This window comes from Oreochromis niloticus, linkage group LG15, assembly GCF_001858045.2.
Source record: "Oreochromis niloticus isolate F11D_XX linkage group LG15, O_niloticus_UMD_NMBU, whole genome shotgun sequence".
Taxonomy (NCBI): domain Eukaryota; kingdom Metazoa; phylum Chordata; class Actinopteri; order Cichliformes; family Cichlidae; genus Oreochromis; species Oreochromis niloticus.
This window is the reverse complement of record NC_031980.2, coordinates 592,000-696,539: the sequence shown is the minus strand read 5'-3', so window position 1 is coordinate 696,539 and position 104,540 is coordinate 592,000. Positions and strand designations below refer to the sequence as shown.

Sequence of the window (104,540 nt, the reverse complement as noted above, 5' to 3'; positions counted from 1 at the left end):
GGGGAGAGATGTCCTGAGTGTTGGCAGTACAGGACACACCTTCTAAGGTCAACAGTCTCATAACACATCACTTATTGTCAGTATTATTTCATTAATGGGAGTCCCAGTTAGGAAATATATCACGGACTGACTGTCTTTACTTTATGAACGTATAAATCCATACACGTGTATATTCGTGGGAATAAATCTGAGCTTTGAGTTGTAATATGTTTACTGTTAAGCTAGGTGAGACAGAAAAGGAGGAACAGTTCATTTATTTGACCGATGCATAACAGAGATGCTGTGTTGGACAGCTCCAAACAACTTTGCTCCAAATAGTAACCCTTTAATATTCAGCAGCCATAATATTTACAGTTTGTGGCATCTTAATTTCACACTAGCATTAGCCATTGGCTCTAAACAGAAGTGCAGCTGAGGCTGGTATTTAGCTTGGCAGCTATCGGTTTGCTACAAATCTGACACAACGATGGCGCTAAAGGTGAAAACTTAAGTGAAAGCTCTCCAGTAATGTTCCTCCTTTTCCTACATGCTTTTTTTCTTCCAGTTATTTGTTTTACTGTCCCAGATGAATGTTATGTGTGCTAGATTAATAAGTGTTTTTAAATTGGTTGTAGGTCTGCAGGAGTGAGCATGCATGGTTGTTAGTTTCTCTGTGTTAGCCCTGTGACAGACTGGTCACCTGTCCAGGGTGCACCTGGCTCAGGCCCAGTGTTATCTGAGAAAGGCTTCTTTTAAGTGAAAATTTAAAAACACCTTATGAAACAATAATTCATAACTGTTTTTAAAACAGTTTTCACATGGTTGTTGACAACAGAAAAGAAAAACCAGGATAAACAATCCATCTATAGCGTGTCTATAAGCACATCTGGATCAATACAGAGCTGTTTAGCTCCTGCTTCTACAAACGTTTTTGCCCATTAGTCCAGTGGTAGTTCAATTCAATTCAATTCAATTTTATTTATATAGCGCCAAATCACAACAAAAGTCGCCTCAAGGCGCTTTATATTATACAATAGATCGCACAATAATAAATACAGAGAAAAACCCAACAATCATATGACCCCCTATGAGCAAGCACTTTGGCGACAGTGGGAAGGAAAAACTCCCTTTTAACAGGAAGAAACCTCCGGCAGAACCAGGCTCAGGGAGGGGCGGGGCCATCTGCTGTGATTGGTTGGGGTGAAAGAAGGAAGACAGGATAAAGACATGCTGTGGAAGAGAGACAGAGATTAATAACAGATATGATTCGATGCAGAGAGGTCTGTTAACACATAGTGAGTGAGAAAGGTGACTGGAAGGGAAAAACTCAATGCATCATGGGAATCCCTGGCAGCCTACGTCTATTGCAGCATAACTAAGGGAGGATTCAGGGTCACCTGGTCCAGCCCTAACTATATGCTTTAGCAAAAGGGAAAGTTTTAAGCCTAATCTTGAAAGTAGAGATAGTGTCTGTCTCCCGAATCCAAACTGGAAGCTGGTTCCACAGAAGAGGGGCCTGAAAACTGAAGGCTCTGCCTCCCATTCTACTTTTAAATACTCTAGGAACAACAAGTAGGCCTGCAGAGCGAGAGCGAAGTGCTCTAATAGGGTGATATGGTACTACAAGGTCATTAAGATAAGATGGGGCCTGATTATTTAAGACCTTGTATGACCCTGTTACATGAGGAGCAGGATTTTGAATTCAATTCTGGATTTAACAGGAAGCCAATGAAGGGAAGCCAAAACAGGAGAAATCTGCTCTCTCTTTCTAGTCCCTGTCCAGGGCTCTAGAGTGCGACCAATTTGGTCGCAAATGCGACCAAATTTTTCCGTGGTGCGACTAAAAAAAAACATTTGGTCGCACCTGTTTGGGTAACAAAAAAAAAATCTCTGCAACTCTCCATGTGGTCAACAACAGACACACATTATGCCCCTATCGTGGACTAAACCAATCAGAGATAGTCAGGGGCGGGGCCTCTCTGATTGGCCGTGGTCCAGTGGAAAGTGCAGGTGGAAGAGAGAGGTGAGTAGCTTTAATAAGGCGATATCAATTCATTAACGGATTCCACACAAAGACGTAAACACAGAGCGACCCGACGCATCAGAATCAGCTTTGTCTTTCTCGGCTTTCTCACCCCACGGCCCGCAGACGGACACGCTGTCGGAGCTTAGCGATTCTGATGCGTCGGGTCCGCGCTGTGTTTCCGTCTTTTTGCGCTGATTCTGAGCTGCAGGTTTTGTCTCTCCAACCAAAATTCGCCGAGCCAGCAGCAAAAGAAGCAGCAAACTACGCTTCACATGTGATCAATGTCGTCATGAATTCCCTCTGACTTTTGCTGTTTTGCTTCCACCACGATAAAAATTACACTTCATACACAGCTCCCTGTGTGTACTTCAAGAACAGTTTCCCGTCTCAAATCTCTGTTTTCTGGATTATTCATTCGCTTATTACCCACCAGTCTACTGTTGTTTACAGCGCTGTCTTTTTCTTTTTTCATGTAAATGACGTCCGACAAGAAAGCCTAATTTCTGCTGTTCAATACTGAAGAAATTTAAACTTCTTAAAATTATGCAAAATTGCAGAATATTGCAGAATATTTTTAAGGTTATCTGCTATAAAACGCCAGACCAGGAAAATCTCCTTCATGTTTTTCTGTGTTTTATTCTCAGTTACTTTGACACAAAGGCATCTGCTGTGATGTTCACAATTCTGATGAAGTCTCACAAGTGTCAGTACTGATAAATGATCAGAATTATAATATTTCTGACTGAGGCTAAACTGAATCGAATCAGGACTTTGAGAACCGGAATCGAATGGATTATAGAAATCAGTGTTGATACCCAGCCCTAGTGAGCAGCCCAGGCCCAACAGAAGTGGATGTAGCTGTGGGTAATAAGAAAAGATGAAAAGAACTATTGATAACTTTTGTGTTAAGTTAAGGCCTGATCCGTCTGAAATTCATAGCCAGCTCTGACACGGTGCCATCAATCTTTGAATGCTGAAAAAGCAGCAGTGTATCCAGAAAACTAAGTGCTTAGAGCAGCTGGTCTTAGCACACTTCAAATCCTGTCTCCCCCCCACCCTGGACCCCCACCAATTTGCATACCGCCAGAACAGGAGCACAGAGGATGCAGTCTCCATCGCACTGCACTCTGTCCTCTCACACCTGGACAACAACAACACCTACGCCAGAATGCTGTTTATAGACTTCAGTTCAGCATTCAACACAATCCACCCCTCACAACTCATCAGGAAACTGACAGACCTGGGCATCAGTTCCCTCATCTGCAAATGGTTACTGGACTTCCTGACCAACCGCCCCCAACATGTCCGACTGGATAACCGCTGCTCATCAACAATCACAATGAACACCGGTGTACCACAAGGCTGTGTGATGAGCCCTTTCCTCTACTCCCTCTTCACCCACGACTGCAGACCTGCTGATGGTTCTAACACCATCATTAAGTTTGCAGATGACACCACGGTGATTGGCCTCATCAGCGACAACGATGAGACCGCCTACAGGGGGGAGGTGGATCGTCTGGCTGAGTGGTGCAACAGAAACAACCTGCTGCTTAACACCGAGAAGACCAAGGAGCTCATCGTGGACTACAGGAGGAATGCCGACCCACATCCACCCATCCACATTAAGGGGACGGCTGTGGAGCGTGTGAACAGCTTCAAGTTCCTGGGAGTCCACATCTCCGAGGATCTCACCTGGACGACCAACTGCTCCAAGCTGGTCAAGAAGGCTCACCAGCGCCTCTTCTTCTTGAGGACTCTGAGGAAGAACCACCTGTCCTCAGACATCCTGGTGAACTTCTATCGCTGCACCATCGAGAGCATCCTGACCAACTGTATAACAGTCTGGTACGGGAACTGCTCTGCCTCGGACCAGAAGGCGTTGCAGAGGGTCGTGAAAACTGCCCAGCGCATCGCCAGAGCACCACTTCCTGCCATAAAAGACATCTACAGGAAGCGGTGTCTGAAAAGGGCTGGGAAAATCATCAGAGACCCCAGTCACCCATCACATGGACTCTTCACCCTCCTGCCCTCTGGGAGGCGCTACAGGAGCCTCCGGACTAAGACCACCAGGTACCAGAACAGCTTCTTCCCCACAGCTGTCAGACTCCTGAACTCTGCCTCCTGACATCTGACCCACGTTAAACTCATGGACTGAACATACACACACCCACAACCACTAGCACTTTATCACTATCACAATTATCCTAACTGCACTACTGTATAGTTCTGTGTGAATATCATTCTGTACATATGATAATTTTTAATCCTACAACTGTTTATAACTTTCACATTTCTGTATAACTGTATATCTCAGATTTCTGTATAGTTTTTATTTCATATTTATATCCTGTTCATAGCTTGTACTCACTACAGCCTGTACATACTTATAGTTATAGAATATTCATAACATACTTCACACCGTGTACATTATAACATACCATAATAGACCCATTTCTGTAATATACTTACACATCTATATTATTGCTAATATATATTGTAATATATCTATATCACGGCTAAAGCACTTCTGGATGGATGCAAACTGCATTTCGTTGCCCTGTACCTGTGACATGTGCAATGACAATAAAGTTGAATTCTAATTCTAATTCTAATTCTAAAACACACTTTATGCTGCAATAAATGCACTGCCCAAGTGTCCCCTCTCCCCACTGCCTTTCAGCAGCAGGCAGCAGCAAACAGGTCGTCAGAGGAGCCAAGATGATGATTAAGTTTAACATTTTCTACAATATTGACAAAGCACTTTAAGCACAAGATTGTTAGTTAATAATTTAGAAATGAATATTGTCTGTATGGACTTCCCCCCCCAAAGAAGGTGCACATGTAAAACTGCGGTGTTAAGCGAAGCGGTTGAAAAATTTGAGTGCGCCTAACTTTTGTGCCGGTACGCCTAAATTTTTTAAGTTAGGCGTACCGGTGCGCCCATGTCAAAAAGTTAGTCTAGAGCCCTGCTGTCAGTACCCTTGCTGCAGCATTTTGGATCAGCTGAAGGCTTTTCAGCGAGTTTTTAGGACATCCTGATAATAAAGAATTACAGTAGTCCAGCCTGGAAGTAATAAATGCATGAACTAGTTTTTCAGCATCACTCTGAGACAGGATATTTCTAATTTTAGAGATGTTGCGCAAATGGAAGAAAGCAGTCTTACATATTTGTTTAATATGTGCATTGAAGGACATGTCCTGGTCAAAAATGACTCCAAGGTTCCTCACAGCATTACTGGAGGCCGAGGTAATGCCATCCAGAGTAAGAATCTGCTTAGATACCATATTTCTAAGATTTTCAGGGCCGAGTACAATAACCTCAGTTTGATCTGAATTAAGAAGCAGAAAGTTAGCGGCCATCCAGGTCTTTATGTCTTTAAGACATTCCTGCAGTTTAACTAATTGGTGTGTGTTACCTGGCTTCATGGATAGATAGAGCTGCGTGTCATCTGCATAGCAGTGAAAATTTATGCTATGTCTTCTAATGATGCTGCCTAAGGGAAGCATGTATAATGTAAATAGAATTGGTCCTAGCACTGAACCCTGTGGAACACCATAATTGACCTTAGTGTGTGAAGAGGACTCTCCATTTACATGTACAAATTGGAGTCTATTAGATAGATATGATACAAACCATTGCAGCGCAGTACCTGTAATACCTACAGCATGTTCTAATCGCTCTAATAGGATATTATGGTCGACAGTATCGAACGCAGCACTGAGGTCTAGCAGGACAAGCACAGAGATGAGTCCACTGTCAGAGGCCATAAGAAGATCATTTGTAACCTTCACTAAAGCTGTTTCTGTGCTGTGATGAGCTCTGAAACCTGACTGAAACTCTTCAAATAAGCCATTCCTCTGCAGATGATCTGTTAGCTGTTTGACAACTACTCTTTCAAGGATGTTTGATATGAAAGGAAGGTTGGAGATTGGCCTATAATTAGCTAAGACAGCTGGGTCTAGAGATGCTTTTTAAGTAAAGGTTTAACTACAGCCAGCTTGAAGGCCTGTGGTACATAGCCGATTATTAGAGATAGGTTGATCATATTTAAGATTGAAGAATTAATTAATGGCAGGACTTCTTTGAGCAGTTTTGTAGGAATGGGGTCTAAAAGACACGTTGATGGTTTGGAGGAAGTAATTATTGAAGTTAACTCAGAAAGATCAATTGGAGAAAAAGAGTCTAACTTAACATCGATGGTACTAAAAGTAGCTGTAGATAATATTACATCTGTGGGATGATTATTGGTAATTTTTTCTCTAATGATAAAAATTTTATTTGTGAAGAAGTTCATGAAGTCATTACTAGTTAACGTTAAAGGGATTGTTGGCTCAGTAGAGCTCTGACTGTTTGTCAGCCTGGCTACAGTGCTGAAGAGAAACCTGGGGTTGTTCTTATTTTCTTCAATCAGTTACGAATAGTAAGATGTTCTGGCTTTGCGGAGGGCTTTCTTATAAAGCAGCAAACTATTTCTCCAGGCTAAATGATGATCCTCTAAATTTGTGACACGCCATTTCCTCTCCAGCTTACGAGTTATCTGCTTTAGGCTACGTGTTTGAGAATTATACCACAGAGTCAGGTACTTCGGATTTGAGGCCTTAGTTTTCACAGGAGCTACAGTATCCAGAGTCGTACGTAGTGAGGAGGTAAAATTATTAACAAGATAATCGACCTCTGTTGGAGTAGCGTTCAGATAGCTGCTCTGCTCTATGTTGGTACAGGGCATTGAAGATGATAACAGTGGGTGGATTATATTCTTAAACTTAGTTACAGCACTTTCAGAAAGACATCTACTGTGATAAAGTCTACTCTCCACTGCTGTGTAATCAATTATTGTAAATGTAAATGTTATCAGGAAATGATCAGGCAGCAGAGGGTTTTCAGGAAACACTGTTAAATGTTCAGTTTCTATGCCATATGTTAAAACAAGATCTAGAGTGTGATTAAAGTGGTGGGTGGGTTCTTTTACATTCTGAGAGAAGCCAATTGAGTCTAATAACAGATTAAATGCGATGTTGAGGCTGTCATTTTTAGCATCTACATGGATGTTAAAATCACCCACAATAATTATTTTATCTGAGCTGAGCACTAAATCAGATAAAAAGTCTGAGAAATCAGAGAGAAACTCTGTGTAAGGCCCAGGTGGACGATAGATGATAACAAGTAAGACTGGTTTCTGAGTTTTACAGCTGGGGTGGACGAGGCTAAGCATCAGGCTTTCAAATGAATTAAAAGTCTGTCTGGGTCTTTGGTTGATTAATAGGCTGGTGTGAAAAATTGCTGCCACACCGCCCCCTCGGCCTGTGCTTCGAGGTTTCTGGTAGTTAGAATGACTCGGGGGTGTTGATTCATTTAAACTAACATAATCATCCTGCTGCAACCAGGTTTCTGTAAGGCAGAGTAAATCGATTTGTTGATCAATTATTAAGTCATGTACTAATAGAGACTTGGAGGAGAGAGACCTAATATTTAATAATCCACATTTCACTGTTTTACTCTTTGGTTCAGATGTGGATACTGTATTGTTCTTTCTTTGGGATTTTTCATGTTTAAGTTGTTTATTGCTGGTTTTTAGTTTGTTTTTTGTCTTTTTGGGAGCTGACACAGTCTCAATGGAGATGGGTTTTGGGGGGGTTGCAGGAGGAGAGAAGCTGCAGAGAGGCGTGTAAGACTGCAACTCTGCTTCCTGGTCCCAACTCTGGATAGTCATATTTTGGGGAGTTTAATAAATTTGTCCATATTTCTAGAAATGAGAGCTGCTCCATCCAAAGTGGGATGGATGCCGTCTCTCCTAACAAGACCAGGTTTCCTCCAGAAGGTTTGCCAATTATCTATGAAGCCCACATCGTTTCTGGGACACCACTCAGACAGCCAGCAATTTAAGGAGAACATGCGGCTAAACATGTCACTCCTGGTCTGATTGGGGAGGGGACCAGAGAAAACTACAGAGTCCCACATTGTTTTGGCAAAGTTACACACCGATTCAATATTGATTTTAGTGACCTCCGACTGGCGTAACCGGGTGTCATTACTGCCGACGTGAATTATGATCTTACTGTATTTACGTTTACCCTTAGCCAGCAGTTTTAAATTTCCTTCAATGTCGCCTGCTCTGGCCCCTGGAAGACAATTGACTATGGTTGCCGGTGTCTCTAGCTTCACATGTCTGAGAACAGAATCACCAATTACCAGAGTTTGACCCCCGGCGGGTGTGTCGCCGAGTGGGGAAAACGGTTAGACACATGAACAGGTTGGTGGTGTACCTGGGGCTTCTGTTTAGGACTATGGTTCCTCCTCACCGTCACCCAGCCGCCCTCTTTCCCTAGCTTCTTGGGGTCTGCCGGGGAACAGCTAGCGGGGCCTGCGCTATCTTCGGCTGCACCAGCTACAGGGGCCTGGCTAGCTACGGGTGAATGAAGGGTGCGAAGCCGAGTCTCCAATTCAGTAATCCTGGCCTCCAGAGCTTCAAATATGCTACATTTGTTACAGGTATCATTACTGCTAAAGGAGGCCGAGGAGTAACTAAACATCTGACACAATGAGCAGGAAAGTGCAGGAGGGACAGGTGAAGTAGCCATGGTGCTAACGAGTCGGCTACGAGCTAAGCTAAGCTAGCGAAACAGTAAAGAGACAGTGAGTGAATACTTTGGCTATAAATTAGGTAGTGAGTACACAGAAAGGGTGATTCAGATGAAGCACGTTAAGATTATACTATGAAAAAGGGATGTATCAAAAGATTTTAATTAAATTGCTAAGCAGAAAAGCTACTCAGAAACACCACTGTGTTTGAGCAGGAACAGGAAGTGATACACTACCACAAAGCGAGCGAACACCAAGTGTTCGCTCATTTAATCTGGTAGTAATTAGATTAAATGACTAGACTGAGTAACGTGAACACAGCAAGCACAAAAATCAAAAGGTACAGATTGTTACTGTTTCACAATGACAGACCCACAGCATTAGATAACAATGCACGGCCTTCCTCTGTTTTAATTTTAGTTCCCCACTAAATCTGCAGCTACAAGTACCAAAAAGTACCAAAAACCATGCAGTGAACCTGAAACTCACCGGCCCCCGGGAGTCTGGTGTCCCGGGGGAATTACATGTGGGTAATCCAACCTCGGCAACATCTAACTCCTAATTTAAACCTGCAGATGGTTACATTCTCAAAATCGAAAGGTAACGTCATTTTACATTTTGCAATAAATGCGGCAGCTTGTTGTAGCCCACAAAATACAATTTTTAAAAAGTCTTTGTATCAATGGATTAAAATGATCAATGATTAAAAAAAAGGAACAATTTATATATTGCCACTTTAGAGCAACAGTTATGCTGAGGTGCTTTAATGTTTGAAGGTAAAAACCTCCAATAATCAGGTGACTCCCTACATGCGAGCACATGGTGACAGTGGGGAGGAAGAGTCTGGTTTAACAGGAAAAACACCTTCAGCATAGCCGTACTCAGGGAGGGGCGTGATGACCATGGCAACGGACTCACTGTCATGTTTGAGTGTGGATGTGGAATCCAAATGATCAGAACATGGCAGGCAATGAAAAACTTAAAGTTTGCCTTAAATAAGTATGTGTGCTGGGAAATAAAGTCCAAAGAGGAAACTAAATCCATGAATCTGGGAAAAACACAAAAGCACAAAACCAAACTCACCAGAAAGCAGCACAACGCACTGACAACCAACAAAAGACTTAAATACACACTGAGGGAAAATGGGATTGGACACAACTGCGGGAAACACATGGGGACAAACAATCTGGGAAAATGTGAGGAGGGGAAGTAAAAACTGAACACAAGGCACAAGTCCTTAAAATAAAGCAGGAAGTGAAACGTGGTGACCAAGTAGGAAAACAGCTGAACTAAACTGTAAACAACCAAGAACTGAGAACACAATTAAACAGCAAAGCACACAAAGATCAATACTATCAAAAATATGACCAGAAAGTAAGAGAAAGGAGTCAGGAATATCCAAAATGAAGTAAAACTACAAAGTCTATAAACTCCAGACACTGGGTAGACTAGGACTGTGATACTCACAGTGTTTTTGTACAGCAGTATTTCAATATTATAGCATGAATGTAGAAAACAGCTGGATTTGTCGTCCAGTGATTCAGAAAAATCATCGATGATTTTGTTGTCATCGAGATTTGGACGACAGTATTATTATCATCGCTAGATTCAGGTTAATCCAGTTTCATGTGCTATGAGAATTACATTTTTACTTATTTGTTTTTTTATCTGACAGATTTATCAGCTATGTGAACCACGCATTGTCAGCCTATTTCCAGAAACTTCCCCCTGGCACTGCTTATCCTTTAGTTTCTCCACCACAGAGCAAACTGTGGCTGCAGGGTCTGAAGTCTTTCGCTTATGGATTTGAGGGCGTCTCTTTTGTTTAGCATCTGAATATAATGACACGCCTTAAGTTCTGATGTTAAGATGCTAATGAAATTAATTAAAAGCTGTCACTGAGAGAATGAAGTCTTTACCAATCCAGCCTTGCTTCACTTTTTCATCCGTTAAAGCTTCCTGCTTTTCCGCTGTTTCACCGGGATTAAAGAGGATGTCGAAGTTTTTCAGAAGAGGCCTTTGAAGTCAGAGCGGTATTTGCAAGGAGGGTTGTGCATGTATGTGTGTGTGTGTGTGTACGTGTGCATGTATGTGTGTGTGTGTGCGTGTGTGTACGTGTGCATGTATGTGTGTGTACGTGTGCATGTATGAGTGTGTGTGTACGTGTGTGTGTACGTGTGTGTGTACGTGTGCATGTATGTGTGTGTACGTGTGCATGTATGTGTGTGTACGTGTGTGTGTGTACGTGTGCATGTATGTGTGTGTACGTGTGCATGTATGAGTGTGTGTGTACGTGTGTGTGTACGTGTGCATGTATGTGTGTGTACGTGTGCATGTATGTGTGTGTGTGTGTACGCGTGTGTGTGTATGTGTGCATGTATGTGCGTGTGTACGTGTGCATGTATGTGTGCGTGTGTGTGTACGTGTGCATGTATGAGTGTGTGTGTACGTGTGTGTGTGTACGTGTACATGTATGAGTGTGTGTGTACGTGTGTGTGTGTACGTGTGCATGTATGTGTGTGTGTGTGTGTACGCGTGTATGTGTATGTGTGCATGTATGTGCGTGTGTACGTGTGCATGTGTATGTGTGCATGTATGTGCGTGTGTACGTGTGCATGTATGTGTGCGTGTGTGTGTACGTGTGCATGTATGAGTGTGTGTGTACGTGTGTGTGTGTACGTGTACATGTATGAGTGTGTGTGTACGTGTGTGTGTGTACGTGTGCATGTATGTGTGTGTACGCGTGCATGTATGTGTGTGCGTGTGTACGTGTGCATGTATGTGTGTGTACGTGTGCATGTATGTGTGTGTGTACGTGTGCATGTATGTGTGTGTACGTGTGCATGTATGTGCGTGTGTACGTGTGCATGTGTGTGTGTGTACGTGTGTGTGTGTGTACGTGTGTGTGTGTGTACGTGTGCATGTATGAGTGTGTGTGTGTACGTGTGTGTGTGTACGTGTGCATGTATGTGTGTGTACGTGTGCATGTATGTGCGTGTGTACGTGTGCATGTGTGTGTGTGTACGTGTGCATGTATGAGTGTGTGTGTACGTGTGTGTGTATGAGTGTGTGTGTACGTGTGTGTGTGTACGTGTGCATGTATGTGTGTGTGTGTACGTGTGCATGTATGTGTGTGCATGTGTGTACGTGTGCATGTATGAGTGTGTGTGTACGTGTGTGTGTGTGTACGTGTGCATGTATATGTGTGTGTGTACGTGTGCATGTATGTGTGTACGTGTGTGTGTGTACGTGTGCATGTATGTGTGTGTACGTGTGCATGTATGTGTGTGTGTACGTTTGTGTGTGTACGTGTGCATGTATATGTGTGTGTACGTGTGCATGTATGTGTGCGTGTGTGTGTACGTGTGCATGTGTGTGTGCGTGTACGTGTGTGTGTACGTGTGCATGTATATGTGTGTGTGTACGTGTGCATGTATGAGTGTGTGTGTACACGTGTGTGTGTGTACGTGTGCATGTATGTGTGTGTACGTGTGCATGTATGAGTGTGTGTGTACGTGTGCATGTATGTGTGTGTGTGTGTGGACGTTTGTGTGTGTACGTGTGCATGTATGTGTGTGTGTACGTGTGCATGTATGTGTGCATGTGTGTGTGTACGTGTGCATGTGTGTGTGTGTGTACGTGTGTGTGTGTGTACGTGTGCATGTGTGTGTGTGTACGTGTGCATGTATGTGTGTGTGTACGTGTGCATGTATGTGTGTGTGTACATGTGCATGTATGTGTGTACGTGTGTGTGGGTACGTGTTCATGTATGTGTGTGTACGTGTGCATGTATGTGTGTGTGTGCGTGTGTGTGTACGTGTGCATGTATGTGCGTGTGTACGTGTGCATGTATGTGTGTGTGTACGTGTGCATGTATGTGTGCGTGTGTGTGTACGTGTGCATGTATGAGTGTGTGTGTACGTGTGTGTGTGTACGTGTGCATGTATGTGTGTGTATGTGTGCATGTATGAGTGTGTGTGTACGTGTGTGTGTGTACGTGTGCATGTATGTGTGTGTATGTGTGCATGTATGAGTGTGTGTGTACGTGTGTGTGGGTACGTGTTCATGTATGTGTGTGTACGTATGCATGTATGTGTGTGTGTGTGTGCGTGTGTGTGTACGTGTGCATGTATGTGCGTGTGTACGTGTGTACGTGTGCATGTATGTGTGTGTGTACGTGTGTGTGGGTACGTGTGCATGTATGTGTGTGTGTACGTGTGTGTGTGTACGTGTGCATGTATGAGTGTGTGTGTACGTGTGTGTGTGTACGTGTGCATGTATGTGTGTGTATGTGTGCATGTATGTGTGTGTGTACGTGTGTGTGTGTACGTGTGCATGTATGTGTGTGTATGTGTGCATGTATGAGTGTGTGTGTACGTGTGTGTGGGTACGTGTTCATGTATGTGTGTGTACGTATGCATGTATGTGTGTGTGTGTGCGTGTGTGTGTACGTGTGCATGTATGTGCGTGTGTACGTGTGCATGTATGTGTGTGTGTACGTGTGCATCAGGGGATGGAGCTTTTGCTTTAACTGAGCTTCGTCTCACGGTCAAAGAGCAAAACACAGCGAGTGGAGGAGAAGATTAGCTGCAGCATTATCAGCCCTGTAGCAGACAAGCTCACGCACTCTGATCTCTCTCCCCCTCTTCTGCTGATTTCATTCTTAATTAAACTTCACAAGGAAGGTGGGAGGCTGGAGGAACTGAAGGCGGAGGAGAGAGGATGGGGGTGAGCTGTGAAAGAGTGACGAAGCGAAAAAAACAAACCCACAATAGGTACGGCCTAAAAACAGAGAAAGAGGTGTGAAAGAGCTGCAAGCGACAAAATCAACTGAGGCAGGAGATCAGAGATGAGGCGAGGCAGCAATGGAGTGATGGATGGAGAGGCTGTATATCTATGGTATGTTATATACATGTTTCTGTGTCAGTGTGTTTGTGAAGACAAAGAGGGCAGGATGAAGGATGAGAGATGAAGCTAGTCAGCCAGGCTGAGTTGCTCAGTGTGGGGGAGGGCGCTGCAGCAGCAGCAGCAGCAGCCGTGCTGTGACTCAGCACTAAAATCCGCCCCCCCCCCCCCCATTTCCCTCAGATATCAGCCCTTAGTCATCGTACTTAGCCATCGCACACAATTAGACCGCTTTTCATCAGTCTGTTCAGAGCTCGTCACGACGATGCGTTTTTATATTAAATGATGCATCTGATTAGAGCTGCATGTGTTCCTGAGGATTCAACCACATAAAGCACGGTGCATATAGATCTGGCCAGCTCTTATTTGTTTACAGTTTTTAGGTGCACATACAGTATTATTTTATGGCTCCTATTAGGGATAGTAAAGCGATTCAGTTCAAAAGATATTTTCTGTTTTGCAATTCATTTAACAGTCTTAGTACATAAAATGGTCTTTAAAATGATCAAATGTGTTGCTACAGAATAACGTATTGACAACATCAACGGGACTCCAGTAATTTTATATTGTAGTGTTAATGCTTATTTCCTTCAGTGGTTCTTGTGCTACATTTATATTCTGTACAGTAAAAACAACAAAAAAGCAAAAAGTTTATCTGGATAAATGTCATAGGAGTAGCTGAAGATTCAGTTTATTAAATCAAAAAATGAAAGACTCTATTGGGTAAACTTAACTGTGCAGTCGATGATCATTAGAAGAAAGTCTGCATTGTTTTGAAATTAGAAATGAAAACACCTAGAAGGCTATTTCCAGACAAGGACACACACTTCATATAACAGTCAGTGAACACAAAACAATTTGATTCGACTATTAAACCAGTGGGTGGCTACTCTCAGTACTTATAAGCAGAGGTGTGGACTCGAGTCACATGACTTGGACTCGAGTCAGACTCGAGTCATTAATTTTATGACTTTAGACTTGACTTGAAAAAAGGTTGTAAGACTTGTGACTTGACTTGGACTTTTACACCAGTGACTTGGGACTTGAATTGGACTTGAACCTGTTTACTTGAAAAGACTTGATATTTTACCCAAATCTAAAATTTAACATACATATTATATAAAAAGTGCGGACCATTAATTCACTTTATTCATTCATTCATTCTTACCACACTCCGTATGTACGTGAGCGTGGGCTGTAGCACAGCCAATCAAATTAACCAGATTTGAAAAAAAACAAGAACAAAAACGCTCGAGCCAAAAATGCTCCCAAGAGTAATTTCTTTCGGGTACATAAACTACGAAGCAGTCAACAAAAAACGAAATGCAATATGCAAAACATGCAAGAAGAGAATCACAGACGGAGATGGAACAACTTCCAACTTTGTCCGACATTTGAAGTTGCATAAAGAACGGTAGGTGGTGCTTTTTTTTTTTTTTTTTTGCTACGATGAGACAGCTGACTTAGCTAACTTCATCTTATTAGCAAATGTTCTTCGGGCTACGTTGATGATACTGTTTGGCTTTAACAGGTATGATATGTTTGTCATGCTATTTTAAATCCGGTCCTGCAAGCGCATCCAAGAATAACATGCAGCTTGTTAGCTCAGAATTGTCGGTGAATGGTGAGCAGGGTCCGTTTCAGAAAGTGGGTTCTGTAGCTGTACTCAGTCTCTCTCCGTCTCCTCCCCATCATTAACCCCGTAGATTTAACCCAGTTTAGACTGACAAATATTTATTTTACCATCACATCATAATTCAAAATCACTGTGTTTAATTTGCAATTAGTGTATGGTCGTGTTTAACTTTTGCATGTCTGAGCCAGGGAAAAAAATTTTTTTGGTTAGAAAATCTGGCCCACCTTAGTGTGTAATTGAGTAGTCCTGCTATACATGGCCTTTTTCATCTGTCATTTATGTCAATACATCAAATAAAATACTTTGATCTTATATTATTAGCTGTTGTTTATTTGCAAAGGTTATTCTCAACAGGGATGCTAGACAAAAACGGCGTTTTCTACAGACAGCCTAGCATACGCTCTCCACTTGCGAGTGAAAAAAGAAAAAGAAAAAACACCCCTTCCCTATTGGTGTTAGAGTTTACCATGTCAGCCAATCAAAAAAATGATAAGGCAACATGTGACATTTGGTTGTTTAGGGAGAAGGGGAAGTTTTTAGGAGTGACACCCGCGACGGAAAGCGGGCGAGCGAAAGAAAGAGAGAGAGCGAGTTTTCATATGTGAGACATTAGTGACGTTTAGCGTGTTTGGAGGCTATAGTTAGTTTGTTGTGTAGTTATTGTTTTGTATTGTGTGTCGGTTAGACTGCTGAATTTCATATTTGATCTAAAAAAGCCGTCAAAGGCAGATTCCAGTGTAAACGCTGTCTCCACATAGAAAACTGGACTGTTGCACCTCCAGTTGTCAGACCTGCAGGGTTTAGGCCTGTGGTGTTCTCCTCTGTCTTATACTGAACACAAACTACATGTTTTGGACTGGCACAAATAATTTGTGTGCCTTCTTATTTGATGCAGCACACCTGATTGTTCTGTAAATAGATTTAAATGGTTATATAAAAAACGCCTGAGGCCTTGGCTGCATTTTTAGGTAAATAGTACCATATAACTTTGTTGTTTGCAAAACTTGTGCATAATTTTTAGAAATGTACAATTTCTATTTGCATTTCAAGTTATGAAAATGATTCGTTAAACATGTAAAAAAATATAACTTTTTTCTACTCGGATTCTGAATTTTTTGTCTGAATTTAGATCAACTGTACTAATATAGTATACCAAAATGAAAAAAATAACTCAAATTTCAGATATTTGAGGTTGTGCTGTAAATAATGATACCAAACAAGGCAAGAAAAACATATTTTAAAAGTGAAATATAGAAGTAAAATCAAAAGTAGTCAAGAACGGCCAATTATACCCGGGACCCCAGAGGGTTAAAAAAAAAGACTTGAAAGGACTTGAAATTCAAAGTTTCGGACTTGGGACTTGACCTGAAAGTTGTCTGTCTTGACTTGCGACTTGACTCTGACTTGCTTGACTTTACTTGAGACTTGACTTGTGACTTGAGGATAAAGACTTGGGACTTACTTGAGACTTGCAAAACAATGACTTGGTCCCACCTCTGCTTACAAGGCCATCTTCACCTTCAGGGTGTGAAACCTGAAGAACAATATCAACAATCTATGTGAACAGCAAAACCAGCCAGTAGGCGTGAAGCATGTCAGGGCCTGGTGCTGGCCAACTCTTCATGCTGGAGACCCTTTCTTGGACAGGGGGGTCTGCTGTGGTCTGCTCTTAGATCCAGTATCCACACAGCACTTCTGTTGTGGGTTGCATCCTTCTCCCATTGGTGGTGCTGTTCTCATATTGTTCCTCTGCCACTGAGAGTACACCATGGATGGTTCAGTAGAGAACAGCTGGTTTATTCTCCTACCTTCTTTCTCTCTGGTGCACCTCTTTTTCACCTTAATGCAAAACTGCCAGAACCTTTCCTTCAATTGCTCTGTTCCTCATACTCCTATGGTTATATGGTAAATGGACTGATTCTTATATAGCGCTTTTCTACTCTCCCGGAGTACTCAAAGCGCTCTATACAACATGCCTCATTCACCCAATCACACCCACTCATACAAGCACTTCTAAACTCAAGTGCAACTAATAAGCATTCACACACATTCACACTCCGATGGACACATCGGAGTGTGAATGTGTGTGAATGTGTATTTGTATTTGTTATTAAACATTTTAATTCAATATGTAAGTGCTAGAGATGGCACAATACCACTTTTTTATGTCCGATACCGATATCATAAATTTGGATATCTGCCGATACCGATATGAATCCGATATAGTGTGTTTTTTAATCAATAAAACTGTTTTTTAATATCTTGCTGCATTTTGCATAAGTTCATACTCAAGTTTAAATAAACAACAACACTAAAGCTATTCTGTTATACCTGTATGTAAAAAATACACTGCACCCAAAATATTTCATAGTTCAGCAACACTGATCAATCTAATAAACTTAAACCTGCTCCATCCTCCCTATTCTGGTATTTTAAAGAGTACTTAGCAGAAATATTAAGCAACCTAACTAATAGGGTTGCAAACTCCCAGCAAAAAAAAAAAAAGGGAACCACCCCCCACCCTCCACCTCATGATGCTTAATCGATGTAATCAACTTTAATTTGATGCAGGGTGAAAAAAAATGCACAGAAATAAATTATTTTTCAAGAATAATTAAATAGATTCAACATCTTTCTTCAACAGAATTGCAGACTGCACAGATGGTACCTTCCCAAAGGAAAAAGTACTATAGCTTACTAGGGTATATTAGACTTAACAGTTACTATATACAGTAATGGACTTCTATATATTTTACATCAGATTAAAACTTTGGGTGTAAGATTCAGATAATTATTTATTAAAAGCGAGACATTTTAAATGAGAATAAGAAAGAAAAGTATGTCTTTGTGCCCCCTTTTCCCTGTTCATGCCCTATCGGCCCCCCTGGCTGCACTTTGCTAGATCCGCCCCTGCACAGTTACCAGCCGTCAGCTACGTAGAAAAGGATCCTGGTGTAGAAAGTAATATTAAATACATTCTAACAACAGCTTATCAAGCTTAAACGTGCTGCTGTTGTTCAGCCGCTGGTTTCCTCTTTCTGGTGCAAAGTGGGCCAAAAACAAAGAAGAGAGACGGACTCGCCACAGAAAAGCCGATCAGCTGATCATTGATCAGTTTCATGATTGAAGTAGCGGCAGGAGAGGGAGAGAGAGAGGCAGTCGCTCCATATATCAGTTGTTAAGCTTAACGTGGGAATGCTTTACAAACATTCAGAGATGAACTTACACACTTGCTTTACTTCTCTCTGGGATAACTTCCTCGGAGATGAAATGCTGGTTTGGTAGCGAGGCTACAAATACACACAGCCGCTCTATCACGTGAGCACACTGCTCCGACGTGCTACGGTTATGAGCCGCGTTACGCTGTGGCAAGTTTTTTGAGGTGCTTTTTGATATTTAGTGGATCGGATTACATTTTTTATTTCCCTCCGATATCCGATCCAGTAATTTAGGTCAGTATCGGACCCAGAGGCGATTCTAGGATCAGAGCTTTGGGGGTGCTGAGCACCCAGAGAGCTGCCCAGCCAGGCAAGATAAACTTTACACGTCACGATGAGACTTCTTCCCTGTCTCTGTGAGTCCATGCATCCTTAAATGTCTCCAGTTGTCCCGAGTTCTCTCTGACTGTCTCCTTGGTGCATTTAAACCCCTGTTCCTCCCTGTCCTCATCGTCTGTTGTCTTCATCTCCGCTATCAGTCATCATAATTTTACCATCTCTGTGCAAGTCTGCAAATTTCTTTATTAAATCATAAGATTCTTAAATTCATCAAGTCTCTCTGTGCCTGGGTCCTCGTCACAAAACATGACATCACCGTTTTGTACATTTTAACACAATTTAATCCCCACATTTGTGAAAGAAAAGCAAAACACTTTTTTGAGAACTCTGTAACAAAACCATCAAATCTGATAAAGGTTATTTAAATGATGCTCATAGTGAGTAAGAAGTAAACTGAGTGCATGTTTTGGACAGAGATTCACTTTTAATGAGTATGTGGTCGTGTCCAAATTCATGGGCTGCATCCTCCTGAGGCCGCATTTGTAGACCGATTACGTCACAGCGACGCGCCGAAGGCTGTCCAAATTCGTAGACTCCTCCGAATGCAGCCGACAAATGCGTCCTCCTTTTCATCGAATTTGAAGGATGGGTCGGGTGTGTCCTTCGTGGCCCACCATATCCCAGAATTCATAGCGCGAGCCAGCCAAACTCCAGTTTCCGGCAATGGCGGCCGCTACTAAGTTTTAAAATTACTTTTATTAATCTTTCTGGGTCACAAAAAAAACTTTTAACATATTTTCAGGCGAGAATGTAGCTGTGTAAACTTCAAATATCTGCTCGGTTTATCAAGGTATCGCATATTTGCAAAAGTGCTTCGACGTTTTCGGAGACGTCTGTTACCCACCAGCTTGATAGCTAACCGAGAGCTCGAGGGCCACTGAAGCCGCCGAGAACGGCACAACTCCCGGCACATCATTTTCAGATCACCGCGGACTTTCGCTACTCAGGTTAAACGTAATATATAAGTCACTTAGACAACCTAAAAAGGATATTGTTTGGCTTTTTTCAGTGTTTTATTTGTTTGTGAGTAAATCGGTTTGGCTGAGATTAAAGATATTAGATTAGATTACATAAAATAAAACTTTATTAAACCCCCGGGTGGTTTTCACACAGCTGAATAAACGTCAAACAGAAAACTGATTAAACAGAAGTGTGAGACGGTCGAGAACTTACGTCAGTGTCCTGTTATATTTTAGATAGCAAGGAGCAGACGGCCGAGTTTATTAAACTCCACCGAGACAGCGGTGACGCTAATCAGAAGGCTAGACCGTCCAATTTCACAGCCGTTTACTTCCGGCCTACCCGACCTTCTGAGGACCCGGCCCACGTAGACCGCGAAGGCCGGGTCCTCAGGAGGATGCAGCCCATGAATTTGGACACGACCTGTATAACCAGTGTTGGGGAGTAACGGAATACATGTACCGCCGTTACGTATTCAGAATACAAAATATGAGTAACTGTATTCCGTTACAGTTACCGTTTAAAAAGGTGGTATTCAGAATACAGTTACTTTGTTGAAATAAATGGATTACACGGCGGTACTTTCCTGTTTCATATTGTGGCGGGTCAGGATTATTTGGGTTTGTTTGACAGCTGTTCTGTTGTTCCAGGCGGCAGCGTTACGGTTGCCATGGTTACAGGGTGACGCTCTCTCTCTGCGTGTTTCCTGGGTGAGAGAGCGCTTTTTTGTTGTTGTTGTTGTTGTGCTAAGCTAAAAGGCAGAATGCTACAGGCATGGCCCTAAAGAATGTAGCCTGATGGGCAGTGTAGTCCGTGCTGCAGCGAGAATGGACTACCATACCCGTTATGTGTCTGTGAGCGAGGGAGGGAGAGAAAGGAAAAGTCCGAGCTGTCACGGAGCAAAAACGGGTGCTGGAAGCATGTAAATATAATAATAACCACTGCAGCCAAGAAGAGTGCCTGACGAGCCCAGCTGTAAGTAAGCTATTAAGACTCAACTGTACACTGTGTTTGTGTTTTCCTCCGGAAAAAAATAAGTTCCGTTGGAGCAGCCTTTCAACGCCTCTCTCTGTCTCTGGCAAGCAAAGTTGACCCAGACAACAAAGTAAAGCTAGTTTTCGGCTACCAGCCCGACACGGAACCCACCGTATTAGCCAGAGGTCCCTTTACTACGGTTCGGAGCCGCGGACCTTCAGTAACAGTAATAAATCACAGCAATAGTACATTCACGTAGTTGTAAACAGCACAATAATATATTAAGTAATCCAAAGTATTCAGAATACGTTACTCTCATTGAGTAACGTAACGGAATACGTTACAGAATACATTTTGGGGCATGTATTCAGTATTCTGTAATGGAATACATTTTAAAAGTAACCTTCCCAACACTGTGTATAATATAATACAGATACATAAAAAACACTCCCAAAACAGAATAAATTATTACAAAATATTAATAAAAAACTATAAAAATGGAGGCAACTTTGCCTGTGGTAGAATGTATACAATGTATGAAAAAATCTTTACTGCAGATACTAATTTAACTAATTTAATAATACTAATCTTGTGTTGTAAGATTTATGAGTTTCATGCTTTCATAGTGGTACTTGGGAGAGCTTGACATTTTTCTCAGGTGGTACACACTGTAAAAAGTTTGAGAAACACTGATAAGTGTTTCTCTGCCGCATAAGTCTGTATGCGGCAGTCATACAGACAACTGGACGGTCCAAAAGTTGGCCTACCTATTACTGGCTGAGGTTTTAGTAGAGTTGTGGCTGAACCACATAAAAATATATCATTAATTTTAATCTCCCCAATCAATGATAATGTTATGTTGGAATGTTGTTAAAGAGGGTCAAAAATGTTTCAACCCAGTTTGTTTAGCAGATTCTGTATAGCAGCTTTAATATAGCGAGGACACAACTTCCAGACTGTGTGAGTAAAATCAGGTTTTTTCTCTTTGTCAGTTTAACAGCTTCTGTTTTGCCTGTCACTGTTCCCTGTCTGTTTTCTTACCTGGTTCTTCCTGACCTTGTATTTTCTCCTCATGTTCCCCTCTTTCCTCTCTCCCTCTTTGGACTGACAATCATACACAAATAGATTGTATTCAATTAGATGACAAAATTACATTAATATGAAAAAAATAATTATTAAGATCACTAACGAAAAGTCCTCTCTCAGTGTACTTACATGAACATCTAATAAAAGATATAAATATTGAAACACTGATCCAACATTATCCTTTATTGATGGATCATTTGTTCTTACACTTTTACCTGAATGTGGCTCCTGTTTTTGAAAAAACTTCCTTATATCCATTATGAACCTGGCTGTCTCTCTCCACACACACACACACACACACACACACACACACACAACAGGAGTTATAAGGTTAATGGGCATTCAGTCAGTTAGCTAGTTAGTATCCATTTCAAACAGGACAGTGGTAACAACAGCAGGCTACAGACAATTTTAAGTTTTAGATTTTAAACAGGCTGTATACATTTCAATGGGAGCAACAGGACGGTCAGATGTCGCTGATTTTACTACAGAGCAGGACGGATTGTAGGGTAGCAAACATCATTGGAAAACACGTTTTCAACACTGCAAGTTACCTGGTGTAAGGTTTTTCAGCTAAAAAGAAACATGACTCCTATCTAACTACATAAAGAGTAACTGAAGGTTAAATGCTGCTAATATGTCCTGTTTTAATCCAGGCACTCCACCTCCGCTCCGCTGCGTCTCAGCTACCATCGCTCTGGCAGCAACGACCCTAGAGCCAGAGTGGGGGGCGAGCTGGAACAAACCATTTTGGGAGGGGGGAGGGGTTATCTATACTTTTGTTGTTAAAATGTTCCGTCTCAACCAAGTACTGTATGCTTTTTATATTTTTAGTAGTGTGTCACACAAACAGCAAATATTGTCCAAAAAAAGTAAGAAATCTTTGGGGGTGCTTTGATTCATTTTGGGGGTGCTGAAGCACCCCCAAAAATGGGCTAAAATCGCCCCTGATCGGACCGATACCGATACGTAATATCAGATCAGTCCATCTCTAGTAAGTGTAACGCATATAGAATCACCAGACTAGGTGATTTTTGGTGCATCTGACTGCAAGTCGTCACAGATCTGGCCCCTGTCTTTGAAGAGACCATTTCACGTCTGCAATTTTATTACACACGGCTGTAATAATTTTGATTGTGCTGTGATCTCTCTTAGCCTGGTTGGACTGTAGCATCACAGAGAAAATCCCAACAATCAGATTATCCACTATGAGCAGCACTTGGTGACACCGGGAAGGAAGAACTCTCTTTTAACAGGATGAGACCTCCAACAGAAGGGAAGCCACCGGCCATGAGGGGAGGTGAGAAAAACACAGAGAGTCCAAGAAAAAACCACATGTACTGTAGAGGGTTGTTTAAGAGAAAGCCTCTGTTTTTCTGTTTTATTCATATCGTTTACATTCATGACTGTTGGTGCTGGATATAGCATAGCAACATGTTAACCAAAGCAAGAATGTGTATGCCAAGTAACAACACAGGAATTGTTTGGATTTTTTAAAGGCTTTTAAAAAATGTTTTCTGTGATTTGATAGGAAACAAGAGCATTCAGACTGTAACTCTTACGAAAGGCTAATGGTTATACTAAAACTTTGATGTTTTACGATGTTTTTATCACAATATGATGACGTCAGCCTGTTGTTGGCATCGTTGTGTTTCTATGCTACAATATGTTTTTTTTTCAAGGTCAACTTTGACCACGGGTGCTAACTATGAAAGTCAAATGCTTAGTGAACCTGAGTACTCATGCTCCCTAAGGCCTAGCATATTGTTGTTAAGTTTGAAGACGATCTGTAAAAAATTTTAGGTAATATGAAGTTTTTACTGATTTTCACAGCTGGTGTGACCTTGTAAGTTGCACCTTGACCACACACCTTTGGTAGCCATCAGCAAGCTCCTGGCATAATTCAGGTTGGATGTTTGACTGCTCTTCTCAGCAGGATTTTTACATTTCATTTGAATTGGTTGGTTTCCTGGCAGGGACCTGGCCTAGTGCACACATTTCAGAGGGATTAAGGTCAGGACTTTGGTGAGGCCATTCCAGCAGCTTAATGTTAGCCTGCTGTATCCTTTCCATTTGTGATCACTATCCTGGTGCAACATCAAACTTTGTCTAAATTCAACCCTCTATCTGGTCATTTGAGGTGACATTTCAGAATATCGAGGTTGTCCTCCTTCTTCATTATTCCATCCATTTTTTACAACCTACCAGTAGCTCTGGGAGCAAAAAAGTGCCAGAGCGTGATGCAGCCAGTTTTACTCCTCCAAACATACGTCTCGTCGCTGTGGACAAATAGCTACATTCTTGTCTCATCTGACCATGAAACTTTTCTCCACAAGGCATCTGGCTTGTCCATGTGGGGAGCTCCAAATGTCACTTGAGCTTGAAGGTGCTGACTTTGGAGCGAGGGCTTCTTTCTCTGTGGCACCTAGTTCCTGTTTGTAAATGACATTAAAGAAACATGCAATCATTGTACAATCATTCCACTCTAGAAACGGTAACGTTCAAAGAAAACATTAAAAGCCCCAAATTACCACGACATTCATGCCCATGATGAGTGTATTTGAACATCTGATTACAACTGTAGGCATTAGCACGTATGCTGTTGTGTCACTATGGGGGAAACGAGGACTTAGGAGTGATTTAGAGACCACGTCATCGTGTAGTAAGTTTCAGCACTATTATAAAAAGAACTCTTGTCTCAGTGGAGTTCTAATATTTTATCCTATAAACATGACTGACTCTCATCTTTTGTAGCAACTCTGTGTTTTGATTCTGACGGTTTGCCTGCAGGCCTGTTATGTTGCTTTGTCTTTAAACGGGAGCTAAACTGTGAGCAAGTGTACATCAACAGGGACGTGCATGAAGAATAGCTCTCAGGCTCAGCCAGCCCACTGGGGAGAGTGATACTCAATCTGATAATTGAGGTATTGATGAATCAGGAATGAGTGGTGACATTGATGAGTGTGAGACTGAAGGCCTTGCATCCGATGGTGAGGAGGACCGTTAGAGGGAGAATCGATGTGAATCGACCCGCAGAGCTACGCCTCCCTGGCCTTATTTTCTTTTCCTTTTCTATCCTTAGCTTTTGTATTTCTTTCATCTGTTTGCTCCAGTTTCCCCCACATTTTCCTGTTTTCATCTCCTCTTTGGATCTATTTGCAACCCCCCCACCTCCCCTCTCCACCCCCTTCTTTTCTGTTTTTTGCTAGTGTGGGATGAAGCATGTAGAACAGGCTTACATCCTGTGAGTGGTATGTGGTATTTGTGACTCAAACGAGGAAACGACATAGAAGCGTTTGTCCTTAAACAGTTCACTCCAACCGAGCAGAGACAGATCGAGGCGGAACAACTGGACAGAGCAGAACCACGCACAGTCCAACAGGTTATGGAAGATATTGTCCCAAACTAACACAATAACAAATGCACAAGCGCTGTCACATAAAGCAACACAAGGTAAAGAAATGTAACATAATATAACTCGATGTAATGTTACAACAGAACCGAGAGCAGAAAAGGACTCAAAACAGAGCAGAAGTGATGAGGGTGCACTGGCCCAGAATCTAAACTCCCTCTTGGCTAGCTCACAGGAAGTAGCACATTACTGTCGAATGAACTCCAAATTCTCGCCCATATGTGCATATGTGTATACATGAAACTGCATATAAATGTGTGTTAATGTTTGAACAGCTGACACTGCCCCGATGCATGACTAGGGCCAGTGAGCAGAGAAATGCACTGAGCTTTGTCAGGATATGGAGATTAAAAGCAAACAGAAACGTCTTAAAGACAAATGCAGATAAATGCCCATCGCAGGAATTACAAACGGACCAGAATGATTCTTTGTGATGCTTCAATGTTCATTAATAAAACTAAAGCTGTGCTGAAAAGTGACAAGTGAAAAATGACAAGAATGGCAGGATAGGCTGCACATATATAGTGCGCAGGTTTTCTTTGGTAATGCTCTGTTTTATTTGATGCAACGTCCTGTTTGGCCACAGATGGTCAGTCCATTTTAAATATCTCTGCAACTATTTGGTGAATTACCATGATATTCTTGCTGTTTTGCACAGAAACAATTTTAGTTTTTGGACAGGTCACACTGTTCAGGACATGCTATATTGCTAACACAAGGCTAATATTTCAGAAAATGTTTTCCTGAAAGTTAAATATAAATTGAACCTTTTCATGTCAACTTCTACTCTGACTAAAATGTTGATTGAGGGGTGTTGGTTGGCATGGTTGGTACTGTGATGATGATTAGCAGTGATCAGTAAAATTTACATTAAACAAAAATTCACAATAAGTACTTACATCCAGAGTCCAACTAGAATCTCAAATATCTGGAGCAGTACCCTCCATAGAAAAGGAGACTAAAGGCCCTCAAGTCGTTGCAGAGGGAAGTAGAAAGGTGTGATAAAGAAAGGGATGCCTAAGAAGTACAGCAAACTCCCCACACCTTGGAAACTGCCGAGCAAAGACTCACAGTCTTCGCCAGTCACTTGAAGAGATAAACTAGAAAGTAGGAGAAGAAACCAGCTGTTATCCACTGAACCATCCAAGGTGTACTCTCAGTGGCAGGGGAACAATGAGAACAGCACTACCAAGACTGGAAAAGCACATGGAAGAAGGACGCACCCCATAACAGCAATGCTGAGTGGCTACTGGATCTAAGAGCAGACCACAGCAACCTCCCTGAACAGGATGCAGCAAGTATCACAGAGGCAGACATCCAAGAAAGGGTCAGACAGCACCCGGCCCTGACATGATTCACACCTACTGGCTGAAGAAGCTGATTGCAGTCTGGCAGCACTGCTAGTAGATGAGACACACCCAGAATTGAAGGCCGGACTGTCCTGATCCTCAATAATCCCCAGAAGGGACCGGTCCAATCAAAACACAGAAAGGAACAGGCAGGAATACCAGAGGGGCGAAACACCAGCTACTGGTAAACTGAGCAGTCAGCTGAGACTGCAAGACCAGCCTTACCGACCTGTGCACTGGCTGTACTGACTATAAGAAGGCCTATGACTCGATGCCCCACACCTGGATCCTGGAATGCCTAAAACAGGACCCTAAGAGCCTTCATCAGGAACTCAATGGGGATGTGGCAGACAAAACTAGAGGCCAACTTCAAGCCCACAAGTCACCATCAAGTGTGGGATCTACCAAGGAGATGCTCTGTGCCCACTGCTGTTCTGCATAGGCCTGACTCCCCTCAGTGAGAACTGTCAGCCGCCTCTCTACATGGATGACATCAAGCTGATGCACAGCATCAGGAAACACAGCAACGACATCAGAATGTAAAGTCCTGTTGTGGTACAGCCACTTTGGTATAGCCTCCACTGCAACACAGCAGAGGTTAAAAGACCAGAGAATTCATCATTCTGGCAAACGAGCACTCACAAGTTGCCACAGCTCTTTACACCATAAACAGCATTTCTGCAGCACACACTGCATGCATCTGCCTTTTCCTCATGTCCTGCTCTAATCTCTCCCCTCTCTTGTTTTTTCTTTGACATTGCTTTCTTCTCCTTCCCTGTCTTCACCATGCAATAACCACCCTAGCCGAGCAATCCTCCTGTGTCTGTCTTCCCTCCTCTTCATCATGTATCACAGCCCCAGGGTACAGATCAATACTCTTTCCCCCAGCACCCCCTCCTCTCTAATCTCACTCTCCTGCCTCCTTCTCCTCCTCTCCCCTTTCCTGTCGACTCCCCTTTCATCCCCCTCCCTTCCCTCTGTTTCGCCAATGCGTCAGGCATTTCCCAGTACAGGGTCAGCAAAGTCACGGTGCTGGTTGGCCAATCGTGTCTTCTCTATGACGGAGACCATTTTCACACGTCTCCTTTTCTCACATCTATGACCGATAATGCACGAAGCTCTGCCATTGCACTCGTCTGAGTGTCGTTCTAATCACACTGCAAAGTGCATGCAAATGTTTCACCTCAGCAGATCGAAAACTAGCTCCCAATGTCTTGCACCTGCCTGTTGCTATGGAAACTGGGTATCCTCTGTGCGTCACCTGTGCCCATGTTTGGTCTGGTTTCCTGCTCCCTTCCATCAGCTTCCCTCGTGCTCTTTCTTATTTCACTGTCTCTGACGCTCTCGCTCCCAACAACTCACTGAAAGAGAAACACACAGACACTAAAAACATTAAGTGCATTAACTAAATGAATTCCTTTTTTTTGCACATTGCAGTACACACACACATACACACACAAACACACCGCTGGGATCCCCTCAACAGAGACAAAAACATAATACTGTACACATTTCAGAATACAAGCACTGTAGAGAAAACAGCAGTATCGAGTTCCTGTGTGATGCTCTTAATCAGAATTAGCTGAGCTTTGATCAGCGGCTGTTTACGGTTCAAACAGATGTCGTTCTTTATGAATCAGCAATGAGGACCAGAGCGGCACACACTGAAAGCATCGGGATTACTCGTCATCAAACCCTGCTGCTCTCCCCTAATACAGAGCTGATACTTAAACCCAACTGCAAGAACCAACAGGGCACCAATGGAGCCTTCCCACTTTATGATATAGCTAACAGCTAACAGCTAGCCTGGCTCTAAGAAAAAGAAAAGAAGCAGCAACTGTAACGTTTGCTCATTTATCTAATTTAATCTACACAAAGAAGGGTCCAAATGAGCGCTACGTGGCAAAGTTTGTGTTTAATGTGTTTCTTTGACATAAGTGGTAACTTTAATGAACCTGCAGTTTCTCCAAAACTGATTCAGTCCCAATTTTAAAATGCCCAACGTTACAGCATTAATAATAATAATGGATTGGATTTATATAGCACTTTTCAAGGCACCCAAAGCGCTTTACAATTCCACTATTCATTCACTCTCACATTCACACACTGGTGGAGGCAAGCTACAGTTGTAGCCACAGCTGCCCTGGGGCAGACTGACAGAAGCAAGGCTGCCATATCGCGCCATCGGCCCCTCTGGCCAACACCAGTAGGCAGTAGGGTAAAGTGTCTTGCCCAAGGACACAACGACCAGGACAGAGAGCCCGGGGATTGAACCGGCAACCTTCCGGTTGCAGATAAGCCACAGTCGCCCCTATTAATACATGTTCTTACAGCCAGATACAAAAAACATTTTGTACATCAGCCTCTAGTGATCGTTCCCACTTCAGGACAACTGGACAGGGAGGGAATTTTTATATCATCCAGGAGAAGAGATGGTAACTACATTATTTATACCATATTTGGGGAATTATTTTATTACAGCAATTGTAAAATAACAACAATAATACAGTAATAATTACTCTCTGGCAGATACCCTTTTCCAGACATCCAACCAGTGCAGAATGGTCAGAGTGTTTCTCTCCGTGGCGAGTCCTGGGGTGTACACGGGGGAGCAGGAATGGAGACAGCACAGTGCAGCTCCTGTACTGCACATCATTAAATCACACAGAGCCCTGCCCAGTCTTACATACTGTCTATCAGATAGTCACTAATCCATGAAATAGATTAAAGTTAGTGCAGAAACAATGTGGTGTAGCTGACAGCTGTCTGCTATGACAAATCTCCACTCACTTCACTAAAGGTCCCCACACTTCCAGTGCCTTTAATACCAGTTTTACTGGACTTGTCTAACAAAATGCTTTGCTGTGTTACACAGCCCAGCTAAGTACTTTGGTTTTGGTGAGTGAACCTGTAATCTTGTATTACCTTTTATAATAGCATAATATATGTGTAAACAGTTTGGTCATGATTGTGGTCATACTTTGAAAAACATGATTGAAAGAGAAAGAAAAAAGGGTCTCCTGCGTCTCCACGTTTGACATTGTACTAACCCGTCTGACCCCCCCCACCCCCCCCGCACACGTTACTCTGTAACAATCTCACCCAATGTCTCAATATAACAGGCAGCTGGATGCAAACAGACACTTTCTCTCAAAATGTTCTCATCACGTAACAAATGAAGCAAAGCAGATGGCCCCGCCCCTCCCTGAGCCTGGTTCTGCTGGAGGTTTCTTCCTGTTAAAAAGGAGTTTTTCCTTCCCACTGTCGCCAAAGTGCTTGCTCATAGGGGGTCATATGATTGTTGGGTTTTTCTCTGTATGTATTATTGTTCGATCTACTGTGCAATATAAAGCATCTTGAGGTGACTGTTGTTGTGATTTGTATAAAATTGAACTGAATTATTCATCATAGATCATCCCGACAGTGTGTTTGATAAGGTGAAAAACCCATCCATCAGTGTATCTCTACCACTGCCCCCTACAAACTCCCTTCCAAACAAACTCTAGAAGAGTAAGTTTTGCACAAATGTGCCAAGTTAGTACAGGGCAGACGCTGATGCAGCTAATAAGGAAAAGTGTAGGATCTTGGCTGGATGCTGGATGTCTGTACACTGCAAGAATCTGAGACAACTTCACCCAAAGCTGCCAGAACAGTTGTGGACAGTGGGGCGCCAGGTATCAGAGAGCAAGGTCCTGCCTGGGGGAAAACCGGGCAGAAGGACAGGGAGAGACAGCGAGTCAAGCAAAGACAGATAGATGAGACTCCAGTTAGAATGACAGGGAGAGAGAGAGAGAGAGATGGGGTCTATCAATGTGAAGTCAGAGAGAGAGAGCCTCCACTGCAGTAAAACAATCCTATACCAGGCTGACCCTCCTCCTCCTCTTTCTCCTCATCGATTCAGTAGCGCAGCAGCGGCATAGCAAAACTCTTGCAGAAAAGAAATCTCTCAGCTTTGGGCTCTGCAGTGGCGACACGGTTTTGGGAAAACACCTCTCTCACCTCTTTGATTGCTGCGTCCTCATATTTTAATCGACACACCCAAATACATCCTATTGTACTGACACCCACGATGATACCTGCAGTTTCATTCTTTTTGAAAGACACCCTTTTCCCACTTTAACTCACTGCTAAACTTATCCTCACCTTCCACTGTGTCTGAGTGATTTTCCTCACCTGCTATAACCTCCATGCAGATCTTCATTTTCAGTCCTCTCACGCTCCTCCTCCTCTTTATAGCCTACCGGCTGCCTAACGACAACCCTTCACCTTCTTCTTCCTTTTATCCTGAAGCACATTTCTCTCGTACACGATAAAACCAGGAACACTGTAGAAACGTGGGGATGCTTGACATTCGGTTAATTGTTTTCTCTCTGCATCCTCTGCTCCGCAGCCACGGCGGTATCATTACCATTCAGAGTGAGAGTACAGTGGCAGTGGTAAGTGTGTGATGTGTGGGGCTTTAAGGGAAATAATGCTAATTGGAAACATAATGTGACAAAAACTCTTCTGACTCCTAATTAGATAATAAAACAAGTGCTTGCATGGCAGCAAAACTAAAAAAGTTCAGTTGCAGTCTTGATGCATGAGTGGCAGCAGGGCTTGTTCTATTTTCTTGTCACCCTCCTTTTTTTTTTTTTTTACATAACATTCATCTGTATTATTTATAGGCTTAGCAGAAAGCCCTGCTAACAATTCCTTATATAACATTTTTATTTTATGGCTGTTTTCTGCTTGGAGTTTGATTAAAACGTCTCTCTTGCTCAGGAATCCACTGCTGAGCAATTGGCCACTGAGCAGGCCCCAATCAGCAGGGAGTGTGTGTGTGTGTGTGTGTGTATAACTGTGTGTGTGTGAAGGAGACGGAGAGTGAGACCATCTCCCCTCATTGTATTTTCTGAAGGAGGCAGTTTGGGGAGAGTGCAGCTGATACTGCAGTAAGAACCAAGCAAACACAAAGGCTCGGACACAGTACATCAAAGTGCTCTTATCAGTACTCTAAATCCAAAATATCCCACTGAAAACAAAAGCACAACATTGACGTCATGAAACTGAACTCGTGTTTATCAGATTTTGTCTCATGTATACAGGAAACGCAGGAAGCTGTCGGCTCTAAACACTCCTGTTTTTAACAGTTGTTTCTACTCGTGGCTCCAGCTGACAGTAGAGGTCAGTGGATTGATCCAAATATCAATAATGCTGGTGTGGGTATCAGATCGATACCAGCATGATAGGACTGATACTTTGTTTCTAGCCTCTAATTTCATTATGTGACCCCTTGAATTGTATGAGATGATCTTCTTGGAAATTAAAAAATATACGTTAAACCTGCTGTATGAAAAATGTCAGAGCGTATTTGTGTTGACTGTCACGTCTACTTTATTTAGAACCTACAGCACATTTACAGACCTGAGGTTGATCCAATGCGCTGTTTACAGTCTACGTCTCCAAAAACGAAAAGCTCAAAGTGTTTCGTCGTGTTAAAGTATCACATACTGGTATCGGTGTGTATATGTTGGTATCTGCAACACTGCGCCTGTACTGACTTATTAACTAATCAATACCAAAACTTGCAGTACTGCATTACCTGTTAGGACATATCAGTTGCTCTGTTTGTGAACGCAGCAGCCCCGCCCACCTGCTTGTTTATAACAGGCAGCCAATCAGAAGAAAGCTGGCTTAAAGGGACAGCTGACTGTTTCACAATTCAAATAGCTGGGCTGTACCATTCCACAGAAAAAGATGGGGGAGGATTATTTTGTACAGTGAATCCTGGAAAACCTCATTAAAAAATGATTGAATAAAAACATGGAGGTGAAAATGAGCACAGTAGGTCCTCTTTAAGTATAATGCTCACCCTTCTTTACGCTCTGCATCTGTTCAACACCCAGACCCAATCCATTCACCCATCCGTCCATCTGATATTTAATACTTTTAGCATTCCTGTTTCTCCTACATTAGAAAATATAATTTTTAATACCGTTTCATAAATCTTCTTTCCCAAGTCAAATTAATAATATCATGTCTTCTTAAGTACACCAAACTATTATGATATATATTCAGCTTTACAGTTATTATGTGCCAGTCCTGCTTCTTCATGGAGGCGTTTCTTTGGACTTTAGTATATTTTGAATGTGCTGTAAAACCAGACTGAAGACTGAAAGCACTTCAGTCAACAGCCCTAAAAAGGCAGCAGAGGTAAAGTCTAATGGCACCCCTCTGGTCTTCATGATCACTGCCAGCAATGCTGATGAGTTGTTTTCAGGGCAGAGGAAATTTGTTCCTGCAGTTTGAGGAAAGGAAGCCGATTAAAGCCCAATGCCAGCGTGTTCCTTACAGAAACAATATGTTTCTGTATAATAAGATCTTAAAGTAGAGAGTCAGTGTTTTAAAATCCCATGTTTGATTATAGTGACCTGGTAATATCAAATATTGTTGTGGATTTGATTCCTTAGACGTTCCTTTGGCATCCTGTTATTCTCTTTTTCTTAAAATACAGTTTTTTTGTTTTTTGTTTTTAAATCAAAGTACAGTCAGTGAAATGGTTGCAGCTGCAATGCATCCTGTGAGATATTTATTATGCCAGCTTTTGGTGTCTTTCCCAGGAATTGTTCTGTTACATGAGCCAAGACCCCATCCTCTGTTTACCACCCAGCGTTACTGGTCTCACTATGAAATTCAGATCAATATTCTCATAATAAAAGTTCCAGGCCTGGAGCAAATTGGAATCTAAAGCTTAGAAAGCTAAAGAGATCTATGGCACTGGCAAAGCTGCACTAATGAATGATGAATCACTGCAACACACACACACGCAGTAAACCTGCACAGGTGCTAAACAAAGACAAAAGATGCTGGCAGAGCTTGCTGTATGTTCTCCTGTTGTGTCACATTCAGCGTGAAACATGACTCCCGCATCAATAATGTACACAGATCTGCACAGATGCCGTCGACAGTGCTTTGCCATATCGTGGCTACCATGTTTACACTATTGGTGAGAAAAGTCACGAGCACTGGATCCATCTTACCCTGAAATTAGAGATTTTTTAACCCAAAATGTTGTTCATCATCAAACTTTTAAAGCTAACACCTGTGTGTCTATGTGGATCTGTGCGTAGATGCTTCTGGAGACTACAGGCAGACACAGACACAGACACGACTGCACGTGCACATGTGCACAATGAGTCTGTGTATGATTATGCATGTATGTCAGTACTGGATGCTGTATGCATATGTGAGCACATTTGTGTCTGTATGAAGGCATGACTATTGCAAATAATGACACATCAATAATGCTCTGATGTGACAAACAGCAATAATATAAAATATGTGTGTTTTTATGTTTGTGTTTGTCCCCAGAGGCTGTTTGGGGAAGTGACGGGTTGAAGTGCTGAGTAAGCGGTGCAGGGCCAGAGCTGAGACTGCAGTGCTGCTGCCTGCAACACAGCTCAGACTGATACTCAGCAGAGTGGAGGGTGAGGAGGGGGAGGAGGGGAGAAGCTCCAAAAAGGCTGCTTTTACCTGCGACTCGACTCTCAGACATGTTCAGTTGGTACGTAGGCACGCTTTCATTGTATGGCCCCGCTCACACGGACGGGCCAGTCATGCCATTCAAATAGAAGAGCTTGTTCCTGATTGTGCTAATGACACATCATAACTCGTATGCAAAGCCACTCGCACGTGTCTCCGAGTGGTTGTGCACACACATGCGCATGCTGCAAGCCGACGCCCTAACAGCCACGCTGCATCACAGCCAGCGATCACAGCCTTGTTTACTCCCTCTAACCTGTGCGCCACTGATTGTGCTAGAAAAGCCCTCATCTCCTCCTCCCGCCCACTCTTCCTCCGTCGTGCTCCCTCCCCATCCTCTGAATCACCCTGCGCTGCTCTCTTGCCGCCCCCCTCCTCCTTTCCTCCCCCACCTCCTCGTGTGCCTCTGCCTTCCCTTTTCTCGCTGTCACTCCTCACCTCCCCTCATCTCTCGGGTCTCTTTATGAATGGCACTGCTGGGCTTCCATTCCCCTGCTCACTGTCTCCATTCGTCTCTCTGTGTATCGTCACATACATCTTTTTTCTGCCTCTCTCTCACTGCTTTCATCCATTCCCCTCTTTCCCTCTTTCTCTCCACATCCCTGTCATCGATGGCGTTGTGCTTATGTATATTTAAACAATCCTGGGCCCGTATTGAGAACCTCAAACCTCCCCACCCTCTCTGCTGATATATTTGATTATATAACTCCGTCCCCATGGACCTTGAGGACGCTGCAATCTAATTTTATCAGGTGATGGTGGCGATGATGATGGGAGTGTGCCTCAATGCGACATTTAAAGCAGAAGAAATGCCTGTTTCCATGGCTGCATTCATGTAAACATCAAAAAATAAGCCTTATCCTAACAGGGCTCAGACACAGTATCGTTCATGTAATCTGGGCAAAGATGAAACAAGGAGGAAGGTGAAGGCGCGTTCCTCATCATGTTCAAACTAAAATGTTCTGTTCGCTCATTTTAAATCGTCTGATTCTCGGTAGAAAACCACGAGCTCACCGAACACACACGGCTGCCATTTTCTGTGCTCGAAACACAAGAGCTTGCTCCAAGTTTTCTGTTCTAATAAACAACCATACCGCTGCTTTGGAAAACTTGCCAAACAGCGCCATGCGCTGGTACAAAGATGGAACTGCACAGGACTGGAGTTCAAGCAGGACCACATCACCCCTATCCTGAAGCAGCTTCACTGGCTCCGGGTTCAACTCCGCATTAATTTTAAAATACTCCTCTACACATTTAAGGCTATTCATTCTCTCCGCCCACCATATCTCTCTGACTTGGTACAGATCTCCATCCCATCCCGGTGCCTCAGATCCTCCTCTTCTCTTCTTCTTTCTGTTCCTTCCCCTCTTCTTATTACCATGGGGGGCGGGGCTTTTAGCCGCTTTGCCCCTCGGCTGTGGAATACCCCCTGACCTCAGAAACATCAGTTCTTTCCCCCGTTTTAAGTCCACCCTCAAAACCCACCTGTTCAAGAGCCAGAGCCTACTCTGTATAACTACTCCATGCTCTTAAACTTTGTTTTATTATTGTGTTCATTTCCTGTTTTTATGCTCATCTTATTTGTTCTGTAAAGTGTCCTCGAGTGTTTTGAAAGGCGTTTCTAAATAAAATGTATTATGATTATTATTATTATTATTATTATCCACTGTCTGAAACCACCTATTTCTCCTCCTCTTAAACCCATTTTCTTTAACTGTAACCTCGTTTAGCTGCACATTCAATGCCTGAGATATCTCAGAAAAAGAAAGTGCAACTGCAACAATACTGCTTAGCTTTTCTACATGATAGAAAATGCTGCTGTATTAAATGAAAGAAATCTGCCAGCACAACTCTTAAATTGTAAGAAATAAATTACAGAAAAAGTTCCAGTAGCTCATTGACAAAAGTGCCATTACCCAATCGAGTGGAATATTTTTATACAGAAAATGTCTCATTTTATTCATTTTACTGTGGATACATTGTATAAAAAGAAGATATTTCTGTAGTCGATAGTGAGAAAACAGGAACTTTTCTGTTTTTTAATTGTTTATCTTCATTATGGTCTTATGAATAGCTGTGGAGGGAGTCTTTATCAGTAAGACAGCTGTAAGTTTTATGAAAATACAGTTAAAAGTCCAAAAACATCCAGTGGGCTGAATAGGGGATTTTTCCAGGCTGATTCTGGCCCCCAGGCCTTAGGTTTGACAACCTATCGTTCTCGTGACTGCCCGTCACTCTGTGTGTCGGAGATGACCACATTAAGCCATTATAGCAGCATAAATATGAGTAAAAATAAGAAAAAGCAAAATAAATGTCATTTCATGAAATACACAAACAATTTTTTTCTATAAAAGTCTGCAAGTGATCACATATTTGGCCCATAAAGTTCATTCTTATGGAACGCAAAGTTGCAGCCATGACAGCAGAAAAGCAGTGAAAAGTGATGGAAATCACTGAAAAAAGCTACAGTTTGTAAAACGTGCAGATCGGCTGCAGCCAAACATCAGGATGCTCACAGGTCATCCTTCTGAGTCATGCTGTCAAACAACATTATGATTTGACAGTGCAGATGACCTTTGACCCTGTAGATGTAATGTTATCCATACACCATGTTGCTGCATGGTACGGCTTCCTGAGTTAAAATGTATTTCATCAGGGCCATATGTTACTGTGCAGTGCTGTCTGTGTTTAATCACCTGGCTGTGATAAATGTGCCCGAGACAAATTTTCCCTAAAGGAAACAATAAAAACGAATCGATTATGTCCAATCAGTTCATCCTTGAGTCCAAGTGGACGCTTGTGCCTCCTTAAAAAAGAAAAAAATGTTCTTCAGGCATTCCTGAGTTATCACATCGATGATTAGAGACGCACAACCTGGAAACATCAAACCTGTGACCACGTCAGTCGCGGGCACAGAGCCATAATAAAAGCAGCAGCAACCTGATGCGATGGAAGGAAACATTATTCAAAGCACGATGTCCAACAAGGCAGAAAAAAAAGCCATGTGGAAAAGATTGAATGAAATATCCACAATTATGATAAGCGGCCAGTTTCGCTCCAAGATGTCAGTCTCTGTCTAACCTCGCCGCCTGTTACTCTGCGGTGTTTGTTAGCTCCAGCATTGTGGCCTGGAGCTGGTGGCTGAAAGGCACCATGAGTTCGTCAAAGTCCACCTCGAGGGATGGGTGCTTATTCCTTCTCTCTATCTTTGACATCAGCTGGCTGGTGGTGGGCGGCTTCCCCCAAACCTGACACAAAAACACAAGTCACAGTGAGAAGTGGAATTACACAGTCACTTCTGTAGGAACGTTTGTGCACTAGTGGGCTTAATGCGTGGTTGCTTTGTGCACGTTGAGACTGCTGCAATTAGCTGCCAGCAGAAGACACATTAAGCCGTCTTCTTGTAAACAGCAGAGAGGCTCACCATCTTTGGCACAAAGGTGATGTCCACGACTTTGGTTCTCCCGGTCGTGATGCTGGTGTTCTGCAGGATGACACTATTTGAATCCTTCTGGGGTGGAGTCTTTTCTGCTGCTGCAGACGATGTCTCTGCTTGCGCAGCGACTTTTGGAGCAGCAACCTGTAGTGAATACCAAGACTTTCAAAGCTTCTGCAGCCTCTGCATATTCGCTGTGTTCGATACAAAGTGTCAGATTCAGGTTGGTTAAAGGCAGTTAGAGATGTCCAAATACACAAGATTAGGTCACTAACAATAAACGGTTATGTTTGAGGATTAAAGCTCAACGGTTTTCAGTAATGGTGGAGAGGCAGGATAAAGAATAATCCAAAGATTTAGCTGTTACACCAAGGAAACAGAAGTACTCTGTTAAAGCACCAGACAGCTAATGTTTACTTTGGACTGATAAAACCTGGTGAAGGAATCTGTCTCAAGAATAGAGCCAAAGAGGAGCATCAGTAACAAAACGTATTTTGTATATAAATGTGCGGTGCTACAAAAAAGTATTTGCCCCCTTCCTGATTTCTTAGTTTTTTGCATATATGTCACACTTACATGGCTCAGATGTTTCAGATGAGAAACAAAGTCATTGACATCAGTCTTGAAAAGGTTACAAAGGCACTTCTAAGGCTTTGGGACTCCAGCGAACTGCGATGAGAACCACTGTCCACTAATAGAGAACCTTCCCAGAAGTGGGCAGCGTACCAAAATGACTTCAAAAACACATCAACGACTCATCCAGGAGGTTACAAAAGAAGCCCAAACAACAAAGAACTGCAGGCCTTACTTGTCTGTGTTAAGGTCAGAGTTCATGATTCAACAATAAGAAGGCGACTGGGCAAAAATGACAGAGTTCAAGGAGAAAACCACTGCTGACCAAAGAGAACACAAAGGCTCATATTTACCAAAAAACATTGTGATGAAGCTGTTGGGATAATACTCTGTGGACCGACGAGGCAAAAGTCCCGTCTGAGTCCTGTTACGGCCGGCATAAAACTAACACGGCTTTTCATAAGAAGAACATCAAACAACAGTCAAACCTGCTGAATTCAGCTCTACCAGAAAATCCTGAAGAAGTATATCTGGCCATCAGTTCGTGCACTGCAGCTTAAGTGCACTTGGCTTCTGCAGCAGGACAATGATCTGACACACACCAGCATGTGCACCTTGTTGGAGTGGTGAAGTTGGACTTCAGATGAAGATGGCCATTCATGGTCAAAAACCCTCCAATGTGGCTGAATTAAAACAATTCTACAAAGAAGACTGGGCCAAACGTTGCTCCACAGTGAAGGACCCACAGCGAAGAATGTTTACCATTGGCACTGTCAAAGCATACACAGGACAGGAGAAACTGTCTGCAGGCTGCAGGACGTGAAACTTGAGCTTTGCCAACTGCATGTCAAAAAAGGCTATCAGCTGATTGGCCAGGACTGTGGCTAAGCTTGATATTGACGGCTGCCAGAACGCTGTTTTTGTAAAACCCTGTCTACATGTGAGGCACGGTCATGGGAAGAATGTGCTGCTACACCAATCCTTCTGCACAAAGGCCCATTGTTAACTTAATCACCGATCACACGGGTGTTGATGTTCTTATCAGGATATTCTGGCGTTCACCACAGACGCTGCAGAGCTCTGTACTGTTTGTGTAAGCTTGTTATCACATAATCATTGGCTCTGCTGGCTTTCCCATCCCCTAGCTGCTCTGTGTGTGTGTGTGTGTATCCTATATTTCTTAGTGTTATTATTCTTTCATTGACAAATATTAATTTTTTTGTTCACATTTAACTCATTTTTAAAGACAAACAGGCTGTTATAGTAAACAAGAACAACATGCAGTCGGGTACTGAGAGTGGTGTAATTCCCACAGAAGCCCCACATGTTCCCACGGCTGTGGTTAGAGGGTAGGATGACCACAGGGCTTCTTGTGAATCAGTCACACAGTGCTGAAGGTGCATGCATTATTTACAATGACTGATTAGTTTATACGTCCCAGTGATTGAGAGTTTGTGAATTACAGTAGGCCTGATAAGGATTGTTGCCCTTTATTGTAGAAAACAGTGAAACGCCTGGCAGTTCATACCGCCTCCGACCGAGCTCAGAGGAAAACGCTCTGTGATTCGTCGGCTCTCTGTGTGACAGATATTTTCATTGTCCCCAGAACTGCGACTGAATTATAAATACTCCTGATTATTCATGAACGCCTCACAAACACCTGCTGCTTTCACGGTCTTAATGACGTCAATACATCTGAACTGATTGTGACCTGCTTACAGGGAATACAAATTTAAACACCAGCACGGTGTAGCTGTAACCAAACACATGTGGTGTCATTTGCGTACGAGTGCCCAGCTTTAAGTAATCAGGTCCCTTTACAGGCTCGGGTTTCCCTGATGCTACGAGGGAGAAGAGAGCAAAACCAGTGTGTGTCGTTTTACATGATTTAGAGGTCATGATGGGGATCAGGAGACAGAGCGGATTGTATCTGTGGCCCAGACACTGATCCCAGAGCTGCCCCTGGTGCATACATCAGCGTGGGAGTGTGAAAAAGCACTGAAGCACAGGAAAACGCGCTTGCATGAATGTCTGGATGAATGAAAACGGTGTGAATGCTCAGAGTAGAACAGCACTATATAAGAACCTGGCCATGACTTGCTATATTCTTATAGTACAGAGTGAACATTAGATACAGTATAGACAAAACAAAGATAAGAGGGAAAGTCTGAAGGCAAACGATTTTAATGTGTTTTCAAAGGTCTCCTTTAAGTCGTAGATTTTTCGTGTACCTTGGCTTTAGTCGCTTTAGGCTTTTTAGCTTCAGCCTCCTTTCCTTTTGCTTTGTCCTTTGGTTTAGGCAGAGAATCCATCTTTTGTTTGACCAAGTCGATTATTACAGGGTTTGCAAAATCTCTGGAAACATCAAGGCAGTTTTGCTCTGTACAGAAATAAAATCCAGTCAGTCAAATAACAGCAGCAGCAATTAAACGAGACATGGTGATTCTAAATTGGCCATAGATGTGAAAGTGCCTCGATGCAGGGTTGTAGTCAATGAGCCTAGAAAGACCGTATATAAATGTTGGTACATTATACATCACTACAAAGGAGACCTCTAGAATAAATGTTGATGCAGAGTTCAATAAAAAAGAGAAGTTAAAGAGTAACTATACAAAATCCTGTGTTTCCATTTTGGCATTATAAGAAAAAGTTACAAAGACTTTGAACTACGTCACACCTCTCTTGTTCTCTGCAAGCACATTGGCACCCGCCTCGATGAGGAAATCCACACAGGAGACTCGAGACGTTTCAATGGCCCTCATGAGGGGCGTGGCTCCACCCAGGGCCGGGGCATCGAGGTTAGCTCCAGCATTCACCAGAAGTTCAATGAGTTCCCGCTGCCCGGCGTACGCTGCATGGTGGAGGGGGGTCCAGAAGAACTGGTCACACACATTCACATCAGCCCTGTCACAAACAGTGATGTCGGAGTTTAAGGCATATATTTGTATTTAGGCCCATTCTTTGGCTTGGATCAGCAGCCATCTCTCAAACAGCAGCAAGAAAAAAGCTCATCATCCAAAGACGATGTCTCAGTTTGCTTCTGTGTGTGTGCTTTGTAATACAAAGCTAAAGAAACGGGTAAAAAAAATATTGAAAATATTATTTTGGCTTTTATTGTAAAGCCACAGAAAAAACAAATGGCGCTGAAATCAGAACATGAACTTTCTCACCCCTTGCTGAGGAGGTACTGAGCCATCTCATAGTTGCCAGTGGAGCACGCGACCATCAGCGGCGTCTTGTAAAACTCATCCTGAACATCTACCGGCACCCCTTTACTGAAGGCGTGGTCCAGAGACTCCAGATCATTGGTTCTCACACAGGAGTTCACGTTGACGTAGACCGGCGGCGGCTTGTGTATGTACCATCCTGAGTCATTCATCACCGGATGGACTGGCGGGTGAGCCGGGTCGAATCGGAGGACGTCCGAGCAGTTAAAGTATGAGCTGATCATGAAGTTGGGTGGGCCTCCGTCTGCTCGTCGGGGCTTCAGCTCCGGTGGGAGGGTGCAAATGGGCATGGGGAGAACAAACGGAGCCTTCTTCTTCTTCTTGCCTCCTTTTTTCCCCTTTCCTCCCTTTTTCTTCTTAGGCATATACGAGGAGAGGCGGAACGGTTTCTTGATGTACTTGACTCCTCTGATGAAGTCACTGATGTTGACGTCTCCTCCATGAGCTGAGATGACTGCTTGGATCTGGTCTGGTTCAACTGGAGCTTGTAGCTCCTCTAATACAGAAACAAACCTCTCTGCAGTAACTGTGTCTGACTTGTCGCCAAAGGCTTTCCACAGTTCAGCTTCATACTCTTGAGACCAGTCGTGGAGGGTCAGTGCCCAGAGATCTGACATCTGGCCAGCGCCGCTGGGATCGCTGCCTTTTCCCTGCTTCCTCTCCGCCTTCCGGAGCTCCTTGGCTACTGCGTTGTGACCAGAATCTTTGGCAATCTGATGCGGCAGCAAACCTTCCCGGTTCTTCAGTTTAGGGTTACAACCTGACCACAGAGCAGAGTTTATATAAACACACGGTAGAATGGCCTAATCTAACTCAGGACTGTGGTTGCAGCTGTTCGCTGGATCTACAAGTATCATAACAGAGATATGCAAACACAGAGGGGAGAACACTGATCCTCCAGTATGTTATAAAAATACTGAGGAGAAGAATTTTAAATTCAGATCTGGATTTTACCCAGAACCCAGTCTAACCAGTGAAGAGACGTCAACATGGGATAAATCTATTGTCTGACATCCTGATAACAGCGAATTACACAAGTCCAGTCTAGAAGTCATAAATGTATGAACGTGGGCTGTTTCCAATATAAGACAGGGTTTAATATGCGCATTGAAGGACAGAAATGTCTCCAAATCATCTTAAGAAACATGAATGATGGGACAGATTTGTCCCCAGCTGGGCAGCAAACAGTCCAAAAAGACGTCTGATCACACAGGAAGCTGACAACGTGCACACTCCCACTGAAACCAATACACAATGACAGGTGTGGTGAGCAGCAGTCGTGCACAAGCTTGTAATTATGGACAATACTTACACGTGTGAACATGAAAAAAGCAGGGGGACTGTGTTATTATGTTAATCTCTGAAACGACTACCAGGGGAGTACGTTTGATCATAAAACGATAGTTTGATCCATATTTATAGCAGCTGGGAAATCCCCGTGTTTCCACTGTGATCAAAGGAGACGTGCTCTCATATCGCATTTCTACAAAGAAACCAGAACAGAATCAAAAGTGTGCTCGACTCTTCCCAGTGTCCTCACACGTGTAAATGAATGACATGTCAACATTTTGGCAGTAATGTAGAAATGTAAAAAAACCAAAACAGTAACTCCAAATTTTAGAGCTGGCCATGGAGCGTGCTCCTTTACGTTCCCATGTATACGAACACCTTTCTTCTAGAAATGGAGGCTAACATAGAAAATCATCGTCTAACTAAGAGGGTACTGTAGAGCAGTTTTTGGAAAGAACTAAAATTCCCATATTCCAAATAGATTCCCGTTCCGCTCTTTTAAACTTTGATTGAAGATGTTCAGAGTAACCATCGGCATTCTTCTCACTTTAACAGGCCATGCATATGAATCATTACACAGTTTGGGTATACAACACTTACGTAGCAATACCTCAGAAATACTGTGATCAACAATAATGTGACAGCCTCATAAACAATTACAGAGGCAACGCCTACAGAAGGTAAGACAGGTGCTGAGAAGACAGCATTAAGATCTGAGCCAATACAGACGTACGGCCATCATCATGGCCACATAAGGACATAGATGCTTAGGTTGGGAGGTACCCTGGGTACGCAGTCCAGCACCTTTGGGCTCTACGAGCAACGAAAAAACAAAAAGAGAGGGAGGGGATCAGAGCGACAAGCCAGGATGAAACAAGAAGCAACCATGAATACATGGCCCCCATCCCCACCACACCCCCAAGATGAGCTGCTACAGCAGTGCCACAGGAGGACAGAGCCCCTGTTTGGGCTAGGAGGTGGCTGACATCAATAAATCCTACCAGTGGTTAGAAAAGCTCGGCCTAAAGGACTCCACAGAGTCATGGCGGCACAAACAGACAGGCAGCTGCTGATGACCAACCACACAGAGCTGTGACCGATAAAGAGCAGATGTGGCAATCCCAGCTCGGACAGTCTCGGTCGTTGTGTCCTTGGGCAAGACACTTCACCCGTTGCCTACTGGTGGTGGTCAGAGGGCCCGGTGGCGCCAGTGTCCGGCAGCCTCGCCTCTGTCAGTGCGCCCCAGGGTGGCTGTGGCTACAACGTAGCTTGCCATCACCAGTGTATGAATGTGTGTGTGAATGGGTGAATGACTGGATATGTAAAGCGCTTTGGGGTCCTTAGGGACCATAAAGGCGCTATATAAATACAGGCCATTTACCATTTAATATTGGGAAGAAGTCTGATGGGTGGAAAGAACAGCTGGAGATGTGAAAGTCCAAAGTTCTCCTGACGTACATTTTGAGTAATAGCTGATGTGTTTTCCTCCTGCGTTTGAAAGACTGATCAGCGTTAGCCTACAAATGTCACGATATCAGACTGAAATTACTGAACGTAATGTTGATATAAGCTTTAAATGTCTGCGCAGTCGGGGCTCCGTTTAAAGCATCAGTAGGAGTGACAGGCCTCATCACAGAAAAAGACTTTAAAGAGTACAGTACCTCTCTGTGCCAGGAACTTGCAGCAGTTTGCATTGCCCGAGGCAGCAGCGTAGTGTAAGGCTGTGCAGTCCTTAAGGCTCATCGCACTCATGTCTGCTGAGTATGCAGACAGCACCTGAAGCACCTGAACACATGAAATCAGCCCAGAGGAACACGTTAGACGATCCTAAATCTGAAGTGCTGCTTACACTAACAGTGGGTCGCTGTCATTTTAATTCAGCTTTCAGTGCAAAGTAGAATAAGTCCTAATAGATACAGTTTAACTTTGCATGTTATTGGCATTTCAAAAGATGTCAGCTATTATATATGAGCAGCTACTACACCTCAAAAAAGCCGCCCATGGCAGCATAGTGGACGGCTGTGAGCCGCTTTCTGTCAGAGGCGTTGGGGTCTCCCCCCATCCTGATTATAGCTCTAACAAGTGGCAGGGAACCTGCTTTGACTGCCTCCATCAACGCTGTGACTCCAGTTTTCTGAACAGAGGGGAAGAGAAGAGAGGAAAGGCTTCAGTTCCCACAGACTGTCTTCAAGACGCAGTTCTCGCAGTCCCTGTTGTTTACCTGGTGTGCTGCATTGGGGTCTGCCCCAGCATTCAGCATAATGAGGCACAAGGGGGTGCACTCCTGGGCCTTTTCACACATCAGCTGAAATACATGCGTCCCCTGCACTGACACGCTGTTGGCATTGGCACCGCACTTAAGCAACACCTGCAGGCAGCGGCAGTGGCGTTTGGTGGGGTAGATGCAGTAGAACAGCACATCTGAGTCACAGCGCGGGTGCACAAGTTTGAGAATGAGACAGAAGAAGCAAGTAAGGGTCAACAATAAATCTGTACATCAGTGTAATCAGACTACTTTGAGGCAGCGATGGCTTGACAGCTAAGACCAACACCTACATGCTGTTTCAAATATTAATGTGGACCCCTCAGTCTAATTCAGTGTGTGCAGTCCTTCGCAGCTATTGGCTAGCTAACCCTGCCAAATCAAGCCATCTTCATCTCTACTGCAAAATTAAAAGCAAGGCCCAACGACCCGAGGGCTTTCAAAGTAAAAGTGATGGACGCATTTCCCTTTTCAGGAAACTTTGCTCTGACAGATAGCTTCCACGCTTCTAGCACCGAGCACAGCTGCTAACTGCTGGTGGAGACAGTCTCGCATCCTGGCCTGTAAAAGGAGGGAGGCAGGATGCTGTGTTTTACTTTCCCCACTCTGATTATTCCCACAGGCCTCCATATTTCTGACACGATGGATAACACAAACAGGTGTGTGTGACTACTGAAGCTCAGCCTGCTGTGAGTACTGAGCGCAGGCTGAACAAAACCCCAGGGAGAGCTGGGTGATATCAAGTTGCTCAGCGTGTTTCACAGGAGTCGATCATTAGGACTTGATCTGTAATTAGACGTGTCCATGTGGCATGACCCTCATAAGGCTCTTCACACATGCATACATACATCATACAGTATGTAAATTATGCACACGCCGGGAAGTATTCAATCATTCAGCCTTGATCTACCTCTCAAAGGAGAGCCAGTTAGAGTAATTGCTACCACAGACACACTGTAATGGGGTCATTATCACGATTACTTCAACGAGCTCCTTCAGAAGACCTTTGTGCGCTCTGATTGGAGTTGTCTGGGATACCACCTCCTCATCAATATCTAAAGAGACAAACTGCATTTTCATGAGCGGAAAGACGATGCAAGCGATCCAGCTGACCTAACCTAACTTGAGATGGAAACGCCTCCATTTGGGAAACTGAGACTCAAATGAGAATACACACATTTAAAGCAAACCATCTGCATACAGATGCACACAGTGTATGAGCTTCATTTGTGCAGGAACTTTTAATGACATATCGCAAACAAAAAAGCTCTGAAATTCAACTCTCGCGTGTTCCTGTGATCATATCAGCCTTGATCATTCTGCAGCTGTTAAATGCTACAAAACATTTTTGTTTCAAAACTTTATTTAACCAGAAAGCAAAAAGCTGCAGCTTTAGAGTCTCTTTGTTTAAAATGATCCTGGGCTAAACCTGCATCCACACAGGAAGCGATTCGCTTCCCAAACTTTACTTTAAAGCTGGCTCTTACTGGACTCTTGTCACCTAAGTAGCTTCTAATGCATTTACTACCCTGTTAGCTGTCAGCCACCAGTATCCTCTGCTCTCATTGCCAGCTGAAGTTGAGAAAGATTCATTTTGAGAGGTGCCTACTTCTTTCTCATTGCCATAGCTTTTTTCACCCATAGTCACTTTACGTAGCCAGATGTGACTGAATTTCTCTCGGGTTGCCATGTCATTGAAAATCACCCACTGTGTGGATAAAGCTAAGGGAGACAAAGATAAGCATCAATGTCCCACTGAAAGTGAGCATCACCATTGGGCTGAGCCCTTGAAATGCCTCTGGGTTCTTTTTTTGAAACCTTATTTGAATTCAACTCATTTTTGTGGTCACAAACACACTGAGACAACCTTTGTAGGGTAAGTCTGGCCTCTTGCTTTGTGACAGTGTGACAGCTGCAATTCTGAACTAAACAGCTGAAGAAAACCCTGCTGTTTACCACCATATACACACTACATGAACAAAAGTGGGCCGCCTACACCTGCACCATCGGCCACTGAAACTGATGCCACGAAGCTCCCGGCACACAGCTTTAGTGTGATTGAAATCCCGTAACTGTTCAGTCAGTACAGTGTTGCTAAACCTACACAGAGATTATAAGTAGCAATGCCTTTAGTTTCAAACTCACTTTTGCCCTCTACATCCAGGAGCCTCAGGTTGGCTTCGCTGTGGGCCAAAAGAGACACAATGGGATCGTTGCCCAGCTCAGCAGCTAACATAATCGGAGTGCGGCCCCTTTTGTCCTGCACGTTAGGATCTCCTCCCTTGGAGAGGAGGAAGGTGACGAGCTCTGTAAGGAGAAAAAGAGAGAGCAGAAACAATCAGGAGACAGATCATATTTGGGGTTGTGGTAAATTCTCAGACCAGCTGAGCTTGATGCAGATTATGTTTAAAAGTAATCGGAAATACATGTTTATACCCCGAGTCGTATGCACACTCATCTTTCCCCAGTGTTACTGCAGGCAGTGATTAAGATGTTTAACAAACTTAATAGCATCCATTCCTTTTTCCATTGCGCTGCCGTTTTCGAGAACTCTACATGCTGCCACAAATCTCTGTGGACATATTTTCTTTGGCAAGAAATGCGGCATGCAAACAAGGGGTTTTGAAAGACGCAAAGACCAAATGAAATAACCTGTACTGTAAATACCCACAGTATTTGAGTTGTACAAACATAGCACTCTTCCAAACAAATGTGTCTGATTTTTGCAAAGGAACGAGTCTGCCACAGTCAGCCCACAGGCATAGATTACCTAGACTGTTGGCTGAAACTGCCACATGGAGCACCCCCACACCGTCCTTCGGCTCTGTGAGATTGATGAGGTCTTCCACCCCGAACTGCACCATCTTCTCTATCTGTGCCTTATCCACTTCATGGACTAGCTGAAGCAGGCGGTAGATCTGCAGGGTCTGCAGGCGGCCCTCTGCCACTCTGCTGCTCATTGTGGACTCACTGAATGCTGGTATGAAATAGGAGCGTTATAATATGCACGCAAATATTTGGTTCTAAACTTTTTTTTAATTGAATTACAATTTTTAGCTGCTTTCTTTTTCCTCTGAAAAACTGCAGAACAGTTTGTTCATGTTACCCTTGTGAATGGCGACTTTCACACAAAGTGGCCCAGAGCTTTTTCTGTTTTAAGACAAACATCACCACAGTAAATGAATAAAAAAGTCACAAGTGTTGTTAAAGATCTGTCAGTACAGACGCGTAAACCCTAAAGTGAGAGGCTCTGTCAGCTCACCACATCACGCACCTGCACACAGACACGCACACGCTCGTTACACGGGCTCTCCTTGTTTGACACGAGGGTTTCCAGAAAGCGCGAACACTTGCTGCTCTTTGTGGTCCACAAACCCAGGACGGTTGGTGAGCGACGACGGTCCCGTCTGTACCTGCTTTTCCTCCCAGGCTGTAACGTCTCCTTAAAACGCCGCCTTTCACTTTTCTGAGCGGAAACAAAGTCGGCTCCATGGCAACGGAACGCGCGAAAACCCCAGGCAGGACCTCGTGCCTTCGGCAGCGTCTGATGCTGCTTTCAAGGTCTCACGATAAGCTCGGCAATACTGAAACTGTTGTAAAAGAAAGCGTCACCACCATTTATTTAGCTCGCAATTTAAAGACTTTATCTGTATTAACTTAACGAGTTTTTAAAAGCTCCCTATGGTAGTTATAACAGTTGCCAATATTTGGAATGATTTGATGTATGTCGATTAAGGAATGCCCCTTAATTGAATTATTTATCATGTATTACAGTGAATCTGTTTTCACACTTCACTTGTTACACATTTTTCCCCAAATGGATTATTTTCTTTTTTCAAAATTGTCAAAATTCTGCACAAAATATCCCGTTAATGACAAAGTGAAAATCGTTTGCTTGAAATTCTTGCAAATGTATTAAAAATAAAAGATCATGTACATGAGTATTCACAGCCTTTGCCATGACACTCAAGGTTGGCATCATGTTCATCCTGTCTCCACTGATCATCTGTCAGACGTTTTCTGTAATTGTATTGGAGTCCACCTGTGTGTAAATTCAGCTGACTGGAAATGATTTGGAAAGCACACACCTGTACATGTGAGGTCCCAAAGTTGACAGTGCATGTCAGAGCACAAACCAAGCCATGAAGTCCAAGGAACTGGACAATCCCAAACCTCCGAAACAGGACTGTATGGAGGCACAGATCTGGGGAAGCTGGCTATCAAGCCAATCCGAGCAATCAGGGTAGAAGGGCCTTAGTCAGAGGTTCCCAAGAACCTGACAGAACTCCAGCGTTGCTCTGTGGAGAGAGGAGAACCTTCCAGAAGGACAACCATTTCTGCACCACCAGAAGTTTCTCCACCAATCAGGCCTGTGTGGCCAGATGAAAGCCACTCCTCAGTAAGAGGCAAATGACTGCACGCCTGAGGTTCTCTGATCTGATGAAACAAAAACTGACCTCTTTGGCCTGAATCATGTCCATCATGTCTGGAGGAAACCAGCCACTGCTCACCACCTGGCCACTACCATCCCCACAGTGAAGCACGGTGGTGGCAGCATCATGCTGTGGGGATGTTTTTCAGCAGCAGGAAGAAAAGTCAGGATCAAGGGAAAAGGAATTAAAAATGAATGCAGCAATGTACAGAGAATCCTTGATGATAAGCTACTCCAGAGCGGGTTTATCATCAAACAGGACAATGACCCTAAGTACACATCCCAGATAACAAAGGAGTGGCTTCAGAATCACTCTGTGAATGTCCAGCCAGAGACCAGACTTGGACCTGACTGAACATCTCTGGAGAGAGCCAAAAATGACTACGCAGCCTGGTGGAGCTTGAGTGGTTCTCCAAAGAAGGATGAGAGAAACTGGGTGTGCTAGCTTGTAGCGTCGTACTCAAAGACTTGAGGCTGTAATTGCTGCTAAAGGTGCTTCAACACGATATCGAGCAAAGGCTGTGAGTAGTTATGGTCATGTAATATATAATTATATATTTTATAAACTTCAAGCAAAAATGTTTGTCACTTGTGTAGAATTTCATTTTGGAATAAGGCTATAACATGACAAAAGAACAGCACATATCTTTTCTTTGATAAGTAATGAGCTTCTTGACTGTTAAGCTTTTCCTAACAGCTGCTGGAGTAAATATCCTGAACACTAGGGGTCACTGCAGTGCAGCATATGAAAGAAAAAAAATCAACAGACTCCTTGTCTTGTCTTAAGCTAAAATTAGCCTGTTGAAGTCGAGGGAGGAGATGATAGAGGTTTGAAGTAGGAGCCAGAAACAAAAGTCAGCCCAGCTGTGTGTATTTGTGAAGGCCAAAGAAGTGCCAGATTAAATACGTGAAGTCCAAAGCAGGCGGAGCAGTGTGTAAAACCTGATGCATACCAGCTCATTTAATAAAAGAAACCAAATCCAGATGAGAGCGATACTGTTGACGTGAGCCGTATAACACTGGGTATCTGTATTTGTAGCACACGTGACAAAACATACAAAACATATACAGTACCTTGCGAAGTGAAGTGGCAATTCTTAAAGATCACAAAAATATGTACAGTCTGTTAAGGTTACACAATGCTTAGACACATACACTTATATTTCCACACTAGAGTTGATGACAAACGTGTCCTCCTTGCAAAGGAAAACATGTATGATAAGAAATAAGAGAAAATAATGTAAAAAAATGCAAAGTGAATCTGCAAAAAAAGTGTGCAAGCCATTTAAAAATATGTACAACACCTTATAAAATGCACACCTGAAAAATAGACAACCAAAGGCAGGCTATGTGTGTGTTTAATCAAAGAAATAAGCTTTGTATACTTGATATAAGGATAAGTGTAGCTTCTGTATTTATTATTGTTTGCTTTGCATAAAAACTCCAGCGTAAGATGGACTGATAGTAACAGCAACACAACTTTCACCCTCTGAACTCTTACAAATGTCCCTTAGAAGGACACAAGAAGGAAAACTGTTCTTGCCCTTGGCAGTCCTCCACGTCCTCTTGTGTTTCTGGGCACAGCTAATGTCCTATAATGCTCTTATTGTTTTGTATGATTTATAAAATCCTGTGGTTTCTCCACCAAACTGTCAGTGACTTCATTTGTGCATTTCCTCCTAAAGAATAGTGATAGTGGTTTGGACTTCATCACTCTGCATTTTTTCCAATACAATTGGCACTCTGTGTTGTGTTTCTGGGAATTTACTTGTGGTAAGAATGAAACTCCAAGGAATAATTCAGGAAGTGTGTGTAATAACCTCTGATCATTTGGTATGCTGTGGGTGGATAAGGGACAAAAAGCCCTCACATTAATCATCTTTTTATAAGATAACCTTTCTTTAAATGGCACCGGTGGTGCTCACGTCCAGCTCCATGTTTTAATTCTTGAACTCTGCTTAGCTTTGCTGAGTAGCTTTGAAGGATCCCTGGTTAAAAATAACCCTTTTTTATCTTATACTGGTCCTTGATGTAGCCCCGTAGTTCATCCTCTATCTGAAAGAAGCAGTTTCAGCTCCCCCGCCCCCCTTTAAGTCAACTTTCTTCCTATTGGCTGCACAGCATAGGTGCCCATATAAGGGATATCCATTCTCAGTGACATAATATGGAGCTAAAAGTAGAAAAAAAACTACCTGAACCAGTTCCAAAAAAGTTGGGATGGTATGTAAAATGAAAATAACAGCAGAATGCAATGATTTCGAAATGTTATGAATCCATATTTTTACAAGTTTAACCTGAAAATATTTTGAGAAAAAACATTAGCTCTTGAGTTGGTTTGCATCAACAAATCTCAAAAAAGTTTGGAGAAGTTAGCATTACTAAAAAGAATCAGCTGGAGGAACATTTTGCAGCTAATTGTAAGGTTCACTGTCTGTGACTACAGTCCGCCGTGACATCCACAAATGCAGGATAAAGCTCTATACACGAACATGATCCAGAAACTCCTCTGGGCCAAAGCTCATTTAAAATAGACTGAGGCAAAGTGGAAAAACTGTGGTTGGAAGAACTGAAATTTGAAATTCTTTTTGGAGAACACGGATGCCGTGTCGTCTGAAGAAAAGAGAAGAGGCACCATTCGGCTTGTCAGCAGCTCTCAGTTTAAAGTCCTGCATCTCTGATGGTGTGGAGGCGCATCTGTACCTATGAAATACATAAAGGTATTAGATCAGCACGTGTTCCCATCCAGACATCTTTTTCAGGGAAGGCCTTAGACAATGCTAAGCTGCATAATGCATCTATTACAGTGCAAAAGAGAAGAGCCAGGACTGTTGAGCAGCCTGGATCCTCTAACAGACACCAATGGGAAAACAATCCTCTCCCAAAAACTCCCAGCTTTTTAAAGATGAGGGATAGAGTGATATTGTGTTCTGTTTTTATTTCAATTTTACACAATGTGCCATTTTTGTGTTCGTGTGTGTGTGTGTGTGGGGGGGGGATTGGTTGTATGCATATGAAAATATTAGTAGGTCCCTTTAAAAACTACTGAAAGCTGCATGTTGTGTTGTTTTGCTGTAAACTCACGTTAATAGAATTACATGAAAATGTGACATTATAAGATAACCATGCAGTGGCTTCTTCAGGATACAAAAACACACCAATGGCTCTTGCTTAAAATAGTTTTCCTTAAAGCTGTGAAACACAAAACAAACGACTGTGGTTACAAAGGACTTCTGGTACCCCTCCTGGCACTGAAGGTCAAATATAAGCCATTTTCTTGCTGGATAGATCCAGTCCAATGATCTCAGTTTCTCAGTGGCACTGTCTCTTGGACAAATCAGAAGCTCTCACGCTCAGGATTTTTACACATCCAATCAGACCGTCTCGTAGAGCAGCATCCCACTGAAGATGGTCAGAGGTTCAGAGGAGTAGGCCAGCTTCCCAGTTACGAGGTCGATACAGACCGTGTCCCCTTCCTCCATGGGCAGGATGACGTTAAAGACAGCTAACGCTCCAGGGATGTGCTTTGTCTCAGCCATGGGCTTCTCCAGGCCTTCAGGCTGATATCCGGCCGAGTCCGCTCGGGCCACACCAATGTTGGACTTGGACAGCACTGCCTCGATCTTTATGTTTTTGTGGCCTGTCAGGATGCCACTGAAGAAGTACTTCCCACGCACAGGAGCTGTGAAATAACCTGCGGGACAGGACGAGGTCATAATGACTGACTGCGCACACTGAGTTGAAATAAAAAAAACCTAAAACTATTGAAACGTGCGTTGTAGCGAGACTCACCTGTTTTGGGATTGTAGGCGTTATTTTCATTGACAAAGATTTTATTGAACACTATGGTTCCCGTGTTTCTCATCTGGCGGGTCAGGGCAGCAGAGAAGGAAAGGCGTGGCACGTGGGCATCGGAGCCTGGAGGACCTGATGATAGAGCAGAAACAAAGAGCAGGTGTTACCGTGGATTCGAGATCAAAGAGTTAGGCGCACTTTGATCTGCTGTTTGATAAGAACACCACATACCCTGTTCGCCTCTGAGACCTGGAAAGTAAGATGAAAGATAACAACAGCGAGTTAGTGACCCAGCAGTAGCATATGCAACATGTTAATGAAGAGACATCAAAGATGCACCAAATACATAAGTGTTATTGTACTAAGCAAAGTTTTCATCAGGTGGCATTGTCCAAAGCAAAAGCTGCCAAAAGCATCTTTACTCAGCCTCCTTCAACAAACTCTGACAGGAAGTCCGTCCCCTTATCCTCCCATTTTTAAATGATCAGGTTTATGGCAAATAAATGATTTAATAAAGTGTTTTCAGCCTAGTAGAAAGCAGAGGTGAGATTTTACTTAACCTTCTTTTTTATAACTTTTAAGTTTACGCATGACAGCAGGTGACCCATCCAACACAGGATTTCACACATGCAGTCAGATGGTAGCCGTGGGCTAGAACCATGGCTACCAAAACTGTGGGCCAGGGCACCTTGGTGGGCCAAGGTGCTGCAGGTGGACCATAGTAATAACAGGAATTTAGTTTGAAATTAGTCTCAAGTACATTCCAGTAAATACATACATGTGCTTATTAATATAAAAAGTAAATTCAAAGTAGTAAGAAGAAGAAGTCAATTTATGGTATTCCTCATTACTCTGACCTAAATTTACTCTTCTGTGCTGAAGTTTGTGTCCCAGTTGGAGGTGGCTCACACATCTGCCTTGATCCATGACTGGGTAGCTTTAGCAGTTCATAGTTCTATAGTTTATGTTTTTTGAGTAAACATTTAAAGCAAATTCATCACATTCTACTGCATTTTAGTTAGTGTGATGATTTAAGATTGGGTGGGTGCCATGTGATTTTCTGGTTTTTGAGTGGGTCACAATACTCTTCACTTTGAAAATGGCTAGTCGAGAGTATAGCTGCTAGCTGAGTGAACATCCTGAGAGTTCTTGGTGAACTTTTAATGCCAATTATCAGCCAAATAAAAATGATAGCTAACTTTAGCTAGCTTGGTTAAGCTTAACTTAACATTCCACCTTTTTGGCCAAAGATGATCACTTCTGGTTCCAAAACTGGGCCTACAGTATTTACCTGGGGGTCCCATTAGTCCCTGTTCGCCATCTCTGCCCTGAGGTCCTATCCTCCCTTCGGGTCCCATCGGACCCCGGGGCCCTTGCTCTCCTCGGAGCCCAGGTGGACCAGGTGGACCTGAAGGAGTGCAATGTTTGGTGAGACAGCCGGGAAACACTCCAGGAAAAGTTCTCTTTACCAGTAACACTATCCCTAAAGAGAACTCTAAAAACATGTACAATAAGTCGTGACACGTGACATGGGATGTGCCCTTTACTCTCATATTTACTAAAACTTAGCTTTTAGGCAGAGAGCACAATTTAAATCATTTTATGACGACCGCCTGGAATCTTTCTTTATATTTTTCCCTCAGTCCAAACATACCTCCCTTCACTTGGGAGCGACTATCTCTCAACCAGCAGATCCCACGCCTTCTGCCCTCTGTGACTCACCCTTAAAGTCCTGTGTTTTGAATCTGTGGAAGTCTCTGACCAAGTCGACCACTGAAGAGTTCAGCTTGTGTATGTTGGAGTGGATTTGAGGCAGCTGGACGTTCTGGATATTTTCAATAGCATTTCCTTGAGATGTAACTGTGACATTGAGTCCATTAACGGAGTTCCACAGCCCAGACACATGTCGGTCCAAGCCCTCCTTGATGCCCTCCAGCTTTCCGGAAAACGAGTCGAAGCGTCCAGACACTTTTTCGAGGTTGGAGAGCCTTCGATCTAGGCCGTCACTGGACCGCTGGCACTCCCCAATCTCAGTCACATGGTTGCTCCTAATTATTTGGATCTCTCTGCCCAGATCACTGAATCGAGTGTTTGAGTCAGCGACGTGGTCTTCCAGGTCCGTTTGCAGGTTGTTCACCTGGAAAAGAGTGTTGAAAGTTCTGCTATGAAAAGACTTTTCTGTTTTCCTTTGCTCCACAATTTATTCTCCTACGGTCATCATCTGTCGAGAAAACCCAAATATCTGTAATATCCTGTTTTCACAACTGTATTAATATTCTATGAAAACACAGTTCCAAAGGTAACCACGATGCATTTGGCAGACATGAAGGTTTTTTACACATCGTAAACACATTACTATTATTATTATGTTTCATTTTGTGTACTGTAAATAAAACAACACATAGATTACCAGTGTAATTAAAGGCAGCAATTTATAGGAAGGAAATCTTCTTGGCTACACTTTACAGATCATTTATTTATTAACTGAAAGCATTTGTAATATTTTTTAATTATTTTACTGTTTCTGCAACTGGGAGGTTAAGCACAGACATGACAACAGACAGATGCATCTCCCCTGATGTCACCCAGTGGTTTGTAAAGTGATGTTTTAAAGCCTCGAGGTGAACGTGTTTTTTTTTAGACTGGATGGTGTGTGTGTGTGTGTGTGTGTGTGTGTGTGTGTGTAAGGTCAAGTTAGCGTGTCACTTCCACAGCCGTTCTGTTCTGCGCTCCCAAAAACAAAAACACTTCCACTGTGTTTTGTTTTTGTGAAATTTTTCTGAATTTCTGTTGTTTTTTATTCAACTTCTGTTTTCTTTTGTGTGCTTTTGCATCATTTTCTGTTTGCTGGTGTTTTCTTGACTTGAACTGAACAACTGCACAGCCCACCCAACACTGCTCGTTCTGTTTTTCCAGGCAGTTTCCACTGCTGATCCTGCTGATCCAGGCTACCAACAGTTACAGTGATATAGTCTCCTTGTTTTGGTTCATTACTTACTTTATAGCCACTCCACGATGCAGTCAACATTTATTATAAGCAGAAAAAAGCCTTTAATGGCTTTAATTTACAGGTTCACATGTCAAACAGATGTTTGCATAACTAGGCTATTATCTGCATCACATATTCTTACCTCAACGATGATATTGTTCTTAACGTGGGTCAGATCTGTTATCGTGTGCCCGTGTGTCTGCACAGTCCTTCCCAGGCCCTTCAGAGTGTCATTAATGGAGCTAAAAGTATCCATGACCTCAGCCAGCTCTCCTTGGATAGACTTCAGATCCCCTCCTAATTTTCCACTATGTACAGTATGACCTTCCAGACGTTTCTTTAGATCATTTATGTTGGTTTTACACTGTACCGTGCACTCCTCCACGTCCTCTCTGAGTCGTCCCACCTCCTCCTGCAGGTTGGAGCAAACCTGAGAGCAGACGGATTCTCCCAAGTCGACTTTTCTCCGCAGATCCGTCAGTTCCGTCTGGCATCTGTTGAGGCTGATTGTGGTGGAGTTTTTAAATGTGAGCAGGTCCTTTTCTATAGTGCTGCATATCAAACACTCCTTAAAATCGTGGCCCAAAGTTTCCACTTCGGTGAAGATCCTGTTGAAGTGCTCGCCATCCTTCCCGGTCACAGCTGTTATCTTTTTCACATCAGTTGTTAAGTTAATCACTCTCTCAAGCAGCGAGTCTCCTGACACCGAGAGGTTGTTCAGCTTGGTGTTAAACTTCTGGATCTCATCCTGGTTGGCCACAACCCTCCACTCCAAAGTTTTCACAGTTTCATCACTTGTCCGGTCTCTTGCGTTCGGCCCGCAGGCGTCTCTGCACATGTCTGTGGTTGATGTTAGCCGTCTGTCGAGGAAGGTCGTGATGTTCTCCAGCTGGCTTAAACGTCGACTGTGGTCTTTGACCGTGTCTCCAAGAACAGCCACATCCAGCTCTACTTTACCGATCTTGTAGCTGTGGTCATCGAGCTGAACAAGGACCGAGTTTCGCAGCTGAGTGACGTCTCTCTGCACAGTTTCTTTCATGTTGTTCCCGGTGTTAGTACACCTCTGCTCCGTCTTCCTCATTGTGGTATTCATCCTCTTCTCCAGCTCTCTTAGCCTGCCGTTCAACCGGTCCTCTGTCACTCTCCCCTTTCCTCCACCCATCCCAGCGAGCTCCTTATCCAGCCGCCCTTTAATAGCGTCACACTTGTTTGCAGTGGAGGTGAGTCGGACTTCGACATCAGACAGCCTCCTTCCCAGCTCAGTGACTGTGTTGCAGCAGGCCTGTGAGCGCTCGGTCTCACTGCGAGAGATTTCCAAGCTTTGCCTCAAGTGCTGGTCTATGGAGCTGATCCTCTTTTCCAGGGCTGTGATCCGGTCCCTGTCCTCCTGCTGCTGGCGCCTCAGGTCCTCCACGCCGACCTGGTGATAACGAGACATACGAGACATAACCGTCATGATGTCAGGCTCATATTCTTTCAACATACTTGAAACTTTGATTTTAGAACTTTTTTGTGATTTCTAAGGGTTTCAAAGGTACTTTTCCTGAACTACAGGTTTGCTTAGTTGTTATATATACTAATACCATGTGTATACTTCACTCTATGTGAGAAAAGTAATGAGCCATCTACACATTACAGCAACAGGAAAGCTGCGTAGCCTTGGAAAGTCACCCCATGAAGCCCCTGGTACAAAGTGTTTGTGCTGATGTTTTATTATTTTTATTTTTTTATGGATCACTGTTTACTTAACATAGGCCAGGAAATCAAGTATGGCATGGTGGAGGTGGGATTTCCACCTCCACCATGCCATACTGTCTGTGTTTTTAAAACGTAGCTAAGCTAATGCTGAAGTGCCTTAAGCCTGCATTCTATCTGAAGACCAACAGGTGGCGACAGCTGTGGTTGTAAAAAGACTCACGGCATTGGTCAACGGCTTTGTGGCTTCACCTCTGTAAACACTTTCCTGCTTTGTTTAAGGGCTCATTCACTCTTTTCATGTCATACTGAATAAAAAAGTACATTTACAAACCTTCGTCATTCCACCTATTTCACTATTGTGCGAAAGACTTCATAGCGTTGTTTTGAAACAGGTGCTATATAAATCAAGTATCAGTCAGCACGGGGTGGTTGGGCTGACAGCTAGCCAAAAGTGTCCGAAGCTTCCACACAGGAAGTGACATGGAGAGCAAAAAACCTGCTGATGATGCAAAGCACTCAGGCTAAACTTTTCTCATTTTTGAGGCAAATAAATGAACTGAGTGTAGATACGGCGACAGACGATATAACGTCCTCTAGTTTACGTAACAGGTGTAGGTGTCTTTGTAGAAGCTGCCCAGTGTACTAAGAAAATCGCCCTGCTACGACGCTTTGTATGCAGCATTTTAGATCATATGTGCTCAGAGTGAAGATCTGACAATGCAGGAGCACCTGGGACAAACAGAGGAGTGGCTTTGTGCTGTGGTGTGGGGCCCTTTATGTGTCGACGCCTACAGGGAGCCATGACAGCACACGAGGCAAATAAAAACTCACTTTATCTGATTTATGTTGAATCCTAACAAAAAAATGTAATGCAGCTGGTAAAATGTTTCCTTATTGTTGTTACCCTTTTTCTCATCTTTTTTTTAAGTAATCCTTTTTTTATTGTTTGTTTGTGCAGTGGTTTATGCTGCAGCATGGGGCCATTATCTTTTACTGCTTTGGGCAGAAAAAATCGCTTCCCACAGGGGGAAAGGCATGAAAATCTAACTGCTAGTAAACCACAAGTACGCCTTCGTTTTTTTATTGGTGGTGGGGAAATAATGGTGATTGTTGCCATATTGATATAATTATGACATAATGAATTAGGACATATTGGACTTTACCTGACAGGAAGAGCAGGACAGAGACACCCTCCTCTCCAGCTGTGTCAGTATCTCTTCCTTTAGGATGTTCAGCTGGTCACCTCCAGCTCCTCCTCTGCCTGCTCCATCCAGCTCATTGCCTCCTCCATTCACCAGGTGGTTGTTGATTGTAAGCAGCGTCTGATCATGTGCCTAAACGACCACAACAGTCACAGAAATGAGCATCATCCATGCTTGTGTGCACAAACAGCAGACTTCTGGACAGAGTTACCTGTGTTCTGTTATAGAGATGATCCAGCTTTGTCTGGATGCTGTTGATGGTTTCCTTCATGTGTGGCTGAGCTGAATCTGCAGGGACAATGGCCCCAGTCAGCCCGTGCCTGTGGGATAGAAACAGTTTTGATTCCTTCGTGTTTTGGCCGAGCTAAAGAAGCGTGTGAGAAGTTTTCATCCACTCCAGAGTTGAGGTATATCTCCAGTGCAATAAACAGGAATTGAAAGTGTGTCATCCATACGTGACCCTAACACCACATCTGGAGTTTCTTTATTTCCACTAAACAGCGTTTCACTAACACTAAACTCAGTCCATGAAATAAAGCATGCACGTGTATTAAAAACAACACTGACGTACAGCCTCTGGTTTATGCCATTGATGGTGGTCTGCATGTTGTTGAGGTCTTTGGTCAGGCCATGAATGGTGTTCTCCAGCTGTCTGATCTTCTCTGTGTCTCCTGGACAAAAGGAAAGGAAGATGTAAAATGTGCTGCTTAATGCTGTAAATGTATTTGCTAAATGTCTCGACATGTTTTTCACTCAGCTACTTATACTGACTGACTGTTTTCATATTTCCAGATTTGGACCTTTTTGCAGTAATAAAGGAAACACACAGTTCACCGAGGTTACATGTGAGACACATAATACGGCAGCCTGAGCTTCTTTATTTAATGTTATGACTATTTGATGTTTTCAAGGCTTTAAATGCAGTCGTCCAGGTCTTCTTTCATTCTTGAGGTATCAAAACTCAGAAGATACTTGAGGAAAGACACAGACACCTCACTGGGAGACAAACTCAGAAGATAAAGAATATTTTCTGATGTGTTTGTGATTTCACCTTCTCCTCCCCGCTGCCCACCACCTGTGTTGTAGCCAGTGTCTGTGACACCAGTCTCAGGTGTCCCCTGTGGTCCACTGTGGCAGTCCTCCCCGGCGTAACCATGGCAACACCTCCACTCCATTTCTGTCACCATCTTGTAAGCTACTTTATATCTTGGTCTCCTGTACGTCCGATAGCTGAGGATGAAAAAGGCGTTTGTGAAACGACATCCAGGTTTTCGTGTGCTTTCACTCGACATGACCCCGTGACCCTTTCATCTCGATTGTTTTTAGTTTCTGTTGGTCGTCTTTATAGTGTGGCTCAAAAAGCTGTTTTATTTTCTATGGCCAAATTTAGCTTTATATTACTTTCATTCTTTTTTTGGTATCATTGTATGGAGTGTAGAAAACATGACTTAACAGTCTCTAGGCACACATGTATTAGCCTGATAGCATGCAGGCTAATACATGTGTGCCTATCATTTGTGTTTGGTTTCAAGGTGCAGCCATGCCTGAGTACAGGCTCAGAGCACTAATAAAGCACCAAACTTTTAGCCTTATTGGTTTCTGCCTTCAAAAACTACAGCCAACTTGTTCCCGGTGTCGACCTGCAGCGGCCCCCAAACCCTGCATGAGACATCATCATTGTGCTGTACACTGATATTCATGTCCAAAGGTCATTAGATGCGAGGAAAATCGCAGCAAATCATCTACTGATGATGAATGAGATTACAGGGACTTTAAATTCCCATTTTCCAAAGGAACTGCACTGAGCCAGCACAAAATCTTGTTCTTAGAGCATTCCTTTGCAAAAAAAAGAAAGGAATGTTTTATTTGGAAAGCTTTGCTGGAGTCGTATCATTAATGTGCCACTCAGCTCTGCTTGTGAAGAGGTCTTATTTGCAGTCACAACGCAATAAATAGACCGAATTGGCCAAAACTCTCCATAAAGATTTATCATCACAGGCATGTTAACAAGCCGCGGCTGCAAAAGTTCAGCAGGTTTTTTCTTTTTGTGACGTTCCACAAACTTTACTGTAGGTAACACAGAAAAAAGATTTCATCTTCCAGCTTCCTTTTCTGTGAGCGTGAGAAAAAAGGTCCTTGTAGAAGAAAAACAAAACACGGCTCGGAGAAATGAGAGCAGGAGCTGGGCAGAGTTAGCAAGAGAGATTGAGAGAATCATAAAAGGAAGAAACAGAGAGCAAGAGAAGATTGTTTTTGCAGCGTAGGAGACGAGACTGCGGTGCCTGGAACTCCTGTTGGCTTCATTCTTAGCATAGCCCAGGTTTAGACCGAGGCCGCGGGCAGGCATCGGGATCAAGCAGCAAGGCCAGGGTTAGACAACGCAGTGAAAACTTCAAAGGAGGGACAACATCAGCAATGCTCGATTAATGTTTTCTCCAAGCATTACATCCACATTTGGAAAACCCATTTAGCGAGTCCTATCTATAGTAAATGTGCTCCGTTACTTGTAATAGTAGATATTCACCGGTCTGCACCAAAGAGACTTTATCACTGAGATTACCCAGACACCAGTACGGAGCTGCAATCATGTGGAAGCCCAGCTTCAACCAGCCGCCCTCCTGACCTCGTGGTTGAAGCCCGGGAGACAAAAGATTGAGAGAGCTGAGTGAAGTCTACAGACAGGAAATAGAACAAGATGATGGATACAGGACTCCTGGGGCTTTGAAGATGGCGAGGCCAAAGGCGGATTAGAATCCGGAAACACGGAGACGAGGCATAGATACTCACGCCACTCGAGGACACTGTCCCCAGGCACAGCGCTGATAGTCCGGCTTGATGTACGTCTCCACGCCATCCTCCATCATGCAGCTAACCGTGCGCGTCACCACATAAGCACACCAGTTCCTATTGAAGCAGGGAAAAGGAAATGGCAGATGAATGGGTGTGTGATGGCTATCGGTTAGGTCAGCGTTTCGAGTCAGGCGTTAACACAAACATAGCTCCTCACCCTCGCTCCGGTTCTGTTCTACGTTCCCTGGCTCAGAAAACAGGGAAGGAACGACAATCAAAACTCTGGTCACACGCTGAATGTGAGTTTGCACTGTTTGGAGTTTTTGTAGATTAATATCTCAGACCTTAGACTTGGAGTTATTATTCTGTGCTACACTCAAGAAAAATTGGTGCAAAAGTCAGATCATGTCTGATATGTGCATGAATTTAACAATGCAACACACCAAGTTCACTGCAGTATTTATACTGCATATCTTTGCAGTAAACCCAGAGTTACATTTATTCACAAATGCCCAGCATAATATTTATAAAAGCCGGTCAGATGCATGATTTCTTATCTCTTTCCAGAAATCTGAGATAGAAGTCGTGAACCAGGGTTCACATCTTCTTGGGAAGTAACTGCAAAAGTAAATTAGATTTTCTCTGCAAACAGTCTTCAGTTCATTGCATCAATTTTTTTTAAACCAATCTCAGTGTATGCATGGGTGTAAGTCACAGCTGCTATTCTGTAGAAAACGCTTTTATGGGTAATGTTAAGATAAATATTAGAAAATATTCACAATGTATTTAGTATCTGTAAGCTTCAGGTAGATACACTGTAAATATGCTTTAAGTATGAAGGTGCCTGTTTGTGTTTCCCCTTACAGATAACAATATAAAGATACAAGAAAAATTCATTTCAATTCAATTTTATTTATACAAATCACAACAACAGTCGCCTCCTTTATATTGTAAGGTCGACCCTACAATAATACACACAGAGAAAAACCCAACAATCACATGACTCCCTATGAGCAAGCACTTTGGTGACAGTGGGAAGGAAAAACTCCCTTTTAACAGGAAGAATATATAAATAATATAAGAGTAAGAAAACGTTTAACCTAGTTTAGATCATGATGTTAACCCGGGGATGCAGGTCGCTCCGTCTAACAAATATCAGCAACATCAGTTTCCAGTTTTTCCAAATGTAACTATATTTGCTGTCTTTGTTAACTTTGATGTTCCAAAGCTACAAGCTGGTTGTGCTCATGCTGGGTTACTTAGTGGACTTAAGAATCACACAAAAAGCTGAAGTTAGTTTATGATAGTAACCTCACTCTACACTGTCCACATAGTGTTCTCTCTGGTTGTTTCACTGTATTTGTACATTTGATACTGAGTCCATGACCTATTGAGCCTACAGCAACTCAGTGCATTTAGGTGCGTAGACATGGTCAACATGACCTGCTAAACTTCAAACCAAGGTCATTTAGGTGACTTTAAACGTAGCACGGCTGATGGCACCAGACAGGTTTGATTGGGATTGTCGCACATGAACAGTTTTTCTGATTTTTCTGTGATCAAATGCCTTGTTAATGTCAGAGAGAGTGTCCAGACTACTTCAAGCTGATAGAAAGGGAACACTGCTATCAGCTAAGAACAGAATCCTCAGTTTCACTAAAAAGAAGATTTGAAAACCATTGCCTGGTCTGATGAGTCTGCATTTCTGCTGCAACATTCAAACAGGGTCCAAATTTGGTGTAAAAACCATGAAAGCATGGATCCATCCTTCCTTCTAATAACGGGTCAGGGTGCTGGTGGTGAAACTGCGTTTGATGCCACTTTGGGCCGCTTACTGTGAACTAAGCATCGTTGAAGCGACCATCCAATTATGACCACACGTACCCATCTCCTAATGGCTGCTTCCAACAGGAAAATGGACCATGTAACAAAGGTACAATCATCTCAAACTGGTTTCCTGGACAGGACAATGAGTTCACTGCACTCAAATCCCACAGTCACCAGTTATCAATCCTACTGGATCACCTTTGGTGCAAAAGGAGATTCACATCATGGATCTCAGCAACTGTGTGATGCTGTCATGTCAATATAGACATGAATCTGCAATGAATCTTTGCAGCACTTGTTAAGAATTAAAGTAGTTCTGAAGGCTAAAGGGAATCTGACCTAATGCTAACAAGGTGTACTACATATGGTGTACATAGAGTGTCCGGTGTGCACACACGTGTCACTGCTGACAGGGTAACCCTTTGATGAACCCTCTGAACCACCGATTCCCACCTGTTCAAGGAAACACGATGTTCATTGATCCTACAGTACGCACATGGAAAACCACAACACCAAGCATAAAGTGGCTGCAAAGAGCAAAGATATGTACCTTTAACAAAATGCTAACTTTTGGTTGAACATGTGAGCTTAAATCTTAAAGCAGGCTCTAGTATCATATGATACGAGTGGAGGTTACCTGGGTTGGCTGGCTTGCGGCCACGGTTTAGTGAACCTGTTGGCAAATACTGATCAACAGTAGCATTTATCTAGAGTTATGTTTCCCGGTGAAGTATTCACTTGCATCATGTTCCCCTCCTTCACTGAGCCCTGAGGGGACCGTTTGGCTCTTTACTGTAAGTAAAGTTTATTTATTAAGCGCTTTTCATAGACGGGCCAAAGTGCTGTACGCAAAGATTAAAATAAACAGAAAGTTAAGTAACAAAATAGACAATATACACAATATAAAAGGTTAAAAGTAAATAAATAAGTAAAATAATACTGCAGCTCCTAAGTGCTTCTTGTTCACAATCTGGTGGCTAACTTTGTTTGCCAGTGACTTCAGTGGAAACAGCTCCCGCTGTGGCTCAAATAACACTGGCTGCTTAACTAAAAAGAACTTTTCACGCTAAATTGAATCCATTGTTGATAAAATGATGCTCATTATAACAGCTTTCTAATGCTAGGTTCAGGTTTTAACTTAATCCATACTTTTCACGCCAACTCAAATATTAATCCTAAAATAATTCCCATGAGGTGGACGGTCAAGCATTTGTTAAAACAGCAAAAAAACGTCCCCATAAACATGCTTTCATAGCACGACACCCTCACTCCCACACTCCCACAGTCTGCAGGCTACTCCGTTTGTCCTCGTCTGCCTTATCGCCCTTGACCCTCTGATGTCTCTCTTGATAACAGCTGCAGATAGATTTGAGACACAGACGTCCTTCAGTCACTTTCTATCATCATTTTCATATTACCCACAATCCCCATCTGCTGCTATTTCTCCAGTGGTCATTATGGCCAATTAGTGTCACTCCCAGAGTCATCAATGTAGAACTATGAAGTGTTTTATGGATAAAAGGTGGAAAACACAAGGAGCTCCTTCATCCTTCATCAGTCAGCAGCTTCAGTCCCTCTGTCTGTCTCTGTCTTTCATCTGTCTGTCTGTCAGGCTTCACGTCTGTCACTTTTCTCTCTGTGTTACTGTCTTGTTCAGTCTCACACAGTTTTTGGCACCCGAGCGTCTCTCTGTCCATCTCTGTTTAGTATCTGCTTCTTGTCTCCTTTCCTATAGCCTTCGTTCTCACCCCCCACCCCATAAACTGTCCCCCTCCTCATTCCAGAGCTTGTTTCATTGACAAGAACAGTTTATCATGCCTGCCCCCCCCACCATGACCTATTACCTCTGTTCATGGGAAAGTGAACTAATCAGTTGTCAAACTGCTGTTAATGTTTGTTGACCTGAAAACTATGAACATAACATATACCAACATATACCAACATATGCTAACATATACTAACATATACAAACATATACCAACTTATACCAACATATGCTAACATATACTAACATATACTAACATATACAAACATATACCAACATATGCTAACATATGCTAACATATACTAACATATACCAACACATACTAACATATGCTAACATATACTAACATATACAAACATATACCAACATATGCTAACATATACCAACATATACCAACATATACTAACATATGCTAACATATACCAACATATACTAACATATACTAACATATACAAACATATACCAACATATACCAACATATGCTAACATATACTAACATATACCAACATATACCAACATATGCTAACATATACCAACATATACTAACATATACCAACATATACCAACATATACTAACATATACTAACATATACAAACATATACCAACATATACCAACATATGCTAACATATACTAACATATACCAACATATACCAACATATGCTAACATATACCAACATATACTAACATATACCAACATATACTAACATATGCTAACATATACCAACATATACTAACATATGCTAACATATACTAACATATACAAACATATACCAACATATACCAACATATGCTAACATATACTAACATATACCAACATATACAAACATATACTAACATATACCAACATATACTAACATATACTAACATATACCAACATATACCAACATATACCAACATATGCTAACATATGCTAACATATGCTAACATATACTAACATATACCAACATATACTAACATATGCTAACATATACCAACATATACTAACATATACCAACATATACCAACATATGCTAACATATACCAACATATACCAACATATACTAACATATACCAACATATACCAACATATACCAACATATACTAACATATACCAACATATACCAACATATGCTAACATATACTAACATATACCAACATATGCTAACATATACCAACATATACCAACATATGCTAACATATACTAACATATACCAACATATGCTACAGATGGATGGAATCTAGTCTGATGCCACAACTTACCAATGTCACAAAAACTTTACATATTGTTGGAGCTTTTTTATTTAAAGAAAGCAAATGTTCATTTGCCTCAATTCTCACAAGGCTTTCCCAAAGTTCTGGAGAATAAAATCTGCTTCCCGGGGAACTTTTCTGGTTCGGGACATTTGCAAATACGCAAGTACGATTGAAACCCGACACCATCAACATGATCGCGGTACGACACCAAAGCCTGAAAGCCACAGACGAACGCTGAGATCATTTCCACACAGAGTCGAGCAAAGTGACAACTGTAGAGGACATCACTGAAAATGGCCTTTGGTTTTCTGTTTGGTGGTTCAAATGACAACAAATTGGTTATGACATTGTCTTCTTGACATACGCAGACTATTATTACTGGAGCCTGTTTTAAAGCTAAATAACAACAGCAACAAGCAACACCTTTAAGCTATTCACAGTTTTGGAAATAACTAATAATTACATTTGTCACATGGTGAACTTAATACATCAGACTTTAACAATTACCCCTGCTGTGTTTGCAGTGTGAGCATCGTGAACTACGGCAGCTCATCAGGTCTGCAACATACAAAAAGGTTGTGAATCTGAGACATCCATTTCATTTAATTATAATCATTAAAAACAACTGTTGAGCATAATTTTAAGATAAGATAAGATAAGATAAGATAAGATAAGATAAGATAAGATAGCCTTTATTAGTCCCACACGTGGGAAATTTGTTTTGTCACAGCAGGAAGTGGACAGTGCAAAAGTTATATATATAGCAAAAATAAGAATACAATAAGAATAAAATACTGTACACAACTGTACAGAATAAAATAAAATACTATATACAGTAGAATAAATAGAATAAAATATACAATAGGATAAAAATAGAATACAAATGCTTTATACAACTAATTTTCTCTTGTAGAAAGCAAAGAGGTCCAGGTGATGTTTAAAGAAGCACCTCAGACAAACGTTTTGTTCAAATTCAGTCCAACAGTGACGAAAGGACAGGAGCGGGGGCAGAGCGAGGGGAAGACATGCGGTAAAGGGCGGCGGGTCGATGCTCTCAGCTGTAAGCCACGTGGCCGCCCACTTAGCGCACCGAGCCAAACTGGCACCCATCTCATTGTGATCCTAAAAGCTTTAAAGTAGTTATTGTTACACTTACAAAAAGGCTTTTCAACAACTTCTGTTAAGAGTAGAAAAGTTAAAGCATGCTACTCAAAATCACACAGTGATTAAAGTTTCATTTAAAATGGAAACTAAGCCTGTAAGATTTGTTACTCTCTTTTTTTAAATGATGTTTTCTGCCCACAATAATAGATGTTCATATTAAAGCTAGCCAAAGTCACAGAGTGAATAGGTGTGTGCTTCCTCGTTCATAGCTCTACGTGACTCATTTGGCTGTTTTTAGTTTTGTTTTTTCACAGCTTCCCTCCTCACGCCGCCCACAAACTGACCTGTGTCTGTTCTGTCTTCTGTTAGGTGCATGTGTAAACCACTGTACTCTACAGCCACGGTTTGCTTGGCTAATGTGATGACAGATTATTACTGACATGTATGAGTGGGTTAAAAACAGTGGTTACATCTGTTAAATCCGCCTGTGATTCCCCCTCATTAACATCTTTTCGGATTGGCTGAAGGGAGCGTACTAATGTTCCCTCTGATGCGTGTTATGATGTTGAATTATTATTTATAGTGTTCCTGCGCAGTGTTTTGGTAGAGCAGCGGCTTAATGAAAGTGAGCTCTGTGGATAATAACCATAGTTTCCTTCTGACTCGATGTGAGGTGGAGGGTGAGAAATTTAATGAGGATAATTCATTTTGTTTCAGTTAACACAAAAAGTATTTGTTAATTATTTAGATCTTTAGTGTCGGTCTGTGAAGCTTTTGTTCTTGGAGAGTCCGTATCTGTGTGTTAATCGAGTTGATCCCATAGAAAATAATAGTGCAGATGTTGATTCAACCTGAAATAACCCAACAGCTGCTACGTCACAGCACCTGACTTAGCAATCAGCTGCTCTGACCTCCGATCTTTGTCTCATCCTGTGGCGGGTTAGATCAATCAGTAAGGCATCTATAACAGCATGTTTCAGACAGAGGGTACCGCAGAAACCCTGAGCTGTGCTGTTGAAATTGTACTTCTTTATCTCATATTAAGACATCTCAAGGATTAAATGTGTAGTTAAACATTTTAGACTGAAAGAGGAGTTTTCACTCACTCAGATCAAAGTGGGCTGTTCGTGGCCCTTCATGCAAAAGGCTAATGACACATGTGATGGTTACTTCTCTTTTTACCAATAAGACTGGAGTTTGAGTGCAGGGGTTATGGGAATAACACATGAAATACTGATGACAGATAAAGCCGTGCACAGAAACTTGTGGTTTATTTGGTAGCGTATCACGTTGCCTCACACTGATGTGAAGTGGTTTCAAACTTTGGTGGGATTCAGTTCAGCCTGGAGTCAACGCTGAATCCAGCACCACTGAATGACATTTGGCTGAAATCGCCGAGCGCCCATTCGTCCAAACAGCACCGGAGCTGTGTCTATATGTTTCCACAGATTCAGCACAGACACTCGTGTGATTTGTTCCACTAGCACTGGTGCATTGGTGTTTTTAATATATTACATTTTCCTCACTTACATTGTGTTTAATGTCTTTGTCAGAACCTTAAAGCCGACTAAAACTCTGCCCTGTACCCCAAACCAGCTTCCACGGTCTGGTGGTCCGTTGCACTGCGTTATGCTTCGTGGTGGTTTGTTGGGGTTGGTTTCTTTTACTTACACTGACTGAGAAATGAGAATCTAACATGTTGATCAAAGCAAGAGTAAAAGGAGAGCATTTAAAGTCTCACAGCGGAGGTTAATCATCGCAGCTCATCCTCCTGTTGTCGCACTTTAGCTGACTTGTTTTGGTCACAGGGATTCAGTGGGACAGCGCTGCCACTCTGTTATCTGGCCTTACTGACTGTCAGCGTCACAGACAGCAGATAAAGCTTAGAGCTGGCAACACCCCGCCCGATTCTCTCTGACAGAGAACAGGCGCTGCGTCTCATATAAATAAACGTAACCATCAATCATTTTTTCACTTCTGAGCAGACACAGATGTGCAAACACGCATTCGTATCCATATACATCCAGAACTGCCTCAATTCTGGCAGCTTTCAAACACTTAGTGTACACACCGCCCTCGCTGTGGGCTCATTTTCCAATCTTTCCATCATGGGATTTTCACTCCAGTGAAATACATGAGAGCCGTCTTTATATTTGTCAGATGATGACGAAGTCTAAGTGTAAAGCGCAGTGAGTGCGTGTCTGTCCCAAAAGCAGACTTTGGTGGATTTGTTGAAGTTTGTCCCTGTTTTCAGGCTCTCTGCTGCATAGATGACACATCTGAAACGTTTCAGCTTTCAGCAAACCCGCTGGCCTTTTGTTCTCTCTGGCTAATCAGCATGAAGTCAGGCATTCTCAACAGTAATCCAATAAAGTCCTAATCATCCAAACGGCTGCAGAGAAATCCCTCAGATGAAAGTCCACTAACTAGACTTGGCATCTTTGTCCATAAGTGTGAAATACAATTACACTCACACTGCATTCCTACACAAGCACTAGCACACGCGGCGTACAAAGGTAGACGCAATCCTGAGTGTCACCTGCTTATTCTTCATAAACACAAACCCACATTACTATTGTGAACTTACATCATCATTAAAATCACTGCTCAGAACATAACACGGCAGGAACACGTGTTCCTCCGTGGACGCACCGTCAAGACCGTCACGTATAGATTACTGAAGTACTTGCTTTGAATTTTACAGTGCCAGCATTTGGACAGTGACACATTTTTGTAGTTTTGCTCTGAACAGCACGATGGTGGACTTTGAATCATACAACTAGGATGTGATTGAAGAGCCAACTGTCAGCGTTATTTCAAGACGTTTAACAAAATCAATCCATTAACTGTTCAGCACTGGCAGATGTTTTTATACATAATGCCCCATTTTCACAGGGTCAAAAGTAATTGGACAAACTAACAGAATTTTAAATCGAAGGAATGGTTTTAATGTTTGGTTGAAAATTTTCTGACTGAAGTGTAGAGCATTTCCTCCAACAATATTTTTCTCTTCCTTCTGTCTGCTACGTTTCGTTTGTTTCGTCTCTCCAAAAAGTTGTGTTTTTCCTGTGTAGTGTTAAATATCACACAACTGTGTAGGCTCTTTTACATGTTTTCCATGAAGGCTAGCCTGTGCTTCCTGTTCCTGGGTCTAACCAGCGGTTTGCAACTATGAACTTGTTTTTTGTAACCAACTAAAGATTGTTGATTTGTTCACTCCTAAAGTTTTTGCTATTACACTCATGGGATTATTTTGGATTTAATGATGGCCATGTTCACTTGCACTGATATCTCCTTCAACCTCGTACTGAGAGCTCGAGTTGACAGTACCACCAAAATATACGTTCAACACTCAGAATCAGCTCCAATCTCCAGGATCTTCTTCATTCATCATTAAACAATACAGTAACGGGTCTTGCTTGGCCATGACAGAGCTTGTTGGTCAGTTGTCCAGTTACTTTTGAGCTGCTGAAAATAACTGGCAATGTGCAAAAATGGCTGCAGTTGATAAACTGTCACGGCCGGTGTGTTTGCGGAGTGGACCCAGAAGCAGACACGGGAGAGAGAAAACTAAGGTTTAACAAAAAGCGAGCTGTTTATGTGGCTGATGGGAAAAAACCACCAAACAAAGGTGAGGCGAACTGGGGCAAAACTAAACTAGAAACTAAACTGGGAGCAGCTAAACTTACTATGAGGACTAAGACGAGAGACATAACATGTAAACTGAACAGGAGCATTCAAACTTTGAACTTGAAGTAAACTAAAAATGCCAAGAACACGAACATGAAGAGTGGAAAGCAAGACTCTGTGAGCTGACGTGAAGTAAACAGACGACCCAACAATGAACAGAGGACACAGAAGGCTAACAAGTGAAGTGCAAACACCTGGGAAACACAGCTGATACAAATGAACAAGACACCACAGGAAACTAAACACACTGAACATGGAAACTGTCAGGATCGGACGGTGCACCGACCGGTCGACCTGCCTGTGTGTGTGTGTTCTCCTCTCTCTCGCTCTGTTTTTCTCCGGCTCCGCTGCGATTGTTACGAGGTCGCGTGGCAACGGGAGCCCTCTGACCCGGAAGCGCTGCCGCTCTGAGCTGCCTCACCTGTGACTGATTCCTCGCCAGCTGCTGCCAATCATCCACCATCGTTGGCAGGACTATTTAATGGTGTGGCTGAGCGACAGGCAGCGCTGGAGTATTGCACCAAGCCTGGTAGTGACTCAAGCATAGAGTGTTTGGAGAGAGCTAGCTAGTGGAGGGAAGCTAATCGTGTTTGCCTGTTCCCAGGAGGAGGAACGAGACGGAGACAAGGAAGGAGAGACTTCGGGAGTTTGTGGACACTAACGCACAACCACGCATCACGGGGGGGAAAAGGAGAGGATCACTCAAAGGACTTTCACTGTGGATAACTGTTGACTGGTTTTTCTTCACTGTAAACAAAGGCACTGTTCAACTTAAGCGAGAGGTCTGCGTCTGTTTTCGCTAACTCACCCGCCTAGACAGAAACGCAAGACTTTCAGAATAAAACAGGAAACATGGAGAGACGTAGACTGTGATAACACAAGCCTGACAGCGGGACATGGAACGCACAATAGACAGAACAATACACAAGGAGAGGAAACAGGAAACAGGAAACAACACATAAACAAGGGAGCATAGATGAAACTTTAACTAAACCCAACTAAGACATACTAGAACCTACCATTACTCTAATAAATCACGAGTAATCAAAAATACTAACTAAACCTAAAATGCTGGTCACATCCCAGCCCGCTGACATAAACAGCTCATGCATTCGTTTTCTTAATGCCCTTGGATCAGAGCTGAAGGTCTACACTTACTGAAGCAGACTGATTGCTTGATGCAGCGTGATGCTATACAGAGGCAGAGCTACAAAAAAAGTGTGTCACTTACCAAAATTGTACCAGTTGGATTGTATTCACATGAATCCCAGTACGTTGCTGTATTCCCAAATTAAAGTGCACAGCTGTTGACAGTATTGAACCCTTTTTCTACAGTTTGCTTACAATAAGCATAATTTACGCTTTACTGCTGTTAATACATTTTAATGATGAGAAAGCTTTCCTTTCTTTGCTTAAATAAACTAATAAAGCGTTAAAAAACTTGGATTGTTTCCGAATACTCACATCCCGCTACATAACTCATCGACCGAAACTCTAAACATGTCTAAGAATAAATGACATTAAAACATTTGGACTTTGGAGAAGCTTGTAAAGCTAAAAATCTGAGTTATTACAGGCAACTGAGAATTAAAGCACTCGTGTTTGAAATGCACAGGTCTCCATGTATGGGTCTGTACTACTGCCTCCCATCAGGGCCCATTCAGCAACATTTCCTTTACTATATCAGCTCCACAGTTCCTGCACATGCTTCGGGATGTTTATGGCTACTGTGTATTTTCAGAATGCTTGTCTGATAGTAGCAGATAAAGGCAGAAATGTAAAGCTAAAGTACAAAGATATTCAATCCATATTCAAACAGCTATTGTGCTGTGCAATCAAACATTGTTAAACCTGCTGAACTTTAGTTGAAACTCACTATGTAGGCTGAGTCTGTAGACGCTTTCCTTGTGCCAGTGCAAGTGGAAAGATTTCAAGTGGAAGTGGACAAACTGGCTGGTTCAGTAATTGCAGAAGGTGTAACTGAGGCTGAGATCATGTGGAAGTAATCCAAATGGAGACACAGAAAAGGCATTTCAAAAATCCACATCCATTTATTAAATTGCATTATGTAACCTTTTTTTATCATAGAGCTAAAAAACCCTGTAAATCCACACATTTGTATCCGTATTTACTCCTGAGCCGCCCATGCGCCTTCCCTCAGACACTGTTACATTTACAAGTGTAACTTTGTTCTCACAGCTTTGAACCATCAGCAGTAACAGAGAACTTCTGTCAGATAAGAGGACATAAAAATGCAGCTCTTTGGAGGTGTTCATTGCACGAACAGTATTGTTTGGCTTTCTCTTTGGAGGTCATGTGATGAACCGATTAGTTTTTATTGACAGTTGTAATAAAGAGATTAGCGATGGCACACTGGAAATGTTCTGGGATTGTGAAACTCACAGCACCTACAGTAATTTCCATCACCTGTTGACCTGCTGGACGTTCTGCGGAAAATCAGCATCCACATAAGAAGGGTGGGACTTTTTTTTTTTTTTTAACTTCATTTCAAAAACTAAAAAAATGTCTAAGCCTCTCTCTGGCAACTTTTTTTAAACACCCATTTATTGGGGATTAGCTCATAGTTCATGTGGTGGCACAGTAGTTACTACTACTAGTTAGTCGGGCCTGGATTCAAAGCTTCCAGCTGTTAAATCACAAATTAACTTTGACTTTTGTGGAAAGCTGAGTTCAATTTCACTTAAAGCACTAAAGCTACAGACAACAAAACCAAAACAAAATGCTGAAAGTGCTAAAATGACCAGTAATGGGGAGTATAAAGTCACTTTAACATGATACATGCTGCCTTACCGCCTTAAGACGTTCCTGATTTCTAAGGATGAATCAGGAAATTGCTTAGAGTTTGTAGCTATGAACAAGTGTTCTCTTGTAAACAGTAATGTGAGCCATTGTTACCAGAAGGTTAATGAGTATAGCAGCTTTAAGTCAACGAATGGGAAAGCTGTGCCTTTGCAATACAAGAAAGTAACCAAAAGATTGGCCTTGAATGTTGGATTCACTCTTTCACATCCTCACATCCACGTCGTCAGTCTCCTACCGTCACAAACATGCAAACTATGCCTTCATTAGCTCTCTGGCAGACACAGAGCAGTGAATCTTTGAACGTATGCGTCTTGTCTTTATATACAGAGCTGTAACTCAGCGTGAGTGAAACTCTTACACCTGCCTGAACCTTGCTTTAATACCCAGTAAATTTCACCTCCCTGTGAAGCAGCAGACAGAAACTTCGCAGCCAAGCAGGAAGTTGCGGTCTGACATCTCTACCCATGCATTCCAGGTTCATTATATTCAGCAGCATCACTGCATGGGACCTGCACAGAGAAAGTGCGGGTAAAGTAGAATATTCACATCGAACGAGTGGGCGGAAGTTTAATGCTTAAACAAAGAAATGCCTCGGCGGCGTCTATTGTTGAGGAATCTTTCATTTAGCTTCAAGGGGAGGCCTCGACAGCAACCTGAACGAGCGGGTTGAAAGGGGTAAGCTAGCATTTGAACTGTGAACCAGAGGCCAAGTGTCCTTATGAAGTCCTTGTACACACAGTGAAAGGCACACGGATTGCCACGGATGACTCGAGTGCACTCACTCATGCTTGAGCGATCCCATTTGGACAGGCTAATGTACAGAAAAGACAGACGCACGCATACTTCCAGGCCCTCCACTCGCCGTTTTACTCGCACGCACACCAGGACATGCGTGACTATGTAAACTTCTCTCTGATTGTTTAGCCTGACGGTCACCAAGATATACTGAGAATGTCTAGGATGCTGCCATTCGCTTTAATATTATTGCTAAGACACGTCAGCATTCGGAGGTCTGCGGGGGATTTTTGGTAACCCACTTGAATTTTAGCCATTTATGGAAGCGTGCGCATTTAGAGCATAAGTGCTCAAAGCCTTGAAATCACAGTTGCCCAGAATAGCAAGGTAAAGCTCTCCAAGCTGTAGTACAAATGTCCTGTCATGGCGTTTATTCTGTGACCCGAGTCGAGGCTCATAGTCTCAGCTGTTGAGCTGTGTGGGGGATGTGATGGGAAGAAATCCCAGTCTTTATAACTTTCTGTAGGTTTATGTAAACAAAGGACGGCTTCCTCATATGCGATGCGCGCTGAAACTGTGGTAATTAGGTTACAAAGGCTGTGCCTGGAGAGCATCCCTGTTCCCACATGGCATTAGCATATTTAAGGAGATGTTTTTATACTGACCTAATTAACAGGAAGCAGAAAATCACGTCCAGATAAAGCGAATTTGGGCGTGTTCCAAGTTTTGGTTCAATAGGAGACAAACCAGCCTGACACGCCGGCTGCATAGTGCAACATTAAACACGTTCTAACTGTGCAGTCCTATTAAATTTACAATGAAGTTTATGCCCCGCCCTTCTGAGTAATTCTGGTAGATGTGTCATACAGATAGGTGATTGTCAGGGAAATATTACACTAAGCTGAACAAACACATGCCAAAAAGACAAATAGAGGACATGCTAATCACTTCTGTGCCAGTCAGACAAATCAAACAATTATGTTCTTCAATTCTGTTGCAACAAAGCAGTTAAAGTAATAGCCATGCTTAGTGCAAATTAGCACATGTTACCATAGTAACATGCTAAAAACTAGAAAGCTCATTGGAGAGCTTCTTAGCTGCTGCTTACATGAGATGATATTTAACACAGTCTTCAATTTAAACTATCAGCAGTTACCCCAAAGTCCTTCATATTGGTAAACGGCCTAAAACTCTACTTGAGCATTCAAGCAACATGTTACGTTCACATAACCACCGAGATTTATGCACATTCACAACAATTTGGGGTTCAGTATCTGACAACAGTCAGTGTTGTCTTGTGTTTTCAGCCGCCAGGTTTAAATAAAGATAACCAACACATCAGCCAGGTTCTTAGTCTGTGTACAGATCATTGAGTCCATTCACACTATGGATGCATTCTGCCCTCCTTCATAGACTGCAGACGGTCCAAAATGCTGCAGCACGCATTCTGACCAGAACTAGGAAGTTTGCCCGTATCACTCCTGTCCTAGCTGATCTGCATTGGCTACCCATAAAATACCGTATCCAATTTAAAATACTGCTGCTTACGTTTAAAATTACCAACAACACAGCACCGAGCTACCTTAAGGAACTCCTTAAATCGTATGTTCCTGCCAGAGCACTAAGATCATCTACTCAGTTACTCTTGGTGCAGCCTAGATCTCGGCTGAAGTCTAGAGGTGACCGGGCGTTTGCCCTGGCTGCACCAGAGTTGTGGAATAACCTTCCGATTGCGATCCGGGCGTCTGATTCCATCCAATCTTTTAAATCACGGTTAAAAACCTATTTGTTTAATCTTGCCTCTCCTGCTTGTTAATGCTCGCACCTGACTTTTAGACTTACTCTATTTTTTCCTATACATATTTTTATGGCTTGTGCTTTTATTATGTTTTTATTTTGATATGCATTTTATATTACCCCTGTGTATTAGTGGCATTGACCTGTGAGTATATTGATACTTTGCTAAGGCCTTATAATACTCGTGTTACTTCTCTGTCTCTTATGTTAAGCACTTTGGTGTACCGCTGGTTTTTAAATGTGCTCTATAAATAAAGATTGTTGTTGTTGTTGTTGGATGCTTATCAGCTTTGAAAAAGTGATACAAAGCAATGATATCTGAGTACAGTCGGTGATTTTGAGATTGGATTTCAGCCACACAGACCGTTTGCCCGCATGCAGACAAACTCACTCAAATGTTACAGGTCAGCAATTCATGGACTACGACAGAAACGTGAAAGCTTCCTGCACCCATGCCCCCCGATTCTGCAAATTCATATGCAAACGTCTCTTTAACAACACTGTTTACTTTTTACCCTGAGAGGGACATCAATTTCTGCTTGGAATTTCATCACAAGTCATCCAAAAGCTGTTGAGACATTTCACTCAAAACCACAAATTTGAACTCCACGGTGGTCATAAAAGAAAAAAGAGCTACCACGAATGCTGAGATCATTCAGCCTGTATCAGCTGGCAGGCATGACCATCCACACAGCCAAACTTTAGCACTTGAGTGCACTGAAATTCAACCCCCTCATTGTTTAGTCTCACCGTGTATTAAGATCGGCTGAGTGAGCACTTTATGAGGTGTTTATAATTTATAAATGAAGAGCACAAAGTGTTGGATGACATGTGGGTGAACAACAGTTGTGAACATGATATTTTGGGCTAATGCTTAGTTGAATCTAAGGATTAGTTCCCTCTAGATTTATGCAGATGTGGTCAGTTAGGTTTTGCATGTGCTGATGTTAAATAAAGAGGACTAGAACCACCAAACGCTGCCTTTAAACTTCTGCGATGCTTAATGAACCGCTGCTTGCTCAGATGCAATTAAGAGAAACTAAGCTGTGGAGAGCGGCTCCCACATTGCTGAACAATCTGAATCTGCTCCTGTTTCCTTAATAATTCCTTAAACAACAGAAGAGGTATGAACTCAGCCGTTCTGTATTTAGGCAGGCGGAGCGCTCTAAACAGAAAACTACAGTGAGACGGTTAGAAAGTGAAAACAGTCAGAGCCTTGTGGTTCTGCCGGTAACTTTTGGCCAAGAAGCTTTTGGAAACTTCACATTTGATTCATTTTTCAGTGGCTCCTTAAATCTTAAGGCCGGAACAAAGAAGCCTTTGTCATTCAGTTATGTAGGACTGACAGCAAATCTCAGTGTTTACGACTGATGTTTCGGTTCAGCCACAGGAGTAAGTACCAAAAAACATCAGGCCTCCGCATTCAAGACTTTTGTTCTCAGTGTCATGTTTGACGACACCAAAATAAAAAGTTTAGACTTTTGAGTACGGAGAGAGGCAACCGACTTATTCCAAAGCCATATGCTCCACAGGGAGGTAGTTACACATTCATTTCATTTTACTCCAGATTACTCCAGTGTCTGAATAAGTGTACAGTGCATTTGTCTCCCTTTATGACCCATGTATAAGGGAACCTAAGTGTGATAACTAACAGACGGAGACAGTAAGCATGTTCTGTCTCTGCTCCTTGCTACCCTCCAGTGGTGACCTAATGCCTCGTCCATCAAACTACCAGCGAGCCAAAACAGGTCTGCAGTCCACCTGCATCCATCTCCGACACGCTGCTCCTCCGCTCTTCCTCAGTCAATATCTGCAGCTCGGAGATTTTGGCAGGAGATGTGTCAGATAGTTCTGGGTCCTCCTGATCCCGCAATAAAACCTCTGCTGGATGTCTCCAGTTCATTCCAAAGCCTTTGCCGCTTTTGGAATACTTCACACATCTGTCAAAACAGATCAATTGAGTTCAAACAGATGTCAGAGGGGCAAACTGCACCGTCATGGGCCAGTGCATTCTTCTTCCTGATACGTCACTTTGTGTATGTGTGTGTCCGTCACAGGCCAACCATGGTGACTCCTTCATAGCCTGCTGGTTGCAGCAGGAGGAAGGCTTTTAAGAAGCAAACCCCCCCTCTTCCCCTGTCAGTCTGTCTTTTTTCTTGTCTTGTCTCCCCTGCCTGCCTTTTTGTCACTCTTTCACTCTCTTTTGTCATGCCTGCTTGCGTGGTCTCACTCCAGATAGTCTTTTATACCACTTTTTCTACTCCTGCAGAGACAGAGAACGTTTGAAACCTTCTTGTCTCCTTCTGATTTTTTTTCTTTTAGCTTCCTATCTCTTGCTTCCACTTGACCGATCAACTCGTTCTCCATCTCCAGCTTGTGTCCTCCTGTCTGTGGTTACAGCTCAACCTGACTGTGCATGTGAACAGCTGCTTTTGGTCACAGATAGCATCAGCAGCAGAGAAACCTGATAGAAACCTCTGTTGCAGGAGCTCAGCTCCCAGAAGCTTGGCCTATCCTGCCTACACATACACACTAACTACAAACACGTGCAGGCCTCGAGGCAGACCCACACCACCTGTGAGTGCCGTCAACCCCACACGTACGAACACCTACATCATCAGTCATTCAGATCAGTTCTTTATTCATCCATTTACAGCCGTACAAGTCACATGCATCGTCTGAGGGGGTCGTCCACACACGGGCCCCTGAAGCAGGCGATCAATTACATGCTAATAACAACCTACGGAGTGGATACAGCATAATAAAAATTAAACGCCCACTAACAATATCATTGGCTGGGTCTGAGCTGAGACTCCAGTAGCCATCAGTGACTTACAAGTGACTACTAAGCAGCCGTCTTAGGATCAAAACAGGAATGGTGCAAATCAAGCTGCAACCAGCAGTTCTGAAAAATGAAGCCAACATGAAAGGTTAAAAAAACACAGAATTACAAAGCATGTTTACAGGATAGAACAAAAAATGTCTCTATGGAGAGTTTCCCTTTTATAAAAGTTCCACGGCCATTTGAAAGTTAATCCAAGCTAAAGAAGCTAGCTAGCGCTGCTTCAGTTGACTGATGTGCTTATAGTGGACACTGTAGCCAACAGCCACCTACTATACACCACCTTGTTCCAGGTGATGGTGCCCTTTAACACAATCATCGTTGTGTTCTGGTAATAGAAATTCTAGTATTTGTAACTTAAGACAAACACTGAGATACACGGTATTGCACTAGTACTGTTCAGAAATGCATTGCTCTAACCAAGCTTGCTAGCCTTAGCTGATAGCCTAGCATTCCACCCTCTCACATGGTGACTTCTGGCTAAAGATAACGCAGTAAGGTGCACCTTCTGAAACATGCTAGCTGCAATGCTGAGCCACAACTTTTACTCTGAAGGCCCCGTCTTCATGGCTCTTTGTCAGCTTTTACTATGCTCATTAGCGGTTAGCCAATGTTTGCAGACAAACATAAAAACTAGCAGCAACTGTGGCAACCTGTTGACAACCAAAGCAACTCCTAGGAGGTTTTTGTGCAGCACCTTCTTTGTAACTCAGTTCAGACAGCCAGAGCCAGCAACCTCCAGGAACCATTTGCCAACCAGTCTGGGAATACACATCATTCCCTCGCAGCCTTGGTTGTGTCACATCCTTTATGGCAGACAACTCCTGAGCAATGTGAGCCCTTTCACCTCTACTTAACAAGCTCCAAGGCAGAATGATAAATCCTCCTCTGACACTTGAGGTGCTGTTAGAGATTCAGGGCCTCCTGAAAATGTTTCACGTGGGGATCTGGAACAGTAAATGTCTGTAAGCCCTATAAGCCCCGTCCAGCCCTGGGCCCCCTGAATCATCACACCCCACCCTCCGACCCACTCACTCACACACTCACTCACGCACTCACGTTTTATTCCCGATTTTCTGCTGCGTAAGAGACTTTATCACCAATAACGCATTTCATATGAAAATGAGAATTCAGACCGCGTGTTAGCGTCTTATAAACGGCCCATTCATCTGATGCTAGTATGGTTTAAACAGATACACTACAAGCAAACTTTAAACAGTTGTTGACTAATAGACTGTTTCATCCATGAACGGACCTGTGGGAAAAATCACAGGTCTCGAACTTTCTTTGGAGAAGAAAAAAATAACAAAGCAAACTTTTTTCACCAAAGACTTTAATTTGAAACTATTTTTACGTAAACAAACGGTTTGAACTGAACGAGTCTCCGGTACCAACCTGAGAGGACCTTTACGCGCGGTAGACCTTACCTGTGTCTGCTCGCCGCTCTCTGACCCGCTGGAACTGTAGACTCCGCGTATCCCAGACCAGAACACGCACGGGCTAGTAAGAAGGTAAGCAGGTAAAATAAATGCTCCATCATTAAGTCCAATGTAAGTTAAAGACAAATGAAAGTCATTTAGGGCCAAAGTCTCTCCAAGAAAAAGCCCGCTGGATCCGTTCAGTGACGCACTGTCGGTAAATGCAGACGCAGAGCCATGACTTCACAGGATGAAGAAGTCCCGCAGAGTCCAGTCAAGTGCATTTCAGACGCTAAACTGCGAGCGTGCTGGAGGCAGACTGCCGCTGAAGAGTGAAGGAACGAGAAGCAAGTTTGCTGAGCTCAGTGAGCCCCCATGCCAGCTCCCTCCCTCCCTGTATGCCCTCTACCCTCCCCCGTTTGTCTGTTTCGCTTTGATACTCAGTTTACTGGAAGTGCACTTCACTTTCTACTCTGCTTCCCAAGTGTACTCATGTCGACGTGCGTGACGCTTTTCACAGTGTGTGTTTTTATCTTTTTAGCGAGTAAAGTTTATTTATTAAGCGCTTTTCATAGACAGACAGTCACAAAGCGCTGTACACAGAGTAAAGTTATTTTTTTAACTTAATAAACGTTATAACCAGAATCGTCAGAATAAGAAGCAGACTCCTCTGCTCTCAGGCCAAAATTACGTATGGTAAATATAACTGTATATAAAAGATGGCCATAACTCTGGTATCCAGATGGATGAGTTAGAACAACAACTCTGAACTATTAAAACCGCCCACCGGGGCCAAAAGTGTATTTGTACCAGGCTCTAAATGTACTTTAAAAGGTGTCAGTTTGGACACATTTCTAAGTATCTTTATTTTAATATGTGCTCACGTTAAAATAAATCACACTGAGCTAAAGTCAAGGCTCCGAGGCATGAAACATGCTTTAACATGCTTATTTATTCCTGATATTGTCCCAGTTACTTATTTTACTTTATTTTACACGCTGTAACTGTAAAACCTTTAGTCTCATCTTTTAAGCCAGCCTGGAATTGAAAATCGATTAACTCTCATCTCAAAGGGTTCAAAGTAAGGATTTTAATAGTAGGTTGATGTCAGATTTCAGTCTGAGAAGCAGATGACATCGAGCAACTCCGATCAAACTCACACAAACCCACACAGACAGCAAGTAGTAGAAGACATTGATATTCTTGTGCTCTCTGAGCCAAGAGAGAGCTTTTATTCATGCCATGATTTACGCTGCTCTTCATTTCCTGCTTCAGTTCTCTTCCTGCTATTATACGTATCCAAACTGGGCCAACATGCCCAACAGTTAAATATAGACGGCTGCAATCTCAGCAGCTCTCCTGTGAGTGACACAGTGTCCAAAGGCAGTTTAAAAACAGTCATTTTTATTTCTACAGTGCATGCAAATGTATTTGGAAACGTTCACTGAACTCTAATTGTCCACGCTCGGTGATTCAGACAAAAGGAGAAAAAGGACAAACTGGGTTTGTTTTTTGCGTTTGGTTGTTCATGTTCAGAGAGCCTCAAACATTTTCTGTGTCCTGATGAGCAACTTTTGTGAGAATGGTTGTAGGAGGCTGTTTTCTTTCCTGGAGTTCTCTTGGTCTGTTGGTTTATTTCTTTCACTCACTGAAAGCTGTGCATCTCCTCCACTGCTGCCACAGAAGAATGCCCAGCTCAGCAGCCCTCCCATCAACCCACAAATGAGATCAGCTCTCCCAACTGCACTGTTACAGACTCCCCACTGAGAGCAGAGCCAGGCATGCTGAGGAGCATGAGACCACAACAGGAACATGCAGCCGTACCTGCAGCTGTATGCATGATGATAAACAGATAGTTGGCAAATTAATGATAAACTCTGCTAGCCCATGACTCAGATATATCATTGACATACACGCAACAGTGTTAGGAAGCCGGGTGTGTACATGCTTGCCCTTTTTGATGTTTTCTACCAAGCAACTCAGCATCCTCATAAGTCAGAGTGACAGTTAGCAAAGCATCTGCTGGGCTTGTAAAATTAGCCAATGCCCAGTTCTAGCTTTGTGATCTGGATTTCCGGCGCAGTGACCCCTGACCTACGCAGATCCATGCCAAACAATTCGCTAAATTCCTGCCAGAGAAACGCTGGAACATATTAATCAGATTGGGAAGTAGTGGCCTGTGTTTAGTAATGGTAGCGCCACTGTACTTTATTCAAAAGGCTCATGGCTCATTAACTGCTGCTGCAGGCTGTAACATTACTACTGTACCTTTCAAATGACCTGTTGCTGGTCTGAGATGCAGGCCAGCCTGCAGTCGAGGTGATAAGAGTGAGAATGAATGAGCGGCCTCACAAACCACGTGGTGTGTGACACAAGCCAGATATAAGAAGAATCTGAACTCTAACTAAATGACGGGAAGGGGTGAGCGCTGTGAAAAAGACCTTCATTATGTTGGAACGTGCAAAATATTGCCCACATCCCTCCCTTTGTTAACAATAAATCTTAAAGAAAGCGATTTTCAGACAGACACGGACACGGTAACACCCTGCTGCTTTTAGACAAAATCCTCTAACTTGCCTCATTTTCTGAAGCCAAACTTTACAAAGATTAATTGGTAGCAATTTCTGAATTGCAAGTACTAAGATGATGAAATTAGTACCAGTTGGAATTTAAAAGTGCAAGAAGTCCACGTGTCAACTGGAGACAGGTGTTGCCAGCTTATCTACTGCACATTTTTAACAGACTTAAGCTCACTGTGGAGTGTTTGCTGTGGAGTGCATAACATACGGTAACAGTGAAAAGTCAAACTCTTGCCTGCTACAGTATCTCAGGAAGCTTTTATCCTACAGATTATTTTTAAAGTCTCTTTACATCAAAAAACAGCATGTTAACAGTGGACTCTACCCTTCACAGAGAAAACTAAACGAGACAGTAACACAGAAACCTCTTACTACATTTTTTTAATCGCCATAATTAATGTCGCTGGTTATTTTATCTTATACGTCCAAGAATATACAGTAATGCTATGTGCTCTTTTAGTGCTCTGAGCTAAATGCTAACAACAATATGCTAACAAAGGAGAAATCTAAGTCAGCTTAGAAGTGACAAAAACTGCAGTTTCTCTAACGGCTACTAGAGGGTGACTCCAAAAACAAGCCAGTCTCCATCACCCGTATGTGTGCTGATGTAAAAAGGACCCAACAGCACAAACATGGTGAAGAGGTCCAGTTCTAACAGAGGTTAGGCCTAACACAGAGGCTACAGCTGGCTGAGATTTTATTTTTGTGGAGTTATCTATATAAATGTAATAACATTTTGTTAAGTAGACTGGCCAAAAAGCTTTGCTTTAGTTTGGGTGCTAAACCAACTTGCTAGCCAAGCTAGGTAGCTGTAGCTGAAACTTAAGCATTAGACGCTCTTGTCCAAATATGGTCACATCTGGCACAAAAAGCCAACGTGGCAGTGGCCACACTGGACCTCCAGAATCCTGTAAAGTATAAAAGACTGATTTGTAAAGTTTAGCTCTGGAGGCTCAGGTTTACCATTTTCTCTGCCAACATCCTGGTACGTTTAAACCGGATGTGGCGACATGGGGCACCATGTAGCTGGCTTTCTTGGTTCAAGGCTTTAAACTTTTAGAGAAAAAGATTTTCAGTGTTTCATTTTGTTCTCTCTATAAACTCCACAAGACGCTCGGTTGAACTTTCCCTCCTCCGAGGTAAACTTTTATTAAACGCTTAATAAACAGTCATGAGTCTCTTCTTCTCACCTTCCGGTGTTACACTCTCTAGACTCCGGGCGGAGCACACAGGTAAAATGTCTGTGAAGGTTCTCAGTCATCCAGGTCATCGTAGTCAAAGGAGTTTGCGAAGAAAAGCGTCTGGACTTCTTTAAGTTGCTTGAAGACGTTTCACCTCTCATCCGAGAAGCTTCTTCAGTTCTAAGGTCAAATGGCCGAGAGTCCCAGATTTAAACCCAGTGGGAGTATCCCCCCCAAGGAGGGACAAAGGACCCCCTGGTGATCCTCTAATCACATGAGCCAAGGTGTGAAAGCGGGTGTGGGACCTAATCAGCCAGGGTTTCGGGTGTGCTCATTGTGAAACCTGTTTCCTAATCACAGTACTCGACTTGGTATCAGGTAGATAATCTATCTCCCAAAAGTTGGAGTAATAATCAACAGTTGTTAGGTAGTCCCTACCCTCAAAGTTGAATAAATCTGTCCCAACTTTGGTCCATGGTCTGGTGGTCGGCTCATGTGGTTTTAGTGTCTCTTTCTGTTGTTTCGCATCCACAGACCGACATATGTCACATGTAGCGACGTACTTTTTGATGTGGTCGTTCATACCGTGCCAGCAGACGCAGTCTCTAGCTCTCCTGAGGCACCCTTCTGTCTCGATGTGTGTTGAGTGAATTCGCTGTGTTATATCTGCCTGGAGTGCTTCTGGAATCACCACTCTCTCTCCCTTGAAGACCAATCCATCCTGTGTGCTCAGTCCATCCTGCAAAGATTGGAACTGGGTTATTTCAACAGGTACATCTTTCTTACAGGCCGGCCACCCCTTTTGTATTGTTTTTATCAGCGTTTGTAGTGTGTGGTCGGTTCTTGTCCCTGCTCGTATTCTGTCCATGCTTTCCGTTGAAACAGGTACATAATCCACCATGTTGACACATTCTGTCTCCAGCTCCGTCTGGCTTTTGATGCTGTCCTGCAGGTAGGCCCTACTCAGCATATCAGCGAGTAGCATGTCGCGGCCTGGAACATATGTTATGCTTATGTCATATTTTGCAGCCTTAATGACATCCTTTGCAGTCTCTTAGGTGCATGTAACAGTGGCTTTTTAATAATGTTCTCGAGTTGCTTGTGGTCTGATTGCACTCTCACAAGACGACCATATGTATATTGGTGGAATTTCTCCATCCCAAACACAGTAGCTAAACATTCCTTTTCAATTTGTGCATAACCTCTTTCAGTGAGCGTCAGTGCTCGACTTGAAAATGCCGCTGGTTTTCCATGTTGAGTCAGAGCTGCTCCCAGTCCCGTCTCGCTGGCATCACACTGCAGTGTCAGCTCTTCTTCATGGCTGTAATATTTCAAAACTGGGACTTGTGTTAGTTTTTCTTTCAGTCTTTTAAATGCATCTTCCTGCACGTCTGTCCACTCCCATAGGCTGTCTCTGTGTGTCAGTCGTCTGAGAGGCTCACAGTCATCTGACATGCTTGTAGAACTTTGATAAATAGTTGACCATTCCAACTAGTCTCTGCACCCCTTTTATGTCAGTTGGTGCTGGCAGCTCTGTGATGGCCCGTACCTTCTCTGGGTCAGCTCTCAGCCCCTCTGCTGGGAGTAGAAGTCCGATGTACGGTACTTCCTGTCTTCTAAGCTTGAGTTTTTCCACATTCAATTTGATGTTCCTCTCTCTGCATCATTCCAGGAAAAGTCTCAGGTTTCTGTCATGATCCATTTCTGCTAACTCAGTTGTCTCTCCTTTTCCAGTGATCAGGATGTCATCAGCAATGATGCATGTGCCTGGCAGGTTCTCTAACGCTTGCATCAGTTTGCGCTGAAAGACCTCTGGCACTGGGCTGATCCCCATCAGCATTCTCAGCCAACAAAAGCGACCAAATGTTGTGAGATGGCTTGACTCTTCTGTAAGCTTCACATGCCAAAAGCCATGTTTCACGTCACAAACTGTGAAAACTTTCGCTTCTGACACATCTGGCAAGATGTCATCTATTGTTGGTAACGGGAAATGACTCAAAGCTTTGTTGAGCGGTCTCGGGTCAATACATATCCTGGGTTTGCCATTTGGTTTCTGCACTGTCACCATCCCACTGATCCAATCAGTACTACATTCCACTGGTGCTATTATTTGCCTGTCTGCAAGGCTCATCAGTTCCCCTTTCAGTGGTTTCATCATCGACACTGGGACTCTGCGTTTTGGTAGTTTGACGGGCTGCACTGTTGGGTCGATTTCCAGCTCATATTCACCTTGCAAACATCCATCGCCTGTAAACACATCCTGAAACTCAGTCTTTATCTCTTCCAACAATCATCTGTTTTTCTCTGATGGAGCTGTTGTCACTGAGCTGTCCAATGCACAGATGTTATCATATTTAACTTGTATTAGCTTCATCGCTTCACTAGCTGTTCTCCCAAGTAGAGGCGTCTTACAATCCTCCGCTACCACTTGGAACTCGACTCTGTACTTTTTGTTGTTTCTTGGGTTTGTCAGCTTGACCTTACATTTTCCTAATGGACACAGCCTTGACTTATTGAACATCACAAGAACCTTGTCTGTGTGCTCCATTTTGATGTTCGGGTTCAACAGGTTGATGGGAATAACTTTGCAGGTTGCACCACAGTCAACTTGAAACGTGACCAGACTGTTGCCAATCATCACGCCTGCAAACAGCTGCTCTCGTTTTTTCATGCCTGATTCTTTGATCGGGTTCACTTCTACTGCAGTCTGTGTCAAAGCTGTGACAGTCATTATGTCCTCACAGGAATCCGAGTCCTGCTCCGTCACGTGTGGACCTTTTTTCCGTTTTCACTCTGTCGGCTTTTACTCCTGCATGCTATAGCAAAATGATTTTCTTTGCCACATTTTTTGCATTTTTTTTCCATATGCTGGGCATTTCGATTTGAGTCTTTCATGTGCTCTTCCACAAAATCTGCATGATATCTCTTTATCCAGTCTTTTTCTCTCTTTTTGTTTTATTGCATGCAGTTCTTCCACAGCCTGTCCTGCTATTGTTTTGTTGTATTCTCTTGAAATCTCCATTGCTCTACAAATATCTAGACATCTGTCTAATGTGAGGATCTCTTCTCTGAGCAACCTTTCCCTCCAACTGGAGCTGTTCGTGCCACAGACGATCCTGTCTCTGATCAGTGAGTCTTTTAATTGTCCAAAGTTGCAGGTGCTCGCCAGCATTCTCAGGTCCGTAACATATTTGTCAATATTTTCTCCAGGAGCCTGATTATGTGCAAAAAATCTGTATCTCTCGACAGTCTCATTAACTTTGGGATTACAGTGTTCATCTATTTTTCTCATCAGCTCACTTGCTGTTACTCTTGACTCAGCTCCGATCAGCGTTCCACAGAGCTCCCTGCCCCGTTCCCCGATCAGATAGTAAAACAGCTTCACTCTCGCCTTTTCCTCAGCAGAGCTAGTTCCGTGTAGAGTGTAAACTCTTCTTTCCATGTTTTCCACGCTCTAGACAGGTTCACTGAATCCATACTCCACTGTGCAGGTGGCTTCAATCCATCCATCGTAGCCGCCGCTGCGCTCTTCTCGTCAGCGTCTCACCTGTTGTCTCACCTGAGCCATTAGCACCTCCGAGGCTAACTAGCCTAGCTGGACGCGTCGATACCGTCCGCTCAGTCTGTTGTCATCAAAGCGCGGTGTGGATCACTCGAGACCCCGGTGCCGCCATGTTTCATCTTGTTCTCTCTATAAACTCCACAAGACGCTCGGTTGAACTTTCCCTCCTCCGAGGTAAACTTTTATTATACGCTTAATAAACAGTCATGAGTCTCTTCTTCTCACCTTCCGGTGTTACACTCTCTAGACTCCGGGCGGAGCACACAGGTAAAAGCAATTCCCATTGCTACATTCAGAAACATCAAATGAGAAAATAAATAAAATTCACAACTGGAAGTGAAGTAACAGGTCACGGTTGAGTATTGTAGGAATCACAACAACAGACGACATGGATGTGTCGTTGCTCCGTGTGTGGCTCTTTGTGCAGCCATTTCCCTCGCTGACATTCAGAAATGGTTTTGATTTCGTGAAGAAGACGTGCTCATGACCAGTGTTGGGCAAGTTACTTTGAAAAAGTAATTAATTATAGTTACTAGTTACTTCTTCAAACTGAGTTACAAGATTCTAAAAGTAATTAATTACTTGAAAAGTAACTATTGCGTTACTTTTAAAAAAAAGTTGAACCCTCTGGGGTCCAGGGTATAATCGGCCATTTTTCACTATTTTTGATGTTTCCTCTACATTTCACCATTGAAAACTTATTTGCTTTGCCTTGTTTGGTGTCATTGTTTTCAGCACAACCTCACATGTCTGAATTTACAGTCATGTTTTCATGTTGACATACTGTATTAACACAATTGATCTGAAATCAGACAAAAAACATAAAATCCAAGTAGAAAGGTTTTTTTACTGTAACAACCACAAACATGTTTAATGAATCATATTTCACAACTTTAAATACAAATATAAATTTCCAATTTTAAAATCCTATGCACAAGTTTTGCAAACAAAGTTATTTGCATCCATTTACCTTTTACCCTTTTTTTAAATAACCATTTCAAACTATTTACAGAACAATCAGCTGTTCTTCAATAAGATGCCACAAATTATTTGTGCCACTCCAAAAAAATCATTTCTGTCCACTATAAAGGAGAACATCCCAGCCTGATACCTGCAGGTCTGACAGCAGCAGGTGTATCACTGCTGTTTCTACCTGGAGACAGCAGTCGCCTCATTGTTCTGACACACAACACAAAACTATCCACAACACTACACACTAACTACACACTCCAAACACGCTAAACGTCACAAATCTCACATCTCAAAACTCTCTCTCTCTTTTTCTGCTCTCTCTCGCCGTCACTCCTAAAACTTCCCCCTCTTCCTAAACAACCAAATGACATGTTGCCATATCATTTTTTGATTGGTCGACATGGTGCATTTTTCCACCAACACGAACGGGCTGTTTTTTGGTTTGTTTTTTTATTTTCTGCTCATAAGCAGCGAGTGCTTGCTAGCGCTGTCCTTAGACAGTAAAGGTGGGAGCTGTGCCCGCGGGAGCGCGCAGCTGCTTAAATCTGTAGCGCCCAGATTACTTACAGCTACTTCCGTGCAGCTGATATAAGATGCGGTAAGGTGAACACAGCTTCAACCGTCTGTTGGAAAATAGTAACGCGACCGCAACGCATTTTCGTGTTAGTAACTGTAACGGCGTTGTAACGATAGAAATAGTAATGAGTTAGATTACTCGTTACTGAAAAAGCAACGCCGTTAGTAACGCCGTTACTTGTAACGCTGTTATTCCCATCACTGCTCATGACCCATCGAAGGACACCGCTGACTACCCCATTGTCGGCATGCAGTCTATTGACGTCACACTTTCGGATCGTCTCGGGACACTTGGAACCCTGGCTACCTGCCTGGTTCCAAGCATACTTGGTACCAGGTAGTACCATGTAACGGAAACCCAAAAAACCAAGTTGAATCAAGCCGAGCTGAGTAGGAACTAGTGGACAGGGCTGTAAGACTCATCTTCTGGGAACGTCCAACATCTCTACACATGCCAATCCAAAGAGATTATTTCCAGATATGTTGTTGTGCAGCCATACTGATAGACATAGCATCTTGATGCTACTTTGTCCCTCCAGGGGCCATGAAGCTTGACCTTTCTCTGACCCTAACGCTGTTTCTATCTTTCAAATTGACCCTGTCCTAGAGCCTGGACGCTCTCTGCCATCTGCCGCTGTGGCAGCCTTTCTCTGTGTGCTGAAAGTTGCTGATGAGCCTCTTCTTTTTTCCTTCCTCACATTTTGTTTCATTTCACAGGAATCTCTGGCGCTTTCATCGGTTTGTGTGGTTGCACTGAGAGGCGGCCTTTGAAAAATGTGACTGGACGACGTTTCTTTTCCTTTCCTGTGGTTTTAGATTAATTGCATCTTTCTTACAGAAGAAGCTTGCACAGGGATGTTCTTGGATAGACCGTGGAGCTGTGCGGCGTTCGCTGCAGGGGCCGTTGGACTCTTGGCCAAAGCTCTTTGGGGAGATTAACATTCCTGTGGGAAGGGGGGACCACTGCATCACTGCCATTATAAATAGGCAAGATTAGGCCATACACAACAAAACAAACAACAAGCCTTACTGTGGTAGAAACACACAACATGTGTGGATGAAGGCATTGTTCCTATAAACAGCTAGTATACACGCTGCTGTGTGTTTAGAGAAATGTGCATTCTGTGCTTTTCTGTCGCTCCCATTGTGCCCATTTCAGTTTTTATCTACTCCCACCGCTTCCTTCAAGTCTTTATCTAGACTTTGTGTGTGTGTGGCTGTGACTGGTGCATGTTTCTGATGCTTTGCAGCTGCCATGTTGACATTCTTGGTGTCTTGCCCTGCATTTCACATTTGTGCAGGTCAGAGGATTTTGTTTGCCTTAACTATTATGGGAGACCCCCAGTTGTTATTTCGCACTTTGGAGGAACCTTTAAAATGCCTCTTCTAGTGTGGTATGCTCTGCTGCACCGAAAGGCACCTCGGGGGAGGCGACTCTGGAGTGCATTTCTATGAAATTCTGGACTCGCCGACTGAGGTTATTTCTTTGAAGGGTTTATACCCCCCCAGGCCGTTTGTACTCACAATACAAGCTGGATTAATATGTCACACTGCTTTGTGTGCACAGCAAACATACAGTAGTACTAAGCAAACTCACACACAAAGTGTTCTTCATGTTGTCCAGACTTTACACAAACAGTAGGAGCCACTGTTTCCGAAACTTATCTAAGCCTCCAACAAAAAGTCTCCAATCTCTGAAGCTCACCTCGGGCAGAGAGACACGAAGGATAGAAATGAACGTGAGCCTGTTTGGGTCGAGCAGGAGCTCCCGGCTTTCATCGTTAGGAACGCTGTCGTCCAGAGTCAAGATGTCAAAAGCTAAATTTAGAGGAAATAACAGGCAATGGTGTGTTCACGGTCCAAATAAAGGTCATGTAAATATCCATTCCTGCTTGTTGTGGCCCTCATTCACTTACTGCAGCAAAAGTTCAATAATGTTGAGTTTTCAGTGCTGTCATGTTTATGATGGCTGACATCCTCCCAGGATTTCAGGACCGTGATCAAAGAATGAAAGCATTGCAAGGATGATGAATGTTATGTTTCATTTCTTTAATCCTGCTGAGTTTAGCCACAGTGGTCGAATCTTTCTGCTAACACTGAGCAAAAAAATAAAGCACAGAGCTCCCTGCCAACCCTCTTACCAGTATTTACAAAAATCAGGAGTTATTTTGCTACTTTTCAAAGAATAGAAACGACTCAACACGAAACCCGTTCAAGGTATTTTAAAGATATATGACAGGACCCTGCTTTAAATAATAATCTCCGTCAAACATTGTTTTTCCCCCCAAAAGTTCTGATTTTCAAAAGATGTATAATCAATCGGTGTGATCCACCTGATGTTTCACTATGATGGCTGATGGAGCCTTTAATGGAACCCATCCATCCAACTCAGGGGGGGCGGAGCTTATCCCAGCAGCCTTATGGAGAGAGGGAGGGTACACTGTGGGGAGGGCGCCACTCCACTGAATCAGCAGTTAACCCCACTAAGTGCATGTCTTTGTACTATTGCCTGAAACTCAAGTATCCGGAGCGAATCCACGCAGACACAGAGCGAACATGTCAACTCTGCTCCATCGAAGGCTTTTGCCTTATTTTCAGCCATGTTGAATGTTTATGGGGTAGATTGTTATATAAAGCACTGCTAAGGTTTCAAGATTTCTCCAAATTAATGTTTCTTTTCTACAGGAGTTGGTCATCTGCTCCCAGAGTTGTAGTTTAATCTTTAATCATTTCTCGGGAGTTTGCTCGTTTCAGTTTAGCTGTTTGAAAATGTTTGACTTTAGTTTTTCGCAGTGTCAGCGTTAGTTTTAGTCTTTTTCATCATTAAGATATAATTGGTTTGAGTTTGGGAGGAGACACAAACACAGCCTCAGGAGGTCAAAGCCAGTGCCCTCGTTGTGCCAGTCCCAAGCCCGGAAAAAAATGGGAGGGTTTTCTCAGGAAGGGCATCCGGTGTAGAAGTGCCAGATCAAACAGGCAGATTCATCCGCTGTGGCCGGTTTAGATTTGTGGCGACCTCCGGGGACAGCAGGGTGCAGTCAGAGTAAGTAGTTTGGCAGGGGCAAGGCTGAACAAGTTGGGAATGGTATTACAACATCCATTCCCAGTTAAGAGTAAGAAATCAGTTTGGATTTGGGAGATACTTTCCTGATAAAGCTCATAGTTAAGTCTGAATTAGGTGACCCTGAACCTCCCCTTAGGCTCAGGCTGCCGGGCTGCACACTTTTTACTCTCCTTATAAGTAACGACATGCAAGCTTTTGTCTGATTATTGGGGCAGTTTCTTTCTAATATGGTTGCATCTTTACTTTATAATATAAAGCACCTTGAGCCACGACCTTCATCTTCTAACAGATGCAGCAGATGTATATTTCTTTGCTTGCTTCAGATAGAAGAGAAGCGGAGAGGCTGGATAAAGCTCTGCACTGAGATAGCATTTGATGAGCACAACTGCCATCTTTATTTAATGATGGCTGAGAAAAGTCCCATGAGAGTGAACAAAGCTGCAGCCCAGAACAACAAAACTGAATACCAAAAACTGTTGATAAGTCTGTTTAATCTCCAGAGACAGCTTAAAGTTTACTGTGAGTTTGTCACTGCAGCCCACGCCTTCCACATTACACGCAGTTTTCTTAACATACAAATACTGACCACAGCAGCTTTATAATGGACCCTACCGCAATGCATGTGCAGATTCATGTTTGGACTTAAAAAACATGCAAAATCTGATCGCTTGCACAGAAACACGGGCACGCCTCCGTTTATTTTTTTAAACGTGATGTCTCGTGTGGAAATAAATAGCCAGAGCTGGCTGTGATATCTGTTCTGCTGTGTTTTTAGCTGGTGTTCCAGTGATGCCGGGTGGGGCGCAGGGGAAACAATTTCTCTGTCATTATAGTCATTACCCCCGGCCCTTATCATCACGGATGTTAGTCTAAGAAGTCTGCGTTAACACAGGCCTTGTGAAGATGGGATAGTATTATCCTTCATGAGGGTGAGGATGCTTCCCATTGGCTCAGTCAGAGAAGTTCAGTTTGCTGAACTCTGTGTTCATTCATTTTATTTATTTATTCCCTCGATGGCAGTGCGTGGCACTCTCTTATTGTCCCAGCTTAGCAGAAAGCAGGAGATTATTAGTGCAGTGCAAATGGAAAACTGATGCAGGGTTTAAGCTATCAATTTACTCCAAAGTGCCACGTGGCGCTACAGAAGCAATAATCAGGCATATTCTACAAAGGAACTTTTGTGTTCTTCACCTTTACGCGTCTACGGGAGTTTTTGTTTACGATTTTTTGTACGCTACCTAAGCGACCAATGATGGCGCAGCACACAAATGACAGGAGGACTTTTAGTGTGTCCTACAAGATGAAGCCGGCCTCCTCTGTGGGCTTTGTTTCAAGAAGTCGCGCTCATAATCAAAACGGCGAGGGAGTTGCAGCAGGATGTTTATGGGGATGTGAGGTAGAATGATTTAGGAACCGCAGGGTTTACACACCACAGACGCTCACTATACATCCACACGTATTCACACTCAGCCCCACATATAAACACATGCATGCCCCTCTGCAAAGATCCTCATAATCCAGTGAAGCCAAAAACCGCCGCCAAGTTTAACTCCACCAACACCACTTTTATGTTCAGTAAAATATCTTAACAAGTGCTGTTTCGTTTTGTTGTGCTCGGTGGCTGCGCTGTAAAACGTGCCTTTCCCACACTGTGAGCAGGGGAAGCCAGGCGGGGAGGAAAGGGCAGACAGACAGGAAGCTAGAGAGGAAGAGTCCATCAATTCAGTGTCCATCTGCCAAAATGTAACCTTGATCCTACACCTGAACCGTGTCCAGCATTAATCACCCGCACAGGGTCAACGCACTCGAGCGCAGCTGTAAATAAAAACAACAGATTTGCACAATTTCTCGATTTATGTGCGCCTCACATGCTGCCTAATGGCTACCATGTGTTTGCAGGAATCGCACGCATCCCTGCCGCTGTGCGCGACATCCCTCCCGTGGGAAAACCACCTAAGCCTCACTCCTGTTTGAAACTAAGTAGTCTTTATTATCTGCTCGTCCGTTTGGGTGCAGCCTGATTTGAACTTTCTCTCTGAGGCTGCTACTCCGGGAAAGCATTCGCCTCAACTCCCAGCTGCTCGATTCTGGTACAATAACAGCTTGTTCTGACATTTACACTGTGCTCCACAGACTGTGCTTTGTACTGGCAATGAAAGCTTGAACCTTTGAATTAGAAAAACACTATAGGACCCCTTGTCTTAACATGTTAATAGTGCTTCTTCCTAAATTGGAGGAGAAGCAGAAGTGACCCCCGTGGGACCAAATCAGAAGGTCAGAAGAGACGTGAGCGTTCCTGCTATTATTCTATTCTCAGACCATCCGCAGTCCTCCGCTATATCCAACTCCTAAAAATATTTACATCCTAAATCAGAGTCAGGTAGGTCTTTCCCAGGAAAAAAGAAAAAAATTCCCACGGGAGGTCATGTGTTTTATGTTTCCAGAAGCAACAACAGTGGTCCACATGGTGTAATTAAAAGAATACGTCACAGTATTGATAGTTATTATGGCTACAGTAGCTGAAAAAAGAGAAGTAAAAGAAAATAAAAAAGGAGAAGGTAAACAAGATAATGTCATGCAATATTCCAGATTCATGCCTCGCTACTCCACAGAGATGATCGCCTTACAGAGGCGTCACACATTAACCCAACATAAAACTCTGAAATGTCCAAACTCGACACCGAAGCAGCCCACACTCAAGCCCGTACAAGGGAAAGTCCAGCTGTGAGAATTTGGGGTCTTATGGGGCCAAACGTGTGCTTGACTGCACTCGGTCCAACCTGACCGCTCAGCGATTCCCTCGAGAACGCCGGACTGGAAGCAGCAGCTGGACCTTTAATGAGAGCTTAAAAAAAAACAAGCTAAAGGCTTAAGTGAAGAAAGTGCTCTTTTGTGGAAGAGAGAGGAGAAAAACACACACGTTTAGCTCTTTCTTGCTTGTGTTTGTAGGAGCGCACCTCCACCTCCACCTCCACCACCCGTCGCCTCCAGCAGCACGTTCAGCTGCAGGAGTTTAACAGTGAAACTCCATCCAAAGCAAACAGCACTCTGCCTCTGTTTCGCTCTAGATTCCTACTACTTGGAGTTTTTGTTTTCTAAAAGGTGCTCTTTGTCCCCGCTGACGTGTTTTATCTGGCGAGGCACGTGGGAGTGCCCCTTACTTAAAGCTAGGCCCAGGAGGCCTGTTTGGCTGGAGCAGATACAACCACGTGAATATATTACGCTGACAGTTGGGAGCAAATTGGTTATTAGTCCTCGCAGACCTTTTTCCAGCACCCCACACCTCCACTCCTGCAAAATTTCCCTTGAAGGAGAGCTTTTAGCCAGATAACTACTGCATGTACCTCACAGTTGCAACAACTTATCGCTTTATTCGCAGCTCCTCGCTGCACAGATGAGCACACAGAGCCCATTTCAATTTGAAAATAATAAAAGGCTGTCTGGAATTTGGTGCTAAAAATAGGTTTTTATATGCTATACTAAGACAAGCTCAGTGTTTTTTCCTTCTCCACCTAAACGGCAAGCCTAGAGGTGATCCCAGCCCACGCATGTCGGCATACAAAGCCAGACATTCATACGTCCGTCCGCCGTCCTTGACGCCCACAGCTCTGACAGCATAGAAAAGGCAGCGGCCAACGGGATGGAGAGAAACGTAGAGCAGATATTTCATGGAAAGGAAAAACACCGAGTCTGCTGAATGAATGTTTTTAGCATTGAATTCAGAGGAGCAGTGTTTCAAAGCTGACTGCTTCTAATTATCGAGAAAAGCAAAGGTGGAACTGCACAGTAGCACAGTACATCCCATAGAAGAAAAGGGTTGTTCATACCATAGAAAGAAATACTGTCTGAGGGGTTGGGACAGATATTTATGCTTTTTAGCATCTACTCGTACAGTTTGAAGGCACAGTCTGCTTTTAAACCTCCATGTCTTCAGATTTTAAACTGAATACTTGACAGCGGCTGTAAAGGGAACTGATCAAACAGCTAGCTTGGTTTATAGGCGTGTTACTCCATACATATTTAACCTTCACAAGAATTTGAAACGATCTCTGTGAAGCTCTGTGGATGGGTCTGAATTCTGCACATGAAGAAAGACCAGGACTTGGAGTCACTGGCAGACCGAACAGCAGAGGGGATTGAAGTTCTTGCTATCACCGTGTTTCTTGATCATTGTTTTGCTCTTTTATAAGATTTAATTTTCTGTTCTGTGACGTGTCGTGGACTCGATGCCTGAAATAATACGAGGTGGAACGTGGAACTAGCAGCAGGTTTCACAGAAAACCCGAAACATTGATGTGACTTGTTTGTAAGGCCTCAGCTGAAAAAATAGCAGCTTTTTCCTTTAATGAGCATCAAGAACTTTGGCCGTGGGTGTGGGAAGGCAGGGCTCACTGATCTGTGGACACAGTTTATCTCTGAGACCTGGCAGACAGAGAGGTTTGACTTAGGACTGTTCTCATGCCACGCCATGACATCACTGCATCCGAAGCATTAAATACCGGGCACTACAGATACATTTCTCTAATGGTGTTAAAATGAAAGTCTAAAAACGTGTAGCTAACAGTTTGAAAACACTGTAAATCGTTCTTTTGACAATCCATAATGAGTTTTGGCTGTTTCTCCTCTGTGCCTTCATGCTCTAGTTTGTCAGTCATTTTAAAAGCACCTCTGTTATCTTCATGCTTCGCTGGACTGTGGGAAACATCCACAGTGAGTCAGCACCTGCTGTTATGGCGAAGCATTCCTTTGCCATTGCTTTATTTCTTCTGTTTTAATTTAGAGCTGTACTTTGGGAATCTCCCTTTCACGAGGGGCAGCTGATGCATGTCTGCCGAGGTTGTGGGGTCTTTCAGTGTGGCTGTAGGTGTATGAAAGCATGAATGTGTGGGAGATGGCGCATGATGGTATATGTCCAAGTGTGCAAAGCTTTCTAAAAACATCTTGTTGTAAATTATTACCCATGAAAAAGCCATCAAATAACTAAACCCAGTCTGTGGAGCAGGGACATGTGCACTGAGCGTGCTATCAGTTACATTAGCATTAACACTGTTACTGTTGTCCAAGGGGCCCGGCACAGTGGACACGCGGCCTAGCACCAGGTGGCTAACGGCTGACTGTTTGGAATCCCGCTAACCTGTTTACTCGACCTCGGCCTGCTATTAATTTGTCACTGTGTTCAGGAGGGTTGTTTACAGAGGAATTTAACCTACACCATAGCACATTAACTTCTGCCACCAGTGTTGATACTAAAAATGGTTTTAAATTGGCAGCAGCTTAGTGAACGGCATTCCAATTTTTTTTTCTGGATACTTGGGCTGGAGCTGGAATAACAGTCATCCTCGGACTATTTAGGGATGCACTGGCTGCTGGCTTCAACTCACCCGAGTTTCTTTTAGTTGTTGTTCTGTGTTAGTTATTGAATATTCACAATTTACATATAAGAAGAAGAGTTTAAACGTTCATAGCTGATCTCTTATCTGTCAGTTACACAACACGTAAGAACGCCGTAGGGTTGTTTGATGTCATTTTGATGCATGTGGCTAAAAGTGTTTCGGGTTTCGTGTTATTTTGCTTCTTAAACTTCCATACGTCTGTCCCCTCACCAGAATCTCTGCACCTCTTGCAGTATCAGTCAGATTTTAGTGAAATAAGATTAATTTGTCCTCGATGTGACTGTTTGCTCGAGTGAGACAGAACTCGTGAAGGACAGGGAGGGATTTGGAAAGGATAAGCTGCTCGAAGCAGAGGTGGTGAAGGTGAATGAGTTTAGATTAGTGCTGTCAGTGTTAATCTCGTTAAAATGATGTTAACGCCATAACCGCATTAACGTGGCAAATCTCTGTTAGTGAGTAATCGCGGATCGCCCCATGCGTGGGGCTGCACGGTGTCAACGGTGTCATTAATGTTAGCTCGTTAACGCATTAGCACTGTCCGGCCAGCCCTACGCACGGGGCGATCCGCAACAGCACTAGTTTAGATATGTGGCGCCAACCATCCAAATCAATGGACACTGCACAACAGTGCAGGTAGGGTAAAGCGGGTGTCATGGGTCACATGTCACCGAAGGAGAGCAGGAAGAGTGACAATGGCAGTGAGACCTGCTACGATGGTCTGGAGTCGGTGGCACTGACAAAAAGAAAGGAGACAGAGATGTCCGCGTGCTACAAGCCTCTATAAAAGCAAAAATCGAGGTGGCAGAGTTCAAGATGTGGGAGTTACCAGGATGGACAGGATTAGGAGTGAGTACATCAGAGGGACTGTTCAGGTTGAGCGGTTTCAAGAGTAAAGCTGAGATGGTTTGGACGTGCAGCAGAGAGACCGTGTTCCAACTAAGCTGGATCAACTTTTGCTTCTTGGTCTCCACCAACTCCGCAAAAGTATCCTCTATGTTGGCAAGCAAGTTGCTGCTTAGCTACTGAAGCCAGTGTGAAAGGCTCAAAAACCAAAAGCTACTGAAAACAGAATCAGTCCTCACAGAGTTCCCAACTAGGCTAAATATGAAGGCAGAGGATAAAAAGCCACCCCACTGAGCTGAAGACACTAAAGAGCTTTAAGATATTAGGTGGATCTTTTTCAGTTCTTGGTCACTTGCTGCACTCTTACTGTCTTGAGGTGCCTTCTGTTGTGATTTGATGCTATATAAATAAAACTGAATTGAACTCAGGATCATAAGCAGCTTGTGTCAGAAGCTGATATGTTTAAGCTGCATGTAGATGCAGGCGCCAACCCAGTCACCTCACCCAGCTTTGTCTTTGTCACTGTATGTGTTATGTCTACATTATGTCTTCATAAAAAGTCTCTGATGATGTTACAGCTGTGGGCAGTGTTACTCCTGTGCAGCGTCTCTGATGATACGTGGTCTTCAGAGTGGGACTTTATGACACTGCAGGGGCTCATTATGAAAGGCTAATGTCAAACACCTGTCGCTGCTGCTGCCGCTGTCAGACGGCCCGTCGTTGTGTTGCCTTCGGGGGGTTGCACACAGACGTGTGGATTCCAGCTCAATATTTATCTACGTGAGTTCCACTGAGTCACATAATGATCACAGCCAGGAAGCCGTGGAGGAGCACAGCTGTCGACGACTGTTGTTTCAGGTGATACCAAAACAGCTCAGACAGAGATAAGAGCCCTATTAGCCAAATCAGGGATACCACAATTAGACTTAAACATAATTAACCACTTAACATCCACCAGGTCACAGGAGGCCCTGTTTAGGGTTATTGTTGGGTTTATGTTAGATAAATAGGAAGACTATAAAAAACTGCATGGTGTTACCTTTCCAATAACTTCTCCTATTACGTTTCTTTCATCACCTCATGACCAGCCGTGGCAGCAGAATGGCTTCAGTTAATGAGTCAATCGATCCCTTTGGTGGGCTTAATGTTATACTGAAGTGCAAATAATAATAAAGTGATCAAGATTCTCAGTCAGGAGAAGAACAGAGCGGAGATTGTTGCAACATCTGCAGTGATGTGGACACTCTGCATGTATATTGTGGTTAAAAGATCTACAGTAAATGTGAATGCAACGAAATCAGTTTACAGGTTGATCCTTATTCCTACCCCTCATCATGGCCATGAGCCGTGGGTAGTGACGAAGATGGATGGATGGATGGATGGATGATTGGATTGATGGATGGATGGATGGATGGATGGATGGATGGATGGATGGTTGGATGGATGGATGGATGGATGGATGGATGGATGCATGGATGGATGGATGATTGGATGGAGGGATGGAGGTTTGGATGGATGGATGCATGGATGGATGGATGATTGGATGGAGGGATGGAGGTTTGGATGGATGGATGCATGGATGGATGGATGATTGGATGGATGGATGGATTGATGGATGGATGATTGGATGGAGGGATGGAGGTTTGGATGGATGGATGGATGGATGGATGATTGGATGGATGGATGGATGGATGGATGGATTGATGGATGGATGATTGGATGCATGGATAGATGGATGGTCAGGATTCAGCCTCAGTAGGGTCCATGCTGTGCTGAAAAGCAGAGTCCTGCTGAGCTCAGATCAGTAGTCGGAGGACGCTGAGTGTGGAGGTCGGCGGCAGCACTGTACGCTGTCCGTTACATTTAGACCCTGAGACTAAATGGAAGTAGACAGAAGTTAATTTAACACACACACACCAACAGTAACCTCATAAAGCACAGCTTCCCTGAGTAATAGACCCGACAGACACCATAACACACTTCAAATACACACACACACTTCACACTCTGCCCTGCTAAGCCTCTGCTCAATAAAAACCCAGTGCTGGAGCACGCTCCCTGTAGTGCAGTATAATCATTCCTCCAAGCTGCCACTGTGACAGTTTGAAAAACTGCTGTATTCCTGTCTGGGGGGGGGGGGGGGCTGTGGTCACCTGATAGTTATGATGGGTGTCAGGTGAAAACCTCAGACCTCCAATAGTCTTTTTGTTTTCAACGTCTAACAAAAGGAGCTTTGTACCAGATGTGATTCATTCTTGTAAAATAAAACCTGAATGAAATGTGTTTGTTTTGCCTAACACAGTACTGTTACACACACATCACTAAGAGGTTAAAGTGGATATGCTACAACCACAGCAGCCCTGCTCTGTCTGTTTGCAACACTTTCTAGATCAGTACCTGTCAAGCTGAGCTCTGAAGTGAAATACAGGGACGCTATCATAATAATGATAATAACAGTGTAAATGTGGCAGTGATTCAGATACTGCTGGCATCACAGATACACAAGGTTGGCATCTATGTCTTGACACACTACCTGTAGTTATATTAGACACACACAGACCCACTCAAGCAGTTGTGATGAGTCCACGTCGATTACTCACCTGGAAAAATCTGCCTGTGAGTTAAACTTCTGAGGTCTTTATGAAAAGGCGTGTTGTCCGGATCTGTTGTCTGACTGTGCTTTTTCAAATGTTGCATCTTTAATGCTAAGAAGTCAGCTTTGTGCCTGTTTGTGATGCACAAAGCTGAATCATGTGATGGCTTTGGCACTACTTGAGAATGAGCTGAATCATGACCTGACTGGATCATATACTGGGCAAGAGACTCTAACAATAATGTAAAAACCTCACTGACTCCTCTTAACGCCTTTTTTCACAAATCCCTCTCTATTTTAATTGGTAGCATGCTAGCATTAGCCATGGCAGACCAGTGATAGAAAGAAACTGTCAGTTGACTTCAGCTCACAGTGTGAAATCTTCTTGTAGAGAGAAAACAAGAGCTTACAAAATCAGTTACATCGTCGGGAGATGAAGTTTTATTAAAAAATGTTTTTTTTTATTTAATCAGACAAATTATATTTTATTATCTCAGATGGTGACTTGAAGAAAACTTCATCACAGATACCAACTTTATCGTCCATTAAATTGTGTACATTAAAGATGACGCGTTAAAGAAACGCAGACAGGAAACGTGACATCACATTGACGGGGGATGATGGAAAAAAGAAAATCAAAAGAATTATATTTTATAATAAATCCTTTTGAAAAGCATATAGATCTTAATAATCGCTGCATATGTGACGATGTTCGTGGAAAGTTTCACTCAGACAGACATTGCTGTCCATTTTAATATTACATCTTTCTTATACGTGTGACAGGGGATTTCTAAGAATCACCCCGCAGTTCTTCAGCTGAGACACCTGAGTTAGAAAACACAAACACTGCAGCTGTCTTTACTCGCGAGGACGGTCACAGAGCGCTCGTACCAGGAGACACAGACTCGCGCTTTGTCACCGTCTGCGTCCTTTATTTATACAAGCTTATGTGTGTACAAAGTCACTCAGAGCTACGTGTTTTTCCCTTTTCTACATCTGTATGTTCTCGTAAAACAGGAAGTGGTTAGTAGCTGAATAAGTTCATCATCACAAGAGTTATTAGGTGAAAAGTCACATAGACATGTGGTTTACTTAGTGATCCAAAAAAGAGCACATTTCATGTAGCTGATCACATTATGTACAATTTTCTTTTAACAACGTGTATCAGTCTTCACCTTTTATAAATCATGTGCTTATTTTTCTTAAACTAAATCCATATAAAGCTGTCCGTGGTGTTTTAAGTATACACACACACACTCCTGTGCTGCTCCCGTCTTAATTGATTGTCCATCTTGAAACATTTAAGCGGCTGGTGAAAGGAGGCAGCGAGTAAAAAGGAAATGATCAGGCTTTAAAAACAGAAGCAGCGAGGCGCAGACGATAAGCCTCGACAGAGTTTAGGGAAGCAGCTGCAGTGAGCTTTGAGAGTGATTGGAACCAGACCTGACCCAAACACTTTTTAGTGTTTTTCTCCTTGGACCAGATGGACGGGCTTATCAGGCCAACTGAGATTATATCACGTAAATGAGCAATTAAATCATTTCAAATTGTTTCTTTAGCATTGAGCCAAACACTGTTATTGATATTACAAAGTATTTATGAGCACATAAAAATCTGAAACAGCTATTGAATGTCTTGGGCCCTGAGATGCTGAATAGCTTCACAGAAACACGAGGCTCCATCTGAAGGTCAGCTAACCAGGCTTGGTCTCTGACACGTGTCTGAGTCGGGGGGGGGCATTAGGTCAGGGTACCCATCCATCCATCTCTCCTCCACCTTTTCATCTGTATGAGACCTGCTTCAGCTTGCAGCAGCCCTCCTGCACACAGTGGCACTGTCACAGTCTTTCATGTGCGACAGGGAGGCATACTTTATGTTCCCACCTGCCCCTGCAGACCCTCCTGCAGGGGGCAGGAGGGAAGAAGAGATCTGGGAAGAAGAGAAAGAGGCTTCAGCATGAGGCCCTGCCTGGACAAGCACCAGTGAGGAAACATCAGACATCACCTGCAAAGGTAAGACAAGTTTAAAGACACACTCCAGAGGTTTGGAGTGCCAAAGTGGGGTCATACCTTTTAAATGTAATATTATCGTGCTCTTTAAACGTGGTTCATATGTGGTGGTTTATACGCTTTCAAATGTCATTATATCGCTGACATATTCCAGTCATAAAAGTATATAATGCCTCAAGATATTCAGCTTTGGATAGAAATCAGATTTCCATGTAAATGTACCGTAAATTTAAAATGTAATATTTCGTTTGCACAGACACATCGTATTTTTCAGCCACACTGTAAAACGTCAGCTCTCTCCGTGGACGTGTGGCCGTGCTGTGGTGACCCAAGCTGCTGTTTTATAATTGGCTGTAGTAAGCTGTGATCTCCAGCTGTGGTGGCGCGCTCCACACTTGTTTCCTTCTCCTTCCTTCTTTGACTGTTTAGTCTGGGAAATCATTTTTTCAGGGGAGCCACTGGACACTGGCGGCAATGCAAAGCCTTTGGGTGGTGATGTGTTCAACCAGCTCACAGCAGAGAAGGTAAGAAAGGTACGACAGGCCACCCTATCATCAGTCGATCAGTATTCTTTCAGCTCTCATTAGAAATCACTTGTTGTTGTTTTTACTCTGTGTTCATGTCATTTCGAGTGCCTGATATATTTGCACCAAAAAAACTAAACATGGTTTAGTTTAAAATTGACCTCCGGCACACCAGTAACCCGACTGCTGTTCACCTCAACCTTAGTGTACGTGAACTGCTTTTTTCCATTTTTCACTCTTATTATGTGAGCAGCAAACTGAACATCCGTGGATTTTAGCACATCAGTTATGTACAGACTCACTGACTCGGGTGAAACTTCTTTTCGT

At 43.1% G+C, this 104,540-nt stretch overlaps 3 protein-coding genes across 7 annotated transcripts; all 3 read right to left on the bottom strand.

Annotated features, from left to right (window-relative positions):
* Nucleotides 1-36,096: 36,096 nt before the first annotated feature.
* ankef1a (ankyrin repeat and EF-hand domain containing 1a) lies at nt 36,097-48,405 on the bottom strand. Of its 5 annotated transcripts, none has more exons than XM_005449856.4 (12): nt 48,053-48,396; nt 47,885-47,928; nt 47,549-47,755; nt 46,924-47,085; nt 44,737-44,936; nt 44,500-44,649; nt 44,177-44,300; nt 41,169-41,985; nt 40,676-40,902; nt 40,230-40,378; nt 37,414-37,569; nt 36,097-37,237 (listed from the first exon to the last, which is right to left on the bottom strand). In XM_005449856.4, exons 1-12 carry the CDS (start codon nt 48,268-48,270, stop codon nt 37,082-37,084), a joined length of 2,610 nt encoding a protein of 869 aa, XP_005449913.2. In that variant the 5' UTR covers nt 48,271-48,396; the 3' UTR covers nt 36,097-37,081. The 5 variants fall into 5 exon arrangements, with proteins under 5 accessions (XP_005449913.2, XP_013124216.1, XP_025755049.1 ...); XM_013268762.3 differs by having other exon boundaries at nt 47,827-47,928; nt 48,041-48,177; XM_025899264.1 differs by having other exon boundaries at nt 48,041-48,177.
* A 1,741-nt stretch (nt 48,406-50,146) lies between these two features.
* emilin1a (elastin microfibril interfacer 1a) lies at nt 50,147-81,312 on the bottom strand. The gene is made up of 12 exons (XM_005449852.4): nt 80,927-81,312; nt 61,679-61,795; nt 59,943-60,121; nt 59,463-59,562; nt 59,103-59,211; nt 58,853-59,023; nt 56,134-57,411; nt 54,725-55,139; nt 54,294-54,410; nt 53,234-53,251; nt 53,000-53,134; nt 50,147-52,901 (listed from the first exon to the last, which is right to left on the bottom strand). The coding sequence occupies exons 1-12, from the start codon at nt 81,037-81,039 to the stop codon at nt 52,582-52,584; spliced, it is 3,072 nt and encodes a 1,023-aa protein (XP_005449909.1). The 5' UTR covers nt 81,040-81,312; the 3' UTR covers nt 50,147-52,581.
* Nucleotides 81,313-85,008: 3,696 nt separating this feature from the next.
* On the bottom strand, nt 85,009-92,389 carry LOC112842444 (uncharacterized protein K02A2.6-like). The gene is made up of 3 exons (XM_025899040.1): nt 92,344-92,389; nt 91,493-91,605; nt 85,009-85,416 (listed from the first exon to the last, which is right to left on the bottom strand). The coding sequence occupies exons 1-3, from the start codon at nt 92,387-92,389 to the stop codon at nt 85,009-85,011; spliced, it is 567 nt and encodes a 188-aa protein (XP_025754825.1).
* Between the last annotated feature and the right edge of the window lie 12,151 nt (nt 92,390-104,540).

What these genes read in the sequence shown, in the direction of transcription:
- emilin1a (XM_005449852.4), bottom strand. Translation starts at nt 81,039, where the DNA reads ATGATGGAGCATTTATTTTACCTGCTTACCTTCTTACTAGCCCGTGCG. An exon ending in GGACAGTGTCCTCGAGTGGC is followed by an intron (nt 60,122 to 61,678) that starts GTGAGTATCTAT and finishes TTTCATCCTCAG; the next exon opens with CTATCGGACGTACAGGAGAC. An exon ending in TGTCCTGCTCTTCCTGTCAG is followed by an intron (nt 57,412 to 58,852) that starts GTAAAGTCCAAT and finishes CGTTATCACCAG; the next exon opens with GTCGGCGTGGAGGACCTGAG.
- ankef1a (XM_005449856.4), bottom strand. Translation starts at nt 48,270, where the DNA reads ATGGAGCCGACTTTGTTTCCGCTCAGAAAAGTGAAAGGCGGCGTTTTA. An exon ending in GAAAGTCGCCATTCACAAGG is followed by an intron (nt 47,756 to 47,884) that starts GTAACATGAACA and finishes ATTTCATACCAG; the next exon opens with CATTCAGTGAGTCCACAATG. An exon ending in GCTTGCAGAGAACAAGAGAG is followed by an intron (nt 40,379 to 40,675) that starts GTGTGACGTAGT and finishes ATTTCTGTACAG; the next exon opens with AGCAAAACTGCCTTGATGTT.
- LOC112842444 (XM_025899040.1), bottom strand. Translation starts at nt 92,389, where the DNA reads ATGGCTGAAAATAAGGCAAAAGCCTTCGATGGAGCAGAGTTGACAT. An exon ending in CGATGGAGCAGAGTTGACAT is followed by an intron (nt 91,606 to 92,343) that starts GTTCGCTCTGTG and finishes CTCTAAATTTAG; the next exon opens with CTTTTGACATCTTGACTCTG. An exon ending in TTCGTGTCTCTCTGCCCGAG is followed by an intron (nt 85,417 to 91,492) that starts GTGAGCTTCAGA and finishes CAATCTTTGCAG; the next exon opens with GATGGACTGAGCACACAGGA.